Raw genomic sequence first — 144,179 nt, 5'->3', positions numbered from 1 at the left:
TGCAAATCTAAGTCAGCCCTTTATGTTCATAATTCAATTCAGAACTGTAATCCCTTAAACATAAATATGTTGCATCCTCTTCATCAATTTTGTGTAATACTTCATCTTTGGATTAGGCATTTTCTCTTGAAGTATGTTGGTAATCTTTTCAATGTTTTTACTTATGTTCTGCTTCTATGCCAACAGTATCCAGCTGTGCCTCTAACAAACCAATCAGTTATAACATAATATTCTTTCTGATTTTATGAACAACATGCCCCAGTAGTTCTTTCATTCAGCTAAATGTAGACACAAATAAAGTCCTTGTAACCCTGTCTCTGTCCTTGGTTGTAAAAATGAGGAAAAATAAGGATAGATGGTTCATTATTACTGCAAAGCAAATCTTATAAAACCACATCCACACAATCCTAGTGAATGTTTTTGAGTGTTTCTTAAATAAAAATGTAATCATTTCTAATGTGTAACTGTTAGATTTGAAGTGTTTAAGGGCTTTAAAGACAAGCTACTTTTTGTATTGAAGTATTCTTGTGTTTATGTGTGTGTGTGTGTGTGTGTGTGTGTGTGTGTGTGTCCCCTTCCCTCTCCTCCAGGTGAGCGTGGAGGTCCTGGTGGAGTACCCCTTCTTCGTGTTCGGCCAAGGCTGGTCTTCATGCTGCCCAGACCGGACCACGCAGCTTCTGGAGCTGCCTTGCACCAAGCTCTCTGTGGGCGACGTTTGTATTTCCCTCACCCTGAAGAACCTGAGGAACGGATCCCTGAAGAAGACCCAGCCCCTGGAACTGGTTACCCCTTCCTCTGATTACCTCAAACCCCCCAGAGCTGTCTCAGAGCGGGAGAACGGCATCAGCCAGCGAGGGAGCGCTGCCAGTGGGAATGGAGGCAGCAACGTGGGAAACGGGGATCTCATGTTTGGGGAAAGAGGGGCACTTTCTAAAGGTCAGGTTTCCAGCAGCGCACAAGCTGGCGCCAGCAAGCCATCAGGAAGCAGGAAGAGGAGATGGTCTGCTCCTGAAGGTCGGAAAGTAGACAAATCAGAGGAGGAGCCACCTTTGACCCTGCCCAAACCTTCCTTCATCCCCCACGAGGTGAAGGTCAGCATCGAGGGAAGGTCAAATATTGGCAAGTGAAGCGCAGGACTGTATATTCATCCATTGGGATTAGGAAAACATAAATGGACTCTACAACAAAACATGAATGCCCACATTAATGTTTCATTCGTCTTGATTTTAAAGTTTTGTTTTCCGATTTTATTTTTCTATCTTGAATACTGTGCTGTAGAGGTAAATGTACCCTACATGGTATCACCTTAAGTCCATGTAGTCAATAACACATGTTTTAATAGTTGGATTTGATATCACTTGAGCAATCGCTACCGTTTCTGATGGTTTTCATGAGATGACCTATGGTGAGGGATTTGTGAGGTGTGCTCGATGTCTATTGGTTGCTGTGTGGCACATGAAGCAACGCTTGATAGCTCTTTTTGGCTGGCTACACATTATGGACATTTCAAATTGAATTAGCTCACAGTTTAGACTCTTGACAGTGATTTCACTTCCTGTGCCTGGACAAAAATACCTAAATGTGATCCTGAAAAAAGATCCTGAGTTTAAAGGATTTATTAAAACCATAACTATATATTTTTCCACATCAGCGTGGGAGTTGGAACACAATCGTTCTCCCTGTGGGCCGGACCTATGCAGTGATGTCATCAGGTGTTGCCAGTGTGCCACACAAAAGAGAGGGAACAACACTCACTCTGTTCAGTGCGATGACGGTGGAGTCTTTCATCTTGAGTGTTTTCTTCTTGTTTATCATAATCCACTCGTATTCTAACTCACATGATCCAATGATTGTCAAAAAAACGTAACCAGAGGTCATTAAGTCCTAGATTTTGAACCTAGGTGGGTCAATGTTAATGTATCAATGTGAGATAACCTAACCTAAAGCATAGAAGTGTGAACACACTGGGTAACTTCAAGAAAATGTCGAGAGGAAGACAATCCTCATGGTTTTTGATGAATTACTTTATACTTTTTTATGGAGAAGTGTGTGAGAGGACAGAGAGAATCAGCTCTGAGAGGGTCAGGATGTTTTAAAGCACTTAACACACACCTGTCACTCTCACCATACAGCCGACACATTGGTGTTGTCTCTTTATTAACGCAGTACTGTATGTTTTTAGATTATTTTTTTTGTATTAAGACAAGGGTAGAAAGTAGCAACAGCACTTTGGAAAGTTTAAGCTTTTGGAGAAGTGAAGGTGGGAGCGGATGTGCCATGGGATCACTAAGAGGAGATGATTGTATCAGGTATTGGAGAATGTTTCCAGTTAGTAGACAGTTAGAGAAAACATAATGTTGACAAAAGGAATTTAGAAGTATGATGGTTCTCAGCATGTGCACTTGTACAGCCAGCCAGCCATATAAAGGTTAGGGGAAAGTATTGGAATGTGTTTTTGAAAGTTCAGGATCTGGCATGAGGATTAACAAAGAACAGGCTTTTGAAATATCCCAATGATGTTCTGTACTCGACTGAGAGCATCGATTAGAAGCTCACGCCACAGAATTTTGAGGGTGTCATATATTTGTAATGTGTGTGCGCATGAGGTTGGGTCTGTGTATGTCCGTACAAACACTTACACAAACTCAAAACAGTACACACCATCCCTGAATGACCTGTAATATGTACTGTATCGAGACGAATGCGGACGCTTTGTGGTCCCTACTGCAAAGACACTAGTTGAATGGATTAATGCACAGTACAGTAGAGTGGTGTGTTTGTGTACCTGTGTCAGTTTGTGTATGAGTATGTATACTGTGTATAGCATAAAGGTTATACTCACTTGATATATAGACGATGTTAAATGTCCAGTGTTTCTACTTGGAGTCGTACTTAATAGAATCTTGCAATTTGCACATCAGGAGGAGGGAGGAGGGAGAAGGGTGGAGACGTGATGTTGAACCGCCCGGTCCTGAAACGAGCCCTAGACCACGTGACACACTGGAGGAGACCAGGGTATTTGTTCCTCAGCAGGCACTTGTCACATTATAGAGGAAAATAAATGCAGTTAAGGTCAAATTACATTTTTAGTTTTTAGGAACATAACCGTAGCTGTAAAACAGAATTGTAACACGTGCCTGCCTACTGAATTTACTGACTTAAGATATGCCATTTATCCAAAGGAACATTTTGACTTTTTGTCCACTTTTCTGCTGTTGAAACCAGGGTGCAGGGACTAGGGTTCAGTTTTGAACACGGCCTGTGCTTTCAGTCAGCTGAAACCCTATTTGCGGCAAAAGATGCAGAAATGACCTCAACAGATACGCCTGCTTGGTTGTCCCAGAATGTAACTGTTTTATTAAACTAAATTGGCAATTCTTTTTAAATTCATCAGTGGAGTCTGGGATTTAAAGATGTGGATTCTTGCAGGCATATCTGTTGAGCGTTCTCCTCAGCTTCTGCATTCAGGTATTGGTATAGAGAAAGTCGTTGGTTGCCTCTTAGAAGCAGATCAGTCAAATTTGAATCCCACTGATAATGTAGGTGTTGGTGTGTTGGGCAACGCTTCAGGTGGTGGGAGTTTACCGGGGTGATGGTGGGATGGATGTGTGCTCAGATGGATGAAGAATGTTTTAGATGTTGATGGGGAGTGAATGAGTAGACCCCTTATGGGATTTGAAAATGCTTTATTTTTTTACAATAAAACGGGGTTTCACAGATCAACCCCACCACAGTACATTTTCATTTCTTCCTTTTCCAATTGAATCATAATGATCATTACGAGTACAAATAGAAATATGTGTATGTGTGTGTGTATGTTTTGCAATCTGTGAGTGGCTGTGTTTTGTAAATTTCATACACACAACCCCTTCCCAACAATTGTAAAAAGCAGAACCACAACATGTTATCAAACATGTCATCGGCTTAGAGCATTTTTATTTCTAGCCAAAGCCAGTTGATGCTGAAGTTTGGTTACTTTAGAAAGCAATAGTATGACTAACATTCAGGCAATCTCCTTGTGTATCAGTTGAACACACACACACACACACACACACACACACACACACACACACACACACACACACACACACACACACAGTCATTCCGCTCAAATTCTCGGCAATAAACATGTAATAAAAACCATCTAACATCGAACCAAAACTCCTCCTTTCCTCCTTATAGAGAATACAATCTTGCCATATATTATTAAATGTCTTTCGAAGCCTGAACCTGAACAAAGTGTTCTTCAGTTAGCACTATTCCCCTTATCATAGAGTACATTTTAACCTTAAGGAATTGCAGTTGCAACACCAGTTGCTAGTTTTTCAGGGAAGTGTCTCATATATGCAGTAACTGACCCCCAAAACTTCACACGTCCCAGCTGGTCAGAGTCATAAACTCGAGCTGCAGGAGAGCAAAAGTCACATGCACCTGAAGTAACCAGCGGAAACCTCGTTGCCATGACTCCCGTAGTGACCTCGTTAACATTGTTTCAGGTACCCAATCATAGCCAGCCAGCCTCACACCTCCTCCTGAGGCCAAGCAATGGAATATTAACCCTCAACAACCGCTAGCTACCTTTCAGTGTGGCCTGGGCTGCCTGTCCCCCTCCTAACATCATCTTTTGATATTCGGCCTCATTTTCACCTCTTGCGTAAAAAAAAAAAGGTCATTGTGTTTATACTTCAATGGAATTAACTATGAAACAAAGCAATCTGGAATGTAGACACATTCTGAATGCAGGACAGTGAACGGCACATCACAGCAAGGTTTCCTAATTTTTCGAGTGTAGTATTTTTCTTTTATTACGATAATCCCAAGTTTGTATCCCCTTGAAATGTCCCACGATGTGCAATACTTACATGTATCCCTCCCTCCATTCTTTGCTGTGCCAAGTGTATGTAGCATAGTCCTACTCCAGTGTATCATCCTTGTTAATGGCTTGTGTATTTTACTGTCTGTCGATGTGTACATCTGTAAAACAAGAGTCAGGATGTTTGTGAAGCGAAACAAACCCAACGGAGAGTTTGTCCGTACCTCCCTTTCCCTTTTGTCCTTGCGGCCTTTCTAAATTTGAGTGTGTGAGAGACTGTGTCGTACCTCCTTCTTACATGCTTCTTACGTGCTTATGTTCACCTGATGTTCAAATGTGTTGTGTGTGTGTGTGTGTGTGTGTGTGTGTGTGTGTGTGTGTGTGTGTGTGTGTGTGTGTGTGTGTGTGTGTGTGTGTGTGTGTGTGTGTGTGTGTGTGTGTGTGTGTGTGTGTGTGTGTGTGTGTGTGTGTGTGTGTGTGTGTGTGTGTGTAACGGAGTGTTTTCTCCTGTAATTGTCTGTGAGATCATAAATCCTGACCCTCGGCGGTTCATGGTGAAACCCGCAGAAAAAAAAGAAACCTCATTGCTTAGTGGGGACCACTTTTTGTACAAAAAAACAAAAAAAACAAAAAAGGAAAAAAAAAAAACCAACCAACAGAGATGCACATGTAAGTAGATGTTAAAGACTTGATAATGTTTCAGCACTTTCTAATCCTAGGATGGGCTTGGTCTAACCCCTCTGTCTCAGACCGAAACCTTGCCTAGGGGTAACATTCATTCAAAACAGACTGAGAGAATGAGAAAGATAAAAAAGGGGTGAATAAGGATGAAAAAGAGAGATGGTTCAGTTTAAGTTTTTGCACATCACCTCTCCGTAACCTTGTGTTTGTCCGTCTGTGCTCCATCTCGCTTGGCGCCCGGCGCGTTCTTGGGTCCAACGGGCCGAGGTGTTAAGTGGTTCCTTGGTTCTTTTCTACTATAGGAAAACCTTTTCTCATGGAATGCATCCCTTCTTTTGTTGTGTTCGGGTTTGTTTGAAATCTTTTCCACCCTACACCAACCCGAGCTGTGATGTTTAATTTGGTTTAGTTCACATTTTTTAGATCAAATTTGGCCTACGTGTTTGGCACAGCTTTGGTTGGTCGTGCGGTGTGAAAATGGTGCGGACAAACCTCAGCATTGTTTTTATCATTATCTTTGGTGCAGGAGCTTTTTCTGTGTTTTAGTCTCCTTGTAGCACTAGATATAATGTCAGGGGACTTAAAACTATGTAGAGAATGTGTCATTGTTGAGTTTTTATGACAAGCTTCCTCACTGGAGGAACACTGCTAATGTCTTTTCTTTTTTTTTTTAATTGGCTTCTTGCACAATTTTACAAATAAAATGAATGTTGGTGTGTGAGCTTTGACTTTTCAGATCAGAAAAAAGGCATGTGTGCTCTTGTTTCTTGATGTTTGTACTTTCATTTTGCAAAAAGGATGTGTTTTTGCACTTTGTTGTGTTTTAAAAGTGAACAGAATTCGATCAGGAATTCCTTTTTTTTTTGTATGACGTCTCGTCAATGTCCATAGCGCTGGATAACCAACTCAGGCAGAAAGAAAAAAAAAACTTGTAGAGGCCCACTTAAAAGTTTAGTTTCACCCCAATCAATTTACATAGTGGGCTGTTTCATATGGGTTATAAGATATGTAAATGTATTACATATAATTTGATATGATTAACAAATGTTGTTAATGACAATTAACTATGAATTATTATTATGATATGTGTATTATGCTGGAGATGGCTTGGATTACTCTTCAGTGTACTGAGCGTCTTTGTTCGGCCTCTCCGTACAACAAACACTTCAGCAGGGGACAGGCTGTACGGCTGGTGACCTCTGACCCTGCCCACTGCCACGGAGGGGGTGGAGCTTGTCTGTCAGCCGTGGCTCCGTTGATCCCCCCCCCCCCCCCCCCCTGTTCTGAACACTCAGCCCTGGGGCTAGCAAACTGTCTGTCTAGATGTTTCTCTGCTTAACGGAGACACCAAGAACTGAACTGAAACTTGTTGGCCTATAAGACGGTAGCAGAGAAGCGGACATCAGCACAGACCTGCTCGGACAGTCTGGCCTGCAGGGGGAGGGGGGCGCGCAGCAGTCCCAACCAACTTGTTTGTACTATATTGTACTCACTAAGTCCCTGTGTCTCACCACCCTTTTCCTCTATAGCAATGGAGAAACCCTGTTGGTGTATGTATTTGACATCTGTACAAATGCACCTCTTTGAAAAAGAAAAAGAAACCTTGACATATCTGGAATAAATGGGCGTCCTGTGTCTTTATTTTAATACTAACACAAACAATGCTATCAACACTGTGATTTAGTTTGGCTTAAATTGAGCAGAAAACATCCCCCTCTAGTGTTGTATGGGCTACATGACATTCCTACTATCTGCAGTGATTAAGACATGTCACCAAGTTCACATTAGTTCTATGTTGCACTTTAAATAATGTTTCCTGTTTCGATTGTGTTTTTGCTTAACTATCTGCAAATGGAGAGGCTAAGCAAATGCATGGCCCTGTAGGCTACAACCTAGCAAGTTTGGTTGCATTTCAATACATGTAAAAGTAACAGCAATTTAACATTCCTAAATTACTATTATATTTAGAGTTAACTAATCAAATAAAGTCAAATGGTGTTGGGTTACTACTATATTGTAACTCGGCATTGTTCAAATTTCATCTACCTCATCACTCCCGTCCTCCAGAACCTCCACTGGCTCCCCGTCCGTCAAAGAATCAACTTCAAAGTCCTCCTCATTACTCACAAAGCCCTCAACAATCAGCCCCCCCCCCCCTACCTCACAGACCTGCTGCACCACCACGCCCCTTCCCGCTGCCTCCGCTCATCAGAAGCCAACCTCCTATCCAGGGCCGGATTAGTACCTGCAGGGGCCCCTGAGCGCTCATGGCCCCCCCCCCCCAACCCAACAAGTAACACCACGCCTACCCAATCCTACCAACATGACCAATATTTAGAATTTTCAGTCAATCTGGCATGTCAAATCGCACACCTATTTGTCAAAAGCAGGGACGCAGCCACATAGTTCAACCAAAGTAGGTCTAGCCTTTTGCCCTTTTAGTCAAACATCACAAGACAAAATACAATGGATAAGATTCCAAGACAGTGTATGGCTCAGGAATACCTAGGTAATATCACTCAAAACCTCCGAGTAGCACCCGACTTAATGCCAAAATATGACTGGCTGGCTGTACACGTACACGAGGAGTTTTATTAGTTACAAACATTGAGAGTTACAAAAGTATAATATGTAGTGAAATGGTGTGGTTGCTCAACTAAGTGATCAGTATATGTGATGCAAGATAGTGTGTGTGTGTGTCAGGGTTTCCGCTAGGATTTTTTCTCGCCGGTCAAATGTCCGGGCAGAATTTAATTTACCGGACAAATTTGAAACTTACCGGTCATGTTTCAATAATAATAATAAGAGTTGTGTAGCAGAGTTTCCGTTAGCAGGTTATTACCGGACTATGAGCAGATATGCTTCAGTTTAAAACTCAGTTCACGGGGCTCATTTTTATATTGCTTCAGTTTATAATCGTAACAGATCGAAAAATTCAGATTCATTTTTCAATAAATTATTCCACAAACAACATTATTACATTCAAATAAACTACTTGTAGTAGATAACGTGTGTGTGTGTGTGTGTGTGTGTGTGTGTGTGTGTGTGTGTGTGTGTGTGTGTGTGTGTGTGTGTGTGTGTGTGTGTGTGTGTGTGTGTGTGTGTGTGTGTGTGTGTGTGTGTGTGTGTGTGTGTGTGTGTGTGTGTGTGTGTGTGTGTGTGTGTGTGTGTGTGTGTGTGTGTGTGTGTGTGTGTGTGTGTGTGTGTGTGTGTGTGTGTGTGTGTGTCTTCCTTGCCTTTCTCTTTGAAAAGTATGTGATTAGGTCATCAAAATCCAGATCCCTCACAAGATCAGACTCGATGGCCATCAAAGAAAGGGCTGAAAGTCTCTTCTGAGCCATGGTTGTCCTAAATTCATTTTTGATGCGTTTAAGCTGTGAAAAGGACCTCTCATCCTCGCAGTTGGTTACAGGTAGTGTGAGAAAAATCCTGAGCGCAACAAAAACATTGGGGAATGTTGTCTGTAGTCCATGTTTTAGCACCACCTGCAGTCTGTTTGCAGGAGTTTTATCTGGCTCTGTGCTGACAAAAGCCCTAAACTGGATCAGCTCATCTCCTAATGACTTATCCAAGTCAGTAGGATATGATGAGGAGAGAATATTGGCCCGTCTGCGGAGATCAGTGTCATCACAGCACATGTCAAATAGGACTCCAAAGGGATCATTTATGACTTTGGCTGCAGTCGGATAGTTTAAAGATCAGCTCCTAAATTCTAACCCTATCGTCTATTCCTTGACCTCTGAGTGAAACGTCACGGGGTTAAGGGATAGTGGATAGGAGAATTCAAAAGGACTTAGGAGAAGAGACTGCGGTACTTTAGAAAATCCGAATGCACTTTCACTATCCGACGTGTTTATGATGCGCCAGCGGACGTCATTGTGTGCGTCTGCTGCTGTGGGGAAACCACAGTTTTCTATACAGCGGACCACAACATGGATGTTTAATAAGAACGAGGGACTACTGTGAACTCATCTAGAGACTCTGCACCGTGCTCTGATGCTGCTGCTTTGCTTTATGAACGTGGACAACAGAGAAACATATTCTTCAGGACCAAAGTTGGAATTGAAATACAAAAGGAAAGTGAAACTTCTGCTCGTCCCCCTCTCCCTCCGGTCCACATTAATACAAATGATCCCAATAGGCCTACGTATGATTGTATGAACTAAAGATCTTAAAATCAATACAAATGTATTTATTATAAACGTTAGTCCTTACCATCTATCACTGTGTACATCACCATTCAAACATCTTTTAAAAGTTGAACAAACCCCACACAGCTCAGTAAAGACTGAAATGTTGACTTTATTTGATAATTTCAGTGAAAACTAACGTTCATATTTCTCTTTTTGATTATAATACTGATGAACGTTCATAACAAAGCACTTTGGCAACTTACCACCTATGTTTTAAAATGCTTAATAAGCACCGTAACTTTCATGATATAATTTCTCGGTCATAATCGGTTGTTTCCGTGAACGGCCGACTGTTGAGTGACGGCAAATGCTGCGGCTGCAAGGCATTGTGGGGCAGCATTTTCGCTTCTCCTGTCGGTTAGGGAGGTCCAGTGGTTCCTAAGCTAAAGGAGGTTATAAAGGAAGTTTGAAACCTCCTTTCCTATCATTCTCATCATTCTAGAGAATTCGAACGGCACTTATCATGCCTGCCACTGAGGGACTTCCGGGTCATTTCACTCCTTTAGGAAGGTTCCTAAGCTAAATGGACTATTCGACTTCAGCCTTAGTATGCATCCAGGCGTTTGCTAAGTCCTGAGAGCAACCTGTCAATAATTACATTGAATGTCTCAACCTGGAATTTTGTACTGCCAGTCAGTACCACCTCGTGCTCCACTGTCTCGTCATGAAATACTCGTCTTTTACCAACACGGTGAGTCTCGTGCTGGTATGTCTGTGTCACGCCGGTGACGGCCCGGGCAGATGTCTCAAAGTCCGAAAATGTCCCTCGTAGTGATGCAACATAAGTGCGCAGCGATTCCAAAAGTCGCACAGCTGTCATTAGGTCAATGTCTTTCTTTTGCAAGCCAGTGCTCGTAAGCTTGAATTGGTCCCAAAATATTGTCAGCAGAGCAGTCTCTAGTTTCCCAAGTTTGCCACACAGCGCAGAGGCCTCTCACCGTGTGTCCTGGTGCTCTTCGTCATCAGCCGCCAACATTTGTAAAGCCCCTCTTATTGCAGTGTAATTCTCACAAAGAGCTCTTGTGGAGTCTCCTCTGCAGCTCCATCTTGTACAGGAGAGAGATTTTAGCTTCAGTGTGATGTTTTCAGTGAACACTTTATTCCATCGGTGGGTAGAAGCAGAGCAAAAAGCATAAAGTGCTTGAAGTATATCAAAAAACTGGCTTGTTTCACGACAACTACTTTCAACACAGTTGACACCAACCAAATTCAAGGAGTGTGCTGCGCACGGAATGTAATGTATGAGTGGGTTGCTTTTCTTGAGATGAGCTTGCAGCCCATTATATTTTCCTGATATGTTGGATGCGTTGTCATAAGCCTGGCCACGGCAGTTCGAGAGATCCAGCCCCATATCAATGACCATCTTCATCACGCAGTCAGCCAGACTTGACCCAGTGTGACTGTGAATGGGTTCAAATCCAATAAATCTCTCAATGACTTTTCCTTTCTCACTCACAAATCGGAAAACGAAAGTTAATTGGTCGACGTGAGACATGTCAGGTGTAGAATCTACGATGACAGAGAAATACCTTGCTCGCTGTAGTTCTGTTGCTATTGCTTCCTTTGTTCTGTCACCCATGAAACCAATAAACTCCTCACAGATAGTTGATGACAAGTATGAAGTCCTACCACGTCCCTTCTGGCCAAACTTCTGCAAATGATCCTTTAAAAAAATGGATCAAACTGCGCGAGCAGCTCCAGGATTCCCAGGTAGTTCCCGTTATGTGCGGATCCTAAAAGTTCGTAATTTCCCCGGAAAGGAAGCCCCCTCTCACTCAAGAATTTAATCACCGCAACTACACGTCTCAATACATCCTTCCAGCAGGGCTCGCAGCTAACAATGTCCCGATGTCCCGGGGACCATAACAATTCCTACTGGGACACAAATCTATTTTGTCCGGGACTATTTCGGGACAGTGAAAAAAAAATTAAAAGTAAACTTCAAAATGGGTGTTATTTTCAAAGTCATTGGGCTGTCAAATCATAGAATGCATTCTACGTCATCCACTCTGCTGCTGACTGCTGCTAGACTCGAGTCGCGCCAATGCAACGGTCACGACAGAAAGAAACAAGAAGAAAGAAATGCTGAGGTGGTTGAATAAGCAGCCCCCTGGCCCTGATGCAAGCCCCAATGCCAATTCTGCCGACTCCAGAAACGAGAAAGTCCCAAGTCCTGGTCATGATGCATCGTCTTCCACTGTGGTAAGTTAGTTGTCTTAAGTGTCAATGTTAGCTAGCGCTCGCGCTAACAGCGCTAGCTCGCGCTCGCGCTAGCTCGCGCTCGCGCTAGCTCGCGCTCGCGCTAACAGCGCTAGCTAACATTGACACTTAAGACAACTAACTTACCACAGTAGAACACGGCTTCCACTGTGTTCAGGCATCTTCAGTCTCAGGTGTTATGGCAGAGACTTTTGCAAGGTGCCATAGGGAGGCCTGAACAGTTTCCCCACATGCAGATGATCGTAGAGATACTGCTTGTGTTCCCGATGTCAACATCATGCTGTGAGAGAGGCTTCTCCTGCATGAAAAGGATCAAGTCTGACTGGAGAGGATCCCTCTCTAACCAAATGCTAAATTCCCTCCTCCGTATTTCTCTGCATGGCCCTGAGGTTGAGGACTATAATGCAGAGCAGGCAGTTGAGAAGTGGTGGCAAAGTGGCCAGAGAACACGACGACCCATGTTTAGCGACTAAATACATGTAAATAGTAAATGTGAAGATCTGTTTAGATAGATACATTTATTAAACTGTATTATGGAACTTCTGTTTTTTTATTATCATTCATACCACTTTTATTGCCAGATAGAGGGTTCCGATCATAAAACACAGAGACCATACAGCCATACCATATTGAATTGAAAAATACAAATCAGAATTCTTCAATGTTGACATGACAATGATACATTAGTCTGGATATTGAGAAACAATAGAAAAACATGTCTTAAAACAACTCTCTTCTCCTAAGTCCTTTTGAATTCTCCTATCCACTATCCCTTAACCCCGTGACGTTTCACTCAGAGGTCAAGGAATAGACGATAGGGTTAGAATTTAGGAGCTGATTTTTGCAGCCCAGGGCTGCAGTCGGATAGTTTAAAAAGTCTTTCTCTTCTTTCCAGGTTGTTCACCTTGCTTTGGTGGACTAAGAAACATTGTGATACACTCTGACTTTAAATTATTTGATCATTATGTATTCAGCATCAGAATCCGTAACAAACTGAAATTCCCGCGAAAATGTGGTTGCATTCGATTCATTGTCCGGGTAGTATTCAGTTGCGCCACTTATGTGACAGACAAGAATAGTCAACTCTAATGTCTAACACTTAATGTGGAGAAAGAGATGTCCTGTATGGGTTGATTGTGCGTTGATCTGTTGGTAATGCCTCGGGGTTCCGGTGGGCATGTAAACAAATGCATAATGCTGCGCTATACTTTGTGGCCTCACCCAGCCCATCTACTCACCCAGAAAAAATCAGGACATTCTGATGTTGAGTTTCAAAATGGATGGATGGATGGATGGATGGATACTTTATTCATCCCAAGTTGGGAAATTGGGTTGTCACAGCAGCATGGACTCATTGTACAGAATCAAAATAATCTTTAAATAGAAGAAAAAAAAGAAATAGAATAAATCTGAGCTTCTATAGGCTAAGACTGTCGGGGGACGCATTGCTTCTTCCTTCATCAGAATGTCCTGATTTTTTCTGGGTGAGTAGATGGGGTGTCCTTCTATCACCCTGCAGTGAGATGAGTCTTGGATCAGGGAGAGATTTCGTTTTATTCTTATCTAAACACAGGGCTGATAGCTCATATGGGATTTCAAAGGTCTTTTATTTTGAAACTCCACATCAGAATGTCCTGATTTTTTCTGGGTGAGTAGATGGGGTGTCCTTCTATCACCCTGCAGTGAGATGAGTCTTGCATCAGGGAGAGATTTGGTTTTATTCTTATCTAAACACAGGGCTGATAGCTCATATATGGGATTTCAAAGGTCTTTTATTTTGAAACTCCACATCAGAATGTCCTGATTTTTTCTGGGTGAGTAGATGGGGTGTCCTTCTATCACCCTGCAGTGAGATGAGTCTTGCATCAGGGAGAGATTTCGTTTTATTCTTATCTAAACACAGGGCTGATAGCTCATATGGGATTTCAAAGGTCTTTTATTTTGAAACTCCACATCAGAATGTCCTGATTTTTTCTGGGTGAGTAGATGGGGTGTCCTTCTATCACCCTGCAGTGAGATGAGTCTTGCATCAGGGAGAGATTTGGTTTTATTCTTATCTAAACACAGGGCTGATAGCTCATATATGGGATTTCAAAGGTCTTTTATTTTGAAACTCCACATCAGAATGTCCTGATTTTTTCTGGGTGAGTAGATGGGGTGTCCTTCTATCACCCTGCAGTGAGATGAGTCTTGCATCAGGGAGAGATTTCGTTTTATTCTTATCTAAACACAGGGCTGATAGCTCATATATGGGATTTCAAAGGTCTTTTATTTTGAAACTCCACATCAGAATGTCCTGATTTTTTCTGGGTGATAGAAGGACACCCCATCTACTCACCCAGAAAAAATCAGGACATTCTGATGAAGGAAGAAGCAATGCGTCCCCCGACAGTCTTAGCCTATAGAAGCTCAGATTTATTCTATTTCTTTTTTTTCTTCTATTTAAAGATTATTTTGATTCTGTACAATGAGTCCATGCTGCTGTGACAACCCAATTTCCCAACTTGGGATGAATAAAGTATCCATCCATCCATCCATCCATTTTGAAACTCAACATCAGAATGTCCTGATTTTTTCTGGGTGAGTAGATGGGCTGGGTGAGGCCACAAAGTATAGCGCAGCATTATGCATTTGTTTACATGCCCTCCGGAACCCCGAGGCATTACCAACAGATCAACGCACAATCAACCCATACAGGACATCTCTTTCTCCACATTAAGTGTTAGACATTAGAGTTGACTATTCTTGTCTGTCACATAAGTGGCGCAACTGAATACTACCCGGACAATGAATCGAATGCAACCACATTTTCGCGGGAATTTCAGTTTGTTACGGATTCTGATGCTGAATACATAATGATCAAATAATTTAAAGTCAGAGTGTATTACAATGTTTCTTAGTCCACCAAAGCAAGGTGAACAACCTGGAAAGAAGAGAAAGACTTTTTAAACTATCCGACTGCAGCCCTGGGCTGCAAAAATCAGCTCCTAAATTCTAACCCTATCGTCTATTCCTTGACCTCTGAGTGAAACGTCACGGGGTTAAGGGATAGTGGATAGGAGAATTCAAAAGGACTTAGGAGAAGAGACTGCGGTACTTTAGAGAATCCGAATGCACTTTCACTATCCGACGTGTTTATGATGCGCCAGCGGACGTCATTGTGTGCGTCTGCTGCTGTGGGGAAACTATGGAAACCACAGTTTTCTATACAGCGGACTACAACATGGATGTTTAATAAGAACGACGGACTCATCTAGAGACTCTGCACCGTGCTCTGATGCTCCTGCTTTGCTTTATGAACGTGGACAACAGAGAAACATATTCTTCATGAACAAAGAAACTTATGCTCATCACCCTCTCCCTCCGGTCCACATTAATACTAATGATCCCAATACGTATGATTGTATGAACTAAAGATCTTAAAATCAATACAGATGTATTTATTATAAACGTTAGTCCTTAACATCTATCACTGTGTATATCACCATTCAAACATCTTTTAAAAGTTGAACAAACCCCACACAGCTCAGTGAAATGTTGACTTTATTTGATAATTTCAGTAAAAACTAACGTTCATATTTCTCTTTTTGATTATAATACTGATGAACGTTCAAAACAAAGCACTTTGGCAACTTACCACCTATGTTTTAAAATGCTTAATAAGCACCGTAACTTTCATGATATAATTTCTCGGTCATAATCGGTTGTTTCCGTGAACGGCCGACTGTTGAGTGACGGCAAATGCTGCGGCTGCAAGGCATTGTGGGGCAGCATTTTCGCTTCTCCTGTCAGTTAGGGAGGTCCAGTGGTTCCTAAGCTACAGGAGGTTATAAAGGAAGTTTGAAACCTCCTTTCCTATCATTCTCATCATTCTAGAGAATTCGAACGGCACTTATCATGGCTGCCACTGAGGGACTTCCGGGTTATTTCACTCCTTTAGGAAGGTTCCTAAGCTAAATGGACTATTCGACTTCAGCCCTGGATACAGCGTGGGAGGCGGGGCCTCATTCATTCCTATGAGAGTTGCTCATTAGCGCATGATGATAAAATGGCCCAACTTTTGAGAGAGTGAAACGTCACAGATTACCCGGCATGCCTGAGAAGTACCCGTATGTGCGCTCATAGCGCATGCGCAACTTTAACCAACATGCTCGTTCACATCAAGCACGTCAATTTGCGTACACGTAACAGCACCGTGCGCTCATGACAGCACACGTAACTTGAATGTGCCGGGCAGCGCGGTCCCGTGGCTTAGATGCGCGTTCATAATGCCGAGGGAAATAACTCTCAGAATAACGTTATTAGCACATTTTTACAACTTGAGGAACGAATGTTTTTAATAAGGGCTATACAAGTGTTCATACTGGGTAGTTTATTTAGTTTAAAAAAAATTATCCAACGAGTAACAGACCACTCTTTCCCAATGTAAGTCAAGGGGAAAAAGTGTTTCCGGGGCCCAGCAACCTAAAGGAAGTGTAGTACCGTCGTTTGACCAGCACGAATATTCTCATCAGACTCCGGCGCACTTCCTGGGGGCTTGGTATTACCTTAATCCAACATACCCACACAACAGGTGCATGCTGGGTGAGGACAACATGCTAAATGCTAACATGCTCGTATTGACACTCTAAACTCTTGAGTCTGAGAGGCTTGTGTTGAACTTTCCTGTCGGCTCCCAGACCGTGGTCGAGGAAACAGGGGGGGATGACTCTCTGTCGTCTCCCAGGGCTGAAGCAACACGCTTCGGATTCAATAACCCACTTTATGAAATCACTGGAGAGAGGCGAGCCCGTCTTGGGAGGTCGTTGTATTTATTTAGTTCTTCCGTTTCACAAGATACATCACAGACCTATGCTTTTTCCTGCTGCCTCGTTTCATTTCCAGAAAACATATCTCCCGCTCGCTCACTCTCGCTCTACCATACCCACTCTCACATGCACGCGCCACACCCCTCTCTTAAAGGGGTAGCGATCTCACTCTTCATGACCCTAATCCTAATGTCATAACACTACCCCCACTCTTTGCACACAATTCACACAATTCTAATCCAGCACAGTAAATTACATGGTACATTAAAGGGTACAACATTTCAGTGCAGATATATTGCAGTCTTTGTGTGCACATATCACTGTGGAGCAGAAGGAAACCCTGAAAAAGGCATTAATAGCTGAGCTCTAAAATAGCAGTCAGAAGGCATTCAAAACTTAAATGTTCCATATGGTTATCAACCTGCTCTCCTCAAGTCTTTCTTTTTCTTTTTATGTATGAACATATGAAACAATAACATTTAGCTTGGACATTAGTAAACAACATAACGGTGTCCATGAACAGTCCTTTAACTGTGGGGCTTATATCCTCACCCACTCACCATACCAGACAGGTGGTCCTCTGTTGCGGCCCGTCCGTGGCCCTGGAACATGATGGCTCCGATGGTGCTGCTCTGCCACACTACCCCCACTAACCTGAATGTCCTCAGGGGCAGAAGAGTCCGGAGGAGTGGAGGGGACTGAAAGGGCAGCAGCGACAGTTTCCACTTCTGGATCTGACAGGGTGCAGCTGGAGCCTTCCTCAGCTGCGGCGTCAGTGTCGGTGAACAGTTGAGATAGACCCAGGGTAGGATCTGCAGGATCCATGTCCAAGGCAGGGGCCGACACCTCCGGGAGTGCTCCACAGCCCAGGCGTTGTCCAGTGGATCACGGCAGCGGTAGGGTTTCAGCTGATCATGGTGAACCACTTTCACTTTAGTCATCGGGCCTTTCTGGATGCGATACACCAGATCATCCAAGTGTCCCAGAATGAAGTATGGTCCTTCGTAGGACGGGAGAAACTTCCTGACTTTTGGACTCTCCGTGTTCCTTTAATCAGGTACCACACAGCATCACCAATATGGTACTGTGTGCGACAGCAGTTTTTGTCGTATTGTCTCTTAGCACGTTTCACAGACTCACCAAGGGCCTCTCTGGTGATTTGATGAGCCAGATATATGCAATATTAAAATCAAGGATGCTGGTGCAACAACGTCAAATTTCATCAGGCACTTGAAAACTCACCCGGAGAGGTCAGTCACATTAACGCATATGGACGGTTAGCAAACATGTTTAGCTCAGCATGCTCTATGTAATGTTATTACATGGCTTAGTTGAATACTCGATTCTGATTGGTCAATTCAGAACACGTGACACGTTGTTAATACCGAACAGACAGACCGCTGTCAAGGACTTATTGACCGTTGTTAAGGACGCTCACATCTTCAGAAAGAAGTCCGGTCGATTTAACTGTATACAGTTGGGCCGAAAAGCAAACTGCATGCAGTTTGCTTTTCGAACTGGGACAAGAAAAACAGCGGAGAAGTAACGGGGCAGAAACCCTCCTTTTTACGCAGCGGTCCAAACATAGACATCAAACAGTTACTTTGGCATTAGGGCAGGGATATCTAGATACTTTCCAAGGTTTGACATCATGAATTGTGCTACTTTTAAAGCAAGGAGCGATGTTTTCAAATCTGTAATCAAAAAGCTCCTCAAAAACGCTATCGAAGCAGTTCCTACCGTTGGCTTTTCAAACTGACAAGACAAGAGACGCTCTAACTGTTTTTCAAATGTAACAGTTTGAAAAGCAAGCAAACTGTCTGATTGTCTTTAGTTTTTAATTTGGAGGAATGGTTAGTGGCTGATGAGTCCCCAGTGAAGAAAAGAAAAAGACAAGAGCGAGAAGAAAAAAGTGGAGAAGTAAGAGAGGCGAAAAGACACAGAGATTTGAATGACAGAGAAATCGACCAAATTGAAGAGGACCGGCATGAATTGAATACAAAACGGAACACATTATGGGCGATGAAATTATTTAAAGACTGGTTGATTGAAAAAAAAGAACCAACAGAGTTTGACAGCTATGCAGCAGAAACCCTCAACACGCAGCTTTTACGCAACGGTCCAGACCTCCAATGGCAAAACATATTCAGTTGCCAGTTACTTCAGCATTAGGGCACGGATATCAAGACACTTTCCACGGTTTGACATCATGAACTGCGCTACGTTTAAAGCAAGCAATGATGTTTTCACATCTGTTGTAAAGAAGCTCCGCAAAAATGGGAAAGACGTCAGCCAGCACCACCCGCCTATCTCAGCTGCGGATTTGCGGCTGCTCAGGGCTTCACAGGCGCTGTCTGTGGACACAGCCGGCGGACTGGTCCGGAAAGTGTGGATGGATGTCCAACTGCATCTTGCCAGACGAGGCAGAGAGGGAAATCGACATTTGATGCTAAGCTCTTTTATTTTGAAACGTGATGATCACGGATGTGAATACATATCTCTTGCCCATAAGGCAGATACCAAAAATCATAAAGATCCAAAAGACACGAATAAAGAGAATGACAGAGGTTTTATTTTCGCCGAGCCTGACAACCAAAATTGCCCCGTTGCCAGCTTCAAAAAGTATGTTTCCCTGTGCCCATCTGACGCCAAAGCCTTCTACCTTCACCCACTAAAAAAGGACCAACAGCTTCTCAACGGTGAATCAGTGTGGTATTCACGTGAGCCCATGGGACATAATTTCCTTGGGCAAATGCTACCCACAATAAGCCAGGCAGCCCAGCTTTCAAAGCGCTACACAAACCATAGCCTGAGAAGCACGGCTGTACAAATGCTCTCTCAGGCTGGTCTTGGATCTAAAGAGATCATGTCTGTGACTGGGCACAGGTGCGAGGGCAGCCTGAAGAGTTACTGGGCTCCGACAATAACCGAAAGGGAGAAATGGAGCAACATCCTGTCCTCCAACCCAGGAAATACCACCACATCGGGTCAGTGCCTTTCCATGTTGTCTGTCCTTACACACACATTAGCGGGAGCAATACAACTGTAGCAATATTGTTTCCCGTTTTTTTACATGGGAATTGTGCTTTCAGATGTGTCATATGCGAAACCCCCGCAAGGAGAGAGGATCGAGGACAGAAACGTCAATCTGAATATCCCTAAAGATTTCCCATTCACCATGTCACATTGTACCATTAATGGAAAGGTTCAGGTCAATGTTAATTACAGCTAAGGCTCAAATGCTAACATGAACAGAGTTAGTTGCTATCGAAGCAGTTCCTGCCGTTGCAACAGCCTAGTTCAAACATCAACACCGGACAATTTTTCGTAGCGGATGAATGTCATTTTAAATCAGTTAAACTATGTTTTTAATCATTAAAAACATTTTATAAATCAATAAAAGCATTTCAATTAATATTGGGACTCATGTCGTTACTTTGTTGAGAATGTGGCCATGTAATAAGCGGGATAATGTGCTGCGACGCGGTCATTATGGGGAAAAGAACACCTTCATGCCGATCAGGAGCCTGACGCGATCCCTTACTTAACTTAGCTTGCTACTAGCTTTGTAACTGAATATTTGAAAATATGAGTGAATGTTTGCTTGTCACACTTGTTTGCGTTGAGTGGCGTTGACATCTAACTCTTGACATGACATAAAAAAGGTCGGTAACGTTAATCATTACGTTCCGCTGCCACCATCTACTGGCTAACGTTAAACATAGAAAAATACATAGTTACATACATAAATACATCTGTCGGTTTATAAGCAGGTTACAGGTTTATTGTTGATCACGTAACGTTAATGTTACAGGTTTATCAAGTTACCATTACACTGGGTTTGAGTGAGAGGATAGAGGAATATGTTTATTTATAGTAGACTTAAAAGATGTAATTAGAGACCCAGTGTAATTAAACAATATGGTTGCAGAGGTCAAATTTTAACATTTTTGTCCACTGGCTAGCCTAGAATGAATGTTGAAATTTTACCAGCCACTCAATAGATTGCCATTGTTATTTTTGGCTGGTGCGTGCAACATACAGTACCAGCCACTTGCATGATTTACCAGATATCTCTTTTGGAACAGGTCATGTTTTAATATCACCAGTTCAGTATATTTCAGATAATATTGCAGCAATAGTTTTTTAGTTGCAAATGGCACAGAACAAACGTTTACTTTTAAGTACTTTTTTAACATAGTTTCCCTGCGGGGGATTAATAAAGTATTTGTGATACTGATTTCTGATTCTGAAGTGTTTTGCTTATAAGTTGTTTGCATTTAGCTGAAGTATGATGTTTTTCCTCATATTGCATTGCAATAGCCTGTTTAAAGTGATCATATAACAAACAACTAATCAGTACTGATACTGTATGCTATAGATATAGGAGTGTTAATAATACAGTAAATGCTTTGAATTTCTTAGATATAGCTGTGCAGTATTCTTAACAGACTGGATAGCAGCAGACAATAGAAGGCTTATTACAACCAGAAGAGACATGAGACTTTTATTTTTTAGAGACTTGAGACTTGACTTGGACTCGTGACCAAAGACTTGAGACTTGATCAAGTCTCACCCCACAAAGACTTGAGACTTGACTTGGACTCGTGACCAAAGACTTGAGACTTGACTTGCAAAAAAAGACTTGTGAACATCTCTGAGACCAGCTACCAGGTCCACCGGCTCGCTCACTTCCCGGCCAAACATCATGAAGTTGGGGGTGAAACCAGTTGCACTGTGCTTGGTTGCTCTGTAAGCCATAACAGCATAGGGGATCATGAGGTCCCAGTCCCAGTGGCAGCGCTCAGCTGTTGTGGCCAGTAGGGGTGTAAGGTTCACAAACATTTCGGTTCGGTACGTACCTCGGTTTTTAGCTCACGGTTCGGTTCGGTACGTTTTCGGTACAGCAGAAATAATTATCACAAAACATAAAACATTTTTTTTAAATTAAACTGTGAATAATGTATTCACTCAAATAAATACAAAATATAATAAAATAAACATTAAGGTGCAGCATTTCGATGAACTGAAATAATCTGTATTTGAACTTTACTGTACTAGTACTCACAAAACATAAACTATTAGTTTTGGGTTTTTAATTATTATTAATCTATGAATATTCACTCAAATAAATACAAAATATAATAAAATAAACATTAAGGTGCAGCTTTTTGATTAACTGAAATAATCTGTATTTGAACTGTACTGTACTAGTACCTAAGCAGCCAGTTTGACATTATGACTTCCTTGTCATTGTATTTTCATGTTTTTTTTAAAGAAAAATGTACTTGTCCACATTGCTTGCCGAAAGGGCAGATCTACTGGCACTAACAATGTCTCCTGCTGTGGAGAACACCCTCTCGCTAGGGACAGAGGTAGCAGATACAGCCAGGTAGCGCTTTGCTAACATGGCAACATAAGGATATTTGGCGTCTGTAATAGCTTTGGCTTGGTCTGAACTTTTTGCGAGTGGTGGAGGCTTAAATGCTAGTGGGAGTTGGGTTTGCACTTCAGTCTTTTGGTACCGGTGATATTCACGTTCGGGTGATGCCTTTTCAAATGAGTGTGCAAGTTTGATGTATTGCCAGCCGCGTAACCAATTTTAGTTGAACAATGCCGACAAACAGCTTTGATATGGTCCACCTGTCTTTGTCCGTCATCCTTGTACGTAACTGCGAAACCAAAATGTTCCCAAACCGGAGACTTCAATGATGCTGGAGGATTTTCGAGCTCAACTTTATCTGCGTTCGCCATTTCGCCAGTTCCTCAAATTACTGACTACATTTGAACGCATCCCTCTGACCAACTCTCATAGTATGCCTCTCGTCCAATGAAATGACTTGCTCGCTCTATGACGCGTTGAACACAATGTGAGCAAATTACTCTGAATGCTGCGACGCAGCACCTGAGATTACTTCCAAGAAGTTGTTCACGTTCTCAATTTTTTACGTTTAACGTTATATTCGTTCGGTACACTTCGGTACACACGTGTACCGAACCGAAGGGCCCGTACCGAATAATTTCGGTACGGGTACGTGTACCGTTACACCCCTAGTGGCCAGTATCTTTTGTAGTGTGGCATTAAATCTTTCGACTTGGCCATCAGATTGAGGTCTGAAAGTTGTTGTGCGTGTTTTCTCAATGCCCAGCTGCTGTTACTGCGGCGGGCCAGCCCTACCTCCAGGCTCTGTTGTATCTGCTGGTTGGCACTTTCTTGCTTCTCTGAGGCCATACGACGTGGCGTTTGCTTGACTGGGGCACCTGGCCTGGTTAGGATGTCATGCTGCACCAGGCTAGTGCGGCCGAGGTCATCAGGGCCAGTAGAGAACACACTGCCATATGTGTGCAGTAACTTTGCAAGCTGGGGCTGCTCTTCAACTTTCAGCTCAGTAGAGCTCTGGGCGTAGAGCTGTTGCAGGTGCTTTGGGACCGTGGGACCAATGACAGTCTGCCCCGGCTGATCTGTAGTGGCTGCAGGCTGTACGGCTTCGACAGGTTGAAGAACAGCTGCGATGGCCCCCTCCTTGATGGTTACGGGAGCGTTTCCTGGATTGAAGATGCGGAGGGGCACAGTTCCAGAGTGCTGAGTTTCTACAAGGGCTCGGGCTACCAGCAGTCTGTGTTTTTCAACAAAACCCTTGGTGGGGCTAAGCATTACTTCTAGGGATGTCCCGATCACCTTTTTTTGCTCCCGATCCGATTCCGATCATTTGATTTTGACAATCTGCCGATACCGATTTTTCCCGATCCGATCTTTATGCAATGCATTAAGAGAAAAAAAAGGTAACAGATAACGGCTGGTCATCCAACGCGATGAATTCAGCTATCTTGGCTGTTATTGTGTTGGCCTTTTCACTGTTCTGGGGCAGTTTCTCTTTCCTTTTTAAAGTCTCTGAAAGTGTCGGTTGTTTCAATGCCGTTACCTGAGTGGCCGCTGTGTACTCGCCGTGTTGTTATTGGTGTTTGTTTCTCAGGTAGCGTTTTAGATTGGTCGTGTTGAACGTAGCTCTGTTCTTTCCACCACGCGGAACCTCTGCCTTGCAAACATTGCATCTGGCTGTTACACTGCCTTCGCTTTCAATTTTATAATACTTCCAAACTCCTGACATTTTCTCTGTCCCGACTCCCGAGTCACCAGCTGAACGTAGCCTCTCGTTAGCTTACTGCTACTATTAGACACTGCGCCCACTCTGTTGCCAGATTTGAGAGAAATAAGCAACCAGGTCTGAAAACAAGCCCAAAAGAAGCAACACATACATGATGTTGTGTAATTTTAAACCAAAACTAAGTCCTCAGGATGACTTTAAGACGTGAACATGGTCATTTTTGTTTTGTAACATTAAATAAAATAAAAATATTTTATAAAACATTTTTTTTTACAAATCCCGATCCCCGCTTTTTTTCTCCCGATCCCCGATTTTTTGAAAATCACGTGATCGGCTCCGATCCCCGATCACGTGATCGGGACATCTCTAATTACTTCCCCTTTAGCTTGTCCTTTATAACGTGTGTAGCCTGGCACCATGTACTCCCGCCCAGGCTCTACAACAGTCCGGGATACTCTCACTGCACGTGATGGTGGCTTGAAGAATGGGACCTCTTCACCAAACAGAACCATACGATTGGTGCCATAGTCAAGACGTGCTTTGGATTGGACCAGGAATGGATGGCCTAGCAGGGCTTCATCTGAAGCTATGTCAGCAACCAGGAAGTGTATGCTAACTTGGCGTCGGTTTATCTGGACAGGGAAGTTAGCCTCACCGAGCACAGGTATGTCACCCGGACCGATACCAACAACGGACGTAACAACTGATTGCTGGAGAGGAGGCCGGACCTCTGGGTGAATAGCTTCGTACTGATGCAGAGCCAACACACTTTTCCGTGCACCACTGTCCAAAACAGCACACACTTCCAGTTCATTTATAAGCATGAGAATACTCATTTCTTGATTTTGTGTTTTAAGGTGAAGCACAGTGGGGTCAGTGATTTCAGGAAATGCTGAATAAACTTGGGCTCTTGTTGTTTTCTTTGGTGAGGGGCAATTTATCTTCATGTGACCTAATCCTGAACAGTTATGACAACGAATCTCCTCCCAGTTAATGTCTTTATGGCCTTTTTGTTTGCTGGGTGTGAATTTTGGGTTGGAGAAGGTGTGTTGGGGATATGGGCTGGAGTTAGCAGGCTCAGGCTTCCATCTGGGTCCTGGGGGTGTGGCTGCAGTCTCAATCGGCTCCTCCTCTGCTCTTTCCCTGATGACAGCAGCACGGGGCCTCCTTTCATTGATGTTGTGTGCCCCTGGGTGCATGCGTCTAGTGACATAAAGCGCAGTCTGCTTGGTGGTTTCATGGCGGCGGGCAATGTCATAGGCTTGGGCTAGTGTCTGAGGCCGCTGCTCCAACAGTTTTTGAACAATTTCTGCATCTCCCAGAGCATTAGTGAAAACTTCAACGCCTATCACATCTTGCTCAGTCTCATTCCTGTTACTGTAGGCTACAGACACTTTCCTATAAATGTCATCCCTCAAAACATGAAGAGCCTCACCCGTTTTGCAGACACGCTGTCTTAATTCAATAGCCACTGCTGCTGCATTCTCTAAAGAGGGGCCGTATGCAGTCTCTAGTTCCTCCAGCAGGTGGCGGTAGTCCCACAGTGAAGACCTGGGATTTCTGTGAACAATTGCCGCTGCTGCACCCACAAGGCAAAACTTCAATTGGATAGCCATAGTCTTTTCTGACCAACAATTAGCTTTAGCGCAGCTCTCAAACCTGTGCAGGAACTCTTTCCAAGGTGTTGTGCCATCATACTGACCAGGGCGCAGTATTGGGACTCTTTCTCTCTGTTCGCAGTCCTCCTCACCCTCCATACACGTGTCCTGCACCTTTGATGGCGTGGCATGAGCTTGGGGGCTATACATGTGATCGCATGGGCCTCGGCCTTGTATTTCACAGTCTTGAGCAAAAGGGTTTGTGCTTGAAAACCTCAGCCGACTGGGCTCATTGTCACATATGAAAGGGTTAAAACGTCCAAACACTTTATTTCTTTCATTAACATTGTCCATTTTAAATTCCACCTGTGTCTCTGTAGCAGTTAGACTCATGAACGGGTTGGAATAGCTTGTTAGCTCGTAGCAATCCTCCGGCTTGTTTACGTTAGCGGCCGCCATTTAGCTTAGCTTGCAGCCGCATCAACTTGCTAATTAGCACGGCAAATCTCACGGTTTATCTCCACCGTTTATTTACTCTGTTTATGTTCTCACCAATGTCTTTATGTTGAACATGAACAGTCCCTTCGTGGTCGCCAATGTTGAACTTTCTTGTCGGCTCCCAGACCGTGGTCGAGGAAACAGGGGGGGATGACTCTCTGTCATCTCCCAGGGCAGAAGCAACACGCTTCGGATTCAATAACCCACTTTATGAAATCACTGGAGAGAGGCGAGCCCAGTGTTGCCAACTCCAGTAAGGAAAGTAGCTATTGGCTGTCCGAAAAGTCGCCAGAAGTCGCTAAATGACGCCTTCACCTAATTTGCATATCATGTAATGGCGGCTGTAGGAGAGAGCATGGTAGAGGGGAGTACAAAAAAAAACGTTCCCAACCCTTCAAGGATCAAAACTTGAAACCACCGGAGTTAAATCCAGACGACAGTAGATCAGAAATGTCTTTGCCTTTTGAGTATGTTTTTGGGTTTTAACATGCTTCTTGATGTCAGACTTGGCATAGAAATCCCCCTTACAATAAAGGCAGTATGCCCGTGTGTCATCTCCAATAAATGGCTTCAACCATCCTTTATACTCAGGGTTTGATTCCCACTCCTTTCTGTATTTTTGAGAATACAATTTAGACTGTGCCATGATGTTTAGCTTGTCACAGAGAGGCACACACACAGTGGACGAGGTGATTGAGTGACTGAGGCTGTGTGAGTCAAAGCAAAGCAAAGGCAGTTATTTATTTTTCAACTAGTCGTCCTTGCTTTTGTGTGTTTGTGTCTGCAACCATCGTGGAGTTTATAATGTATTTACAGTTTTCTGCTGTTGATACTATAGCTTAAAAGTACTTGTTGCTGCCTTGGTGTTCATAGAGGTCATTTAGTTTGATTATCTGTGTTTTTTTTGTCAAAGACAGCAGGGGGGATGTTGGTTACAGTTGATGATCAGTTATATGAACAGGCTGCAAGTGTTTCTATAATAATGTAAGTTATAGTTAATGTTGTTGCATTAGTATTTAAGCTTTATGTAAAAAATATATTCACTTTAGTATTCAAATCAAATCAAATTTTATTTGTAGAGCACATTTAAAAACCATTTTGGTCGAGCCAAAGTGCTGTACATGTAATTTAAACACATAAAAACACATTACATCACAATAAATCACAACAGATAAAAACAACACATGGAACAGTCAGGAGTCGTAACCCCACTCTAACTAGAAGGCCAGAGAGAAGTAGTGTGTCTTCAGTGTTTTTAAACACTGAAGACATTTAAAATTTAAAAGCCCGGGTCTGGGCCGACCTCACATGGAGGGGAAGAGTGTTCCAGAGCCTGGGGCCAGCTGCTGTGAAGGCTCGGTGCCCTCGGGTTTTGAGCCTGGTCTTAGGCACTACCAGCAGCAGCTGGTCAGCAGATCTTAAAGCTCTGGCTGGGGTGTAGCGCTGGAGGAGTTCAGCTATATAGGCCGGAGCCAACCCATTTAGTGCTTTAAATACAAATAAAAGGATTTTAAAATCAATTCTGAACCGGACTGGAAGCCAGTGTAGTGAGGCCAGAATTGGGGTGATGTGGTCACGCTTTTGGTGGCCAGTCAGGAGACGTGCAGCTGCGTTTTGGACTAGCTACAGGCGTTTAATTGATGCCTGGTCCATACCCACATACAGAGCGTTACAATAGTCCAGTCTTGAGGTCACAAAGGCGTTAATAACCCTTTCCAGGTCTTTAAAAGATAAATACGACTTGGTTTTGGCCAATAGTCTTATTTTAAAAAAGCAGGATTATACTACGGTGCTGACCTGCTTGTCGAATTTAAAAGTGCTATTAAAGGTCACTCCAAGGTTCATGACAGAGGGGAGGATGTTTTTACTTAGGGAGCCCAGAATATCAACCGGAGAGGCTGGAGGTTGGGGTCCAAAAAAGATTACCTCGGTCTTGCTCTCATTGAGGTTGAGGAAGTTTTTGCTCAGCCAGGATTTTAACTCTGTTAAGCAGTCCATCAACTGCTGTAGTGAGTTGACATTTGCTTTGAGAGGCAGATAGATCTGTACATCGTCCGCATAGCAGTGGAAGGGGATATTGTGTTTCGTGAGAATTAAACCTAGGGGAAGTATGTACAGTAAAAAGAGGATGGGGCCCAGAATTGAGCCTTGGGGGACCCCACAGGTAAGAGGGGCTTTGGCAGAGGAGAAGGCACCTAGCTGCACTAAAAAGCTACGGTCTGTCAGGTAAGACCTGAACCATGCAAGGGCAGAGCCTGTGATGCCTGCGGACTGTTCAAGCCGTGAAAACAGGATGCTATGGTCCAGTGTCAAAGGCAGCTGTCACGTCTAACAGCACCAAGACAGCTGGGCTACCTGAGTCGGCGGCTAGGAGCAGATCATTAAAAACTCTTAAAAGAGCTGTTTCAGTACTATGCATGGGTTTAAAGCCAGACTGAAACTTTTCATGGATGCCATGCGCGGTTAAGAAAGACTGCAGCTGGGCGTAGACTACTCGCTCCAGGGCTTTTGATAAAAAAGGTAGCTGGGAAATGGGCCTAAAATTTGCAAAAATGGAGGGGTCAAGATTTTTCTTTTTAAGTAGTGGCTTGACCACGGCATGTTTGAAGGCAGCTGGGACACATCCTGAGCTAAGAGAGGTGTTTATAAGTAATAAAATACTTATTTATTATATAGTATTAGTTTTACTTGAGTAAAATGTTCTAGTGCTCTTTCTATGTCAGCACAATTGTTCCATAAAGATAAAGAAAGTTGCTGATTTTAACCTAGTGCTGTGCTATAATTAATGTTTGATCCATTTACAATGTGCCTGTTATGTTTTATCAAAATATTTCTATTTCTAGCTCGCTGTGCTGGCTGCATTTTATTTTTAAAAAGTAACTGCCTTAATATGGCTGTTGAATTAGATATAAGCTGTTCCTTGTATTGTCCCAAAACCCTGATGTTCAATTAGAAAACATCAACCAAACTATACAGTGTATATGCAGGAAGAAGCACACTGATAATTCTCTGATGAATCAGGTTTATTTGCACCATTTTGTTCTTCATTGCAAAAACAATGGACCTATGTTTTCCAGTAGGTATTTTTAAATGTTTCATTTATTAGTGTTAAAACCTCTTTACATGAAATAAAGAGCTTCAATGAGGTAGAAGCCACAAGATGCCCTTGATTTTAAATGTCAGGCACAGTGGAATCAAAGAACAGGACTTAGACGAGACGGTTTTATACACACAGCAGGGTAAATCAAACATGTCAAACGATTGGGACACATAAATCCAGATGTCAAGATTTGGCTCAGTTTTCCTGACACTCCCAAAATACATGCACACAGACACTGAGGAGAGATACACTATTATTTTGTCAGTCCTCAGGAATATCTTTCAAATGTATCAACACCACTGAGGAAAATAGCAGAGGGTCATGCAGTTTATTGCGGCATGATTTCTCCAGTGATAGTTAAAGGGTGACATCTCTGGGTCTTGCATATTCATTTGCACATTCATTGTATCAAACAGTACAGCAGAACAATTTCCCCAAACGATTTTAGCATGAGGGCCAGCTTCCTCCTGCCGAGTGTGTTTACATGCAACGTGTTTCATATACAGTGGGGCAAAAAAGTATTTAGTCAGCCACCAATTGTGCAAGTTCTCCCACTTAATAAGATGAGAGGCCTGTAATTTTCATCCTAGGTACACGTCAACTATGAGAGACGAAATGAGAAAAAAAAAATCCAGAAAATCACATTGTCTGATTTTTAAAGAATTTATTTGCAAATTATGGTGGAAAATAAGTATTTGGTCAATGACAAAAGTTCATCTCAATACTTTGTTATATACCCTTTGTTGGCAATGACAGAGGTCAAACGTTTTCTGTAAGTCTTCACAAGGTTTTCACACACTGTTGCTGGTATTTTGGCACATTCCTCCATGCAGATCTCCTCTAGAGCAGTGATGTTTTGGGGCTGTCGCTGGGCAACACGGACTTTCAACTCCCTCCAAAGATTTTCTATGGGGTTGAGATCTGGAGACTGGCTAGGCCACTCCAGGACCTTGAAATGCTTCTTACGAAGCCACTCCTTCGTTGCCCGGGCGGTGTGTTTGGGATCATTGTCATGCTGAAAGACCGAGCCACGTTTCCTCTTCAATGCCCTTGCTGATGGAAGGAGGTTGTCACTCAAAATCTCATGATACATGGCCCCATTCATTCTTTCCTTTACACGGATCAGTCGTCCTGGTCCCTTTGCAGAAAAACAGCCCCAAAGCATGATGTTTCCACCCCCATGTTTCACAGTAGGTATGGTGTTCTTTGGATGCAACTCAGCATTCTTTCTCCTCCAAACACGTCTAGTTGAGTTTTTACCAAAAAGTTCTATTTTGGTTTCATCTGACCATATGACATTCTCCCAATCCTCTTCTGGATCATCTAAATGCTCTCTAGCAAACTTCAGACGGGCTTGGACATGTACTGGCTTAAGCAGGGGGACACGTCTGGCACTGCAGGATTTGAGTCCCTGGCGGCGTAGTGTGTTACTGATGGTAGCCTTTGTTACTTTGGTCCCAGCTCTCTGCAGGTCATTGGCTAGGTCCCCCCGTATGGTTCTGGGATTTTTGCTCACCGTTCTTGTGATCATTTTGACCCCACGGGGTAAGATCTTGCGTGGAGCCCCAGATCGAGGGAGATTATCAGTGGTCTTGTATGTCTTCCATTTTCTAATAATTGCTCCCACCGTTGATTTCTTCACACCAAGCTGCTTACCTATTGCAGATTCAGTCTTCCCAGCCTGGTACAGGTCTACAATTTTGTTTCTGGTGTCCTTTGACAGCTCTTTGGTCTTGGCCATAGTGGAGTTTGTAGTGTGACTGTTTGAGGTTGTGGACAGGTGTCCACAGAAGAAGAAGTTACAGGTCTGTGAGAGCCAGAAATCTTGTTTGTTTGTAGGTGACCAAATACTTATTTTACAGAGGAATTTACTAATTAATTCATTAAAAATCCTACAATGTGATTTCCTGGATTCTTTCCCCCCATTCTGTCTCTCATAGTTGAAGTGTACCTAGGATGAAAATTACAGGCCTCTCATCTTTTTAAGTGGGAGAACTTGCACAATTGGTGGCTGACTAAATCCTTGTTTGCCCCACTGTAGCTAACATTATTGTTTATTCCGCATATGCTAAGTTAAAAGAGTATTTTAAAATATCAGATCTGAAATGCTCATGTGAAAACTAAATGGTGTACATTCAATAGCATGCCATGGCTCTCTATGTAAACACACTCGATATAGGGTTGAGATGATTATAGAGCTTTTATTAATCTTGGAGAATTATTGTCAAGCTTTAGGTTTATTGTAATCACAACCTGCAGGAAACACACGTTCTGAAGGCAGATATCCTGAGAGAAACAAGTTGGTGTGATCATGTGGAAGTGTTGGTGTGAGTGTGTGTTGTGTCTCCTGTATGTGTTATACCACTGTCCTACGATTGGACGTTTAAACTCTGCATAATACCCACACAGTGCATACTAAGCAACCTGTGTGTGTGGATATGAGTACGCCCTATGAGATGAACATTTGGCTGGACTGTTGTGTGACACGAATGAAGGTGGTTCTCCTGCTCAGCTCTTTCAGCTTGGCGGCACCCACGTAGGTGCAGGTGGAGCGGAGACCCCCCAGCACGTCGAATATGGTGTTGTTCACATCTCCTCTGTAGGGAACCTCCACTGTCCTGCCCTCAGACGCCCTGAGTGGAGCAGAGAGAGGGGGATTGTAGTTCAAACAGTTAATAAGCTGAACACATATGAAAAGTTATTTAAAGGAGAATAGGAATCCTTCATGAACTTCTGATATCAGACTCTTACCTATACTCAGCAACTCCACCCACATATTTCTTCATGGCAGTGTCAGAGCTCATGCCGTAGAAGAGTTTGACTTTCTTGCCGTTCTTCTCGATGACCTCTCCGGTGCACTGGTCATGGCCTGCCAGCATCCCTCCCATCATCACAAAGTCAGCCCCTGCACCTGGGAAGCAAAGGCAGAGAAAACAGGATGTTAGATTTGCAGACCTGTACAGCCCAGTCCTTTCAAAAGAAGGTGTTTAGGTTGAATGCTTACCAAAGGCCTTAGCCACGTCTCCTGGGCAACTGCAGCCGCCATCCTGAATAGAGAAAATACACAGTCATTGGTTTAACACTGAATCACAGGTCTTACATTTTATTATTTTTCTGTGGATGTCATCAACATTTGAACCATGACAGCCTTTATGCAACAGTTTATTATGGACAATCAATATTGTCATTGTGCTTCAGTAAAGTAACTTCTTTGAGTCACTAATATTGACAATTATGACTCAATTATGACTCAGGCTATAATGTAAGGGTCCTTTTAAAAATGTGAGGACACTATTCATTCTCTAATACTTAATAGGCTGTAAAAACAATTAAATTGCCTTACTGTACATGCAAAAAGTTCTCTTTTTAAGATAACTGAATGCAAACAATTTAACTTTTTTGTTTGTGATTTTCATTATTATATCTTCTACATTTTACCCATGTTTTTGCGGCAATGCATCAATAAAAGGCATAACCTGTTGAAGGATTGCATTTCGCATTTTTGTTGGTTTACCATTCATAGTTTTAATAACTATACTGTACACGTCAGTAAATCTGGCCGTCCCCTTTTATTTGTGTGTGATGTGTTGTGTTGTGGGACTTACAGAGATAATGTGTCCTTTGAGTCCATGGGCTGAGTCTGCACACTCGATGACAGCACTGAGCTGGGGGTAGCCCACTCCTGTCTTGATCCTGGTCGTGCACACGGACCCTGCAACACACAGTGCACACATTAGAGGAATCCAGCTGTAACTGTCCCATCTGTGTTTAATAGATCCTGCTACAGGAACCTGCTTACTTAAAGCTCTGGTGCTGTCAGTTCAGGGGGATTTGCTACAGGCTGGATAAGATAATACGATAAGATGTACTTTATTGATCCCAAATTGGGACATTTTTCGTTGCAGCAGCATAAAAAAACTAGACTCACAGATACAAGGATACAGAAAACAGCAGCTGATTTTAGAGATGATATGCTTCATATAATCCAGCCATCTAATATGAGCATCTAAATGCCAGGAGATTTGTCAACATAACGGTATTGACAATAGAGTTATTTCTTCTCATAAAAATGTGTTTCTAAAACCAGTTGTGATGCATTAACAAAGGCTTTTCTACTGACAATGAAACCATTTACTCTATTTAGAACAACATATCAGTTCCAAATCAAGCACAACAATTCAACCTTTATATTTAAGGCCAATGCTGTTCGTTTTTGCCCCTCCTTCTCAGTAGTATCTGTGTGTGTTTGTGAGGCCTGTATACTTGTTGGTTTATTTAGAGTCTGCACACTCCTCAGAATATTTGCACACACACTCAGACAGCCGTGCACACCCACCTGGCCCGATGCCCACTTTGATGATGTCAGCGCCGGAGAGGATGAGCTCCTCCACCATCTCCCCTGTTACCACGTTACCAGCCTGTGAAGAGAGACAGCATCAGCCCTAAGACTCAATCTCACAGTACGTCCAATAACTGTCAGCCAGAGGGTGTTAGGGCTCTCTTACCATGATGGTATGCTTAGGGAACCTTTCTCTGACCGTCTTGACAAACTCCACAAAGTACTCGGAGTAGCCGTTGGCCACATCCAGACAGATGTACTTTATGACGGGGACAGCTTCCAATATGGCACACAGCCTCTCCAGGTCTGCAACGCCACTGCCTGAACTGGCGGCTACGTGCTGGGGAGAGAAATAGAAAATTGGGTTAGGGTTTTTTAGACCCTTGTGAATTAAAAGGTGTGTAATTTGTATCCTGATGCTTATGAGAAACAAATATTGGTGATATTACCTCCACACAATCTGGATTCTTAGCAGCAAAGTTTTTCCAGTCCTCCACAGAGTAGTGTTTATGAATGGCTGTGAAGAGGGTGTGCTAAAGAGAGAAAGGAAGATAGTGAAACAACATCAGAGAATTACATTTGATGTATTTGTGATGTCACTGTGGTTTCCTTGAAGTTTGGGTTTAATCGCAATATATTGAATCATTTTGGCCGTTACAATATGTTGTTCAACTTTTTGGTCGTTATTATACAGTATTTATTTTGAGGTGTTACAAAAGAATCATCACAAGCAGATGTCTAACTGCTTCTTGGACACCGTTTCTAATTCATGTCTTCTTCCCATGATTCCCTGCAACATCCTGTTTTATGTATCCTGATTGTACGTCAAAGTGTTAACTCACTTTGCTGAGGACCTGTGCCATCTCAAACGTCCCTGTGGTGTCCATGTTGGCAGCGATGATGGGGATGCCGGTGTACGTCTGCTTAGAGTTGCGGAATGTGAAGGTCCTCTGAAGGTCCACCTGGGGGGGAGAAAAGTCATTGTGGAGACTTGGTTATGAACAATAATCACAAGTGCTTATTTAACAGTTTAATTATATTTTTTTCTCTGGAAAAAAACTGAGTATCATTGCCGATTTTCTGGAGCAGCTAAAGTCGCTCATCTTCCGAGACTTAACGGGGGGGGGGGGGGTTCTGAATCATTTAGATCCAATGGTTAGCTTAGCTATGTAATGTGATAAGCTACATGAAACAAACACAAACATGACCCTCTGTACCACACTAACTGCTCCTTTTACAAGAACGTATATCTGTCGTGATGATGCAAGTGTTAGCGTTGATTCTGTTAAAAAAAATCTGCTATAAATAGATCGTATTCAAATGAGTTGACCAATGCACGAAGGTGGAGTTTCCACTTACAAAGTGCTTTTTTTCGAAGTCACAAAGAAGTTACACATCTTTTTCCTTCTTACAAATGAAACGTTGAATTCAGAAGCAGTGATATGCACCATTGCGTGTTTGGCTGTGAATTGGCCTAGGACTAAAAGCTAGCTAATGTTACCAAATGGGGGATACATTTTGCTAATGGGAATAACTGAATCTGTGGATTGACTTTGTGACTCTTTTTTGCTTCTTGTTACTGTTACACTATGAGTTAGCGATCTTGTACATGTAGCTTGTAGCTACAATGCCCACTACTTGGCTTTTGTACATGCTTTGATCTCAATATTTGAGTCATTATAACACATAATCCAACCCAGTCTCACGGCATTTCGTGTTCACCAACACGATTTTTAATCTATTGATTCGTGTTCACCAACACGATTTGACCCTTTTTTCGTGTTGCACAGCACGATTTTAAAAGCAATGTATTTCTACTGCCTGCAGCACGTCTTTTTCTCCGGTCGGGTCGTGGGAGACCGGAAGCTGTGTGGTTCATAAAAACATGTTCTTACTCAATATCAAGCCACAATTATTGCTTTTATTTTAAATCGTATAATTTCGGACTTCTGTTGCCGTCTGTGAGGAAAATAAATGGGGCTCAGAGCCTCAGGATACTGAAATCTGTATTTTTAAATATGTTTTCCTTCTAATTTGTTATTCTTTACAAAATAACACACTGTTATTTACTCACCAATAACACACAATTATCCTTGCTTTTATTTATTGGTTTAATTCCATAGTCTCGGGCTTTTTTGGTGTCCGTCAGGAACTGAATTTCAAAATAAAAATAACCGGAAACAGACGTAGGCCTATAAGGGACATTTCGAGCATCATTGCGATTGTCAACATTTCTGAGTTTAGGATGGCCGAAGACACTACACTACCCATAATCCCCAGCTATCGTTTAGGACTACAGTCCCCGTAAGGTTACGCAGAGCGTCAAACAGCTGTGTGAAATTGAACGAAACCACGCCAGTCTATCCAAAACTGGAATCGAACGCCCCCCCAGAACTACACATGCTGGCTATTGTGTTTCGCAAAATGTTCTATGGGACGTCTCTACTGAACGTTTTCGTTTTTCCCACAATTAGAAGTTGCCATTATTAAACACATTGGTGTTATCAAATGTAAAACATATAATTAATAAATGGGTGAAAATCGCTTGTGTCCATAATGCGCAGCATTAATATATAGCATTAATATATACCCACATGACAGCTCATTGCTACTTTGTAATTCTACTCCACTACAATTCAGAGGTTAACCTGGTATTTTTACTCCACTGCATTTATTTGAGTTACTTTGCAGATTCTGATTAATTATGTGAAATATAAACAACCCTTAAATCAGACTTTAGTTACACCTGAGTAAAATGCAGGTAAGGTGATTGTCAAGTGCCAACAATCAGGAGAGATATTTGATAGTTGGTGCTTGAGAAGACTAAACATGTATCTGCAATTGACATGAATGGAAACAAGTAATAAAGTATATTCATTACTCGTTATTCTCTACTAATAGTTCATTAAAGACTGTATATTATGGCTATTTTGCACATCCCTTTCAAGATTTTCAAAGGTTTATTGACATATCATACACAACTACGGTGTAGTTATGCAATGAATGAAAAACTTGGGTCACAGGTCCCTCAACAGTGCATTACAAGACATCTATCAATATGTGTGTACCTCCACCATTAAACTGTCATATTCTGCACATTTCTTATTCTATCTACATACATAAGAGTATAATTCATATGTATAATATCAGTTCAAATAAGTGCTTCAACATAGTTAACATTGCAGGAAAGCAATATATTAGACGTTAAGTACTTTGTTTGTTTGTACCTTAATCTGTTATTTAATGTTTAAATAAAGGTTAATTCGTTTTTCTGTTTTGCACCTCCTCCTATTAATATCTTTGTACATCCTGCACTAAACTGTTTTATTGTAGAGATCACTTATAGTATCTTCTTGATTTTTTATATTCTATATTTCTATATTTATACTTTCCCCCTATGAAAGTATGTACTCTTAATATTTTTTTAATCAAATATAACACATAAAAACAATAATTCAATAACGTGCTTTAACCACTAGGAGGTGCACACAAGGTGCACACAGCCATAATAACTTTGTATTATTAGTGTTAGGATTTGTCTGTGTTAGTATTTTTCGTGTCCTTTTCTATCTTTGGGTTTCCTATTTTATTTTGTAAAGTGTTCACCCCTGTTTCCTGCCTGTTTGCTTTCTGTCGGTTTCCCTCTCTGATTACCCAATTGTGTTCACCTGGTACCTATGTGTTTTCTCCTCCCTCCTCACCTGTCTCGTGTTTATGTGATTAGTTCTGGGTGTATTTAAGTTGTGTGTTTTCTGTCTCTCTTTGTCGGGTTGTCTTGTGTATTGGCTTGTCCTCGGTGAGCAGTGATGTACCTGAACGCGTTCAATGAACGATCGTTCATGAACGCGTTCATATTTTGGGCGAACGTGAACTGAACGTACTGTATTTCCGCTCGTTGAACGTAATTGAGAACGCGTTCATTCTCAGCGCTGTATAACGGCGTTCAAAAGTGCGTTCATTCTCAGCACTGTATTATAACGGCGTTCAAAAGTGTGCCAGATTTCATATGCCTTTCAGCCGAAAACCCAGTTAAAACACACCGTAAACAGGCTTCAAAATAATGCGGAAAACCACCCAATCTGGCAACAGCAAGCTGCCTGTGACGCGTACGCGCCTGTCACCCCTGGCTGTCGCACTAAAATATAAATATACTAAATATATCAGACTCCTCACAACAAACAATGTGGAACCGCGGAACCGGCGAGCATTGAATGAATGAATGAATTAGTATGGACGAAGCCGAGAGCAGCTGCAGCAGCACTCGCTCAGAGTGAGACTCTACGGCAGGGGTGGGGAACCTCCGAGTCCGGCCTCCGGCCGTATACGGCCCGCGAGACAATTTGGTACGGCCCTCGAGGTAATTTATAAACACACGCAAAAAATAAAAAAATGAAAGAAATCTAGACCGCAAAAAAATTAAACAAGCGAGTACCTGTTTTTCCTGGCCAAGGTCAGGGTCCTTGAACACAACACGAGCCTAACGTGTCATCACGTGGTATATGTCTCGACTGACAGGGGTGCAGTTCTGACGGAGAGCACCAGAACGCCACTCCAGCAGTTCAGAAATTGCAGTACCGATAAGTCCATACACATGCCGCAGTTTCTGCGTGTCTGTGTCTTTAGTTGAAAGCCCAGTGGCGATCTGTTCATCTGTCATACTGATCAGACAGTCAATAACTGTGTTGTTATCATTAGCATCTGGTTAGCTAGCTATGCTAACGAATATAAGAAGCTTTGTCTACAACCAGTGAGGTAAAGGCACATCTTTATATGATCATTATAGTTATAAAAAAATAAGAGAATAAAGTAAACAGGTATAAAATACTATATGACAGTTATTAATAAAGAAGAATACAGTTTCAAAGGGGAGTGATTTGTCAAATATCCATACATTAAAAGAAAATCTGCTTACAGTTGTGTTTGGGTGTTGAGAGATGTGTCCATAGATCTCCTAATGTTGCTCTCAAAGTGCAACAAGTCTTCCCAGGGGAGCATGCCCCCCGGACCCCCCTATAGGAGGTTAGGTCCCCCCCACTTAAATCATGTTCACATCACATGGATAGGAAACTAAATACATGTCCACACATCTTGTGTCCATAAATTATCTTTCTGTTTAGGTGGTCACGCCACACCCTGCACGTGCATGCATACGCGAGTCATGGTGAGATATCTGGATTAAGAGGTTGCTTTTTCTTTGCACAGAATGAAATGAATGGGCTGTGATTTTAGTTTTTTTAAGCAGAGGTCAATAACTTGTACGTCCCTCTGAGGATATTGTAAAAATTGAAATGGCCCATTAACATCCAGGAGACAAATAATAGCTCGCAGCAACGTATTGAAAAAATAACTATGAACTATAAATTAGTTCATTTTTGAAACCATGAACTTTAGTTCAACATTTTGAATTATGAACTATGAACTGAACTAGTTCATTTTAAAATGTGTGAACTGTGAACTGAACTAGTTCATGTAGAAAGTGAACTTTCCCAACACTGTCGGTGAGTGTTCTGTTCTGTATTTGTCAGCATAGCCTTGAAATAAAGGAATTATTTGTACGTTAATCTGCATTTGGGTCCTACCTGCTTCACACACCGTAACATTACAACCCGACCTTAAATATGGGCCCAGCAGATCCTTTTGAGCAGGAATTATTGGATTTTACGTTTTCTTTGGCTACCTGCTCTGATCAATGGATAGGAGCGGTCAGGGTTCAGCAGCGAGATGCTGCTCTGGCAGATGCAGTCCACCTTACACTGAGGAATCAAAGTTTGGTGAAAATCTTACCTGCCAGGCTTTTGGATTACCTCACAATTTGTTTTCCCGATCCTGACAGACCCAGGTCTCCCAACTCCTGTTTTGATACCACACGCATTGGTGTGGTCCGTCTGGCGTCAGCCCCTGCTTCTCACCCAGTGTTTGCTACTGTCCAGGAGCCATTCGCTGGTACTCGTCTGGCCTTTGGAGGTCCACGGAGCCTCCAAACGGCTCCTAAAGGAAGGGGTCGCAAGGCCAGGTTGGCAGCACGAGCCCAAAGAGCCAGGGTTCCAGAACCAGTTCAGCAGCCATGGTTACGGACCCAGTTCTGGCCCCAGCAGCCATGGTTCCGTGCCCCAGTACCATCCCACATAGCCATGGTACCGTGCTCCAGTACCACCCCACACAGCCATGGATCCGTGTTCCGGTTCCCTGCCCTGCAGCCATGGTTCCGGCTCCAGTGCCGGTCCCAGCAGCCACGGTCCCTGCTCCGGAACCGGACTTTACAGCCATGTTTCCGGCTCCAGAACCGGACCTTTCAGCCAGGATTCTGGCTTCAATTCCGGCCCCAGTCCCGGTCCCAGCAGCCTTGTTGCCAGACCCAGATGTGGCCCCAGCTGCCACAGTCCCATCTCCAGTTCCCCCTCAAGTTCCCTCTCGAGTTCCCTCCTCTGGTCCCTCCTTTAGTCCCTCCTCGAGTCCCCTCTCTAGTTCGCCTCTCGAGTCCCCTCTCAAGTTCCCTTCTCTAGTCCCTCCTCTAGTCCCCTCTGGAGTCCCCTCTCCAGTTCCCTCCTTTAGTCCCTCCTCTGGTTCCTCCTTTAGTCCCTCCTCGAGTCCCCTCTCTAGTTCGCCTCTCGAGTCCCCTCTCAAGTTCCCTTCTCTAGTCCCTCCTCTAGTCCCCTCTGGAGTCCCCTCTCCAGTTCCCTCCTCTAGTCCCTCCTCGAGTCCCCTCTCTAGTTCGCCTCTCGAGTCCCCTCTCAAGTTCCCTTCTCTAGTCTCTCCTCTAGTCCCCTCTGGAGTCCCCTCTCCAGTTCCCTCCTCTAGTCCATCCTCAAGTCCCCTCTCTAGTTCCCCTCTCGAGTCTCCTCTCGAGTTTCGTTCTCTAGTTCCTCCTCTGGTCCCTTCTCTAGTCCCCTCTGTAGTCCCTTCTCTAGTCCCTTCCCTAGTCCCTCCTCAGGTCACTTTCCTAGTCCCTTCTCTAGTCCCTTCTCTAGTCCCATCTAAAGTCCCTACTGAAGTGCTGTTGGAGGTCCCGCAGACTACTCTTCTGCCGGGGGTCCTGCCAACCCCAGGTCCTGTGCCGTTGGAGGTCCCGCAGACTACTCTTCTGCCGGGGGTCCTGCCAACCCCAGGTCCTGTGCCGTTGGAGGTCCCGCAGACTACTCTTCTGCCGGGGGTCCTGCCAACCCCATGTCCTGTGCCGTTGGAGGTCCCGCCTACTGCTCTCCTGCCGGGGGTCCTGCCAACCCTTTGTCCTGTCCCGTTGGGGGCCCCGCCGACTACTCTCCTGTCGGGGGTCCTGCCAACCCTTTGTCCTGTCCCGTTGGGGGTCCCGCCGTCTACTCTCCTGCCGGGGGTCCTGCCAGCTCCTTGTCCTGTCTCGTTGGAGGTCCCGCCGACTACTCTCCTGCCGGGGGTCCTGCCAACCCTTTGTCCTGTGCCGTTGGAGGCCCCGCCGACTGCTCTCCTGCCGGGGGTCCTGCCGGCCCTTTGTCCTGTCCCGTTGGGGGTCCCGCCGTCTGCTCTCCTGCCGGGGGTCCTGCCAACCCTTTGTCCTGTCCCGTTGGGGGTCCCGCCGACTACTCTCCTGCCGGGGGTCCTGCCAACCCTTTGTCCTGTCCCGTTGGGGGACCCACCGTCTACTCTCCTGCCGGGGGTCCTGCCAGGTCCTTGTCCTGTCTCGTTGGAGGTCCCGCCGACTACTCTCCTGCCGGGGGTCCTGCCAACCCTTTGTCCTGTCCCGTTGGAAGCCCCGCCGACTGCTCTCCTGCCGGGGCTCCTGCCAATCCCGTGTCCTGGTCCTCTTCCGTGGGGGATCCTGCCGAGGCCTGTCCCACCAGCTCCGACACCGGGTCCTGCCCGGCCTCCGGCACTGTCCCGTCAGCGCCTTCCTGCCCGGCCTGCGGAGCTGTCTGGTCTTCGCCCTCGAGCCCGGCCCCCTGACTCTTCCTGCCGCTGCCTTCGCCCCTCCATGGTCCCCACCTTGGACTCTGTCTTGCCCCCGGGCCGTCCGCCCGAGTCCCCCTTTTTGGACTCCGCCTTACCCCCGGGCCGTCCGCCCGAGACCCCTTCCTGGTCCTCTGCCTTGCCCCCGGGCGTCCGCCCGAATCCCCCTTTTTGGACTCTGCCTTACCCCCGGGCCGTCCGCCCGAGACCCCTTCCTGGTCCTCTGCCTTGCCCCCGGGCCGTCCGCCCGAGACCCCTTCCTGGTCCTCTGCCTTGCCCCTGGGCGGTCAGTTCAGTCCCGTCCTCCTGACCCCCTCCTCCCACCCTGGTGGCTTAGTGATGCGTGTATTTGTCAGCATAGCCTTGAAATAAAGGAATTATTTGTACGTTAATCTGCATTTGGGTCCTACCTGCTTCACACACCGTAACAATTAGTGTGTATGTATACATCTGAAGATGTATAGTTTCATGCATGCTTTCAGATAATTTTACAGCATATTGCTATACTATTTCAGACTCAGTATTTACATTCTTACATTCAAAGAAAATCAGTAATATCTTTAAAAACTACAGTCCTTTTCTATCAGCTGTGCACCGTTATGGTGTAAATATAACCTATCTATGAATTAGATCAAATGTAAAAGTCAGCCGAATTAGTGTTGATACTGCAAGGAGACGTATTGTGTGAAGAGAAATTGAAGATGTTGTTTAATTGTTGATATATTTATGATTCACGTCAAGTATTCAGTTTCGGCGGCATTTTTTCCAAAGGTCTTCTCATCAGGGCTCTCTAAATAAAGAACTACGGCAGATCTGTAATATGTAATGCAGCCGAACCGTGTATTACAATGCCGTTATGTGAGGACTTTCAAAGAGAAAAGCAAGAGCACTCGGAATTAAGTATTTTATTCTTTTAAAATGTTTTCCGGATTTCATATAATATAAACACCAAATCCCAGCATGCATTGCGGCTAACACATCCAATCAGCGAGCTTAAAACCATAGCTGAGGATCTTGGGTAATCGCTCGAAATGCCTACGTCTGTTTCCGGATATATTTATTTTGAAATTCAGTTCCTGACGGATGCCAAAAAAGCCCGAGATTATGGAATTAAACCAATAAATAAAATCAAGGATAATTGTGTGTTATTGGTGAGTAAATAACAATGTGTTATTTTGAAAAGAATAACAAATTAGAAGGAAAAACAGATTTAAGAAATACAGATTTCAGTATCCTGAGGCTCTGAGCCCCATTTATTTTCCTCACAGACGGCAACAAAAGTCAGAAATTATACGATTTAAAATAAAAGCAATAACTGTGGCTTGATATTGAGTAAGAACATGTTTTTATGAACCACACAGCTTCCGGTCTTCCTCGACCCGACCGGAGAAAAAGACGTGCTGCAGCCTGCAGGCACGAAACACATTACCAGTAGAAATACATTGCTTTTAAAATCGTGCTGTGCAACACGAAAAAAAGGGTCAAATCGTGTTGATGAACACGAATCAATAGATTAAAAGTCGTGTTGGTGAACACGAAATGCCGTGAGACTGGGTTGCATAATCACTACAGGTTACAGAAGGTCGGAGAGATTGTCATGAACTATAATGGAAAGTGATTCAAACTGACTCCATTTGCTTAAATCCAACAGTATCACAGTGCTGTTAGCTTTAGTAGAGTAGTGCCAAGACATTTATCATGCAAAACTACTTCAGCTGTGGGAATAGGCGAACAGTTTGTACTCTGCCATAACCTTCACGGTGGAATCCTTTTCAGAGCCGCAGCTAAAATTAGGCTATAACTCATAATGGTGGGAGGAAGAGCAAAGTTGTGAAAGGAATATAGATGAGAAAGGAGGAGTCATAGAAATCAATACAGGCTTCTTCCTTTTAATAACTACAATGACTCAGCAGGGTTTTCCTGCCTGGTCGCCAGTAGATCCAATAGACTCAGTTATTCTTAATATTGATTGAATGATCTCTGATTGAGATTGTAGATGCATATGAACTTGTTATCTTTGCAATTTTTAATTAAACCACAACACCCACATAATGATTAATGATCAAAAACAAATTAAATATATCTGTGTTTCTTTTAACTCCAATGATGGAGTGACAATTCACAGTTGAATTAAAATTCCAGATTGAAAGGGAAACATTTCTGGTCAGTGGTGGTGCATCCCTGCGTCATTACCGACCATTTTACTATGTGGTCTCGTGTTATTGATGCTGTTCATCTGTTCTCCATACTGTATACCCTCAGGTGGACTTAATGCAGCTATGATTCAAACAAGAGCAGTTAGATGGATGCTTTTGGAGTGAACGGGTCATTAGACTTGGCTGTGGTTTCAGTATGCTGCAATGAAGTCATCGATCATATTTATCTGAAATAATGTTATTTTCGTGATTATTTAGTGACTGTAGGAAAAGAGGATTTAGTGAAATTTCAATAATTTGGTGAGATATTCAACTTGTATGACAAAATGTGCTTCTACTGCACTCAGTCTTGCTCCAAGTGTTGTGTATCTTCTGTGCTGTTATCTGCATCAGTGTGTTTATCTATATAATGTTATCCACAGTGCCGATTCCAGAGTTTGTGGGGGCCCTAGGCAAACATTCACTGGGGGCCCCTCGAACCAGCTTTTCATCACCACGCACAGCCGACAGCAGTTATCCAGATACCTCTGTGGCATATGCACTGGTTGACTGCGACACTGTACTATTTTTAAACAGTTATCTGAGAAGTGTCCTGTGTCTCATGTTGCTTACCAGACCTTAGATTGCCAACTCCCACCCCTTCAATTCAAGCTCTAGTGCCAGCACACATGAACGTAGGTCACTGATATAGTGACACATCATTATTCTGGAGAAGACAGTTTATTGTTTATAGCATCTGTCCGCACAGGCTAGCCTTGTTCTGTGTCACCTTTAAGAAGGTCACTCCGCTCTTACATGCTAATTCAGTGTAGCTTGTTTGCTCACAAAGTACAATGGCAGTGCCCATCTACAGGCTTACACAAGACAAGACAACAAAGCGGCACACACGCATATACAATTACAGTGTGCGCTTTCCAGCTTCGGTGACACATCCTCTTAAGATCAATTCATGTCATTTCCTCTGCTCTGTCAGTCAATTTTCATCTTCAATAATGTTAACACAGTGCAGCAAACAGGGTAAGAAGGCCCTAAACGCTGCCCCCCCACCATCCTCCCCCATGTATAAATAGTTAACATATTGCAATTGCGTCACCCAGCATAGAAGTGTACTTTCTGAATGCAGCACTAAAGGATTACACTGCCCCTAAGAAATACCCCAGTCCTATCAATGAAGTTGCTTTTTGGATGATATGATCAGCTCACTAACGGTACCGACCTCTGAGCGACTCTTCAGGCTGCTCCTCTTGGGTCTGAAGAGGACATCCTTAAAGTCCAGCTTGATGTCTGAGTCCACGCGAGGCATCTTGGCAGCCCAGAGCAACGATGACCAGAGTGAGGTGGAGGAGGATGAGGAGTATAAAGAGGAGACGCTCCTGAGGAAGACTGCTGCAGCAGAGGTGGTGACTGGTCCCAAGCCCCAACCACCAAACCCGAACCTCCAGACGGCCAGCGTATTTATAGCAGTGGGGGGCCCAGCCCAGCCCCGGCCCTCATGGCTTTATTTGGGCTTGGACTCTCTCTCTCTCACCCTCTATCTCTCTATCCCCCTCTCGTTCTCCCTCTGCTCCTCCAGCGGCCTCTCTCTCTCCCCCCCTCTCCTCCAGCAGAGTGGCAGGAGCAGCAGTGGACAGGCTGGCTGGCATGCCTGATGCACACACACTTACACACACACTCTCTTGAACACACACACATGGTAGCACTGCAGTGGGATGTGTGCTGCAGTGCTAAAGGGAACACCTGCTGTCCAGTCGGGGCATTGCTGCATACGCTAATGGAAGGCAGCACATAGAGAGGGGAGGGGGGGGGGTGGTGTGACAGAGAATAAAAGAGGGAGGGAGATGGATGTGGAGATCGAGAGTTAGATCAATAGAAAAGTCATGTATTAGTCATGGTGAGTGTTCTATAGGGAACATCATGCTTAGTTTTTTCTTTTCTTTGAATGTGTTTTTAAATGGGTCTCCTTTTTTAATTGTTAATGTTTCTGCTGCTCTGTCATATATTATCTGTTATTATGACATCAACTATGCATACCAAATAAAAGAAAATCCTTTAGTCATTTATTTTAACCATGTAGTTCACCAACAACTGTGACCATTTTGTTGAAAACAGGCTTGTTTTTCACCTCCACTCGCAATTGTATGTGGGAATTCTCCTGCGCACATATAACTGAAGTGGATTAGGAGACATCTTGTGACCAGCAGTTAACATTTTATAATGAAAAATATTTATTTATTTATATGTATAAACTTAGATTCAGGATTTTTCAACATGGGAGAGGGAGCAGATCTAATAGTTTTTAACTAGTTAAACATTTGTGTTTGAAAAACCGCATCATACACAAACTATCATTAAGAAAGGTTCAGTAACCATGTCTCAGGGTTTTAGTATTTAACTTCAGGTAATCTACAAAGAACAATTATCTACTCTTATTGTATTTGGAATCTTATATACGTATATGTGAAATTTGAAACGTTCCTAAGTAAAGAATGTATGTAATGAAATACAGAATACAACTCACAAGACGGCACTGAGAAGCCATTATATAATTATTTCAAAATGCAATGCAAATATGTCCATTTGACATGATGTTTGATCTTTTTCATTGCAGCAGATTCAATTAACTCCCCTACAGTACCGCACATACGTACTGCATGTATTTCCCAGCATGTATCATTGTTAGTACACAGTAAGGCCAGTAGATGTCAGCACAGATAAAGAAAACCAATGAAGAGCAGCGTGAGCGCCAGGTTGAAACTCTTGTTAAAGTGTGTCCTGGCAACCAGACAGGCCTTTGTGATATGTGTGTCCCTTTGTCCTAGCACTGCTATATTGTTTCTAACTAGAATGTCTCTCCGTATAGGAAGCAGTTTTTCCTGAAAGTGTGAAAATTTACTTTTTTCCGCCACAAAGACTTCAAGTGAATGAGGTTTACTCAGGGGAACATTTCAGTGTAAAGCCTGCATTTCCATATGAATAAAGAAATCAAGTAAAAGTAATTTAATTAAAATGGTAACACATTGAATGAACGGAAATAATGTCTACACTGGGAGCAAATCCAATCAAATCCTCTCAATGGAAAGTACGGTCTAACAACAATTCATTTTATTTACACAGCACACTTCTTGTATATGTAATTAAAGTGATTGTCATTTTGCAGTTTCTAGCAAAAGGAAATAATGTATTTTTGTTTTTATTATTCCTTCTCTGCTGTAACTGAACCTGTGTGATTCTGCTCTTAACATTCTCTGACAAGCTGTTTAAAATCTTTAACATCTGCAAATTAAGGGATGCTTTAGCTGTACAAGTCAGTTGAGACAACACTGACAAGTATGAAAAGTTAATTTGATCTTTTGTCTTACAAAGTAGTAAAACAACTTTTACTTATTATCTAGTCTTATCCACAGGGAACATTTCCTACAGTTCAACTTCTTCCAGTGTAATTTGCTTGCAAAGCTATACTTATAACATCGCCAACACAGTCTATAACGGACTGTATGAAACGGTCTTTTAAAAAAAAAAATCATGATTGGCATTGGATCTACAGATGTCTGACCTCATGCCTCAGTATATAAGTGATAAGATAAGAGCAGTCCACAGCTATGAGGTAGAGCAGCCGCTAAAAGCCCACTACTCTTTAACCAACAGTGCACGTCACACTGAACTGCATTATTAGATGCAGAAAAGGTGCTTAAATGAGGTCAACCTTTAAAACCTCTTCAGGAAATAAAATGGATAAGAAAATAAAATGTTGGCCTAATTTCTGCGTAAGACATATACCTTCAGTCAGCTTGTTGCCGTGGACTCTATAGTGTGTGTCTGAATTACAGGCCGAGGACGGAAGTAGGTGAAAGAGCAGCTTTTATGGCATGGTTCAGTCTCACTGTCTGAACGTGTACAATGTATTTAATCTTTAAGGTCATGTCCTGAAACGTAACCATAAACATGTATGGTTCCCACAACCTGTGTTTATAAAAGACGTTGTTTTACACGGCATCTATTGCACGTCTGTCCGTCCTGGGAGAGGGATCCCTCCTCTGTTGCTCTCCCTGAGGTTTCTCCCATGCAGGGTTGTTGGTTGTTCCTAGGGTCTCTAAAAGTACAATGGGAGCCAGAGCCTTTTCTTATCAAGCTCCACATTTGTGGAATCAGCTTCCAGTTTGTGTTCGGGCGGCAGACACCCTATCCGTTTTTATGAGTGCGCTTAAGACCTTCCTTTTTGATAAAGCTTATAGTTAGGGCTGATTAGATTCAGCCCCTAGTTTTGCTGATATAGGCTTAGTTTGTCGGGACATCTTACTTCTTCCTTCTCTCTGTCTGTACCTGTGTACTCTCATGTTCCGATTAACCCAGCTTCCCCACATTTCTTTCTTTTTGGTGTCTATATACGCTGGGATCCGGAGTCATGGATGATCCTGCGGTCCTGTGTCCTGGATCGCGAGCGCTGGATCTTGAGTCGTGGCTGTGGTCCTGGATCATCGGTCCTGGATGGATATCCTCGTGGATTCATCTTCCTATTATACACACATGCATCTCCAAACATTTGGACTACCTATGTTGCAAATGTATTATCTTTTCAATTTACACACGGCATCTATTGCACGTCTGTCCGTCCTGGGAGAGGGATCCCTCCTCTGTTGCTCTCCCTGAGGTTTCTCCCATTTTTCCCATTAAACTGGGTTTTCTTTGGAAGTTTTTCCTTGTACGATGTGAGGGTCTAAGGACAGAGGGTGTCGTATTGTCATACTGATATTCTGTACACACTGTGAAGACCACTGAGACAAATGTAACATTTGTGATATTGGGCTATATAAATAAACATTGATTGATTGATTGATTGATTGATTGATTGATTGATTGATTGATTGATTGTTGTGATCTGACATTCAGTACTCGTGGTATCAGAGTGGCACTTGTGATGGCACTGAGGGAGTCACCCACTCCTTTAGTCTGGACTGAAACATCTCAACAATTGATTGATTGCCTGACATTTTGTACTGATTTAGTTAGTTCAGGTGATGAGTCCTCAGTCTGTTGTTTTGTTCACATCCAGACATTTATAGACACTTGGCAGAATGACAAACATAGATGGTATGTAGCGCTGCAGGTGTTTACTTAGATGTGGAAAACACCAACATTTAATATATAACTAATACTTTAACTTGTGGAGTTCCATTCTAAGTATTTGTACTTGTTTTCTACAAACTTAAGACTAGGTTGTTGTCGGTGGACGCTCCACTGAAAAAGAAGAACACAAAGACAACAACAAGGATCCATTTGGACATGGGTAAGTGTAAATATTACAGTAATAGTGTACTGGCAATGTGTGGGGAATACCGCGAAAATGAACAATAGGTTTATTGATATATATTTGTTATCGATAGTCATGAACTTTTTCTTGGGACAAAATAGACTCCATTAGCAAACGTTTACTCTGTGTTAACGTTATTTTGGTGTGTAAAAGTGAGATTACATGTGTAGATGATTAAATTAATCATTTATTCGTCCCACAACGGAGACAAACATTTACAGTGACATGTTTTTGCCATCGATTATTTTATCATACTGTTCTGTACAGATGAGACTGTCATAGATTTATTTATGTGTGCCTGTTATTATTTTACCGTCCTGTACAGATGAGACTTTGTAATCAGATGTAGCCTATGTATATGTGTGTCTGTGATTTTATACTGAATGTAAAGTAACTGGAAATACCTGTGTGTGTGTGTGTGTGTGTGTGTGTGTGTGTGTGTGTGTGTGTGTGTGTGTGTGTGTGTGTGTGTGTGTGTGTGTGTGTGTGTGTGTGTGTGTGTGTGTGTGTGTGTGAGATCGAGAGAGACTCCTTTTCCAACCTCCCAAACTTTCTTTTTATGTGTGCATTGTTATTTGTGCTTGAGCAACATTTTACTTGAACTTTATTTCAATGAAATTAGTTGTAATTATTGTCCTACATTTTTATTTGTTTTACAGAGATGTTTCACAGCTGTCTGGGCCTAGTGGCCCACAGGCGGCGTTTATCCAGCAGCCACAACATCCATCTGTGCCGGCCCCCAGGTCAAGATCTACTGTGGCTCAAGGGCCTTCACCAGAGCCATCACCACCAAAGACCAGCAGACCAGCATCACTACAGCTGCCTCCACCTCCATCTCCATCTGCGGCTGCCACCAGGTCAAGATACACCTCAGCACAAAGGCTCCACCACAGCCATCACCTTCAACCCAGCCAGCAAGGAGGTCTTGTGGAGGTCTCGTATAGCACTTGTACACCCCACCTACACAGCAGCCCATGCACCATCACCCCCACCTACACAGCAGTCAGACACACTGTCTTGGAAGACAGACAAAGACCTTGACACTGTCTTGACATTTATAATGAATAGTTGGTTGAAGGTTCTGATGTTCAATATTGTAAATAGTTAGATTTTCCAGTTTCTTATATTTATATAAATAGTTGGTTGAAAAAAACATATTTATAATAAATTGTTGGTTGAAAAAAAAAGGTTGAATGCTCAATTTGTATTTGTACACATCACATGAACCTTGGTATGTAATATGAAGTCATTATTCAGTCCTAATGTATCTCAGTCCCTGCTGTGGTGAAAGTAGAGTGATAAACACTTGTTTTACTCAAAATTCGAATTAAATTGTTTTCATTTTAGACATGAATAACACATTCAAATATTTCACTGCTTTTGTGATCCTAAGACTTTGGTAACCAAATCTAAAACACCAAAACATTTCGATCACATTACATCCGATTTTCCGAAAATCGGATGTAACATTTTAAGCTTTTGAGCTACTTATCTCATCAAACAGTGCTCTAAGGTGAGTAATTTGCATATATAGCAATACCAGAGATTGTCCTGAACATTTTGATATTTAACACATGGGGTGCCATGTCAGAAGAAATACATTTAAAAGGGGATTTAAGAAAACATCAAAAATTCAAGAAAATACCCTTAGACTCCAGAGGGTTAGTTACCTTTTGCTGTCATTCATAATGTGGAAATAGGCTAATAAGTCATTAAAACAACCTTGTCCTCCCATTTTAAGATGTTAACATGTCCTGAGGTATATATTAGCACCAGACTTCATCATCACATAGTGAAGTAGATGTGCTAATGACAACACATAAATACTCTGCATGGTGAATATTGTTTAGCCTGTACTGGCACTGGCAGGCTGTTTACGCTCTTCGAAAACCTTGGCATGCACAGCATACACACACACACACACACACACACACACACACACACACACACACACACACACACACACACACACACACACACACACACACACACACACACACACACACACACACACACACACACACACACACACACACACACACACACACACACACACACACACACACACTGGGCCCTGTATTCAGTTACCATCAGGAGGCGGGCTCTGTGTGCCCAGAGGGAAGTTATCCCTAACACTTTCGGAGAGCTGCGTTTCCCTTGGCAGTGTGTCATTGGGCCGAGCAGATGTGAAATCCACATGGCAGCGTGTGGGTGAAGTTGTTGAGAATCTTTGATGTTCTTTTTCCTGGCATGAGTTGAAATGATAAGAACTTAAATATTCTATTTGTTTTCTACCTGAGTTGCTCAGGTAACGGGGGAGAAGAAGAACCTCCTGCATCAGGGAATGTACACTGTGTGCGGTTTCTAGTTTTGAAGTGATGAACTGGAAAATAAATGCAGCAGACAACATCAAGCTGAATGTGGAGCGCTTACTCTCTCTCAGGCTCCTGCTTGGACTACACTTAAACAGGCATCCATGTACAATTAATAACAAACTCCAGCTCTGGAGAAGTAGGTCACACACAGGGTTAGAAGAAAGCATGCTCAGACACGGTTTGATATGCAGGGGAAGGAGCAACACTTACTTTATTCTCTCCTCTTCTTTGTGCTTCATAACATCAGCTTGTTATATAACTGGAGTGTACATGCTCAGCCTAATTCTAAAGCATGTGTTCTAAGTCATAAACAAGTGCCCAACCCTAACCACCATGCAGTGGTCAAGACACAAGCCTCAGATGGTCTCCACATTATCATCAGCAGCTCTTTCATAATTGGTGGAAATGTGATTGTTATTTCGACGTGTCCCAAATGTAACTCTTATTCCCCGTCAACATTGGGTTTGAAGTAAACAATCATAAATCATAAATCTGTCATGGATTTGGCTCTGATAGATGCGCACTGAGAACTAATTCCTCAGTAATGGCTGCTGCTCAGAACATCCTGCCTGCGTTTGGCAGTGGACGCAAAGGAAGCTTTCTGTACAGGACAAAAACATATGGGGATCTCTTAATTGAATATATTTACAACAAGGGATTTATTTAAAGGAAATGGCTGAAGGAAATGGCTACTGCCTGCGTCATCACTACATTCCTCTTCCATTTAATAATTCATCCCCTGAAACACCTTCCTGTGTTTTTCAGCCTGTGCCGTTTATATTCAAACACAGCACAACCCTGACAGGACTGTTATTTTTTAACCCTTTTAATCCGGCATTACCAAAATGTACAGCAGCTCAGTCATAGTCAGATAGAAAATTGGGTCACAAATCCCATTTTATTGACTTTTGCTCTTGGCTACATCCAAAGGAGAAAATGGGCATTTGCAAAAGAATGCCAATACAATCTGATACAGTAAAAATAATTGTTTGTGAATTTTTTTGGGGGCAAAATATTTAAATATATACTGTAAACCGTCTGATATATCATGTTTGTTTTTTTTAAATTCATTTTTATTTGTTTCAAATCTTTAAAAGGGTTGTAAATGCCCCAAATATTAGCAGGCTTTTATTACAACATGATTCTATTAAAGCACAAGTATGTCACAGATTATGCAAACACAAAAATCCTCAATCTTGAATAAAAAACCCTTTCTATGTTTCTCTGCCTCCATGTCACCACCGGTCACCACCCACTGCAAAATCCATTTTCTGTTGGATATTTTCAACAAGAGATTAATGCAGTTGTGTGTGGTATTGTAGCTACGTTTCGGATTAGTGTGTGACAACACAACATGTTCTCATGTTTTCAAATGTGAAAGAGCTTAACGTCTCTGCAGTGTTTCCATGTTTTTCCACTGCACTCTCTAGACATAATACGATAAGCTTATCCACCTGTATCCTGATATGACTGATAGTTTTCCTGCTTGTGCTTTGAGACTGGGTCAGGCAGAGAATCAGAGCAGAGAGGGGTCGTGGCCTGACCAGTTTGGCCCCGGTTGTGGCTGTTCATGCATGTGAATCTGTGTCAGTTGATTGATTTGAACATGTGTCACTGTTCTCAGGCTGCAGCGTGTCCAATTTACAGATGTTCCATTTTGTTTACTTGTGTTCCTGGGTTAAAGTTGAACTTTTAAGATAAAACAAATCTTATACTACAACCTGCAATGATACTTGAGCTCTGCCTGGCTGGCTGACTGACTTCACAGCGCTCAAAGGTCTCTCCCTCCTTGCTGTCATCAGTGTCCTTGGAGTGTGTTTAATAGCAGTGATGCATGAGAGGAAGAAAAAGATAGGGGAGAGAAAGAGAAGTATCCTCATCCAAAGGGTCATGAAAAAAGAGGGGTTCAAACTTCAGAGACAGGATTTGAAGTCTGACTCATCAATTGCTGCTGCACTGATGATTAGCAGACATTATAATCACAGTCCAGTGGAGCTCGTCATTTCTAATCAACAAACGGAGTCTCTGTTTCGTCTCAATTATCTCTCCTAGTTTGACAGTGACAAAGGACGTGTTGACCTTTCAGAGTGGGATTCACCTGGGGGGCTGGAGAGAGGGGAGAGTCACAGCAGGTAGTTGCTCCACACAGCCTGACATTTGACAAGAAAACACGTTGTGCCCTTTCTCTTCTCACCAAGTGTCCTCTGAAACCACAAGAGCCAGATTGTTTCAAGACCGCAGGTTAACTGACTTATCGAGACAGCTTTGCAAATTTAAACCAACAGTATGATGTCAACAGCAGTTTGACTAAGGGGATTCCAGGTTTAAAAAAACAAAACCGTAATACCTTTTCTTGTTAAGAAACAGAATATATAAATAAAGACTTAATCTACAGAGAATATTTTGACAGCAGTTTGACTGTCAGTAAATCGGTTTAAGGGAACAACGTGAGTGTTTGAGTGTCGTGACAGAAATGACTTGTCAGCCAAGTGCAGTTATTCAACTTCTTTTTGCTTGTTTACCCATTTAAAGCTTTAGAAAAGACTCATGGCCTTGGTAGACATGTGTGAGCACTTTTACCAAACGGAATGTTTTTTCTTTTCTGCTATTTGAGGGATTATCTCAGTCCCAAGGAGATGAACACATGCCGTATTTTGCCTTCACAAGACAAGGCAGGTTATAAAAGGAAATAAAGACAAATTCGTTTTTTTTCCTATCCATTTCACCCAGTGATCTTCGGCTCCACAGCCTTCCAGTCAAGGTTTTTTTTATTTGACAAAACATGCAATAATGTCAGACAAATGCAGTTTGTTTTTTAAAAACTTTATTAATACTTTCTCTTGTTAAAAAAACAGAATATATAAAAAGGATTTATTTCTGGTGGCTTTTGCTTCAGAAAACAGAAACAAATCGCTACTTGCACAATGTGAAAAATAAAAGTCCTTCCCCTGCAGTGACTGAGCTTAATCGAGTCAGCGTCAAAGAAATAAAGGTTTTCCTTTTCTTACCAGAAAAAAAGTCTGTGGAAAATGTATAAACACGATGTCACTGCTACATTAAGGCCAATCCCTCTACAAACATCCTTGGTAAAGTGACAATGTTTTTGTTTCTTAAATAGTCTTTTGAAATTAAATAAAACTGAAAAGCTTTTCAAAAAGCAAGCAAGTATTGCACAGACAGATCTCCTAGTACCCTTTTAAAAAATATCGAAACAGGAACTCAATAGTACACCCTCGAGAAAGAAATGTATAGCTGAGGTTTTTAGAGGACGCAGCTGCTGTTGGAAAAATCCAACATCCTTTGGGAAAGTAAGATACTGCATTTCACACTCAAGGTCACATTTCTGTTTGCTAAAAGAACCGCATTTAATCTAGAGATCACATAAAACTGGACCATAGTGGCCTTAGCACGATTAGTATGCACCGATACACCCTGAGCAGCTGCTTAGCCTCCAAAGACCCCCTAATTGGCATAGAGAACATGAAGAACAAGAAATTAAATGTGGATTAAAAACAGATTTCACTATACATAAAATGCAGTTCTCAAATCCAAAAACGGAAGCTTTAAAATTTCAAATCGTTAAAATAAAGACGGGTAATGTGTTAGGCATTTCTAAGCACATACTTTTACGATATGGTTCTGGGGCTAGGAGTCTGATATGGAACGAAGAAAAAACAAATGAATAAAACAATTCTGTACCAGGTCAACTGATGCAATAACTTAGAGGACAATAAGAGCCTAATCTAAAATCATCTTGTGGCCGTCTTAAAATAAGATTTGGACAGATGACATGCAAACAAATACTAAGAACCAACAAGACAAAGTGACAATCCAAAGGGAAATGACAATAAAACACACACACACACACACTAGTTGAGGGAGTGGTTTGAGTGTGTCCATCTTTGAATATGCTCACGAGCTTCTGAATGTTTGGTAGTTCTTGGATTCCGGGAAGGAAACACGGATGGACGAGGAATGTTTCTTCTTTCGGGAAACCTCAATCTGGCTGGTTTTGCTTCAAAGCGTTCGTAATTGAGTTTGGTGGAGTTGTCTCTATGTGTGGTAGACCTTGTGCTCGTACTCTGTTGCAGAGCAGCTGTGCGGAGAAGCCAGTTCTCTGTGGATGGGTGCGGGGGGGCTGCGGTGCTGGTGGTTGTCGGTCAGCGCCAGGTTCAGCAGGCTGGTGCAGGTGGGCAGGTAGACATGCTGCACGTGCTCCACCTCCGACCGACACACGGGACACAGCTGAGGGACAGGAAAGAGAAAAGTAGTAAGCATCGGGTGTTTGTTTGTTTACTCACATTAAGGACATTTGAGGTGGTTCAACTAATACAGTACGTGAACTCTTTTACCGTCCCACAAACCTTTGGTAATATATTTGTCTATGCTTATCAAAGGGATCATGAGACAATAAAGCCCTCAAACACATTTCCTGGCCACTTCCAAGAAAGAAAACAAGTTAACAATGTGACAAATCGGGTCAACACACATTTCCCAGCAGACGCGTGACATTAAGCCAAATGTGTCAAAGCCAGCAAAAGTTAAAGGCGCAAGGCAAGCTAACAAAATAAGTAACCATTATCACGGTGTCACGGAAACTTGCTCTCCAATCAAATGAGTCGTGGAGAGGACTGTTGACTGCTATCAAGGCAACTAATGAGTCACCACTCGGGTCATCAAGCCAATGTTAAGACTGAAGGACATGCTGGCAAATCTCCTTCAGAACACAAGCTAATATTAAAATCAGGAAAGCTTGTAATGGATTGCTATAATGGGAAAACAGCTTCCATAATCACGCTGAAAGCTGTGGAACTCTCCTTCTCCCCTCGAGTTTCTACTGACTCATGTTTCTTAGTAAATGGAAGTAAGGTCTGCCTGGCTGCCACACACACACACACACACACACACACACACACACACACACACACACACACACACACACACACACACACACACACACACACACACACACACACACACACACACACACACACACACACACACACACACACACACACACACACACACACCCTTCAGAAAGAGGGGCAACATTTAGCTGATTAAGTGAGGGGTGAGCGGAGAGCAAGCAGAGCTTTGGATGTTGCTCAGAGGACTATAAAAAAGGATTGAAGTTAAAACTTAAAAAGTATTAAAGAGCTTTCGGAAAACAAAGCAACCTTCACTTTAATAAAATACTGCTTCTAAGGTGGTGTTGACTACACAGAATCACACACCTACGCAATGATTACATTCAGGCACACTGTAGAATACAACCTCTTTGGACAATGTATATACTTATTGAAAACAAGCTACAAAATGTAACACCTTGGAAAATGCCGTTTAATACTTTTTAATAGCCTTCATTTTCGCTAAATTTATTTATCAACTTGTAATACTTTTTAAGACCCCACGGACAGCCTGTTATCCACACAATAAACCATATTTAATTTAGTCTTCATTTACATTATTTTATATTCCGTTCTTGTACATATCATATTTACATGTATAGACTTTTTGCACTGCTTTTTATTTTTGTACATTATGTGTTGGATTGTTGGAGGAGCTCAGGTCAGAAGATTTCCATTGCCATGTCTACACTGTAGCTTTGCACATATAAAACCTTTGAATCTAGCAAATACCAGCAGTGGTCATTTCTCAGTGAATATGACGAGTGGAAATGCTAACCGCACTAATGATTTATCATCATTTACCAACGTGGTTTCTAAACAAAGTCATCAGTCTTCCCGGTGGACACGCAGAGAGGGAACAGCAGTCTCACCTGCAGCTGGCTTGCGCAGGTCTGGCAGCACACCATGTGTCCGCAGGGGCAGAACGCAGCGTCGATCTCCTCCTCGCAGCAGAGCACGCACAGCAGAGCCTCCCGGAGCTTCTGCAGCCGCTCCTGCAGCGCTCTGCTCTGCTGGCAGCTGCCGCAGTCCAGCCCCTCGTCCTGGGGGTCGTCTCGGCTGGGGGAGCGTGATGGAGAGGAGCGCTCGCCGCTGCCAGAGCCCAGGTCAGCGACCCCCGAGTTGTAGAGGGCGCGGCGGGCTTGGTCGTACACTTCCTTGGAGGTGCGTCGGATGTCGAAGACGTACTTCTTGCCAAGGTTGATGTTCTCGTTGAGGAAAAGGGAAGCTAGGTGGCCCTTAAAGTCTCTGCTGTACTGCATCATCACTGCGTTGGTTACTGTGTCACACCTAGAAATGAAATAAGATGTGATTACAAAAATGATAAGACATGACTTCTACAGTCAGCAAAATCAGAGCATTGGAACATTTTACATTTAAGTACTTTATTGATCCCAATTTGGGAAATGTTTGCGTTGCAGCAGCATAAAAAGACAAGGTATAGGCCTAGTACATAAGAGAAATTAAAAGACTAGAAATAAACAATCCAAAATAGAAAATGGCATTAAAAAAAAGTAAAAAATATACATCAACAAAATATAAAGCAGGATATTATATATACATTAATTGTGCCAGGAGTGGATTATTAAATTGAATATACATGTACAGCCTCTTCTTCCCCAAACTGTGGAGGCTATGTCTGTTTATCCAATACTCCATTTGCACTTAATATCCAGGCAACTCATGTGCATCCTGTTGCGGGCCAGCTTCACTGCTGTGAGATACACATTTGTTTCTGAGAAAGCAGGAAGAAGACATTCCTTCCAGACTGAGCTAAAACCCATCCCTGAAACTAAAGGGCAGGGCTGTCTTTTGTACCTTTGTGACTGACTGACAACAATTTCATAGCTCAGCCATTTCAATTGTTCCTGCTCACTGCAAACTGCAGACAGACTCAAATCTCTCCGACTCTACTAAAGATGGCCCGGCACGATCTCCCTGTTCATGCACACTGATCAGGTCTATTACAGGTTTTATGGGTCCCACTTTGCAGAATTTGTACCAGCAGTTAGTCAATGTGTACAATTGTGTGAGAGTGCATACTCTGGAGCAACTAGGTGCTAAATAGAGCAGAACAAATGTGCACACAACACATTTAAGGTCAGGTTTATGAATGACTAACAGCTGGAGCGAAGAGCGTAAACAGACATGAAGAAAAACAGAAATCCACTGAGAAGCTTATATATTTTAATTGATATCTTGGTTCACCACATGTCTATATGATACCTTTAATTAAGTAAGGCAGTGGAACATTGAGTAGTTATTAAAAGGCTTGAATATAGCCTTAGTCATTGATCTGGGTTTGAATACAGTATGTTGTTTATCTCTCACCTGTAGAAGGCGTGTGTCTCTGTAATGGCTCGGTACAGACCGCTGGCTGCCCGGTTACTGATCAGCTTGAACAAAAGCACCACGCTGTCATTTGTGTCCTTGGTTACCGTCAAGTACACACTCTTCCCCGACTGGGTTGCAATCTGGATGATTGGATAGCTTATTCTAAAGATGGAGCAAAATGAGAAGAAACCATTACATGGTGAATATTCTTCAATAACACATTCTGTCCTAAAACCCAAAAATATGTATATCTGCAACATGAAGAGTACTATTAGTATACAAATACACAGAGCTAATTGCATTCGTCTCGTTGAAACATACCTGTTGACTAAACTGAAGTCTTCCTTGCAAATGGCGATGCCTTCAGGGCCGACTCCAATGGCGAGCCGCTGGCCGTTTGCGTCGCGCGCCCAGTGCCACTCCACGCCGTAATGCTCCAGAGAGGAGACCAGCTGCAGGGCCTGGTACTCCACAGAGCCCGGGCCCAAACCCTCCAGAGCCTTGTGTCTGGAAATGATGCTGCACAGGGAGACGGTGGGGAGACAAAGGAAAAAAAGAAAACCCTTTGAGTTTATTTAGCTTTAAAGCTCAGATTGGAAATATCGTTCTGACGCAAGCTTTAGCGTACAGATCACATTGTTACCATGGTGCAACCGGTGTGGCGGGAGTATTATACGAGCAGGATAAATAACACACGAGTGTTTCAGCTGTCAAAGTTAACACGCCCTCAGGCAGAGAACTGATGCTAAAATGGTTCATTCTGACAACTATACTTATGAGATCAATACTCGGGCAGCTTAGCTGAAAGGTTATTTTAGCAATAGTAACAGCCTGCTGATTTCAGACTGTCCAGGAAAATTGCTGGATATCCCAAATGCCCAGCTGTGGTACAAGTACAATTTGAGTATACTCTTATAAGTGTAATACAAGGTGTTTTTTGGGTACCTCTTTTGTGTATATAAAAAAACCACAGTTGCATTTGATTTTAAAACCCAATGTAATATGTATTTTACTCTAGTAAAATATTCTAGTAATCCACAATATAGAGATTATTCTATCAGATGTAATCAAAGTCATTTTTTGGAAGTGCATGCATAGCAGGCTGGAGGTGAGTGCAGGTCTGTTTCAATGCAGCACATGTCAAATATTTTTATTATAGCAGTTGGGAGAGGAGGCTTGATAATTGGAGGACACCAAAAAAGGTAAACTTAACTAATGTGCATTTAAAAAAGAGGGATAGTTTCGGCGAGTTCGTTTAGCATGAAACACTAGAAATAACTAAAGGATAAGTTAAAAAAGAAAGTGAGCTCATAGAAAACAATTTCTGCTAAAAAGTTAGCAATGATTGACCTAAACATTTCAGATCTCAAACTGCACTGTAACTTTTATTCATGTACCTTTGTTATTCATGTTTTATTATCTTTGCTTTTAAATGAGTATTTTTAAATGCCATTTATATTGCTTTTAAATGAGTGTTTTCAAATGCCTTTTTATTATACGTTTCTGAATGCGTTTCATTTTTGGAAAGCACTTTGAATTGCCTTGTGTTGAAAGGTGCTATATAAATAAACTTGCCTACTGTATTATTTAAGGCTCTCTATTCAGACCGCAACTGGAAAGAGAGACAATGCAGTAGTTCTTAGATAATCTCCCAGAAGTTGTAGGTGGGACAGGCATTGCTGTTTTTACACAATGCGATGGGATCCATGCTCTTGGACTCCAAAACCTTGCAGTAGCAAAACTATGTTACCCTATTCTTGTTTGCAAAACATTCAAGGTTTACAGTATGGAGGTTCTGTTAGTGAAACTGTGCAAACACACGCTATCTGATCTCCTGTCAGCTGCCGTTTGACTGATCCGTGTGTGTGTGTGTGTGTGTGTGTGTGTGTGTGTGTGTATGTATGTGTGTGTGTGTATGTGTGTGTGTATGTGTGTGCGCATCTTAGCTGAAAAAACAAGTGTGAGATATACCCCTAATCAAAGTCTTTCACCTCTTCACTTTATAAAAAATGGCTGCAAATGTATTAAAGCCACCACCGGTAAACTCAGCGTAGCATTGTGTTGCTTTTTGGTTGTTCAGGGTAGCATTTTGATTTCTTACATGTCCTCATTTCCTTGAACACCAGCTGCCACATCAGATTATTCGAGACCTTTTATTTACTTATCATATCTTTATAGACTATCTCCCTCAGAGATGGGAGGGGGCAGAGATTCAGGAGGGAACAGGTTTGAATTATTAGCCAGGGCTTGTTAACGTGTACTGTATGTACAGTATAGGGGGCTATTGGTTATGTGTTCAAATTCCAGTTGTCTTGTGTAAAATAAAAATCCCAACGTCATAAGTGGTGGTTTCAAGTCAGGGCAGGTTTTATTACGGTAAAATGGAGAGAACAGAACGATTGTGGGCCAGAAATGCAATAAGAAAAACGTGTTATGCATTCATGGAATTTACTCCATGCTTTTCTAGTTTGTTTCTCTTAAAGAGTGATGTACCTGTTCATGGTGGCCGTGCTGGGATCCTCTCCACACAGCTCGGAGTACCAGTACTTTGCTGTGTTTTGGTTGTAGTCCCCAAACTCTGCCTGTGCCAGGAGCGAGCTCAGCTCCTCGGCTTGTTCCGAGCCCATCCGTAGGTGCCCGTTATGGAGGTCTTCCTTCACGTGCATGAAGAACACGTGTCTGTCGGACGAGAAGAGAAGAATACATTGGTCAAATGCCAAATCTTTGAATTGCCATTTAGGTTAATAAAGTCAACAAACGAAGGCAACGTATATATTTGAGATGAAGTCATATGTCAGCCATTGCGTTTCTTAATGTGTAAAAGCTGAGGAGTCGGAGCATCTGGAGCACATAGGCCGGAGCAGGTGGTCATTACCGAGCCAGAATTGCACCACATGCGCCAGGGGGGTGTGTGAGCAGCAGAGGGAAAAGCAACTGTGATATTTGGTCGGTGGCCACAAAGATACTTTCTCTTTTTCAATCTCTTCCTCAGAAACAACTACAAGAACTTCCTTAAGTGTGAATTGACAGCTTTAAAGGTGGAAGTGGAGAGGGGGGAGAGTAGTTTTTCTCCCAGTAGGGGAAGTACTTGGACTTTTAACATGGTGAGTCAGAAGGCAAAAGTGCTTGAATTGTATCTGCTTGGCCAATACATGACCTTGACAAGTCTGAAGATGAACGCATTAATGGAAATGAGTTACAATGGCTGGCATCCTGTATGTCTCTGTGGCTGTTACCCCACACTCCAGCAATATGCTTATTTCAAGACAAGCCTCCACTGGTCACTGGAATTATTGTTTGGGAAAAAAAGCTGTGTTTATTTGACAGTTGGGAAAATAGTTCAAAGATTAACGTTGGTCAAACACAACAATTGTTACCATTTGGGCTGAACTAATAAATGAGAAAAGGAAAACAGCTAAATGCTCAACACAAATAATCAATGGCAGGTCCTTTCCATTGTTTTGACCAGAAGATGTGAGGAATTCTTTCCTTCTAGCAGCAGGAGACAAAACGTCAAAAGGAATAACAACCTGAATGACTCAATCCTTCATGAAGAGTGTTGAACTAGAGTAACCCAAACTGATCCTTCCTTGAGATTACCTATGACACAGCAACCCTAAAAAGATAGTCTTAAGTCAGCTGCTTCTGTGACTACAAACCAGCCCGACAGCTTGTCACTGGGAAACGTTGTTTACTGGCTGCAAATCTTTTGTTTTGCCAGTAGACTTCAGTGGTTTCATTTTAACATCCTGGCTTTGCCATCTGTTATTATCTCAAATCCAATACCTGAATAGCCAGTGCAGCAGTGCTGATGCAGTGACCTTGTGTAACCCTCCTGATCTATAGACACTCAGCTCAGACAATGGCAGAAATGAAAGTATAATGTTGGCTTGCTGTGCAGACAGGATTCTTTTGTAGAACATTGTAATGTGTGAGAAAAAAAAAATGGCTGTTGAGTTTTTGGCCCACCTCATCCTGATGTGGTCGACTAAAAGCAGAATGCGCCAGAAACTGCTTGTTATTTCCGACTAAGAAAAAGAAAACTCCTTCAGGCTACAGTTCTCTTTGAAGCATGATGCGAACAGAGACATTTTCATTTGTGCAAATCAGGTCATACCATGACTTGAGGATATTTCAGAGGGGACCCTTGAGTGGAGGGGGAAGGCGGCGCTTAACGCACCTTTATTAAGTTAATATCAACTCATTGCGTTTTGAAAACATAGAAAATGCGTAGTGTTGAGATGCTCGTGGGAGATACAGGAACAATATGGAGTTGACATTTCCTCCGTCTCCTTATGGGACTCAAAGCCAGACTCTTGAGGGACAACTGAGGGCATAAGAGAATATGTACAGTTGTGTTTTGCAACATCAAGGCACACCTCACTGAACACATATGCACGTGCTTCCAAGGAGCAGCAACAGCAGCTATGAGGCACACAAACAAAGCCAGTCTCCACCACCCTGACAAAGCCAGACCATAACAACGAAGCCCCATAGCGGTCCAGCCTCAGGCATAACAAACACTGCTTTGATATGGTGTTAAACATCCCATTCCCTCGAACGCGCACACACAAAAAAACACTGATCTCTATTGTGTCAGGCCCAGCAGGCGCCATGTGATGAAGCGCTGCTAGTTAGCTACCTGCCTGATGCAAACAATAGGTCTGCCTCCAGGTTATTACAGGGAAAGGCTGCGGAGGTTACTATAGTTCATGCAGGGATTGGAACATGTCAATCCAGGTTACTGTGAGCAAGCCATTTCATATCATAAAAAGCTTCCTTCAGAACGAGTCCTGGCTTGTTAGTTTGGCGTCGTCGGCAGAATGACTCGTTTCAGGAGTGGAATGTACCGAGTACATTTACTCAAGTACGGTATGTACAATAATGAGGAACATGTTAGTTTGTATGTTTACAGTTAAACTCCATTACAATTCACTGGAAATATTGTACAATAACAGCTTAGTTGGTTAATTTAGCCAATTAAAAGATCATTGACATCCATCATCAAGGTCATTTTGTACTTGAGTATTTTTACAGTGTGTTATTAGTAATTTTATTTAAGTAAAAGATCTGCATACTTCTTCCACCACTGATGATCTTTAACATCAACTGCTCCTCTGTACCAACCATCTGTGACGATGTGGACCATTTGTCCACCAGGCTGCTGAGCAAGACACCTGACTCATGCATTCCTGGTTCATGCGGGCACCCATGTGTAAACGGGCGTTTGCTTTGCTGAGCGAAGTTTAAAAATCAATTTCCAATTTCCATTTGGAATAAATCACCAATTATAAGCTGTGGAATGGAACAGGTTCGGCAACTTTAGTTCAACGATAGCTGTTCCTCCCCGACTTCCCTGGGGCTGAATGAGATGCATCAGATATGCACTCAGTCTGCCAAACAACACAAACACATGACAATCTGCAACAAACAGCTGCTTCATAAGCAGAGGGTAACAATTTATCCCACTGAGGATCCGGTGAAGACATAATGCTACTGCATCTGCTCTCGGTACAAGCTTAGTGCAGAACTCTTGTTATAATAACAACAAGGGCAACCGTTTTGTACAGATTACCCTGCCGTCTTCTGTTGCCTCTATATTAAAGCAGATAGCTTTACCTCAGATAACCGTTAGTCTGCCTCAGCATTTTCAAGGTCCACCCTACACCCAGGGCTTGGGAGAGACAACAGTTCATGAATCTTATCTCTCTCTCTCTCTCAACATGGTGGTTGAGATGGATTGGTTTACACAGAACTCAAAGACTTTAGCTTTGATGTTTTCGGAAATGTTTCCCCAAGTGGGCACACCATTCGAGGCCGACTGATCTGAAGTGACTGGATTTGTCTGGAACCATTTTATTTATGCTGACGAGGCTAAACAGAATCTCATGACTTGAAATCTGTCTCTTGTTGGGACATGAGGATGCCATGCTGCATCAGGATCATAGTTGTTTCCCCAGCAGCTAGACCACTCTTCTGTTATTCAGCACGTTGGATTCCCCATGTCATTGACTATCACACTTTACTATAAGACACATACACATGCATCATGATACAGTCATCTGTGAACCCTGCAGTCATCATCGCCTCTTTCTTCAGACCAGACAAATGGAACACTGCAAGTCAGTGCCCTGCTTTAGTGTATTACACTGCGTCCATCGCATTGCTCCTACAAGGGAGATAAACCATAATCAAAGTCTTAAGAGGCTTACTTGTTTACATTCATAAATACCGAGGGGAAAGCTAACGGCAAAGGAGACATAAAGGCTATTCAAACAGTGATTGTAGTGGAAAGGGAGGTCATGTTGAGTGCTGCAACAATGATTGAATTCCTGATAGCCTGGCTGGAAGAACTCAAATAAAGCAGACCTGAACACCCTGGAAACTAAATGTTTTCAAAATAGGTCAGTGGCTACAGAGCTGAGTTAAGGAGATCAGATTATTCCAGTTTTAAGTCTTTGAACCATAAATACAACAGATACAATCCCAAACTGCAGGCTCAGGGCATTTTAAGCAATTTATTATATAGAAATGTGACAAATCTTTGTAAGTTTTATATCACGTAGACAAAAAGGAGGAATAGGCGTGGGTTTTCAAGTAAGACCAGACACTCATTACCAAGTCAACTAAACCCTCTCTAGTCTGTTCCACCCATCTATAAAACCCATTGTCTCCTTTTTATGATTTCTGCTCCAATTCAATGTCTATTCCCCGAGTAGGCAGAATGTCAGCCTGTTCATTTCACAGAAGAACAAAACGTCCCCACAAACTGAAACCCAACACCTCTGCCTGGAGACCGCACCTCATCCAGCCAATCACCAGAAGCGTTTCAGACCTCATCGGTCGGGCTCTCAACAATGTGGTTTGGAAGCGAGTCAAATGACACACTGCCAGGAGCTGTGTGCTGTGAGGTTACTAGCGGTCAATGAACTATAGTAGACCCGGTTGAATATCTTCCCCCATGGTGTGGGCTGAATGGAAAGTCAGACTGTTCAACTTAAAAAGAAAAGTTTTAGCATTGTGCTATTTATCAGAAAGTTGCAAATGTCAAGCTCTAAATAGCATGTGCCTTTGCTCTGTTCCAAGTTGAACTGAAAGCAGTACAGCAATAAAACAAAGAAGCTGTTTGGATGCTAACTGCCTTCTGTCACAGGCTGGTGCTCTGTGCTGCATGGTAAAACAGTGATTAAAGATCAGCAATCAAACAAATCTGTCGTTATTCGGAAAGGTCTAATGTTATGACTTTAAATACGAAAATCAGGGTAGGTTACTCCAGTTCCGGAGGAAACAAACTCTTATGGAGGCTAAAAGCTACTAATTACCGACAATGAAGCATGGCAATAAAGAAAGGGAGGTGAAGGCCCAGAGGCTTTTGAGTGATCTTTGGCTTGATTGTGTCTGTAGCCTGCAACAGTTAGTTACACATTTTAACTTGTGTGTGACCGGAATAAATAACCGTGAAAGTTTTTTCAGAGATTTTGGTAGAAAAGCTCGATGACTACGCTGAATCGTGCAGAATATCAAGTATACTATTGTTACTCTCCGACTGCTGCTGCATTTTATTCATGATTATTAATGTAATTGTTGGCATCCCTGCAAAGTCAAACCTTTTATTAGAAAATATTTTTCTCAGTTGATCTATTCTACAAATGCTACATTAAGTTGAAACCTCTCCAATCCATTCACTCTGGGAAAGGCAAGGAAACGCCCTGGACAGATCAATAGTCTGTTGCAAGTCAACACATCCTTTCACCTCTGCCTAGCCAGAGTCCAGTACCACTGACCTGCATGTCTCTGACCTGCCTGGGATGATGTGAGAAGGACGGCACAGTGTCATGTGAGAGCAATGACATCAGTATAGCAAAGTTCTTAAAATTAGATTTAAATAATTCTAGTGTGGAATTATGTCCAGACCGTTATGTCCCATTTAGGGAAATAAATGTCTTGTCTTTTAGTTTTCTTAGCATTAGGTTATTAGCTAGCACCTGCTTGGTGGAACAAGGAACTCTTCATTGGAATAAAATAAATGCAAATAATACAATTATTAATAATGATTTTTCATTGGTTAAAACTAATGTGGCTCCTTGTTTAGATTTCAGATAAACATAAGCTTAAACCATGGGGCGGTAAACAGGTTAACAATCAGGACGTCTAATAAATCCTGTCCCAACAGCTTTGCCCTTTCAGGACATCCAATGTTTGCCTGATCAGAATGTTAAATACAAGTGCTAATGAAGGGAAAACATTCACATACTTAAAGCAGAAGCAGCCCTTAGCAAGTGTGGTTAAATAATGCAGATAACACGGCTGTTTTGTTGAGGCCCTTGGGACAGAACCCCTTAAGTGTCCATCAGTGAATGCTCACAGAAACACAGAGCAAATCAGACGTGTTTACACAATAATTTGGAAATGTACGAGATTAATAAAACAAGCTTGGTAAAGTTGTGCGAGTGAGAATCTTAAGCAATGAGATTAGGAAAATAGGGTATTAGAAGCAGAGGATACGGCTGCCATGGAATCAAGCTCAACTTAAGCCGTGTAACTTAAATAGATACAGCCTTTTTTTCAGTAGTAGAAACCAAACCTAGGTGAGAAGTTTACAAAGGTATTATGGAGTCTAGGAAATGGGTTTAAATACTATGACGTTATCCTGGATAGTGCCGTTTTGAGGTAAATTAGACCCTACCAAAGAAAAGGAAGATAAACGTAAGCAAGTATTCAGCTGCATGTGAGCAAGAACATGCAAGTGACCTGCGAGGCTTTACGTGGAAGCAGAGCACACAGCATCTTATATAAGCAGCTCTGTGCACTGCAGGTTATGTAATAAGGCCTATAAGGAGAGCGCTGAAAAAGAGGCCCTCCCCGCAGCTCTACTGAGTCGTGGAACCATGCAGTCCTTTTTGCTGTGTGTACGTTCTGAGCATTTATACTGAAGTGACTCATGCTTGGTTTTAACTTTTAAAACTCATTCACAAATGTACATTGTTTGTGAGAGTAGATAAGGCGGTGTTGTGTCATATCTAAATTAACAACTTAAGAATTTGATTTCAAGAGGCATGTGACTAACAATGTGCAATGCGTTTGCCATGCTTGCCTGCCTGGAAGCATGCCTGCACTCAGAACATGGAGGCAGTGGGAGCCTAAAGTAGGTCAAAGGTGACCACAACATGGATATGTTAAATGGGACCTTAAAGAAAAGGAAAAGAGCAGCAGAAATGCCATGTATCATTTCACAACACATTTAAATGATATAGCAGTTTTCCCAAAATGCCCCTGCTGTGTATTGTCAACATCTCGCCCTGTGTTGAGCTTGCTTATAATCACATCTGAGCAGATGGATGGCAGAAAGGCTCTGCCAAAATTAAACTGATAACTTGACAGCATGTTGGTGTGTGCCATGTGTGAGTTTTTATTAGCAGCACCCCTTGCTTGCCAACTAACATCTTTATCTCACTTTCTTTTTTCTTTTTTTAACAAACCCCATGACCCCCACCCCCGCAGGCCAAGTTGATAACCCCTGCTTATCTGGTGGAGCTCAGAGTGCAGGCAAGGGTCTTCAACGATCACACTCTTCCCCCGTGACTTTCACTTTTTTTCTTCTTCTTCTTCTTCAAAAAAAAAAAGGAAAAGTGGAATATAGGCCACAATGAGAGAAACAGCTGAAGGAGAGCCAGTGGTGAAGTGGAGAACAACAGAGCTTAGCAGAATGCCAGGCAATTACTGGCCGAGGCAGATACATGTCGGTTTAATGAACCCTTCTAGTTGCACGCTGTGTTTGAGTGTGAAAGAGAGGGGGCAAGAGCAGCCCACCAAAACAGATTCCCATCCAAAGTCTGCCCTGCCTTCTCATCTATGGTTCCAACTTCCAACCCTGCCGTATCAAACAATGACGGCACCACCTGAGGTGAGAATAACATCCACAGCATCACACAGACACTGTGTTAAACAAGTCTTTGGGCAGTTTCCGAGAGCAATTGCTATTTATAACTTTAAAGTGAAACTGAGGACATGAATAGCCGAGTCAGGAATTAGACTCGTCAAGGCTTGTTATTTTGTTTCGAATATTTTGTTTCCTCAAGCTAAGATGATTGTGTAAACTGCCAGGGGAAGTTTTGTTTGGTTGGCTATTGTTTTACTAAAATAAATATAGCTGGGATAAAATATCTCTCAAAGAGCACAGAAAAGAATATCCGTAAAATGTATATCCGGGTGCGTTCAAACATGATTATAAATGTCTATGTATACAGAGACTCATATTGATAATATCCTATGAAGGAAAAAACACTAGACACAGGCCTATCTCAGTTTCCATACAGCATCTGCAAAAGAAAATCGAATAGTGGAGTGTGCTTTTGTTCAGACCAAAAATGGCCACAAACAATTGAAACAGAAAAAGCACAACAAAAGTGATTTGGAGTTGAATGGGGGCAGTGACAGAGGTTCTGGCTGTCGCACAGAGGATCCCTGGGGCAGATGCAGAGCGACACAAACCCCCAGGGCGGCTGGATCACATTTCCTGCCAGAACGAACTTTAGTAACCCCGGCTCAGCGAAGAGGTTACTACAGGGCATTCGACTGTATTGTACAGTGATTAGATTAGGTTGTGGAAACGAGTTAGTTTTTCCGTCATGTGCTCATTATTGCATGTCTTATGCATTACTAAAAGTGTTTCAATAAAAAAAAAACATCTAGATTTGATTTCTGGTGAATTTGAAGCGGTTCAGCAGATGTGAGATAATGTTGCAAACAGGAAGTGGAAACTTTATCTGTTCATAGGCCCATAAACAAATGTGAAGACGTTCATGTTGCATGCAAACAAAGTCTGTGCAAGCACGTGAGATGGTAAACAAACCTCGTCTGTTCCTGCAGAATGAGATGGGGCTCCACAAAGAACTTGACCCTCAGCCTCAGTCGACACGGCGTCACGTTATCCATCTGCTGACAGATGCGATTCCTCAGATTCAGCCACAGGTTCTCTCCTTTGCTGCCCGTGAACTGCAGCCCAAAGTAGTCTACTTCAATTATGCCCAACTTTCTGCAAACCTGAAAGAGATCAAAGAATCAGAATCAGAATACCTTTATTCGTCCCACAGAGGGGAAATGTACATGTGTTACAGCAGAAAAGAGCCAAAGACAGCTTAATGTTACCGAAGAAGCATGCATATATTTGTTATACAAAGATTACACAATTTACAAAATAGAAAAAACAAAAAACAGTTATGAAGATATAGCAGCCGGGTATCTATATTGCACATTTATTAACAAACAGGGTCACATAACGGATTTTGAAAAAATAAATGAGTAAAAAGGGATCTTATCAGTTATTTGAAGAGTGCATCTTTCTTTGACTTTACACTCAACATTTTGAGTTTTTACAGCAGGTCTAAATGTCCTTGAAGAGGACTATACATATTGGCTTTAATCTCCCAGTATAGGGGGGCAAGAATCAACACATTTCCCGAGAATCAATAAAGTTTTTGCGAGATGTAAGAGGCGAAGGAAGATAGGGCTGCTTTTATCACTTCGTTCATTAGGATTTCTGCTCCCCTGGTGCTACTCTCACAGATAAATCCCATCAATATTCTAAAGCACACGATAGGATTGAAGTAAACTTGGAGGCTCTCCCGGGGTAAAGGGGCTCATCAAACCCACAATCCCACGCCCCCTTAGCGGCCATGGGGTTATACTGCTGGTGGTGGTCTGCAGGGAGCCCGGAGGCTGAGATAAAACTCATTCATACCCACGGCAAGTTGCCATGCATTTGAAGTAGCTTTTTAAAAAGTGGGGGGGAAAAACAATTTAAGGCTATTGATGAAAGGAAAAGTTCGCATGCCACCCTGTTTATGTCCACTTTAGGAAAATAGGTAAATGTCAGCAAGCAACTAAGTAGCGAGAACGCTGAGTGCCTACAAAAGGCAGAAGAAGAATGAACTCAAGTAACCTGGACAAAGCCATCTGCCTCTGACTAAGCCATGCCGGTAAACGACAGCAGTGTTACCACAATGCATCAGAACTTTCCTTCATGTACATCAAGTCGTGCTTTTCGAGAATGACTCGACATCCTAAGGTTTCATTGTCCTGAACAGATGTTTGGTTGTTGGCACGATGGGCGCAGGAGAACATTTTGTTTCCGCGTACCCATGTGCAACAATAAGGCTGATGTATCCATAGTTGTGTTAACAGATTATATCCACAGTTCATGTTATGTCAAGCAGCCGATACATCTTATTTAGCATTCATCGTCGTTTAATCTGTATACCCACACATTGGAGTCAAATTAACAATTGAGCTGAAGTTTAGGGACATCTAAACTTTCGCCAGGCAACAAAATCATCGCTACCATAGTTGACAATGACACTGCGTTTTAAAAAAGGTATTATATTAACAAAACGTGATGTGTTCTCCACCACAGTTTACCTTATTCAGACAGTCTTCACCGTTCGCCTTCGCATCAACTTCCACTTCCATCACCACTGAATCCGGACGAGTAACGTGGCAGAGCATTTTGGCTGTGTATTCTGTTAATCTTTGGTTTGCCACCTTTAAAAAAATAATAAAACACTTCTCGAGCCTTCTTTAAAAATCCCTACATCAAGCCTTCCTCACTTTCATAGCCCTTCCAGTCCGTGTGGTGAATCTGGAGCCACCAGCTGTAGGCTATATCAATGAAATGCCATGCACGGCTCCGCCTTCGTACAGCTGTCCAATGGGAGTGAGTTTCACATATCCGCTGCAGAACCTAAACCAATCAGAAGTCGCGTTACAGCCGCATGCTTCTCCGGCTGGAGCTCACCTCCCGTGTGAGGAAGTGTGAGAGGAGTGCACTGCTCCCTCGCCTGGCTCGCCTGTTGCGTGAAGCTAAAGTGGCTTTTCGACTCACCTGCTCCTAATAAATTAGACATTTGAACGAACTTCAGTAGACCTTAGGGTGAGTTTAATGGCTTGTATACGGGTTCCCCCTCGGTTAGAGTGAATAATGTATAAGAATGCAGTCTAAAAATAGCCACGTGGATGGAAAAATAACCTGCAAAGCTACTCTGTCCAAAGTTTACATGAATGTTTAATGAAGGGGTCTCAGTTGGCTTTCCAACTCCACCTTTCCCTGCTTGTGTAACTTTGTATCCTTGAACTGGGGTCACGTGTGCTTGAATAACACTTTTAATTTAAGTTACACTTTTAAGAAGGTTATCAAAGGGTTAAGATAAAGGTAACTTCAACTGTCTTTAGATTCAAGAGAGGATTAGTTGTCATATGCACTATAGCTACAGTGTTAGTGCTGCAGCGGAAGAATAATCAAATCACAATGAGATTGTGATGACAGTTGTATGGCATCTCCACAAGTTAGTTCAACCTCCAACCTTTTATTAATATTTCAAATGTTTTCCCCTGCCTAATGAATCACTGCATTGTTGTTTGTTTCCTACCTTGGTGTGTAACAAATTGACTGATTTATGAAGAGCGATTTAATAATTAGGTGAAGAGAACAATTTCAGCCGCATCCTTTCCACAATATGGAACTTTTTGTAATAAATTATTCTTCATCAGTGTTGTAATTTCCACAGTTGGATACAGACTAGGTCAGAAGACACACAAACTGCAGGCAAACACTGAGTCATACTTACTCTGGGGAGGCAATGACATAGTGTTCAGCCAAGCCCTGTGTGTGTCTGCCAGGGGACATTTTAAGGCAGCGTGCCTCTCCATATTTGTCTACTCTCCCACCACTGCATTCCCGATGCAGCATCAGTGACTCCGATACAATCACTTCCTCATTCAGTTACAGAATTAAAGCACTTATTTAGAGTGAGATTACTTTCAAATGTATACATACCACATGTGTGAGGACTTTCTTTATCTGGCTGTTCAAGAAAACAAGTTATGCTGATTAAACTGCAATCAGATACAACATAAGTCATTGATGTGTTTCTGACTTAGTGAATGATCAATCTTGCCAATTCAATGAGCACCAGACATTTTTTACTATGACCTCATTCCCTAAAACGTGTGACTAGTGTTGTCATGATCCTGGAATTTGTATCTTTGAAACAAAACCTTAATTAAATATCAATATTCATTATAATCTTTGACACCACAGGGGAAAATTAACAAACCATTGAGGGCATAAAACTTTAGATTTGTATTAACATATCTACAGCATTATGTGTGTATACTTTCTGTTGAAAAAAGGTAGAGCAGAGAGCTCAGCTGGTACTCATGTGTATATATGTACTGCAGCAAATAAGCATTGAAAGCAATTTGAAATATTCAGTATCAATTCTCAGATTCTTTTCAACACTTTGTTTGACATGTTCATCACGGATCTGGTTCAAAGGTTGACCGCACAGGGAAAGGGCCACACAACTACTATAATAGTTGGGAGAAATTGAATAGTGAATGTTTTTTCAAGTATTGAGAGCACACAGCCCATGCCAAGGATTTATAATATTAGGATTATATAGCCATTGCGTAACAGTGACTTTTGGTCTACTCTAAACTTTTTATTTATCTTATCTTTACTATTATTGTTTTATTTTCTATCTGGCATTCTATTTCTTTTTTTTTCTTATTGTAATGTTCTGCATTTCCTCATCCCCGCTCATGATATGCAGGTCTCCCTTGAAAAAGAGATCTATGATCTCAATGGGACCAATCTGGATAAATAAAGGTTTGAAATGAAATATATGTAACAGTTCATGAAGGTATTCTCTTATCTGCTACCTATCTGGCATCATGCCAGTGACCCTCTATCTTATATGCAGCCCCGTACACCAAAATTGACTTACCAGATACTATCAGCTGTAACATGTGTGTCTTTCTGCGATAAGGTCGGCTGGTCTGGAGTCTGCGGTTGCCCCATGTCCCGAGATGATGCAAGAAGGTGTACGATGAGCGTGATGTGCAGTCTGAGCAGCCGTCCTCACCATAAAAGGAAAGGCAGGGAAGATAGCGAGTGACCTTACAACCTGTCGACGTGGGACAGGAGGTAGGCCTACTCACCGAGCTGGCACACAGACGCCCACATGCACGTACACTCTTATATACGTATACTCTACACATAGAGCACTAGGGGGAACATTCAGGGTCTCTGTCCCTAAATACCTTTCACTATCTAACATGTAGGCAAAAATGGATAAGTATAAGCATGAATAAATTATCTCATGTAATAGAAGAGCATTGTTGTACAAAATAAATTGGATGTTTTCGTATATTTCGTTATATTTTCTTGCTACCCTCTATTTAAATCTTTCTTTTGGTACACTTACAGATTGTTGAAACACTTCTGGGTCTAAGTACTCACATCGGGACCTTACAAATACCTTTTTTACACAATTATACTTTGAGAACAAAACGAAAAATAATCGAAAAGAAAATATATATTATTTGGAATACTAATGCAACAGTGACTGCAATAAGAGCTAGAGAATGAATTGAGGAAAATGAAAAACTACATGTATCTATTGAGACTGCCCTTTTGCACATCTAGGTCAATTTTGGAAGGCGCGCATCTTTTTTTACCATCTGCGCTCTCTCTCACACAAACAATTTTCAGACTCCTGGTTCGCGGCTAGGTATGACATCATGCAATTTGACATCACTTCCCTTTGAGGCAAGTCACGGCTCACTCGACTGGAGTGTGAACACAGAGCCGTGTGTGTGTGTGTGTGTGTGTGTGTGTGTGTGTGTGTGTGTGTGACAACACAGCGTCATCGCTGCCCATCTCCATTGCTAAAGCTGTGCCTCTTGATTATGTCAGAAAGTGCCATGCTAACAGAGCTGCGGCTGTTGTTGTTGTGATAGCCTTGATTACATTTATTTTTTCGTTCCTTTCAATATATTTTCTTGTAAGCCGAAAGAAGAGCAGCAGAAGGCAGCTGATATATTAGGCAAAACGAGAGGCTTATTTGCCCAAATATGAGGAAAGGCCAGAGGGCGAGTAGCTCCTCTCAGTCCGAAGAGAATCCAGGGTCAACAGATTGCAAAGATCAGTCCTCGCCACATGGATGCTCATCGGATGAAGATTCATATTCACATTCAGATGTGGAAGCAGAAAGAGCGATGAAGAGGAGCCAGAGGTTCAGCGGCTCTTTCAGCTTTGGACAAGATCCCCAGCTACAGCCAGAGAATGTGGACAGAGAAGAAGAACTGTCACCAACAAACTCTAATGGAGTAGCAGAGCTGGTGGAAGCAGAATTATCAGCACATTGCATGCTATTGGAGAAACAGGGTGCTGTTTGTAACGCACATCAGCGTCAGAGGTCAGGTCCCTTCAGGCCTCAGGAAGTATGGCTGGCCATGACGAGATGTCTCTCCCTCCGATGGCCTCCTTGTCTGTCCATCAACAGACAAAGTACCAGGAAAGTAGCCTACCATGTGGACCTTGACCAATCAGAGGACACACAGTCGTCCGTCAGCTCGGAATCAACCAATGGGAGCCCTTCGAGTACATCTACCACTGTTGAAAAAGAATTGACATCGGTGAAACACGAGAAAGAGGAAGTCCGAAGCAGGGGGGTTCAAAGTGGTCCGCCCCCTTGTCGTGGCGTTTCCCGATCCTCCCCGAGACTGCCAAGAGCCAGACCAGCTGCAGACTCCGTGTTAGCTTCACTGATCTTGGAGAAAGACATGTTTTTGAGGATTGAACTGGTAGATTCAGGCGATGAAAGAGATGATTTGCGCTACCGGGCAGAGTGGAAGCTGTCAGAGAGAACTAAGGAACTGGCAGACGGAGTCTGGCTCTCTCGAAGCCAAACAAAGTGATGGATTGACCTATTAAGTTCGAGGGTCGGTTGCTTTTTATGGGGTAGACTTTATATCATTTACCCATGAAGGTAGTTTAGTTATTGCAATCCTCGTTAAAGTGGTTATTATGACCATCTTATCTTAGTGTGAGTGCTGATTGGAAGTGACCTGGATTGCAATACATAATCAGTAAGATTGATTTTGCTTGATGGCTGTGAAAACTGCTGTGTGCTGATATGAATGCTGTGATCGTAGCTAACTAATTACAAATGCTATTTTCAGAAACACTGCCCTGTTGCTTTTTTGCTCAGAGAACATTAGACATGGCTGGTTCCATGTGTCGAAGGAGGGAGACATAATATCATTTTTCATGAAAATATTAATAAAGCCTTTTTGTCTAGGAGTTATATATATATATATATATATATTTTTTTTTAAAGTTGATATAGTATAACATATACAGTTGGAGCGTATTTTGGAAACCCTCGCTGCCTGATCATGCTCTATTACCCACAACACATTATGTGCGGAGAATTTTAACATTGATTTTGTTTCTCTTGGTTTGTCTGTACAAACATGTTTAGATTTTATGGCAACATGGGATTTATAGTGATTGTGCTTGGGAAAACAGAAAAAGCAATGTGTTTTTATACAGTTATCAAATAAATTCAACACAGATTACTGTCCAGGCCCATATTAAAATGTCATGGTCAGTGTGTCAGTTAATAAATCCTACTCACGTGTTTTTATTCATTTGCTGAATTTAGTTTCAAAAGTCTCTGACAGCACGTTTAATCTCTTCGGGGTTTGTGCGAGTAGGAACATGATGGGAATTATTTAAATGTGGTTCATGTCTGTCAGAGTAACTACGTTTCCAAAGTGCTTTAACAGTCTCTCTCCTGAAGATAATTATGAGTAGGATTTTATCAAAGCCCAAATCTAACAGCCTTTCATTACAACATTATGAGACAAAAGACATGGAAATAATGTAATTTCCTCCAATTCTCACAGTCAAGTTGTTAGGCACCTTTTGAAGCCATTACATGAGATATGACTATGTGTGGCTGCATGATTATTAATTGAAGTGCTATAATTAATGCTGCTTTTCCAAACAGGAGCAACTTTTAGAATTTGTATGAATGGTTTTAACCTTTTTCTAACGCTCATGCATATGCTTCAATACTTCACATAACATGCTTTGGCCAAGGTCCAAATTAAGGATATATACACTGTTTGCACATTATTGCATATTGCACATTATTGCTCCTTAAGCAGTAGTATAATGTTCGACTATACCAATGTATGAAAGTATGAAGGCATAAAACAATGCAATACATGTTCTATGTATTATTTTTCTTAGAACATTCATATGAGTTTGCTGTCTCACTATCATTCAAGTTTGCATTTTAAAGCTAACATGTCATTTTTTTGTAATCAACTTGTGTATACTCATTCATGGCTGGCATTAGGGCTACATCATGAATATCAAATCTATACAAATGAATGAATGTGTTTCTATTTTCTCAGCCATGTGACTGACTGTGATGCTGTACGAAATTGGAGCATATTTGCATTGAGGACTTGGCATGAGGTGCAAAGCCATAGAGAGTGGCTCAGCTGCCAGTGCCAGTTATCATCCTCACTGTATGAGAGAGACTAGAGAGATACAGGAGTATGAATAACATTGTTTATTCATTTTAAGAAATGAACAGTAGTGCATGCATTCATTTAGTGTACACATTAAAACATGTGGGTAATGACTACACGGGAGGTTAAAATGAAGGTAGCGTCTGTAAAAACAACGTTTCCATACTTGAACATATTGAGAAAAAGGGGAGAAATGAGTCTCATCTGTTGTGAGCCAGGAGTTTCATCCCTAAAGCCAAAAAGCTGGCCACCCATCATCCCTCACGACAACCTCATTAGGCAAATGATACATGTACCACCGACAATGACGGTGTTGTATTGAATAATAATTACATTCCTCTTGGGCAAATTATGATTAACTACTGAATGTGTGACATATCATCTTTGAGTCATTAAAGAGTATTGGAATGAGGAAAAGAATAGCCAATAATGTATGTATTTGATTATATAAATTTACTGTGGCAACTATTTTCTTAAGTTTTGCCAGATCCTCTGTTATTATAAGTCAATAAATTAAGGTTAGATACAGTTTAAGATGTACTTGATTAATCGCAATAGAGAAATCCAGCTGCTTTAGAGCCATTCCATAAATGTAGGAAGAATCTGTTGGCTTTGAGCCTAGTTTTAATGTTGTTATGCAACGCCAACACGCGGTTCAAGCGCCTAAACATTTAACAACTTAAAATAATCTCATCTTCTTAGTGTAGGTAAGTGTGTTGGACAGTATCCTAGATGAAAAAGGTAATAACATTTGTTTTCGGTCGGCAGGGCCGCAAAAGTCCAAGTCCAAACGGAATGGTTTTCCTCATACTTTCAAGTAACCAGTTATATTAATGACAGAACCTCCATATAAGGTGGTTGCTTTACAGTTTAAGGTCACCTATCCATCAGCAGAGGGGAGTTTTTTACAGTGTCAGATGTTGTTCTTTGTCAGCCCTCACCAACTGTTCTTTTCCAGTTTTACTTCAGAACATAAAGTCCTTAATGACAGTGTCTTTGGCTCGCTCAAAAAAATCCACAGTCTGACCTTCAGCTGCAGGAAGCACTCATAAGATTTAACGGCACCTTCCCACCCTGGCAATCATCACGACTGCAGGAGTTTATCATTTGTCTTCAAGAGTAAAGCAAAGAACAGCTTTTGTAAACTGTGCTTGAAGGAACCGTCCCCAAAGATGCTAACGTTGTGATGGGCTGCAAATCCCAGCAGAGGACACACGTCTTAGTCGCCAAAGGACAAATGTGACTTCATGGACTTTTTGGTTCTTAGACCGTAATTGCTTTATCTCCTTGGCCTTTTAGTGAAATTCTATTACATTTATATATTTTTCTAAAGCTCTAATCCCAAATGTGAGCCCACTACTTCTTTAGAAATGCATTCAGACACACTTCATACCTTGTCTTGGATTATCTAATGACCACAGACATAATGTAGGTAGGAAAAGCAGTCTGACATACTTACCTAATGTAAATATTTGTCCGAGCCTCCGCTGAAATCCCAACGTCTTGAGGAATGTAAAATGAGAACTGAAGATCTCTTTCCCGCTTGACAGGCTTCTAACATATTGGATATGACTACCGTTTGTTGAGGTGGACATTCTTTGCTCACAGCAAACAAGTCCCAGATCAGTTTCCAGGTGATGGCCTACTTGCAGAGTATTCGTCTCAATATGAATTTATTTTAGTTTCCTCAGTTTCCAAGTCAGATCCAGTGGAAACTTCTTAATATTTCACACAGTGTGAATATGAGTGTATCTGTGATGGATGAGTTATTTCTCAGGCTGTTTTCCCTTTTACCACTCATTTGGACAAAAGTAAGATACATTTTGTAGTTAAGAATTACTTTTACTGCCAATCATCGGCAAGGGATTGTCCAGAGCAATTGACGGAGGATTACCATTTTCATGTCAGTTTTAAGGGCATGCAAAAAGGAATATAACACAAATTATTATTGGGCATATCAGGAAGATGCAGACAGAATATTTGAACAAATGTTTTAATTGGGAAAAGTGAAGGTTTGTTTGCTGCAGGTTTATTTGTATGGGAGTGACAGTTAACAGAGGTTAGTCCCCTTCATCCCAGCTCACTTTACTATCTTTATCTATTATAGATGTAACTTGAGGGTGTGTTTGTGTGTGTGTATGCTACTGTATGCAGGCAGATGGGCCTCATGGCCTCAGGTGTGAGCTTACTGAAGTAAAATATCACAGTGGCACGGGGGGGGGCAAAGGGGACACTTGGCAAGTCGAACAGTTGACTCAGGATGATGAATTGGAGTAAGTAAATTGATGGTGTGTGTGTGTGGTGTGTGTCCGTGGAGGACAAAGAAGAGGGTGATGAATGATTCCAGCGGGACATGTGCAATGACGGTCAGCTCTAGACACAAAGGCACGTGCACACTCTCACCAACAGGCTTTACAGATGGCCAACAGTGTCCTGGTGACGTGGCTGGCTGTTTGGGATTCCTGTGAGATGTGGTTGTCCTTGTGGGTTTATAGTCTGCTGTACTTGTGCCTGGAATACCAAAGGGACGTTATTCTTCAGCACAGGGTGGATTGACTAACTGCTAACTATCATGAGACTCTTCAATAATGCCAACTGTTGTCATCTGCACACACACGTACAGTACACTCTACACTGGCATGTTAGTAGTGTAGACCAAGCAGGCATTACTGACAGTGGTGCAATGTAAGGCAAATTATTACTAACTAAAAAACGATTTAAATGTATTATTTTTTTATAAAATGTCGGAAACAATTGAAACTGTCTATCCCAGTTTCCCAAGGTGAAGTTGTTAAATGTCTTTTCAGTCAAAAACACAGAGATATTCAATTTAATATGATATAAAGCAGAGAAAAATAGGGAATTGCATAAAAAAATACTTTAAAAATTGATATCTTCATTATAATATTAGGTGATAACCTTTATTTTTGATCCATTACTTGAGTCAACATGTTGTTGCAGCTCTTGTTCAGTGGGGATACTTCTGCTTTCCAGTTAGTACCTAAAGGTGCACAGTATTGGTCGGTTAATGTCACCAAGCTGCAGTCATCTCCTGAACTTCACTCACATTGTCAGAAAAAGCTTCAGCTGAGGATTATGCATCTCAAAGCCTCACTGGACATGCTGCTGAGAGGATGGGCATGACAAATGTTCTCAAATAATTCCCTTTAATATCGCCCTTCCCCCATCCTCGTCCATAACATCCAGTAAGCTGGGAGCAAGTGGATTTGCCGAGATAGAATGTAATTTCTCCTCTCATCTGTGAGGCTTCTTCATCACTTTTTTTCATCAGAACTAATGAAACCTTTTAAGATGAGTGGCAATACATTTCCTGACCGAGATGACAAAGACCCTTAACATTTTCAGAAGAGTTAAATAGAACTTGCTTAAAACCTGTTATATTATTATTAACCTACCTGTTGTATTATTATTTTTGTTACGTATTGTTCTTTCTGTGTCTTTAAATGCACCAAATAAACCAAAGCAAATTCCTCGTATGTGTAAACCTACTAATAAAGCCGATTCTGATTACATGGTGGGCCAAAACCATTATCATAAGACCAAATTCACTTGTTTTTTTTTACGAGTTTCTAAAAAATAACTTTTGCTTATCTGATATTGTTTTAGCATTGTTTTCATTCAGTTTCTATATCCATTATTAGAGTTTAAGATAAGGAAGCAGTTTAGAGGAAAAGCACTCTACTACCCGTTCAGCAGCAAACAGCAGACACAGACATATTTGCTTGATCAACAAATGAGGACATGTCGATGTTGTTTCTGCTGCTCATAAGTGGCAAAAAAACGGTTTATGTTAAGTCAATTGACATTTTAAACGAGAACAAATGTGACCCAACAACCTGCTCAACCTGTTTTGAATGGAAGAGACATAATAGTCGTTGGTGCTTAGCCCTACTTGTTGAGGCTGTACAAGGGCGTGGAATCAAATGCACGATGCAGAGACAAACAAAGTATCAAAAGAAAGTGTTTTAATGTAGACAGGTCATAACACACTGAATACATAAAGCAACAAAACAAACACCCAATAAACTGTCTAACCTATACTATCAAAAAACTACAAAAACTACTAACTTAATCTAACTCTATGGACGATAATAACTCTATGGACAATAACAACATGATCTTACGCTGGAAGGCTTGGAACACACAAGACAATCTGGCAACGAGACAGGGGAAGACGAGAACTATATATACGAGACAGACAACACCAGGGGAAGACAATTAGACAATCACAACAGCGGGAAAACAGACGAGGCAGGAAACGTACTTTAGACACATGAGGGTAGACAGGACTATGAAAATAAAACAGGAACCTATCTAAACACATAACATGAAACCTAAACTAGGGAACAATCTTAGCAGAGCCGTCTACGCACAACAGTACTCCACTTTGAATTGTTATCTGCAGTATGAGGTTATTCTTGGAACTACATAATGCAAACTGTGTCTAATGCATTTCTTGTATGCCACGTCTCATACTCTTCTAATCATTTTCACTGCATAAACCTAAGCTTTGTCACTCCTGGAGGGGATTGTTCGGAGTTCAGTGGTGTAAAAGTCATTGAAATTCATACTGGAGTAATTGTAATAATGTTTAATTCATATTGTCTCCATAAAGAGTTGGAAGCCTGACCAGTTCGTTGTGAGAATGTCTGATTTAAATACCTCGTTGTTCTGTATCATTACCGTCAATAGACATAGTTGGACCCCTGGACCCCTTTCCCACAGCTTTGGTTAAATCGAACATTGATGCCATAAGTCCGCTGATCACTTCAGTGATAAACCAGTCCATCCAGTCTGGTCATGTTCCACCACCATTAAAAGCTGCTGTCATCAAACCACTCCTCAAAAAACCCACTTTAGACCCTGAAGTCCTAGCCAATTACAGACCCATCTCCAACCTGCCATTCCTATCCAAGGTACTGGAGAAAGTAGTTGCCATTCAGATCCAGGAACATCTAACACTGAATAAACTATTTGAAAAATTCCAGTCTGGTTTCCGCCAGGGCCACAATACAGAAACTGCCTTAGTCAGGGTGACCAATGACCTGCTGATGACAGCTGACACCGGATCTCCATCTCTCCTCATCCTCCTGGATCTAACTGCAGCATTTGATACCGTCGACCATGACATCCTACTCCACCGTCTTCACACTACAATTGGACTCTCTGACTCTGCCTTAAACTGGTTCACCTCCTATCTCACCGGGAGGACTGAGCACGTCACCTTGGGAGCGGCTAAATCAAGAACTCACTCTGTGACTTGCGGTGTCCCCCAAGGATCAGTCCTTGGCCCCACCCTTTTCACCATATACATATCCCCCCTTGGTCGTGTCATCAGCCGGCATGGAATATCTTTCCATTGCTATGCTGATGACACACAACTCTACATCAGAGCAAACCCAACCCCCTCTGCACCTCTGCCATCATCCACAATAACCAGATGCCTGGAGGAGATAAAGGTGTGGATGAAGCACAACTTCCTCCAGCTAAACAGCTCCAAGACTGAAGCCATTCTTATTGGCACTCCACATCAGGTCTGTTCATCTGCCATCACCAGCATCACCTTCTCCGGTCAGAACATTCCACTCTCAACAACGGTTACCAATCTGGGAGTTAAAATGGATCCTCACCTGACCTTTGAGGCCCACATCAAGCAAATATGCAAGACCTCTTTCTACCACCTGAGAAATATTGCGAAACTCCGCCCCACACTCAGTCTGCCAGATGCTGAAAAGCTTGTCCACGCCTTTGTCTCCTCCAGGCTGGACTACTGTAACGCACTTCTCATTGGGATTCCTAGCAAGAACATCCAGAAGCTGCAATACATCCAAAACACAGCTGCTAGGATCCTGATGAGAGTGCGGAAGTACGAACACATCACACCCATCCTCAAATCACTGCACTGGCTCCCGGTCTCACTCAGGATTGACTACAAAATCACCCTCTTCACTCATCAGTGCATATATGGAAATGCTCCCTCCTACATCAAGGAATTTCTCACCCCACAAACCTCCACGAGGAACCTACGTTAAGTAAAGGCAAACCTCCTCATCCCACCAAGGACAAAACTGAAGACCATGGGAGACCGAGCCTTCTGCTCCGCTGCTCCGAGATTGTGGAATGCCCTCCCAAGCCAGCTGAGGACACCACAGACTGTGGAGGCTTTCAAAAAAGGCCTAAAAACGCATCTTTTTAGAATAGCCTTTAACTAGATTTTTAAATCCCCCACATTATGCCATGCGGGCATGAATGTCACAGCTTTTATTATGTTGTTTTAATTGTTGTTTTTTTTTATTGTTGTTTTGTTTCACCCTTTTTAATTTTTAATTTTGTAGCACTTTGAGTTTTGTTTACGCAAATGAAAAGTGCGCTTATAAATAAAATATATTATTATTATTATTATTATTATAGTTACTGCTGTGTTCAATGTGTAAAGGGAAACATAGTCTATTAAACAGCAATTTGATTTAAATGAGTTCCACATGTACATGAACAGCATACATATTGATGTGTTTTACATTTTGAAGACATTTTTTAACATACACTATGGAAAGTATCATTATTAGACTTTTATAAAGAGGGTGATCTTTTGTCTACATAAAGCAGTCCCTGAAGATGAGAAATATTTATTTGTAATCCTTCAAAAAAAGTGTAGTATTTAAAAAGAAACAATTTCTAGGAACCTCCTTTTAAGATTCCTGTTTTATGTATTTAGAGTAGCACAAGTCAAGCCATAATGTGGTAAAGACACCGAGTAGCGTTGATGTGCTTGGGTGATCATTCACAGAGGTCGCCATCAGAGAGGAGCCAAGGTTTTCTTAGAAGTGCCCCGAGAGGGTTTCCAGTTTCACATGAAGTGTGAAAAATCAGTCGTGTTACACTTTGATCTTACACACGATAGAGGGGAAATGCATCGTGGGAAATAACTGAACCGTTGAAACATTTTTCAAAAGGCGTTGAGCAAGGCATTTCAAAGTTCAACTAATCTCTACATTATTGGCTTGGACAGAATAGTAATAATAACATGAGCATGGAGGAGTTTTTAAAGTCAAAACAGTTGTCAGTGAATTGGAGATCTCATCTCCTTCGGCATTCGTCTATTTTTATCAAGATGAAAAAAAAAAGTCTAATAAAGAGCACTTTCATGATCTTTTTATATAATAAAGCTGTACTGTGCACACAATAGAGCTGTAGAAGTATTTGCTTTTAATTGTTTATATTATTTGTTTCTTCTTTGTTTTTTTCTGTAGTCTATGAACTTTCCCAAGGAACTGCAATTACCATGGCAACCATTGGCATTTTAGGATAATAGCACATTTAAAATGCTTACACTTTCATTATAGCCACAGGATGAACCACGTTCGACTACAGCAGTAAGACATCTGAATGTGTTGAAGTGAATATGGGTACTGCTTATAAAGCAACCATTATTCAGTATGACAAATGATGTAGCTTGTAAATTAAAGTCACATTGCTGACTCTGATGAATTAATTTTAGCAATAGAAGATACCCATGAAAGATGAGGCACAGTATTTCAAATGTCTGCTACTAAATACAGTTTGCTTTCTCAAAAGGCAAAATAAAGCTTTTAAGTGTCTGCTTATATGGAGTTTCCATAGATCTCAGTGTTCATGTATTGCCTTAGAGCTAACCGGGCATAGAGGAGGCTACAGTGGATTCTGTGTGGGAGAATCACAAGATCAGTCCTTTTCTAAGCTGCAGACATATTCATGTTAACCCTGTCTGTTCCAACCAAGATGTCCATAGTTCTATAGGCTTCCAGCACTCTGTCACATCTGCAAGTCTATGCATTTGATTGCCTCTTCTTGCTCATGCTTGCACCTGTGCGCTGCCATCCATATGCAATTCAGCTGGGGCTTGTTTAGACTCGTCCACATCTGCCCAAGTGTACCCATACCGCACGCCTCAGTGAGCAGTGCACAGTTCAAAGTATGTTGCATTCACTGCCCGAGGGACATCCAAGCTGAGCAATTTCAATAGAAACTACAAATACAACACAACGATGAACGAGCGAGATGTTACAATTATGCTCTGTGCCATTTCCTCCAATACCACTTTATATAACTATTGTTCTGAGTTATTCTGCTTATAATCATTTAACAATATGTTTCATCAGATTAAACAAGAGGAACTATTATTTTGAAATTGTGCAAGAGGGGATGGGTGTTATTGTTAAGCAGAGTGGAATAATGCCTTCTTCTTGTTATTAGGACACCAAGGGTCACATGGCAGAGAAGGGCTGAGGTGATGGATCATGTGGTTGCCCTCACGTGGAAAGACGAACCAGCGGACGCCATCAGGACATGGCCAACAGAGGTGTAATCTTCAGAAAACAGGACTAAACAAGTAGGTTAAACCTTCAGTATGTCCAGCCCAACTGAGTCTGATCACATAGGATTTACTATTACATAACCAAGAGGTGAAAACTCTGGAAATGTTTTGGATGAGTAATAAGTGTTTCACTTGGACACAGGGTTACCCAGCCTGTAAAATATGCAATTATGAAATGATAAATTACCACAATGCAATAAATATTGCAACATTAGAAATTCAGCAGAAGTTGAATTTCTTTTGAACACTTTTATACAGTATGTTGATGTTTTAAAGTTATCAGACTAAGTAGCTTGGTGGTTTATTACATTTAGATGCATACTACATGTATATATATATATACCCGTGATGTTAGTGACATTATAAACAAAACACAAAAAGTCCCTCTATTCTTTGCATCTTTATATAGTGAAAGATAGTCAGTTGTTGTTTTTTTGTACTCCAAAATAGAAGTATTTGGGGAACAAAATAGTCCTTTATATTTGTTTGGAACACTTCCTCAGCAGTGGACCTAGAGATCACAGGGTGTTTCGGCCATTATCACCAGACACCCTCACTCCAGGGTGGCCCCGCCGGGGTCGATCAAGTCCCCGGGGTAGTGTTATTGTTTTTCAAATGATCCCAACTAGGGGAGCGAAAGGTCTGGTAGGTCGGTCAGCTCAGTGAGCTTTAAGGTGGAGAGAGACAAGGAGATCCATGTTTTGGCCAAACCTTTTACTGTTATTTTAGTGAAGAAACAGAATGTTCTATTACTGCAAGTAGCTGACAAAATAGAGGTGACTTAAAGAGCCTGTGACACGAGTTTCCCCCATCATCCAAACCCATCAATTTGAGTACATATTGTCCCCTTGAAAACCGTTACCGAACTGATTTTGGATATTTGTAATTTGATAACCATTAATCTGCCCTTCAATGTTGACAATGTTCTGGATCTTCTCGGGGATTCTTCAAGTCCCGCCAAATGATGGGTGACGTCATTGCGGGCACAGCGCTCCAGCTGCACCGTCCAGGATCCCAGCTTCTGCATGTAAACCTTTATATATATACAGTCAGATGTAACCGCACGACGGCGCACACAGCAGCAAGCTCAGACAGCGATGACAGTTTACTTTTGAACGTGTCTGAGAGCTCATATGAGGCTGAAGGATCGGTTTATGTTGTATCCGTTAGAAGTTTAGGAATGAGGTGCGTCAATATGGGCGATCATATGGTCATGTAGCCAGTGGTGGAATGGGACTAAAATCATCCCGGGACTCTCGACCGGGCCACTTAGGTACCGCTAGTAAATTATCAACGGGGGGAGTGGGGGATGTCAGGGGCGGCGGGTGCTGTAGATAGTAAATGTAAATATGTAAATATTTGTGTCACTGCATCCTGGTAAAATACAAATATAATGTACAATAGTGTCTTTGACCTTAGCGCTGCTAGCCACCTGTGCCCTGTACTACGAAGCCAGTTCAACAGACCCTGGATATGTTTGAGTAACAAACAAACTAACAACAACAAACTAACAAACGAGATCTCGCTAAGCGGTCCTACGACGCTGGTTATCAACTGGGTAAATCAAGCCAGGGTTTCTCTCTCCAGCTGAGAGCGCGTTCACGTCTAAGACACCAGTGGATCTGACTTTAATTACATTTGACTCGAGTGTTTCATCAACATAATGTGTTGCTTAAAATAATACTTCTGCATACAGTCTGTGACACTGTAAGTGTTGCACGGCCAGATACGGCTGGAGAAGCTGACTCAGATAAGGAAATATATTATGATATTATATGATTGATGATCTGATTGATGATGATGATGATGATGATGATGATGATGATGATGATGATGATAAGTGCGACACGTCGGCGTCTTCTCTGCATACGGCAGTTTAAACTGTATTTCCTTTATCCTGTAATATGACTTCAACTTCAAAATGAGTCGAAGGAATTTCCCCGCGATGTTCGAAATTATTGATATTTAACGGAACGGTATCGCTTTTTCTTTTTTAAACTGACGGTTGGAGATTACTAGTAGCCCAATATTTCATTGCACAACAGTTGCTGTCACAGGCTCTTTAAGTTACTTTATGATGTAAAATACCAAATATGTTACACTTCATGATTCTGTTTAGCACTGTTAGCACTTATTGTAAGTCGCACTTATTGTAAGTCGCTTTGGATAAAAGCGTCAGCTAAATGCAATGTAATGTAATGTTACCAAGTTGCCACCTACGAAGGCCCAATAATAGAATTGTCTCTTTTATTTCCAGTTACAGCTCATTCCTCTACAATATCTGTTTATGTCATTGAAAAATGTGGCTGCATTATCATATGCACACACAACCTCACACACATTTACATAATCAGCACTAACACTTTCTTGCTGATGCAGTCTATTACACGGAGACATGTTCCCTCACCCAGTTGTGCAGTTGAAAATGGGAAGTATTCCTTTACCATCTGAAAAATACCTGTGAGCCTCCAGAATGAATGGCCTGTCACCACAGAAGGTAGGATACTGTCAGCTAAGCAGCGTTATGTGCAAGGCTGAGAAATGAAGGAGGAAGGCAAATCAATCCATATTTTCTGTTGTTCCCCACATCCTTTTGTCCCCACACAACACGTTTAAAACCTACACATACAAGGTAATTGGAAAGCTTTGCCAACACTTTATAGAAAAACAACAATCGGGTTGTTAGAGAAGGAAAGAATGAACTATGCAAACCACAAATATAGATTTAAACATCCAAGGGAAAGAAAGCCACACACTTTTATGCTGACTTCAAAAACCACATGCGGCAGCGTTCATGAAACTTGCAAGAGAGTAAAATCTCCAAGAGATAGCAGGGTGGTTTATCTCTAAAGGCAGCCATGGTCCAGCCCCGGAGGCAATCAGTCACTGGTGTGTGTGTGTGTGTGTCACAAAGTCATTGTCAGAAGTTTCCCTCCCTGCTATCGCTCTCACTCTGACTTGCTCTTCCTCTCCGCCGCTCTCCTGCTTCAATCAGAGAAATCATTTCCTTGTTAATTGCTTCTTTACCCTGCAGAGCTGTCATGTCTCAAACTGTGAGGAGAATAGTTTCAGGATCTGATGTGTTCTCTGCTACACCTGTCGAGTATACCTATGTGTATCCTGATGTTTTGTTGACAATTAACAGAACCCAATCACCAAGCACATATTTTGTCCTTGGTAGAAAAATAGTAATACAACTTTAGGTTTTTAACATTTTCAACACATAAGAAAGCTGTTGGTCAGGGCCATGATTTTTAGAGTAAAAATGTTACCTGGCTATCGCTCCTGTGCGTACTACTGTATCAATGTGCAGTTACCCCATTGAGATAAAGAAGTAGTGTTAGTAAAACATTGACAGCCTCCATGTCATCACTTATGTAACAGTGTGGGGCCAAGCCAACGTCTCTGGTCTTTGTTCAAACCTGCTTAACGGAGATTCCATGCATCTGCATTCCCGTTTTGTGACTTATTTGCCTAAACTCATCAAGTAAGACACTGCTCATTATCTAGCATGCAATACTGATCCAGGTCTCTCACCAGTGTATGTTTTTTGGATCTTAAATGGTTCCCTTAAAGGTCACCTATTATACAAAATCCACTTTTTCCTGTCTTTTATACATCAACATGTGTCTTCACTTCAGAGACATGTTTTGTATAAATCTAAGACCTATAATATATTGATAAAAAACATTATAATAGGGGACCTTTAATGTAGTTCACATGATGCATCATTCTCAATCTCATGACAAAAAAAAACCTTTCAGACTGCTTTTCAAAAGAGGATTATTGATGAACAGAAATCCATAGAAGCATATTAACCGAAGCGGGGATAGAGTTACCAAAATGTGGATTATAACGACAGTTTGAACTGTGGAACAAAATACTCACTGCCAAAATAGCTTATTTCTAAAATCTAGAAACAGCAGGGATGTTGCAGAGGTTTACTGTGTGTGTGTGTGTGTGTGTGTGTGTGTGTGTGTGTGTGTGTGTGTGTGTGTGTGTGTGTGTGTGTGTGTGTGTGTGTGTGTGTGTGTGTGTGTGTGTGTGTGTGTGTGTGTGTGTGTGTGTGTGTGTGTGTGTGTGTGTGTGTGTGTGTGTGTGTGTGTGTGTGTGTGTGTGTGTGTGTGTGTGTGTGTGTGTGTGTGTGTGTGTGTGTGTGTCCATGTGTGAGTGCTTTTGACAATCCCACTTTCAATGCTATTTCAAGGAGAAACACCAAATATCACGACTTATTCATGCAGACAAATACTGGCACTGTAAAAAGATGATTGAGGCCTTCAAAGTTCTGAAATTCTGAGTGAAAAAACATACATTTAACGTGCTTATTAATGATCTAATATGAATGTATTGCACAATCTCTTGTAAAGTCAAGGAACTTTCAAACTTCATATTTTCCTTTGTATCCATGTCGCTGACGCGGTTAGCTCAGTGTGAGCAGAGCAGGTAACAGGTCAGTGTTTGGCCCAGGGACCCTGTCATATCACATTAGTTGATGTCAGGATAAAACCCGAGACCTTTCAGTCACAGCTCTCACACTAAAGCAGAATCATCACTTTCTTGTTCAGCAGCAGCATCAGAAGACACTGATGCTTGAGCACAGCCTTGACACTGTATAAGGTGCAAAGACTCATGGGAAAATCTATGATGTGATCCTCTGTCCCGCAGCCAAACAAGACATCACTGTCACATCTCACCCATTTTATCTATCACCCCTCTCTTGCCTCTTTTCACATGCCCTTAGCACTTCTCCCGTCTGCTGTCAGTCCTCTCTTTGTTGTCTATGCCCTTCCTCAAAGATGTTTTATGCACAGAATCAATTTAGGATAAGAGTTCTCTTGCGCTGGCTGATGAGCATAGAAAAACTGGTCAGACAAGTATAGTTCAAAGCTGACTAGCTGCGTCCTCATGCGCATAGAGCTTATTCAGTGCTTTTTACGCCACCTTGCCTTAGGACACAGAAAGGGAGAGATATTCACGACTGGATGAGCATCAGGGAGAAATGGAGCAGGAATTATAAACGGTGGATAGACACAGTACAACCACACTCCTGTACGACATGTTTCATCTATGACCAGTAAGCATTATTGTAATTTTCCTGATTTTCTATGTTTAAACCAGGAAAGCCTATTATTATATTATATACCTTTTTGTGCTTTTAGTGTTAATATATTGGTCATACAACAACAATTGTCTTTGATTGAAGCACTGCAAGAATACAGTGAGATGTCTATTCTTGATTGTTTACCAAACAGCACACTTACACAACTTATTAGTATATCCTCTCCCATTATAAAAAATCAGTAGCGTGAAGTTTAAAAACAAACAACTAAACTGCAACGATCAAGCTCTTAATGGTAATGTTTTATATAGGAGATCAGTAGGATTTTTCGTAGTGTTGTTGCGACATTCTTTGACCTTCATATTTGGAATTAATATTATATTATGGCATACGAAAACACAAAAGGTTTGCTTGTTCCAAGTAGTATTTCTGTCTTTGTTTCCTAAGAAATATGAAAGTCTGAAGTGCACCGAGGCCGGTACAGACACGGTTTGGTGGTGTGCCTTTCGGAGGTGCAAAGTAGTGAGGGTAATGCTTGATCATTAAATACATTTCTCATTAAAGTAATGGGAATTGACAGAAATCAGCATTCACTCTGCATCAGAGGAAGGATTTCTTTGTTAGGAATACAAATGTTATTTTACGACATAGGACAGCTTTACAGTGCTTAACAATTCTCAAATGTTTAAGATTGAACTAAACGAATGCTGGAAAGTATTACTACCACTGCCAAACTTCATGAAGCAGGATTCGACCGCAGTTAAATCAATACAAAAATAAGTATCCTTGTGTCTAATGAGATCCATTATCGTGTTTTGAGCTATAAATATAATGTAAAATCCATTTCAGTTCCTGCATTAGCAGCTCTCTTTTGAAAAGCCAGATAATATTGATTATGCTCTCAAATCAAATGAGTCATACTAGTGGGTAGAGAAATGATGTACCCATTAAGAAAATCAATTATCAAGTCCTTGGGAAGTGGATCTCGATTCCATATGTGCACCAGGTGTGCTGCGGGGTGTAGCACATAAGGACTTGGTCACCTTGTGTTGGTGGGGTGGGGGGCGGACAGTCTCTGCTGTGCCGGGCCGTCTGTCTGATGTCTTGTGCTGGCTCTGGTCCAAACTGGCTCACTTCCTGGTGTCTCAGACAGCGACCAACACCGCTGCCCATAGGGGGGGGTGTGACAGGCAATGGCCAATTCAATAAAGCACACGGCCACATAGCAATCTATCCACATTGTGTGGAAGTCCCAGAGCACGTCTCCCCCAAGACCCTCTACTGTTTGGCAAATATCAGAGCTACAAATCATAGTAGAAAGGATTTGCTAATCTGATGACAATTAAAGAATGAAAGAAAGAATGAAAAGGCAATAGGGTAATTGCCTGATGGATTTGTAGAGTGATGGATGAGTGTTTAGAAAATCTTTAAAATATACTGACTACATTTGGAGTTGTAAGCCTGTATTTATTGGCCATTCCCCCGTGCATGCTGGGGTAGATGCCATGATCCTAATAATGTAAGGGGAATTGATAGCTGAATAGACCAAGAAATATTAAATATACAAGTATTCTTTCAAGAGTGCACTCTTGATCAATCTGCTAGGATGCAACGTGATATACTATCTGTAAGATAATGAAGTATTCATGCCTCTTGTGTTATGCTTCATTACATTATGTCAAATGATGGAAAACATGTGTCCTAGAAAAAGTTAGTGCCTTAATTTTGCTCAGATTCATTGGAGCCTGGAGTCCTTAAATGCATTTGGCACAATGGCAGGAAACATTCTTGATAGGTCATCACAGAGCTAACACAGGAACACAACTCATTGTAAATTCACACTATGAATAACTTCACTATGTCAACAGTAGTCTTTTTTTTCCAGTTTAATAATTCGTACACTACAGAGCAGGGTGGCAGTTGTTGCCTAAAACAAATTACAAGTCACTTACCGATTATTACATTAGAATGTCCAGCTCTACATACTTATTTAATTGAATCTACAGCTGGGAGGGGTATATAAAATAGCAGCATTTCTCATATTCACATGTATACCTAACATTATTTAGTGGTTCATTCTACAAGGAATCAAACCTCAGTCCTGCTTGCAGTGAGTCAGTGTTTACAAAGCAGTGCTGCCATGGGCAATTATCATGGCTGATTGTAGAGCCATGTAAGTATAACTAGTCAAATGAAGTAATTATACTTAGTGAAGCAGATGAATTCTTTAGCAGGCAGAACTTCACAAAATATTATAAATCTAATTAAAGAGGCCACTTCTAACATGAATGCCACAACTCGTATTAAGATCGCTCCTTATTATGAAGAATAATTTAATCCTCAGTAATCTATATATTTTGTATATGTATTGGGAGCAAAGGTGAAAGAACTCTATGGTCCCCTGGTATCTGCGTACACATTGTGCAGAGAGGAGGGAGTTCTGACTGCAGGACAGAGGCAGCAGTGGAGATGTTGCCTCACCAGGAAGTCGTATGTGAGCCAGAGTGAACGTGTCACATCTCCACGAGCATCTTCACTATGACGATGGAACATTTTCTTTTCAAAGTGTGAGTAATTGCAGTTGAGTAGGTAAACCTGCCCCACATTCCCCAGCAAGTCCTTTCCGACAGATATACACCGCGCTTCACTTTAGATCTGAGTTCACTGAGTCAGGAGGATCTTTCTAGGTCAGTGAAACAGACCGTAGCAGTCATCGTGGCAATTTACATTTCAGATGTACTGTAGCTTCCTCTATCTCTCAGAGCTAGGTTATCTGTGTGTTCATTGGAGCAAAGTCCTTGTTTCATGTCTTATGCATGACTAAACCACATGCAAGTGGTAAATGTTTCATTCTACAAATGAGAAATTAAGAATGCATTTCTATTTTTAACCAGAATAAAACAGTTAAGCAGAGAAAACACTCTTCTTCAATATCAGCTCATGCATACACACATTTCCTCTAGTACGGAGACTATTTTTGTTGATTGAAAACTTTGCAGACCACACTTAAACTATTTAAGTGTTATTAAACATTATTAATCTTAAATATGCCAGGGTTAAGTTACTGTATACATTTAAAAATATAGATTGTAAAGAAATATTTGTATGTATTCAGGTTAGTAAACTATCAAGATGCTTAAAAAGGGAAAATGATTTGTGTAGAAAACTGGGCTGGTTTTGGGCCTGCTAACATGTGGTTTTGTGAGGACAAAGGAAGAGGGGGAAGGTGTGGAGTTGACATAGTCATCTCAGATCCCTGTGATAAGGAAGCTGAGCCACTGGGATTGGGGACTTAAGATGTGGGGTGTTGATGATAATTTGGGCAGCCAATCACTGGTCTGGAAGGGAGGCGCAGATAACTCCTCCTTGGGTCAGCGAGGGATATAGACAGAAACCCCGCTGTGTTCGGTCTCTTTCTTCTCTGGCTGGCTGGCTGGCTGGCTGGCTGGCTGGCTGGCTCACGTGAGTATCAGGTAAATGTGGGATCCCACAGAACTGTATGTAATTTGTACTGTATTGATTGTACTTGATTGTATTGCATTGTATATTACCATTAAAGTGGATTATTGTTAAACGGTTACTTGTAGGTTCTGGGTTTCCTTCCTGTAAGATAATGGCTCGTGTAGGAACGCGAGGAGATTTAAGAAAGTGGACAAGTTGTCTACCAAATCTCCTAACAAATGGTGATCTCCGACGTTTCCGAGTAGACAGGGCTGTGGAAGGATTCAGAGGACCACACTGGGTCGGGAACAAGCACTTTTAGACGCCTCGGACAATAGCAGGGCCATGTATGATTGTCTGTAGGCGTTTCAGAGTGTTTTTGAAGTTTGAATGGAGTATACAATGCATCTTTTTTACCATGTTAGGAAAGTTATATATAACACGTGAACGTTGATCGTCAGGTATAGAGAGTCCTGCGTAACAAGAAATTAGAGCAGTTTAGCGTGGATCTTCAGGTAGTTTAGTCCGGAAGTGGCGTAGGAGCGGTGCAGTTCGTGGGATGTGCGGTGTGAGTCCCACACGACGTAACCTGGATGATCGATATTTAAGATCGGTCCGCCGTTTATAACTGGGGGTAAAATAAGAGTCCAAGACCAAATAAGCGAAAGTGTCAGCGGACTTTTATCTGTTAAATCCTTGGGAGAGAGCGCTAACGTCACCTACATTGTGACGAGACCGGCTCCCGTTTCCCTTGTCTGTAAAAATTAATTTGAAAGGCTGACGTAAACATAACGTTGATCGCAAGGTAGGCAGAGAGTCCTGCGTGACGACATATGAAGCACGTTATCAAGCCGGACAAAATGTAAGGGGAATAGATCTGTGTGATTTTTACCTAAATAACCTGTATGAGCATTGTCTATGGATATCAGACATTCGCTCAGAAGAGTGAAGCTCATTTGTGCTCTGCTGCTGCCATCTAGTGGCTGAAAGGGGGGGAAGCACGTTAATTAAGTCAGATAAATAAAAGCGAGGTCAATATATTGCGTATATTTAAAGAAATGAGCTGTCTGTAGGTTGTCATTGTTGATTAGTAAAGACCTTGTTTTATGTTGGTAAATGTAATGGTACAAAAGACAGGGGTACTTATGCCCGCTTCGGTTTTCAATGTCCGCCATCACGTTAAAACAGAGGATTGGTGGCATTTTCAGTTCATTGCTTGCTTCCACACGCCTTCCCCCTCCTTGTCTCTTTCACGACTATAGTTAATGCATTAGAACGATTGTCAACTTGCCGTGTTTCTAGGAATCGGCCTCGCTGTTTCGGAGCGGCCTTTCAAAATAAAAGCCAAAGGCCGCTGTTCGCCAGAGATGCCTTCACAATAAAACAGTAATTACCTTAACAATATATTTAACTTATATTGCGTCTTTAAATATTGATTTTAATTCATTACAGATCTAACCTGCTTGTAACACAACTTAGATCAAAATAATAGGATAAGCAAGTGGTTAAAGGGGGTTTCCTGTCTGGCTCATTTGATTTAGAACTGAAGTAAGGGAAAATAGTGTTTTATGAGTCATTCCTCATGGTTTCTGAAGATAAATCATCAGTTTGTCTGGACTTTGATATAGAGATAGGATCATGGTGGAGAAGGAAGACCTTTTTTGGTTTCAAATTAAAGAAGAGTTTAAGGATGAAGTAAGCAGGACTTCAACTGGCCAAAAGACATTTTAAAGTTTAATATTCTTGGTTAGCAAACAAGACATCTGATTATTATGTCACACATGATAATCTTGCTATAGGAACTAGCTTAAAATATTGGAGTAAATATGTAGATGTTCTTTCGTAGTGTGTGGAATATGTGATGCTGGAAACATGTACGTTTTTCAATGTATAGGAGAAAATGTTTTCCTGAAAGAGTTATGTTGGGTACATATGTAGCAATGGATGAAACAATTTTTAGAGTGAGTTTTTGTAATATCATTTGTAGACATCAATTAGGTTGTTTAGATGGCATTTAACAATTAAGACAGATAGTATGATTACAAAGAGTCAGAGTGGAAAGGGTTGGATTTATTTAACCTCAGTGTGCTAGATTTTTTATAGGTAATGCGTCCCGAGACCTGGACTCCCCCTCTGAGTTAGAAAAGGCTACGGTCCCGACCCTCCAAGCAGACAAAAGACCTAACCCAACAGGAAACTCCTCCTTCTCCATCGAACAGACAGAGAACCAGAGCTGAAACGACAACAACAAGACTGCAGCCAGAACTATCTCCGCCTGTGGCATCCAGAACCAGACAGCATGCTGACGGGCAGAAATCTACGCTCATCAGTCCCTCAGACAGGACCATGAAGTTCCAAGCTGAGCACAAGAGCAAAGTGTGGGAGATGAGAGCAGAATCTGCCCTCCATAAAAACATCAGAGAGACTGTAAAGGAGGGGATAAAATGCAAAGCAGTGCAAGAACATTAGCATGATGAGGCATGCAGATGTAACTGGGCCAATGGCTGACAGCGGATGAAGTTACAGCTGAGGGACTGAAGAGAACACAGAATCAGAGGAGTTGGCATGGTCAATTTGAAGTGAGGAGGCCGGGGTCACGGCTTGAGAAAACCAGAGGAGGAGAAAAGGAAAACGGGAATGAGTGAGTTTACACATAAACACACTTATTCACAAAACGCACATTTAAAGCATAAATACGTAAAGACAGAAAGATTTATTAAATTAAAAATAGCAGTAAACTATTAGAGTAAAATGAGAACACACTGAGGGTTAAAGGGGGCCACATGACAAAGTACAACCATATTCTTCAATCTTTTCATCAGGTTAACAGAATATTCTTTGACATTTTTATTCACGTGTGAATAAAGTAGTGGGATAGTTTTGGGAACCACTCTATAAGACAAATCTTTATCTGTATGGATAATGTTAAAGGGAGAGCTGGTGCCAAGCCAGATATAGTATTCCAATCTAAATAATTGATTTCACCATTGTAGCATAGTTATTACCATGGGAAATATGAAATGACTTCTGTTTTTAAATCCTTGATAAAGGAGGGAGGAATGGTTGCATGTTCGGACATCCAGGGTTCCACACACTGCTAAAGAGTTTAACATTGGTTTTTAGGTGGACCAGAATGGATGACATGTGGTTGTTATACCATTGTTATCGTGAACAAAACATAAATAAGGAAATAGTATCTGCTTGAAGATGAATGGATTTCATATCCTAGAGGGGATTAGTTATTGTGAAGACTCCACAAGGTATCTACTAATGTATTGTAAAGAACTTGAATTGACTTGATAAATAAGTGAAGATAAGAAGATGTATGGACCATAAATTAGTCAAGTGGTAAATAAAAATAGCGGAAAAGAGGGGAACTATTAAAGGGAAGTGAAAAATCAGTCTAATACACACTGATAAAAAAAAAGGGGGGGGGCATGAAGGAAGTATGCACTGGATTTTTTATTCGTGTGTGAATTTGGTAGTGTTTTAATTTGTTACAGTATTGATCAGTTCAAAGGGAGAGTTTTAGTAACAGCTCTATAAGATCAGATAAATATTTATTTATATAGGTCATGTTGAAGGGAAAGCTGGTTCTAAACAAAATATAGTATTTCAATTTGAGGTACTGGTTTCATGTTCAGACACCCAGAGTTCCACGCACTGTGAAAGAGGGTAACATTGTTCTTTAAGTGCACCAGAATTGAAGATAAATTGATAGAATGAGTTATGGAATAAATAGCAGAGCTTTACAGATCCTAGTAATGTTTTGACACAAGATAGTGATGTACACATGTTTCTGAAATAGATCTATTAGTCATTTTAATACTAATTAGGTGTAAATGAATTGCAGTAATAGTAATAGTACAATAAGGAAGTGACCTTTTTTTGGCTAGACACTTTTCAGGGAATGTGGGAAACAGCAAGGAGGGGTTGGAGATATCTTGAACATTATAGTTGTAATTGTGAATTAATAAATGATGGCGCTCCATATATACAGATTTGTATAGACGGAGGATGCTGGCCTGTGCTGGAACATCAAAGTCTCTGCAGAGCACAACACATGGCCAAAAAGACTGAGACCAACTGACCGACAGGGTAACTTGGGAAGGCACTGTCAATGACTGACTCTGCGGTGAACCTGACCAAACCTGACTTTACAACCTGACAGTGTGAGTGTGAGTGTGTGTATGTCTGCACCTGATCAGTGCAACTGCGTGATTTGAAACGATGACTAATCAAGCATGTTTTGGACTAACACATTATTTTTGTGTGATAATAATGTGTGAAATGAGAGCTTTCCTAACATTGCACAAAAGGGGAAACCGTATCTAATCTGCTTCATGATGTTTCACTCCCACAGGAGGTGGCTGTTTGCAGAATGTGAAACTCAAACTAGGAAATTTGGAATTCTGTTTCTTTTAGGACTGAATGATGGAGAGAAACACTCTCAAGTGTTTACTGGGAAAAATGTTTGGTATTGTCTTATAATCCATTATGACCTGAAGGTTTTCTTCCCATACAGGTTTTTGTTTACACATGAGAGAATGTGTAAAAAAGGGGGAGTGTAAACTTTACAATGTACATTTTTCATTTAGGGACTGAAAGGAACCTGCTGCCCAACTCCATTGTTCAATCTGACCATTGATTGACAGTTTTAGAATTGACCTGCTCCATATTTGGGGATAAGAGGCTGTTTGGTGAATGTTGACATGTCTCTAGTATTGATTGAGTTATAGCAGGCAGCACAGGTAGAGAATCAGTGGCCAAGGGGCTGCCAGAGAGATGTAAGTCCAGAATGAAATACTGGAGAGGCTGACCGGTGAGTAATGTGTCAACTAATGTTTCAACAGGTATTAAAGTAACTGAGGTTTGAAATGTAGAAAGAACATATTTACAGTTAAGCTAAAACATAGTAATGTAATGAGACACAATGTGATTTGGACAACATCATGTAACTAGTCTGGTAAAGAAGTAAAAGCCATAGACTTTATTGTTTAGGTCATTATGGGGATATACATTTCATCTACATTTAGAAAGACATTTGATGACAGTTGGTGGGAATTCTGTATTCATTTTTTCAGTGGGATAATATCTAAGCACTGACGGGTAGAAGCAGTATCACCAGGAAGCCATTCACTTTGTTAGTATTGTGATTTTGGTTGTTTTTGAATCCATAAGATTAGTGTGTTTCTTTACCAGAAACATTAGCAGTTCAAATCATATTTTTAGATTTTTAATGGGATCTCAGGGATTTCATTTAAAAATAAATACAGATGCTTGTCAGAAATTCAGAGCTATTGAAATATGTTATTTAGTTTACCTAAAGATGTTGGGGTTCTTATTTAGTGGGCACAGTCCAAGATTCTGAAGCAGCACAATTAATTTAGAAAACCTGTGCACACACGTCTGTTGTTTTAAGACACCCCACCAACAGGCTCCAAGTTGCCACGCACTGGTGGGTTAAACAGCCGAGGGCCCCAGAGCCCGGAGCGTAGGCTTGAGGGATTTGTATCAGATTTCTCCACACAGGTTGTTGATGCCAAAAGGGGGACAACTGGTACCACTGTGCGGAGCCAGTGTGCGGCGGGGGAAAACACCTGCGAGGACCCTAGACGACATCAGGACGGATCGGGCTCTCATCAGGGAGGTCGACTCGGAGGCTGTCATCAGCGGATTGGAGGAGAAGGACATCCATCATCCATCCAGCAGTCGTCCCGAGAGGCATCATCATCGGACCGGAGAAGGAAGATCGGGAGGACATCTATTCAGCATCGACTCGGAAGCCGCCATCAGCGGATCAGAGGGGACAAAGACACGGCAAGCCAGGACGGCACAGGGGACTCCACTCTCCGCTGAAACAGGAGTGTGGGTTAAGTGCAACAAGACGGTGTATGGAGCCAGCCAGGCCTGCCAAGCTATGGGCAGCCTCTACCATGACAGCTGCTTCACCTGCAGCGCCTGTAGTCGAAGGCTGAGAGGGAAGGCGTTCTACTATGACGCAGGAAGGGTTTTCTGTGAAGAGGAATTTCTGTACTCTGGGTTCCAGCAGTCTGCAGACAAGTGCAACGCAGGTGGACATCTAATCATGGACATGCAGGCCGGCAGGCCCTGGGGAAGTCTTACCGCCCCGGTTGCTTCCGCTGCAACGAGAGCCTGGACGGAGTGCCCTTCACTGTGGACACTGAGAATAAAAAGTATGGAGACTCAGCAGACAAGGATGCAGTTTTTTGCAAGTGCCTTGTGTAAATTGCACTCTCTTTTTTAAGAGTGCAAAAGAGGGAATTGTAAAGAAATATTTGTATGTATTCAGGTTAGTAAACTATCAAGATGCTTAAAAAGGGAAAATGATTTGTGTAGAAAACTGGGCTGGTTTTGGGCCTGCTAACATGTGGTTTTGTGAGGACAAAGGAAGAGGGGGAAGGTGTGGAGTTGACATAGTCATCTCAGATCCCTGTGATAAGGAAGCTGAGCCACTGGGATTGGGGACTTAAGATGTGGGGTGTTGATGATAATTTGGGCAGCCAATCACTGGTCTGGAAGGGAGGCGCAGATAACTCCTCCTTGGGTCAGCGAGGGATATAGACAGAAACCCCGCTGTGTTCGGTCTCTTTCTTCTCTGGCTGGCTGGCTGGCTGGCTGGCTGGCTGGCTCACGTGAGTATCAGGTAAATGTGGGATCCCACAGAACTGTATGTAATTTGTACTGTATTGATTGTACTTGATTGTATTGCATTGTATATTACCATTAAAGTGGATTATTGTTAAACGGTTACTTGTAGGTTCTGGGTTTCCTTCCTGTAAGATAATGGCTCGTGTAGGAACGCGAGGAGATTTAAGAAAGTGGACAAGTTGTCTACCAAATCTCCTAACAAGATGTATAATATACATGCAAATAGTGAATGTGTACCCGAGTAGTGCTCTCACAGAAACTTCTTTCACAAATCAGAAGTATGTGAATTACTTGTTTTTATTTCCATGAGCCGAACCGCTGCACCCATCAGCCTCTCATTACTGACTTCTGTCAGCCCGCACTAACCATAATTGTTCGAGGCAGAGGCATAATTATTCGGAATAATAGAGCTGTATTATATATGGAAACGAGAGAGAGGAAAGAGAGAGGAGCTGAGCTGACAGTGTGTTGTGGGGGAGTGGCATGAAGTGGAAGTTCTCCCTTATAGTGTGCCTTCAAATGTTCACTCTCGAGTGGGAAAGAGTCGCCCTCTGCTGGCACGGTTGGAGAAAAATGGAAATCTAAATTCATGGGGGCAAACATGTCAAATATTTTGTATTTGTTTTGTTAAACATTTGCAAAGCTGATTATTTTCGTTTTGCTCATTGTGATAGGGTTGCATTTACGTCCATGTTTAATTGCTTGCAGTGTCTGATTGAGCACGGCTGAACTCCATGGTGCTTAACAGCCAGTTGTACGTCAGTAAAAAAGTGTTTTAATTATTGGATGGTGTATTGTCTTACCTATACAAGTGCCTCTGTGCATGTACAAGGGCAAACAAAACATGAAGGCGCTAATAAAAACTGCAACACTGTTGCTCATAATATCACAACCTTTTGAGCAAAATCTGACCTTTGACAAATCTGAATGACAAATACTCCTTTATTTTTTTAAATAGCTATGTGAGTGTTCCTCACATGGTTCCTGTAGGTCTTATATTCATTTTCTAAGATATGGTCCGAACAATGTGTTTCCATATTGTTTCTGAATAGGCCTGCATAAGAAACGCACAGCTTTGTGTCTGTATGATTTAGATTCACAATCTATGAGTGTAGATTAGATATATATTCCACATTGTTCAAACACATCATTGTGTTCCTGTGCCGAAGAAGATACATCCACGCACACACAGTGACTACAGACCGGTGGCTTTGACATCACATGCCATGAAGTCGCTGGAGAGGCTGCTCCTTAAACACCTCCGTACATCTTCCTGCTGCACACAGTACACACACACACACACACACACACACACACACACACACACACACACACACACACACACACACACACACACACACACACACACACACACACACACACACACACACACACACACACACACACACACACACACACACACACACACACACACACACACACACACACACACACACACACCTTGAGAAGGCAGGCAGCACTGTGAGAGTCATGTTTTTTTTACTTTTCCAGTGCTTTCACTACCATCAGACCTGCCCGGCTACTGGACATGCAGGTGGATGCTCCACTGGTGAGCTGGATAACCAACTATCTCACCGCTCGGCCAGTACGTGAAGCTGCAGAATAACACCTCTGACATTATATTGAGCAGCACGGGCGCTCCTCAGGGCACGGTCCTCTCTCCCTTCCTGTTCACAGTCTATACATCAGACTTCAGACACTGCTCACAGTCCTGCCATCTGCAGAAGTTCTCAGATGACTCTGCCACTGTGGGCTGTATCATCAGAGATCAGGAAGCTGAGTACAGGAGTGTGGTGGGCAGTTTTGTGGAGTGGTGCGGTCACAACCATCTGCAGCTCAACGTCACAAACACTAAGGAGCTAGTGGTTGACTTCAGGAAGCGGAGTACCGCCCCAAGCCCAATTAGCATCGTGGCATGGATGTGGACATTGTGGACAGCTACAAGTTCCTGGGTGTCCACAATAAACTGGACTGGAGTAAAAACACTGACGCCCCATATATAAGAAAGGCCAGAGTCGCCTGTATTTCCTCAGGAGACTCAGGTCCTTCAACGTCTGCAGCACTGTTGCAGATGTTTTATGACTCGGTGGTCTCCAGTGTGATCTTCTTTGCTGTAGTGTGTTGGGGCAGCGGGGTGAAGACAGCTGATGCCAACAGACTCAACAAGCTCATCAGGAGAGCAGGCTCTGTCCTGGGAGTGGATCAGGAGTCGTTGGCAGTGGTGTCGGAGGGGAGAATGCTGAGGAAACTCCTCAGCATTCTGGACAACGGGTCTCCCCCCCTGCATGCCACACTGGTTTCAGCCACAGACTGAGATCACCGATTACCACCACACAGCGCCACAGGAGGTCTTTCCTCCCAGTGGCAATCAAACGTTTTAACTCTTCACCCTTAAGTAAAGGGCACTGAGAACTTCCACACCAACACTATGTGCAATATACATATCAATATAATTACCATCATTACAATACACTCGCTGCTATATATCTATATGTGCAATATTATTATTATTAGTATTATTAATAATGCTATGATAATGTGCAATTACGTAACTGCCACTACGTTTTATTTTTTGCACTGCTAACTCCTAAATACTGCTAATAATTGCATTGATTGTGTGACCATCTATGTTTCATGTTGGCTGTAGATGTTTAATTGCTCTTTTTGCTGCACTTTTAGTGTACAGTTTTGCTGTTGTGCTGCTGTGTTTATTGTGTTTATTGTATTTTGTTACGCTGGCACAACAATTTCCTTTGGGATAAATAAAGTCTTATCTTATCTCTTATCTTATCTAATCATATGTTAGGATCCATTGAACCTTTTACACATTTGCTGCTGAAACCTTACCGTACGCTGTCAGAACTCCTTCCTACTACAACATCAAGCCACTAGATGGAGACATTGATCCATTTATATCCAGTGATCCAACATTAGATCTCTTTTTCTCATGGTAACATGTCAATTGTAGTGACTTCAAAATAAGCTTTTAAATATAAAATGTAGGAAATAAGATTAGAGTCAGTATGGGTTTGTCACGTTTAGTCATTTACCGAGGTGTTTCAGAAATTATTGCTAAAAGCACATGTACAAAAACGATAATAACCATTGGGCTTATGGCTTAGTTTATACAATTATTGTCACAATGTATAATGAAATGGAAATGTATAGTGGTGATGCATTTATGTATAATATCTATCTTTCAAACTGAAGTGGAGCTTAAACTTTTGATGCTATGAGTTCTGACAGTCAATTATATTTAGATTGTATTTCCCTAAATTCAATAAAGATTGGAAAACTAATACATTAATTCATTTATATAAGCGATGCTACGGATGAAGATTGACATTAAATAATATTAGGCAACATTTACAATATGAGATTATAATCAAGTTGCATTTTCCCCATTACTGTTATTGCATTGTGCCAATTAAAATGTCACACAAGAATGTCCCTCTCAAGAATGAATGGTGAATTATGGATTGAATTAACTCTCCTGTACTGCTTGAGATGTGTTAAAATCCAACTTGGTGTAATTAGAGGGAGCGTATGTAATGCAATAAAGAATAAATAGAGAAATGTTTGAATGTCATCAGATTAAAAAGTATCACCAGAACTATTTGTCTTCCTGACCTGCAGTGGTGGAAGAAGAACTCAGATCTTATACTTACGTAAAAGCAATAATACCACAGTGTAGAAAGTAAGTAAAAGTCATGCATTCAAAATGCGACTGAATTAAAAGTACAAAAGTATTAGCAGAAAAATGTACTCAAGTACCAAATCTAAAAAGTACTATCTATTTCTCATTTATTATATAATAAATGTTTAAAATTATTGATGCATTCAGGAGTCTATAATTGTAATATTGCAGTTGGTAAAGGATTAGTAACTTTTGGTCATAGTAATAAATACAATATTTAATGGCAAGATGTAGTGGAGCACAAGTATAAAGTGGCATGACAGGAACATACTTAAAAAAGTGCATAACTAGTCAAAGTCAACTTTATTGTCAATCTTTCAGTTTGTGTGTACAGACCGAGAGATCGAAATACCGTTTCCCACAATCCTGGATACAAAAATACAAATATATATAAAAATATGTATAACATTTATCTTAAACATACACAATCAACAGACACATGTATATATATATATATATATATATATATATATGCATGCACTAAGACATAAATAAAACCTGTATGTTTCACAGATAAGACCAACAACAATCATGCTACATGTGGTTACTATCCTCAAAATCCCTCTTCCTTTTTTCTTCCTTTGTTATTTATCTTTGTTGTGTGAGCGGTGCCTTGCGTGACACCCTGTGGATAGACTGACTGGGACTGGGGGGGGGGGGGGGGGGGGGGCGGGGCGGTCTCAGTAGAATATCCTGTGACAGAGCCTCTGTGGCTGCCTCTGCTCACAAAGAAAAGCCAGAGGGATACATTTTTCCCATTCTTCACTTTCTCTCTCCGTTATCTTTTTTGCTGCGTCATATTGCTAACACACAGCTGGAGTCTGTTGAATAGCAACATGTTCTCCTCTCCTAATAATAGAGAAAATATGCATCTGCAAGGGAAAATATCCACACTACTTTATCCTAATGTCTACTGGTTTGAACACTGACGTTATCGCATCTGACTGACAGCTTCTCTTCACTATGTCTTTGGGGATAGTAAAAAAGACTCAGCTTCTCATGAGCTTTCTGTAACAGTAGTAGGAGTGTATGGGGAATATGCTGTGGGTAAAATGCTTCAATAAATAAGTATTTGGATCTGATCCTCTAACATCCAGTTTTTTTATCCTTGCTCCCTTTTCCTGCTAGCAATCGGAAATTACTTTTTTTCCTGACATTTTTCCTTCATCATTCACCCTTCAATCAATCAATCAATCAATGTTTATTTATATAGCCCAATATCACAAATGTTACATTTGTCTCAGTGGTCTTCACAGTGTGTACAGAATATCAGTATGACAACACCCTTACACACAATGATCCTCTATTGGGAGCTGTTCAGTCAAGTCTCTCCTACTGTAAGTGTATCGCTTGAGACAATCTCCAAGAGGACATTTATCTCAGTCATGTTATATTAACATGTGTGATTTGTATAACTATCCATAGCCGGTCTTTGATTTTACAGCAATCATTTCCAGGCTTTATTTTCAAGTGCTTTCTATTTCTTTTTTTTAACAAGTGAAATAAAATACATTTGCTCTAAATGAATGCGCAAAATGTAGCAGATATAATAATAATAATAATCCTTATATTTATTATAGCGCTTTATCAAAGACTCTCAAAGCGCTTTACACATACAGATCATACATGTAATGGTCATCTACTGTGGACAATACCCACAGGAGCAAATTCGGGTGAAGTGTCTTGCCCAAGGACACAACGGCTGGACGCAGTGGGGCGGGAGCGGGTTTCGAACTGGAGTTCCCCAACGCCCCCTTGATCTGATGATCAAACGCACAGACCACTGCGCCACCCGTCGGTATGTCAGGAAAGAGACAAATGGAACCTCATTATATTTGATTAGCATACAACAATATACTGAAAGATCAAATTAAAACGACTTTCAAAGCGGTTTGACCCTAACTATCTTTGTGAACATGTGATTGACACCAGATCTGACCCGTCACTGACTGTCTAATCACATGCCCTGTACAGAAACAATGTCACAATGTTTGACATGTGCTTCTATCAAGTTTAGACGCACAAGTGGAGAGGCAGAAATAAAACGGATTATTTTTAATTCGCTCCCTTTCATTTCTGAATTTAGAAAAAGGGAGCATATGGTTTTAGTTCAGGACTAAACGTACGTTATCTACACCTGCAAACTGCTGCCAAAATCTCACACTGTCCATAGTTCTGAATAAATGAGGTGCTGGTGTCCTGTCCACGCAAGACTATTCAACAATGCCTCAAAACAAAATCAAATGTTTTGAATATCATGCATACAAATGAATCTAGTCTGGGAGGATTTGTGTACCTTAGAAATGTGCAGTGTAATAACAGCTATGTCCTCTGTCACAATACATTGATTCCCTAGAATACAGAAATAATTAATATATGTGTTAGAAATGAACAGCTGTGTACCAATAATGTGGCAAAGTTTCTCTGAAGCCAGAAAGCCAGTCGTTATCTAATCCTCTTTTTGACTGAGCTACTGGCAACTTTGCTTGAATGACAATGCTGCATTTCAAGACCACAGCAAGGAGAGCCAATCAGTCGCTCTGTTTTGTATTCATGCCACATCTTCCCACAATTGTCTCTCTTGCTGTCGGCATCTCCTGTCTAATATATTTCAGTTCTCATCACACTCTCATTTAACAATGCCACGGTAGATTGATGGAATCTTTTACATTTTAATCAAATCAAATCAAGTTTTATTTATATAGCACATTTATAAACGATTTTTGGTCGAGCCAAAGTGCTGTACATATAATAGAAATAGCCTACAGTAGAGACACTTTACAGCAAATACAACAGCACAGATTGCTCAGAATATCAGTATGAGAAAAAGCGACACCCTCTGTCCTTAGACCCTCTGTCCTTAGACCCTCACATCGTACAAGGAAAAACTTCCGTAGAAAACCCACAGTTTAAAGGGGAAAATGTGAGAAACCTCGGGGAGAGCAACAGAGGAGGGATCCCTCTCCCAGGACGGACAGACGTGCAATAGATGCCGTGTGTAAATCGAAGAGATAATACATTTTACAGCATATAGACCGAATGTTAGGAAATGCATGTGTCTGTAATAAGAAGATGAATCCACGAGGATGTCAGCTACAATCCTGTGGAAGCCATCAGGGAAGCAGCATGACGAGACCCAAGGCAGGACCGCAGAGACAGGTTCAGCCACGACCCGAAGTCCACGACTTAATCCAGAACTCAGGATAGAGGATTTTAGAGCCAACACTTGTGCAGTCTGTTTTGGTGCTTTTGAAACGGATGTTATTCTTATGCCAATCAACGTGATATTTCTTCTTATACATGAATATAAACAGTATTTTAGCAGGAAATGCTACGTTTTAGATTTAGACTAAATTAAACTTCAGATAATATAATGTATTTGTATATGGATAGTATTTGAAGCCCTTTAACAATACTGGCAGCCCAATCAGGGATACAATATACAGAGAAGATGCACCCTTCCCTTCATTATTGTTGACATATATATTTTTTTGTACACACTAGATGGGGCTGTCCTACGACAAACAGTGCACAACAACAGTCTGGCAACATGCAGGGCTTCTTACTAACTTTTTTAACTCATTCAACCAAAGCAAAGCTTCAAGGTTCTGCAAGTTTATTTTCATACTGTGTACTGTACGACTTAAGTATACACTGTACTGTTGTTTACTTTGTTTACACACACACACACACACACACACACACACACACACACACACACACACACACACACACACACACACACACACACACACACACACAGTTCTCAATTGTGCGGTGCTTCACAGTGATATTACATAACTTAGGGAAAGCAAAAAGGCACTTTTTCTACCAATTTGTCAAAAAGGTTTCCTTATAAGATGTGTGCTGGCGGCCTGAATAGTGTTTGGGTTGCATCACATACGCATCAGGTAGAACAAGTAAAGTAATTAAGGGAGATAATCCTCACATTCAGTTTTTTAATGGAAACCTTGAAATGTGCAGTCGACCTCGAGGGCTGTGTGCAGTGAGCTGTGCAATGAGAGTAATTACCAAATCCTTTTACAGTACCAAAGGACCTGGGACCCGCGTTAAAGAGCAACTTTTATGGTTCCACACAACATTGTTTGGATTGTGATATTGATTTAATTTGCCTATTCAGGTTTTATCAGATGTCAGGACAAAGAATACAATGCAGCTCATGCATTTTACATCAGCTATTATCTTTTTCTCTCATTTATAGGGTCGCATCTTTCTCCACGCTCTGTTTATCCTTGAAATAAATTCAGATGAAACTATAGCATTTTGTGTTGTGATCTGCATTACTTATTACTTTCAGATAAATAAACAGGCCTAGTTGCAGCTCTGTGTTGAAAGTCACCTTTCTGAGCTGAGCTAACGGGACAGTTTTGTTTATGATATGATAAATTGCTGGTCCCTGCTGACCCGAGGAAAAATGTTATACTTGCATGGTAACACCTGCAATGCATAAACTGTCCAGGTCATCCAGGTTTTTTTCTGTGATAATTCAGCTGGTTTTACTCAGATGTTATGTATTGTATATTATATATTAATACTGTATACCTATTATGACATTGGGATCAGCACTATGCCATCAAGCATTAGTCACACAAAAGTCTTTACTGGCAGAGAAGCCATCAACCATGGCAGCTACTGGGCCACAACATGAGTGAAGAGGGAAATCATGTCAGTTCTGAAAGGCTGGATTTTTATTGTCAAGGGTAGTCTATCCAAAAGACTTCCTGTGGCATGAAATGGGGAAAAATTCAAAAATGATAACAAGGGTTGAGGCACAGGTCAGTCATCGCCAACAGCAGCTGTGGTAGCAGAACAGAGAGATGGGGGGGTTGCGGTACTTTAGAAACATGAGAGGAATACTTTGGATGTGTAGGATTGAGTTTAGGGATGTGGTTTTGAAGAGAGACGTCAGCAGGCTTCTGTAGGGAGGTGTCGAGAGGGAGCCACTAACATTTAAAAACACTTTAAACATGCATGCCTGTGTGCCCAAGAAGACAATTGCATATATTATATTTATTGGACAACATAGTTAACGTTTTCTCTACACTTCAATTTGATCTACCTGTCATTCTTTCTGGTTAAAGTTCTACCTTACGAAGCAACAATTGTACGACCATGTTTTGAATTTCAAGCGTTTACCATAGCTTTTCTAGACATATTTTCTAGACATACAATGCTAATGTTATAGAATAATAGTGCTTAAAATAAGGGCCACAAGTATCTCAGCCAGACAACGACAATGATAATGTTTCTCCATGTTCTAAAAGAGTGTCCGGTAAAGAAATAAGTGCCATTGAGTAAAGGACTCTCATCAGGTTGTTTCATGTTGTATTGCTGCACAGCTCTAATAGAAATGCAGTTGAACTGTTTAAAATGAAATGTCAGACTGGTTTATGAACATCTCCTTTACGGTAGAAGTGGGGCTTATAATATATTACAGCGTTGTAATTTGGAAAATTGTAAAAGCCTGCTCACAGTCTCCAGTTTATCCGACTCTTCTGAAAATGACCTATAAAAGGTTGCTTCCTTGAACAGATTGTGAATAACAAACCGTCCCTACATCCCCGTTGCCCAGTGGCTCATTTTCAATGGAAAGGACGAAGGCTTGTGATTAACCTAGGAGCCATATTGCATCCTTAATGATTCCTGAGTGTATGTCTCTTCGAATTGGCCAAGGCAGGAACAGATGGCCCCACGGGTGCCTGTGACAACTTTGAAAACTAAGTGTGTGTGAGTCAGTTTATGCATGAACGTTGGTGTGTATGTGAATGTGTGTTATATGTATTTATTTTCCAACATTTGCTTCTGCGGGCTATTGCTCTCAATAAGAACGTGCTCTTAGTCAGCCAGTGTGGTTATATAAAAATAAGAGAAAACTGTGCGTTTGCATGTTTTAAGTTTATTTGATTTATTTGTATGTCTACATGCCTCTGTTAAAGCATGCCTGCAGAGTTTACCATGAGTCTTGGGAGGATGTGTACACTTCCTGTCAGCGGATTTGTTTTACATCTTCAGGAAACGGGGACATATAGTCTCTATCTATATCACTTCCTCTAGATCAGTGGTTCTCAAACTTTTTCTGTCAAGCCCCCCCTTTGGAGAAAAAGATTTGTCGGGCCCCCCCCAACACAAATAGTCACGTAATGGGCCAAGTTAACATTTATTAAAATACATCAATATGAACGTGAGCATTCCTTTAAAAAAAACAGTGATAATACAACAATGCTCCATAAGTCTGTGTGGTCAAACAAATAAATACATAATACAATTGTGCAATCCCTTTGTTAGAACAATAAGTTATGATACTTTGCCACTTTGCAATCTGTGCAAAAAATTAAAAGTGCTGATATTTGGCAAAAAAGCGTGTCTTATCACAGGTGGCTGCAATGATTCTGTTTTGCACTGCACATTTCTTCAAAACGGGGTTGCAGGCTCAGTGGCGGTGCCAGAGATTTATTTTGGGGGTGCTGTGGTAGCTTGACGTTTCATAGAGGGTGCCCAAACATCTAGGGTTTCCCATTAATGTACCGGTCGCTTCAGTGGAATTGTCTACTGCAACAATCCCCACGCAAATACACAGTGTACCCGTGACAGGTTAAAGTGCTATATAAGTGGGGAGTGGATCTAACATGTCTTTTTTTAATATTGAAGTTAAAAGCATCAATCTGGTGCACTTTGAGAGCAAAATGAAGAGATCTATGGATACATCTCTCAACACCCATATGAAACAGAACTGTAAACAGATTTTCTTTTTCTTTATGGATATTTTACCTAAATCACTTAAACGTTGTTCTTTTTTTACTGTCATATAGTATTTCATACCTGTTTTTCATTTATTCTGTTATTTTTTTATAACTGTAAACGTGTGTCTCGGAAATAATTGTTTACATTAATCGTGACCAAAATGTTTGAGACCCACTGAGATAACTTAGACTAAAGTTAACTATCTAAACACTCAGAGAGTCCTTTAGTTCACTGAGCCTCTCAGTCTGATAGGAGGGGACCCTCCTCCACCTTGTTGTTGAAAAAGCTCCACTTTGAACGATAGAATTACTATCAAAGCACTTATATACTAATAAAGGACAGGCTTATCTAAAGCCAGTTGAGTAGCACTTGAAATGGCTTTTGGCTCTATGAAACCTGATGTACTTATATGATTCTGTTTTCTTCAAGTTTGTATCTTCTTGGTCGAATGCACTTATTGTAAGTCGCTTTGGATAAAAGCGTGTAATGTATATCCGTTAGCGTAGCTCGCTAGCACCAGAAGCTAACAACAACAATCTCCGGTACCGGTGCACTCTCTCTCTCTCTCGCTCGCACACGCACACAAAATGGCTCGTTCCACACACACACAGAGCCGAGCTTGAATGAAACACAGAGACCCAGACAAGTTATCTTTCAAGCTTTAGCTCAAACCCCCAACCTCCGAGATGAGAGACTTGTTGACATGAGGGATGTCAGACAAGATTAGGACAGAAGCTGAAATGATCTGAAGATAGCCTCCTACATGTATTTTTAACTCTGTCAAGCACACACATTTGTTGGCCTGTATTAGTGCACATCAACATTTCTATAACTGGTCATCATGAAGTCAACTATTCGATTACAATTCAATATGAAAATGAATGCCATCTACTAGGATAATCAATAAATAGTAACTGTTGGTGCTTAAATTGCAGAAAACAAGACATTTGGATATATCACTTTGGACTTTCCTGGACACACATTTCTGACATTTAATAGACCATACAAATAATCAAGAAAATAAACAACAGCTCTTGCTAAATTATAAAATTATCTAAATCATATCTTACCTACTTGCTTTTATGTCTGTTGAGGTTTACAGTTTTCATCAGCAGTTTCTTTACCTAATGTAATAATATGAATATAAATATATGTTGAATAGTTAAAAACATACTGAAGTGAAGTAAAAAGTATATATACAATACAGTTAAACAACATGTAATCCTACCAGCTCCAGTAACCCCTTAGATAATTAGATAATGTTTAACAAATGATTTGAAGCCCATCCAGAAGGTATCTTTTTTAATTTGAAAACAGGATCCCTATGTCACATGGACATCAGTGTGATAAGAAAATAGATGAAAGATAAATAACTAAGACATTTCAGAGGATAAGAAAGACACTATAGTCTATCAGTTAACATTCACAGAGTAGATTCTGACTCCCTACCCACAATGCCAAACTCGAAGAAAGCTGGTGAAGCTTGAAATATCTAATCTGATATGACCTTGGTTTTTAAACAAGACATTGGTATTCACATGTAGTTCTGTGGTGATGACAAAAAAAAGTGTGATCCAAATGAGGAAAAAAAGATAAAGAGAAGTGCCTGAGGTGTAGAGTTGCCTGGCAACAATTCCCCACCTTTTTACGAGTTGGCCTTCATCAGATTGCAGGATAGACATTTAAAATCACTCGCACTATACCAGTGAGAGTTAGAAAAAGAGAAAGATAGATTAGAAAAATGAAATGCTTGAGAATTATATATTAACATATGGGATGACAAACTTAAGCAGTCAGTTTGGGTCTACTTTACAGCACAAAGACGGCAATGGCCTTTCCCTTTATTTCTTCCAGTGTCGCCTTCTCTGCTCTCTCCCTTCCTTAAAGATCTATTTTCTAGTTTATGAAGAGTTGGCCTGCCAACACAATCCCACTGGGCACACCACTAAATATCAAACACAAAATATCAAACACAACTGAATGGATTTGAAGAAAACCTGATTCTCCTTCTTTTTTTTTACCAAATTAGTGATCATGCAGAAGTGGTGCACGACACTGGAAATAGTTGACTTATCTACTTTTCAAAAAACACAGTCTCTCATGCCACTTTATTTCAGCCATTGGCCCTGAGGGGATGTACTAAAAAGTGACCCATTTAGACAAGGAATGTGACTCTATATATTTATGGAGGATGACATGTTGACATAGACTTAAAGTTTATGTTGCCTGCTTAATAGTACATTTAGATTTAGGCTGGTTCCTACAAAACCCAAACAAGCTGCTGCAATAAACAATTATAAATGAACTGCTTAAAAATATAAAGAAAGAGATCTTTATTTAAATGTGTCCCTGTGATGAAAAAAACATCACTAGCTTGAATCTACAGTGTCAGCCAACGAAGATTGTATTAGTCCATCTATCCAAACTCAAGTCACAGATCCAGGTCAGGGTCGTGGCGGCAGCAGATCAAGCTGAGCAGCCTCAATGAAGCCCACTTTTCCACTGATGTCCCCCAGCTCCTTCTGACATTCTCAGGGCAGCTGGGAAATGTAATCCCTTCAGCTCTGCTCCAGGGGCTCTTTTAGTTTAGTCATGCCGTGAAACTGAAAGAGAAGCACCTGGGGGGGCACTATGTGGTTGAACCGCATCAATCTGCTCCCCTCAGAAAAGCAGAAGCTTGACACAAAAGCCTGTCCTGATTGCTGGACATTTATAGGTGTCAAAAGGGGATGATGATTATCATATCGACCACTTGCATCAGTAAGATAAAATAATGGCACCTGACACGCAGGGATCAATGGCTCGAAATATGAAGTTGCTTTAAAGCTCAGCTTTCTGGTACAAAGCCGACATTCCTGTAACACTGAAACAGCATTTCTGCCCTCAGAGGGTGGGGGGTGCAGATGGTGAGGCTCGGTGAATTATAAAGCTGGGTTCTGACATTAGCTGCTATCAAGGCACATTGCAGCTAGTATTCTCCTGTTGGCTGACCTGTGTTAGCTTGTAACATTAGTCTAGATTGTGCTGCACGCACGTCATATAATCATCAGATTGAATTACGAGTAACTGAGTTTGAAACACCCTGAGATATCAGGGATTTTTGAAAATTACAACATTTTCCACTTGATGAGAAGAAGTATACATCTTTCAACAGACAGCTGACAAAACAGCTGCACAGCCACCATCACATCACATCACATATATTTACTGCTACATTTGGTCCAATATTAACACTTAAGACAATTCATTCATGACATTTAAAAGAAGATATACATTACTTAGCCCATCATTGCTGTCCTGTTTCTGAGATGCACACTGGGTGTCCAGTATAGTTAAGAATTTCAATTTTTTAATAGGCAGTTTCACATTGATTTGAAATGGTTAGGTGCTCGGTCCTAAATCTGAAGGCTAAAATGTGTGGTAAAATATGGACTCTATTGAGTGAGATGGGATAGAAATGTAATCAGCCTTCATTTGTTAAAAATGAAAGATAGAAGGATATCCGAAAAGTGCTGGTTTGCTGAACATTTGAAGTTCTCTTACCTGGGGAAAGTAATGTTATGTCTTGATTTGGATTTGCAGTTTTGTAATGAGAGAGTCGATTTGGCGAGCTCCCCAGCCATTATGTAACATCAATAATACAGAAAAAGAGATCTTCCTTTTGGACTCTTGGACAAGAGAGTTGACAAGTTTGTGGACGGCCTGGAGAATTTGGAATGTGTCTGCATGGATTACATAAAACTGGACTGCAGAATTTCTGTTTCCAAGGCAACTGTATTTTTGTGTCTATTCATTCTCATCTGTTAGTCCTCTCAATACACTTGGCAGTTTAAACAAAAAAATAATTTAGGCCTCAGTGTGTTTGTAAGAACTAGTTATGGTTGGTGAAGTGTCATATAAAAAGGTGTTTAACAGGAAGTTATTGCACAGGAAGACATGAGGGAAAGCAAGGAGATGATGGAGGTTGTCGTGTTGATACTGATGAAAAAGGAGAGGAGAACATCTGAATTCAAGAGAGTTAAAGAAAATAACTCATCTTCAAATACCTGTTTGCTCTACACACTGAACAATGGCCAGTATTAGTTGCTGCTTAATTAATAGAATAGCCATGGAGGGAATTATTCAACATCTGTCACATTAAGTTCCCAGCACTTTGCTCTGTAAACACACATTAGTTATAAGTTTACAATGCAGTGATGTTCATTTTCTCTGCACACCCACAGCTTTTCATTCACACCCACACTGTTGTGGAGTTGCAAACATTAAAAGCAGCCTCTTACATTTGAAAGTGAAAAATGTGAATGGTCAATTAATGTTTGCACCGCTAGTGCTAATAAGCCAAATTGGCTTGGTTATATATACACATTCTGTTGGGTATTACGTGCTCGGAGTTCATTTGGAGATTGCCCCTAAATACTGCAGCTGTGACAGTGAGATTTTGTGGAAGACACGACTGGATAATACTGGTAATCTCAGATATCTTGGAAAGAAAATACAACTTTCTAACATCTTAAAAGTAATCCTGTAATGTGATTCTTGTTAGTGGATTTGAATGACTCAACTAGTGCTGTGTTTTCTATGAAAAACATTTATTTTGAGGAATCTTTGTTATACTAGAAAAAGGGCTGTGAGGTCGTTCACATGACCGATGAGTCATACATTTGCCACCCACTTCCTCGCTGGTTAATGTACTGGTTAACATTTTGATATCTGTAAGCCCAATTCTCATTCGTCACTGGTTAGGAGTGCTACAGATCAAGGAACTGGGTGTATGCTGCCATCTCTCACATCTGCAAAGCAAAGGAGTGCAGTATTTTCTTTTGCATTTATTGAAATATTAAGACGATGAATGTGGTAAGTATCATGGTCAGAAGTTGCCTGCCTTGCATGTATGAAGAGACATACGAAATGTTAATCAAGTTCCCATGGTTTCATATAGTATCTTATGCAACTAGCTGCAAGTGCAGTTCAAACTCTCTGCAGACGTTATCATTGTCAAGGATCAGGATATTCAGGATGGTCAAAAAGCATTTTAAAAACACACTACGTTGGTGAAGTCTTCTTAACCTTTTCAAGGCTTTAGATTCCACTTTAAATGCTAATGAACAAAAACAGAAGCAACAGACTTTTATATTAAAAGGTGAAGATAATGTGTTCTGTTTAACAACGATTAAAAAACATTAAATAATTACTTCTGGAACAGCAGCTTAAAAAAGTAGATATCTGAATTAACTGCTGTTAACTGTTATTTATAATTAGCTGATTAAGAATGTATGTGTGATCTGAGGGCTCCGATTATCTTTTTAATACTTCTTGACGTTATGTGGATTTGTTGTGTGTGTGTGTGTGTGTGTGTGTGTGTGTGTGTGTGTGTGTGTGTGTGTGTGTGTGTGTGTGTGTGTGTGTGTGTGTGTGTGTGTGTGTGTGTGTGTGTGTGTGTGTGTGTGTGTGTGTGTGTGTGTGTGTGTGTGTGTGTGTGTGTGTGTGTGTGTCCTTAAGCTTCAGGGTTTAGTGACTCACTCCCCTTTTTTCTCTTAAGTCTTATGTTGTTTGATGTAAATATGCATTATTCCAGCCTATTTTGATATTTCCCCCCCTTCTCTGATTCCTACATTTACAAAATTGATACAGCAATCATGTGTCTTCTCTTTAGTGGTTGCAATTGCACTTAAAATGCATTGAACAAGACGGGGCAACCCAGAGGGAAATAGAGAAAGGAGAAGTTAGTGAAGGACATAAGAGAAGGAGACAGGGCTAGGTGGAGCTGAGATGCTCTTCACAGCATCATGCTAATGAGGAAGATGATTATGTCGTCCCCCTCAGGCAGTGGAGGCAGACAGAGTGGGCGTGGGCGCGAGTGTGTTTCACTTTAGACCGTGTTGTGTGCGTGATGAAAACTGAAGAGACAAAACCTGACCTTTTGGAAAGTTACTCTATTGTGTTGCTTTGCCATCTTAACTCTGTTTACACTTTATTAGGTACTTATTTACGAGTCACGTAGAAGCAGTCTGAGTGAAGAGGCATCACCGTTTATTCAAAGGTCAGAGGCAATCGTGTTCATGGGTTATAAAAACATGTGCGGCCACACACACACACACTCATCAGTGCTCCTTATTTCTCTTCCTCCCAACACACACACCCTCTCTCCCACCCCCCTCTCTCTGGTCCCCCTCCTCCCTCGCTCAGCAGCAGTGGTACACTCCACTCATCTTCTCTCTCTCTCTCTCCTCTGTCAGCCTCAGCAGTCCTCACACTGGAGCTAGATATTGGTGCAGCGCCCATACATACATGCACGTGTGTGTTTCGTGGGTGCAGGGATCTTAAGTACGCTCACCGTTTCAACTGTGTGTGTGTGTGTGTGTGTGTGTGTGTGTGTGTGTGTGTGTGTGTGTGTGTGTGTGCTTGCGAGCTGATCTGCATGAGAATGTGTGTGTGAGCCTTTCTGGAGCCTCTTTAGTATGGAGGAGCATGTGTGCCGTGTGAGAGACAGCGTGAGGATGCGTGGTGGGCAGGTGGTGTTGTGATCGGTGGAGTTTTCGGTGTACTATCGTCGTGCCGTCTGCCTTCCCCTCCCTCCCTCCCTTTTGGTTCTCTTGTGAGGGCAACAAGCATCCTGCTGGGATGTCCACCACGCCTGGTGCAACAGACGGGAGCCAAAGGGACTCTTGTGAGTGACTTTTCTTTCTTCTTTTGTATTTGGGAGTGGTGATCCGTGTGATCAGTATGTTAAATATCTGTGCGACATAGGGATTGTTTCAAAGCAACCCTTTTTTTCACTCCAAAATAGGCTTTTTATATTTAAGGAAGACCCGGCGAAGACAGGAGGAGGACATCTATTTTTAAGGCAATTTAACAACAAATTCAGAAATAAAAGAATGCACTTCATATTAGCGGTAGGAATGTGAAGTGTGTGTGACGGCAGAACGCTGAGTGAGTGGGATTGAAGATGCCAAGAGTTTGATTGTGTAACACAGTATGGTCAAGGGAAGGTGATATAAATAACGGGGTAATGCCTGCTTGTGTTTGCATATTGGTTTACTTGTTGGAAAGAGAGCTTGGGGAAGTGTGTAACGCGGTTTGTGGGAGCATGCGTTGCAGAGTGTGTTTACATATTCCCTGGAGCGCCTCCAGCTGTAGATCTATTTGAAAGGAGCTCTGATTGACAATGAGACCAGCTGTGTCTGTTCAGTGAGAGGGATGACCAGGTGACTTGCTGATGGACTGATGCGTACTTCATGTACCGCACGGTGTATGTCCATTTGAACTATTACCCCAAAACAAAAAGGTTATGGAAGAATTAAGTGCTCCGTCTTCATTTCGTTTCCTTGTTTCTTTTTAGCTAAATTAAGAAGTGAACAGGAAATATTATACAGGTTGCCTTTTTGTAAGTAACTGTGTATCCAACTACTTTATGTTTGCTCTGTGTCTGAAGCAGAAACGTGGCAGGGTAAACTGCAGGGATTAAGATAAAGCACTGCCTCAGTATTAAGTTATAGTTTGGAGTTCATTGGTTATTCTGTGGGCGAAAATGTGTAGGACTGCAGTTTTAATGTTTGACTGCATTCTGGCCTCAAGCAACACACACACACACACACACACACACACACACACACACACACACACACACACACACACACACACACACACACACACACACACACACACACACACACACACACGATAGGATTGCTGTACTGTAAGTGGGTGATTGATAGAATGATGTGACTCATTTTGACTCATCTGAGAGCTCAGTGGGAACATATACAAACACACACATTCATATACACACACAGTCACACACATCGACTGCCTAGACTGAGGCACAGATCACATCTGGGAAATGGTGTCTCTTGTATTGCTTTCATTATTATTGCACCATCCCCCCCCTCGTCTTGCTCTCATTCCCCTTCTCCCCCCTGTTATATTCAGGATGTTATTTACTGCCCAACCTTGCATATAACTCGCTTAGAAACCATTCGTGTGTCTGGGGTGATGAGTTAATGATCACACACTGATCAACCCACCCACAGTAGATACATATTGTTTGTGTTTATGACTGTGGGCTTTTTGAAAAATAATTACATCATTGTTTGTTCAATTATTTGGCTGATTAACAAGCCAGCTTGTTGCTTTATAATTCCCTTTTCACTCTCACATGTTTATCTCTACTTTGTGGCTGCTTCTCTTTGCGCTTGACTAGTTTGTTCCTTGTCAAGACGCATCCATTACATTACCTTCATATATAGCAGTGCCTTCCAGTGGAAATATCAAGTGCCTGCAGAGTACGATTACTGATGTTCTAACCGTTATGTTACATAAGCAGATGCAGCATCTGAGCAAACAAGTCCATACTCTCGGCTCAACAGCAGCCTGGAGAAGCCGAAGACTGAACAAAAGATAAGGAATGATTTTACCAAGAAGAAGAACAATATTTTTTGCCCAGGGTAGCAAGAATAGGTAATGATATAAACTAATTAGAGCATCAAGTAAAAGGCTGATGGTGCTCATTTAGCTGATTAAAAAAGGCAAACTAATTCAATTGTCTTTCAACATAATGCTATACTGATTGATAGAAATTAGAGCAAAGTTATGGACTATTTATGAACTGACATTTTTAGACGAGACAATCAGCAGTCTTTATTATCTCTGTTGTCTCTGAGCGCTGTATTACCACAGAGTTACGCTGGTGCCGAGCTCAGTTGTTTTGTGCCCTCTGTAAAGGAGCAACAGCCGGCACCTGCCACTGAGATGGATGTGCTGTGTCATCACTTCTGCCAAATGATGGTTTGCTTCACCTCTCCTCTCCTCTCTGCTCTTCTCCTTGTCTACTCCCCCCCCCCCTTCTCCTTTTTGTCCCCACCTTCCTCTCTTTTGCGCCTGGTTTCTGTACACATCTGCTCTCTTCTCTGGCGCCTCATCTGTTCCTTAATCTGCTCTTCTCTTATCCCACAGCCCTCCTCCTCCTCTCTTCTCCTTCTCGTCTCTGCTCTCCTCCTGTTTGGTTTATCTGGGTTCACATGAAACTTTAATTGCATGTAAATCAAAGCGCTGCAGATGTGATTAGTCTTTTGTGCTGCTTTAATGAGTGCTGGCTGAACTATTGGAATATGGTACAGTAGCTGGCTCCTGCACTGTCTCTGTAGGCTTAAGCCACAGGCAAACTCAACTTTTAATGCTGCCAGTAGAAAGCTTATTTTTACTTGAAGAAGTTAAGTTTTCAGGGATGAAGCAAAGGAAAAAAATATAGCTGAGCGTAACAATCTGAGTGTGCTTATTCTTGAAGGTTCATTCCTCTTGCAGTTCTGCTCACTGCATGCAAATCTGTATAAATATGGACATGTAGCACATTGCACCGAAGAGCGTCCTATTTAATGTTCAACCTAATTTTTACTAATAAGTGCAAACAAATACAAAATAAGTAAGTGACAATGTTTGACTCACATGTTGAGTTGTTTCTCCTGTGACTGAGAGACTTTATGTGTGTGTAAGCAAACATTCACACATGTATCCATGCACACATAACCACAATGCGGTCAGCATATTGACACATCACTCACACAGCCTGTAGACACAGATGCTGTTTATGTAACCAGACGATTCTTAATTTGTCTGTTCATTTTCAAGGAGGTCATGCTCCCTTTGAAGCCACTGACGGAGGGTAAGACTGGGATTTGTGGCATTAATTTTCTCTAAAGATGGATTGTGTTGGAGAGATGAAAGAATCTGTGCTGTCAAAGGGTTAAGTCAAGGACAGAGCACAGCTTGATGTTTATAAGACATAATAATTACATTTTACCCCGGCTTGTAACTTTCTTTTTGTTGCAAGTGACACAACATTGTAATCCGACACTTATGCTGCAAAGTCATAATTGAGTTCCATGTGCACTATAAAAAAAATAAAAATCATGCTCACACCAATACATGTGTGCAGTTACAGAAAAGTTGCTTCTTTATGCCGTTAATTTTGGCCATGTTCATAAACACGATTTTATTCAGACGCTGGTTCCTAAAGTAAGAACAGAACTGGGTAAAACAGCTTTTAAATATGCTGCCCCCTCTGCGTGGAATAATGTACAGAAGGAGCTGAAACTCTCAGATTGTATCACTATGGGGGAATTCAAGTCCATCTTAAAGGACAGAGAACAAGAAACCATAGAGATGCGAGTGCTCGTACTTCCCAAAATTGAAGTCAAGTCGTTTTACATTTTGCCAGTTTTTAAGGATTTTTAATAGTTTCTTTTATTTTGCATATTGACTGGCTAATGTGCCATTTAATTTGTGTTTTACAGCTGTATTTGTCTGCCTGTATTGTCTGTGTTCATTTGTTGTAACTTTGTTCATGCTGCCCTTCTTGGCCAGGTCGCTCTTGGAAAAGAGATTTTAATCTCAATGAGTCTTTACCTGGTTAACTAAAGGATATACACACACATTTATCATAACCTATCACTGGAGTGTTTTTCAATGCCTTTCTGCTTATACTGTTTACTTTCTTTCCCTTTGGGGAGTGCAATTACGTCAAGGTTAGACACGTTGTCCCTCTTCACTTGTGTCCCTGTCCCCTTTTCATCATTTCCACCCTATTCTAAGGGGAAGCATTTACGCAATGTGGTGCCTTTTCATTTCAGTTTCTTACTTTGTATTTCTTCACCCCTTTGTCTTTTACTATTTTAGGAGAGTGCATGTACTGTACGTAGACACGTTGTGCCTCTCTTCCTCTGTTTCTTACTTCTCTTTTCCTACCCCTGTTTCTCGGACCTATCCTAAGGGAGTTGACACGTTGTGCCTCTTCACTTTTACTTTCTAAGTTCATATGGCGAGGGATTCCTTTGAGCGACATGCGCCGGCCCGTGCCTAACCTTGGACTTCTAATAGAACTGCTCGGGTCTTGATAGATTGAGTGGGGAATTTCAGGAGATATCTGCAACAAAAAAAACGAGGAACACTTCACGAATTTGGAACATGGATAATTGGATAATGTTTTATGAAAATATATATTGTCCATCTATCTATTTCTTGATACCAACTCGTGCCTAAGAGTTGCAGGAATAATCTGCCATGCAATTAATAGTTTGTTGACGGATGACACATCCTTTCTCACTTTAGTCCTCGCCCCCTTTGTGTTGTCCTTCCGACTCTCACTCCAACTTGTGCACACCTCTTTCTTCCTCTCTGTGCTGTAGGCAGAGCCCACCTGGCCTGACAGGTGTTGTTGGAGAGCCCAGAGTATGTTGACTCCTCTCTCAATTTTCACATTGTTTACTCATCTGTACTACTGCCAGGGTTTCCAAGCAATTGCTACACTAAGATCATCCCTGCTCTATTAGATTAGGAGAAGATGCTCTGGGATTCAGGATGTTGCAAAGAGTGCCACGGAGGGAGAAAGAGAGTGGAGACAAAGATAGGAAGAGAAGATTAAAGACTCTAAGAGGGAGAAAGGCGGAGGAGGTGGGGAGGAAGAGAAGGTGGTTGAATAAAAGAAAGAAGAGAGAGACGTAAAAGAGGACTGCAGAGCAAAGAAAAAAGCCAGTAGAGAATTAGAGAGCAGTGCAGCAGAGGAGGGGTATAACATGAAGAATGCAAAGACAGCAGGTGCTGGATGAAGGAGAATGGGTGAAGAGACTGAAAGTGGGTGACTTGAGGATAATAAAAAGAGAATATTGGTAAAGAGGGAGAATTAAAAAGACTAAGCCAAACTGAAAAGCAGATTTCAGATGGTGAAAAGAATAATAAAAAGACACGGGAGAGTCTACTAATTGGTAGGGGGCTGTGGTTGTGCAGCAGAGAATCAATAGCCTCTACTATCTGGAAGACAGAATGTTCGATTTGTTTTAATTTATGACATTAAAAAACAGAAAGGAAGGATTGTGTCAAATATAATATGTGCTGTAATTATTTGATCTGCTACACATTGTTTGAGGTTTTGGCTCTACATGCTCAGAAGGGATTTTCAACACTCCATCGTGTTTCATGGCAAGTTCACTTCACAGTATATTGTTTGGAAAACAACAGTACCACATTTGAAAGAAAGGGTCATCAACCAGCGTTTCAGACAGGGAAACCGGGGCATGAAAGACAGAGCGATAAGGCTTCTAAACACACTGATCATATCTTGACCTATACGTAGAAAATAATGGAGCTATTGGAGCTAGGCTTTACCGGCCTGTGAAAAGAATATGTTGTGAACTTTGAACAGCACTGGTGATGAGGCTGATTTGTTTACCTGTTCGCTTGAGCCTTGGCATATAAGCAAGATACAATGCAGGAGCCATCAAGTAAGTTTAGTATGAAACTTTTCAGGGTTTTTTGTAGATGTGAATCACCTGGGAAAAAGTCAAACGGAAAGTCTGTTTTCAACCGACTTTAATTAGCTAGTGTTGATCAAATCACCAACCGTTGTGATTTCAGCTGGTGAAATGTATGGTTTCTGGAGAACATGAATCCTGCTTTTGCCTACCGTCGTCTGAAATCAAGGATTCATTGTTTGAAAAGTAGTGAATCTGCCACCTGCTGTCATTGTGCTGTGTGAGAACTGGCACAAGCAACAGTAATAAAGGGGGCGGGACTTAGCAACAGTCTTTTCCTCATTCAGAATAAAGTCCTCCCAGGGTCCACATGACTTGGAACATTATTAGAAATACGGATGCCCCTTAGAGAGAGACTTATGTTGCTTTTGTTCAAAATGCCGAAGATCACTTTAACCCGGTCATACATCAATTAACTAAACAACAATGGTGGAAAACCTTGTCTTCTGTATCACAGCTACAAATAAACTCCCACTGCGCATCACGCTGAGGAAATTAAGCTCCGAGCTGTGCAGCATGACAGAAGAATGAATACTCCACAAGGAGCGTAATGATTGTAATTAAAGGGACAATAGTGACTGGTGTATCATTTTACACACAGGGTTATGGCAGCTGTTTTGTTATAAGGGTGGCCCCAGTTACTGCAGTGATAAAGTTAGAGGGGTGCATCGTAATTTAGATCTGTCAGATGATTTCAAACACCCCCTGGAATATGCCTGGGGATGATATGAAACAGACTGACATACAATAATGCACACACAAACACATACAGACGTATATCCATCAAAATGCAAAACGTATTTTCAAGTGGAAAAAAGAAGCAGATATAATCAGTGCTTTTGTTTCAAATCCTGGTCACAGATGGTTGAGAAATTGCATTTTCCATCCCTGTGTGATGTACCTCAGCAGGTGGGCTATCCTTTATTTTTCTCTTCTCTCCTCTCACTCCTGGGAAATGGAGAAAAAAGTAATCGTGTGGTCAGACGGCCAGAAAGTTGCACTAATTGGGTCCATGGTTGAACAGACAGTATTTACAGTCTCAGACAGAGTCTGGTGAAGATGTTATACTGTTGTGTTCTGTGAGTTTAATGTTGTCTCACGTGTTTCTTTGCTTTTGTGCTTCTGTCATATTCCTACTTAAGCATTATTTCTGAATTTGTCTACACATGACAGTACTGCTGTGCCTCAGGCTGCCTCTCTTCTACCTGTACTCTCCCTCTGTCCTCTACCCCCGCCTCTTGCCTTATGGAAGGGTAAATAACTCCAGTCAGCCAGACACAGATAACCCCTCAAGGACCTCTCGTTTGAACCGAGGTCATAGATAAAACGCATCTTTTCCCTCCTCCCCCTTCTCCCTTTTTCTGTCTCTTAGTCCTAGTGCACATCTGTATGAGTGACTATGACTCTGCATGTATTATATTCTAATGAAATGATCAACGTCTGGGCTTGTTTTGATTTCCCGGCATCACATATTCCCAGATTTGTGAGTGCTGTGTGTACCTGTGTGTGTGTGTGTGAAAACAACAACACCAAAAGATGCAGTAGGACAGGTTGCTGTGGGGGGAGGGGGGGCTTTCCCGCTGTGTGCCAGGTGATGCTGTGTGGCCAAACTAGAAGTCAGGTACAACAAAAACAACAGATGGATTTCCAATACAGAATCATCACTGGGCCAAAAATCGAGTTTTTCGGGCCTAGGTGCAATGCTTTCACTAAAACGCACCTGCCTTGAAGGAAAGGAAAAAACACTACCTCACATTAACTGTATAATATTTTCCAAAGTATATTCAGATTGCCATAATGGAAAAAACATATATGTATCTTTAAATAATGCACATATTTTACTGGACTCGCCACATAAGATTATACATATTATTGCCACATTTCTTTCTTGAATACTGGCTCCAAGGTTTTAACAGTGCGGTGAAAAACTGCTTTTGATTTAGAGGTGAGACTGACGTAACATGGAGCTGCAAGGGCACTCAGGTATAATTCTTCAGACTGCAGTATTGAACCACATGATCATGATGCAGTAGCCCTAGGGCATACAGTACTTAGTACGCCCAATGGCATTAAAGTAAAATATCATATCATATGAAACAAAGGAGTACAGTAAGGATCAACTTCATGACCCGGGGAGGTTATCTCTCCCAAACCAAGATCAAGGCTTTCCACAATTCATACTGTGGCTAACAAGAGAGCACACTTTGACTGCAGATAAATAAGGAAGAAAGCAACCGAAGTGGGATGAGGAGAACTTGTGATAAATACGCAGTGACAGAGAAGAGAAGTATAGCTTGGCCAAACAAAGAGATGTTGCTGATAGCTTTTGATACCTCTGTCAGGTTCTAACAAAAACACCCTTGAAATATTTAGTGGAAGACTTCAGTGCCAGGTGAGCAGAGACGTGCACACATAGACTAGGTAGTGCTTGAGCACCTGCCCGTTTTGCCCTCTGGACAGCAATGTGCCCTTTTGAAAGTTCGTTTTTTACAGTTTTTTTTGTTTACAGTGTACTGTATGTGGCTCATGGTAACATCGATCAATTCTGGATTAAAAGCTTCTAATATATACAACAATGCCCCAAATGCGCGTTGTAATTTTGTCAGACATCCCCACACGTGCCCCGCGGCACTCCCGTACGTGCCCTGGCTGCAGCCCCTCCCTTCCCTGCTCTCAACGTGAACGCGCAGCGCGCAGAGCTGACAGTCAGTCAGACAGGCCACGGCGGGTGTGTGGTGCAGCAGCACGATTAAAAGTGCCCTAGTGACGACCAAGTAAGTAACCACCAGGTAACAAATACAACGAGTGTATTGTTTAATCCCCTGAATCAGATGCCAAACTAAACTATACAGGGTTCGTACGGTTATTGAAAACCTGGAAAAGTCATGGAAATTCAAAATGCAAATTCCAGGCCCTGGAAAAGTTATGGAAAACAAGATTTTTCCCAAAGTTTTGGAAAAGTCATGGAAATGTAACTAAAGTTGTGTCAAATATAATTTACATTGTATCTAATCGCTGAAATAATCTGCGGTCGCGAGCTGTTATGTGCCATCATGACGCGCATTGTGTTATTTTTTAATATATGAAGCGCGAGCTGTGTGCTCGAGTCTTCTTGCCTGTCGGGCCGGCTGAACTCTGCTGCTCCGGGATGAGGGTCAGCTACATTATCTACGGTGCGTTCGTTAACTGTGCGGAGTCACTGTGGCACAGACTGAGCCGCTGGTGAACAGCTGTTAGAACGGGCCGTTCAGGTGTTCAGAGCAGAGCGGCAGAGCGTGATGTGAACTAAAACGTTTTTCGGTCGCTATCTAGCATACATTGTCACTATCTGCTAACGTTAGCTTTAGCCTTCGTTTTCTAATAGTTTTTTTCATAGGCTATAAACAGAGGTGGTATAAGTATAGAGATTGTACTAGAGTAAAAGTAGAAGTACTCAGATATTGTACTTTAGTAGAAGTACTCAGATATTGTACTTAATACAAGTAGAAGTACTCAGATCTTGTACTTGAGTAAAAGTAGAAGTAGGCCTACTCAGATCTTGTACTTGAGTACAAGTAGAAGTACTCAGATCTTGTACTTGAGTAGAAGTAGAAGTACCATAGTGTAGGAATACTGTGTTACAGTAAAAGTCCTGCATTCAAAATGTTCCTCAAGTGAAAGTAGAAAAGTATTATACAAATACTAAGAGGCATGAAAATACATTTTCAAAATGCTCAACAGTGCTGCCAAAATTATAAACTGACTGCTACACAATTAAAATAAATGCTTTTATATATTTCTATTAGATGTAACTCTTTGGCGTTTCTGTTATTATTACCTGCTGCTTTAGTTGTTCTGACTGCTAAAATCCTCTGTTATTCCTAATTTTAAAGCCGATATTCCGTGGGGTCGGGGGGCTCGGATCCTTGTCACCTTTTTCATACCTGATGAGTTTGCATCCCTGACTACAGTTGTTTTAGCGTGTAGAAGCTAGTAAGCCTACTATTTGATTTGTTTTAGATAGGCATCTGCATCAGACAGCATATGGTTATTGAAATAAATATATATGCAATTACGACATACAAGATGTGTCTTTTAATAAATCTCACACTACTAAGGCAACCGGCGGTTCCACCAGAGGCGTCAATTCCGGGGGGGGGGGGTTCGTCCCCCCCTAGCTTCAGATTGGACCCCCCTAAATCATTTAGAATAATAAAAATAAATGTTAAAATAATTAATTTTTTGATAATAAATCAGTAAAATCGGGCAAAAATAAGAATTAAATAACATAACCCTAACCCTAAAACCGAAATAAAGTAACCAAAAACCGAAAAGAAACGAACAAAATCCGCCATTATCCGGCACATTTTTGCGCACAATTTCGGAGCGCACAATTTCGGAGCGCACAATTTCGGCGCGACTGCCACGACGACTCAGAAGGTGCCCTTTTTTCCCCTCTTGAGCACCTGCCCCTATAAATGTCTGTGCACGCCACTGCAGGTGAGAAGAACAAGCTCTCTGCCCAAGAGTTCACCTGGAGAGCTGAAAGTGTTGAGCTTTCTCCTTTTTGAAGTTTCACATTATTGCCCTGACACTTTAAAATCAATAACTGGAAATGTAGGGTGTAACGTTTTCAAGTATATCAGTCATAAGGCTGAACAAAGAGTTATTTGTTTTGGAACACAGCCCTTTAATTTTATCTTATCACATGTAAATTGCAGCTAAGTGCACAGAAGACATGCTTCTTAATGATCTCTGCTGTAAGGTAGAGCACTTACGACAATGAGAGCCTCAGTTTGAAGGTTAGCACGACTCAGAGCATGATATCGTTTATTATAGCAACATAATGGTTTTCTGGCTCTCTGTTGTGTCTTAGAGTTTTCTAAATCGTTATGGTGTGGTGGGAGGTTTTGTGCAAATGTCAGCCATGTGGATAATGTTGTGAACATCCTGTCAGCCTCACCTTAAGGCGATCTGTTGATTGATATATAGAAACTGTGCTGTGTTGGAGAAACATAAAAGCCATTCTTATGTTCTTTGAACCACCTGGATAAGATGTGCATTTCCCTGCCAGTAGCCATTTGAAGAAAAGTTTAAACTTAAATGGATATCCTGGAGGCGGTTTATGCAGTTTCTCAAACTTCTGGCCTTTTCCATGATTTGCTTTACAAATGATATACGAGGTAAAAACGTTTTTAGAGACTTTGGGTTTTCATGTGTGATAAGTGTGCCCACTGTAGCCTCATGTTCTTATTGTTAGCAGTTGTGGTGAACCTTTACTGAGCTTATCGCCAACAGCTCTATTTAGTATCCTTTGTCTTTACGCATTTTCACCCACAATACCGCAGACGACCGGATGAGTGCAGCTGTCTTGCATCATTTTTGGAATACAGTACTATTTTTAAACTCTTAGGCTTCATGAACTTGCACCACACCGTGTAAAAAGAAGCTTAAGAAATGCACCACGACTGCTGGAATGTTTTCTCTAAAAGGAACTGAAAGAGAAGCATGTCCTGACATTTATAAACTATGTAATAACTCAAGGTCATAAACTAAAAGTTGTAGAAGTAAATAGAATAAGAGGTGTTACCACTTTCTGCTGCGTTCCTCACACACAGAATGTCTCAGTGTCTCCCTCCCGTTGACTCCACAGGATGACAGTAAGCCGGCTCTTAGGGACAGGAAGGAATCTTATTTATAGATTCATACAATAGCTCCATTATCCCTCTTGGCTGCCTCTTACACACATTTCCACCCCCTACCACCTATAGCTGGAAGCTCCTCTGTTGATGCTGAGCCACGCAAGTAGGAAATGATGTTGTTAAAGAAAGGCAAAGGTTAGGGGAGGTAAAGGTCCAAGAAAAAGACACAAATGTAAATGTTTCTTCTATGAGATGAGAGTGACATGAATATTGATGATAAGCCTGAAAAATAAAAAGCGAGCTATGGAATTAAAGATAACAAAACAATAAAACGGAACAAGGTAGTATTTGTTTTGGGTATAATTGACTTGAATTTAAAAACGAGTGTGTTACAAATAAAGCTACTCAATATTGCACACTTTGTTCCGAGACTTATTCTTTTCAAAACTTAACACAGACACTATCTCTGAGAGTCTTTCAAAGCAAACTAGGTCTTTGTGAAATCTAGTTCAGAGATGACTATTTAAGGTTTTCAGACACTTAAACAGTTCAAAGAAATGTGGGGAGTGAGCCAACATGATTGGGTTGGATACATGTATCTATATCAGCAGTAGCCATGGGTTTAACATACATTTAAACTTAGTTAACAATTGTTGACATTTTTGTCTTTAACATCTTTAAATTACCCATAACATTTTACACAAACCATTACCAAAAAGAAGCACCATACAGTAACAACAGCTTTCAGTGTTAACTCCAAGAAAAATACATTTGTTGCTGTGTACCAACCTACCTGATTTAACTTTAAATAATAAAACAGCCATGTTGCACATACTGTATGCCCAACCACCTGCTTGAGGTTTTCACTTCAGCAAGACACCTTTCATATACCAATCTATCATTTATCAGATTCTCCAAATGAAACAGCTGCATACTGTTCTCACTCTAACATGAGTACTGATGAAACATTGATCAAAGGGAACATGTTTGTGTCTGTAATGCACAGTGTGGTAAATGTACAGCGTCAACAAAAAAGATGATGGGATATACGTACAGAAGGAGACTTAACATGTTTTTTTCTTTGATGAAATGTTAGACCCACACTGCATTAAATGAAGCACTTCCTATCAAGTCGATCTAGCTGACATCTGTTTTAAAGATGGGAAACATTTGACTTTGTCAAGGTTGCTAAAATGTGAACTGGCTCCACTCTTACAGCTCTTCCCAAGGAGATTTCAATATGTGGATGCCTTTGTCATCCCACACTGTGCACACGCTTCACTGAACATGCTCCGTTTTGGGCTGTCTTAACTGTGCTATACTAACCAGGTGAGGAGCAAGGCAAGCCCCCAATCCTGGTCTTCAATAATATGTTGTCTGGAAAACTCTGCGTGGTTCAGTTATTATTTATACCATACAGCACACTACAGTATTACCTCCTGGTCTACTCGACAGTGTTGACGTGAGGGAGCTGAGTTTTTATTGTGCTGGAAGTTCAAGTTTTGGCTCACAGCTTTAGATCAGCCCACGTCTCTGTCTCCTGCAGCGCTCCTCCTTCACCGCTTAGTAGAATAAAACATATATGGGAAAGAGTGAAAGGGTCGTTGTTGAGAGGCGTCTTCACTGAGGATGTTGCTGATGTAAAGCTGTATTTCTCGCAGTTAGGAGAAAAGAGGAGATTCCTGCATAACGCATCAAAGCCTGTGTGAATGTTCTAGCAATCTCACACACTTACTGTATATCGGCAAAGATAAACAGTGTGGTGCATGTCTCAAATAAATGTGAACATTGGATGGGAATATCTATGTGCATGAAACTCAATTGCAAACAGCGTGTTCACTTAGAGATGATCATGCTTCTAAAGACTTAAAACAACTCTTTTAACCACAAGACTGTTAAACACCTGAACTAAGAACATCCATAACATTCACCTGTTTGCAACTTACACATTATGTATCACTTGTATATAGACTCTTATGGCACTACTTCTATTCTATTTTATTGTATTTACTTGCACTATTTTGTGTGTGTTATTGTGTTGCACTGTTGGAGGAGCCTGGGACCTACAATTGTCCTCGACATAACTACACCATAGCGATGTACGAATGATAATAAAAGCCTTGAATCTTGAAAAACAGAAATCTTTAAATGTGATGTAAGAATAACCCTGAAACTCAGGTTAGATGCTCAAAACACCTGAAGGCATGTGTGCACTATGGTTTCTCCTTGTCTGACATTTGTTATTTTCACCTACTGGATCCTTCTAGAGATTCTACCTATGTACCTATATTTACCTGCTTCCTTTTCGTGCATATCGGTTTGATCATTCACAAGCACACATTTATTATTACGTTGCCCATCATTAAACACGACATCACCGTTATCTGTGAGTAAAGCTCATCCAATGCAAGCAATTACCCTGTTAGAAAATCTCTCTTCCTCACTTTTTCTCCCCCTCCTCCTCCTCCTTTCACCTCTCACTCAACCTCTATTAACAGTTCGCAGAGGTTTTGATGATGTAAGCATTTTGAATTGTCTTGGGGAGCAGCGCAATGTGTTAAATCTGTTTCCAGCTTTACAGCATGACACATCTGTACCACATGTGCTACGGTTAAAGCCTTTGTGAACTTATAAATTGCATCCAGCTTTAGTTCGATTCCTCGTTGTCAGGTGCTTCGAGCCCATTGGCTGAACGCTGATTTATTTGGCAGCTCACAAATTATTTTCCTCCTATATTTATCTCTGAGTGCAGGGATGGATACGGAACATTTATTTTTTCATTATTCATTAAGACACATTTAATCCCCGTTTGAAAGGACGGGTTTAGCAGCATTTGAATGGCAAATGAAGCAGGACTGGAACTGCAACATTTTGATTAGCCCAAGAATTCAATTTCCACATATTAGGTAACACCATTTATCACCCATGCCTCAAACATAAGTTGCAGTGGCTTCTCGGATTGTAAAATGGGGTATTTTCAATATCCTTATAGGAATCAGAAAGTGAAGCAAGAAGAAGTTAGCTAAAGCGGTGTCAGTGAACACAGGGAGGACATTTTGTTGGTGAACATGAGACGTTTCTGAGCAGATAGTTTGACAGGTGGGAGAGGAGCTGGCAGACCTCTGACAACAGATAGACTTTCCCTTTTTACCCCTCGTCCTCCTTGATGGATGGACCCTCTATTTGACAATGTTCTGTCAGGAGCTGCCAGATGAAACAACCTGCCGGTTATCATAAATCGGTTCAAGGACACAGAACCATATTAGACATGAGCGTCATGTTGAGTCAATTGCACGTGACTTAAGATGTAAAGGTTGGTGTTTTATTTAAATGTCATAATTGTGACCATGCTGTCATCTCATATCTTATAAACATGTATAATTCATATTCATGTATTTATGTTACCGTCAGCTATTATGTATATAATAATTTGACCATAAGAGTTTGGGTTGCGCACATGTATACATTTTTCATTTTTCATTTTTCAGGACAACTACTTCCTAAACTGAATTTTTGTATTTTACTTGAAGTTGTTTTAGTTGTACAAAGCCTCCATTTATTCACTCTGATCAATTGAAAGTGGCTTTTTGTCAAGCATTCAAGATTCAATTCAATTCAAGGCTTTATTGTCATGTGCACATTAGCTACAGTGTAGATATGGCAAAGAAAAAGTTAAGTCACAGGCTCCTCCAACAGTGCAACATGATTATATATATGCAGATAAGCATAATAGAGTATATCGTTTTCCTATCCTGCTTTCCTGCGTGGTGTTAATGTACATTCTTAAACCCAGCAACAGGAATGCATAGTCATATGTCCCATACCCTCCATCTCTTCTTCTCTTTACCTCTGCTGGTACCAACATGCCAAGCCTGTCTGTTGTGACTGCATGCAGCAACATACACATGTACTATTAAATATACACATTTTGAAAGGCCAGATGCCTTGCAGCTATGGAAATGTGTTGAGCCAAATGTCAGCTGGCACTGGAAAGAAGCAAAGCTAAAAATGGATATGTTCACATTGGCTCCAAAGAGTACATGTGCTCCCTCCACTGACGCTGCTTCAGGCCTTTCTACCCACAATATTTAGATTTTGAACTCATTCACTTCAGGACAGAATACGCAGCAGGGATTGGCCGCACATCCGAGAGAGTGCACACTGTGTGCCTCTGCAGCAATTTCATATCTCTTTCATTTGCTTCACTGTTGTGTCAAATCAGATTAAAGTGACAAAATAAAAATAAGTGCAGCTTGAAATCCAGGACACAGACATCACAGTGTGTCTTATTATGTAACAGGGTCTGGCTATGAGGTAATATGAATGTTTTGTTAGCGCTTTTGCAACATTAAAAGCAGTGAATTAGGTTTTTAACAACATTATTTTCCTACTGTTGTGGTATGTCACAGTCAGATTACATTTGCTTTGGTCATTTTAAGATTCAGGTCATGACTTTATTTTTTCTCCTCACTTAAGCTGTATCTATTTGCTACCCAATAAGCCCCAAACTGTTGATATTGCTGGTGTTTTGATTACTTTAGAAGCAGAAATGCTCTGTTTGCTGCCTGGGTTTTATCAAATCGGGGTTTAAGCTCTTCCGATGATACTGACTGAGGCTGCATTCAAATCCCCTGCGGTGCATTCACTGTAAAATTGCCAGGTATTCAAGCATCAGCAACTTTAGAGCTGAAACGAGGCCAGGGCAACACAGGGTACCATAAATGTTTTATCACTGGGCTCATTAATGAAGTTCATATGGTGGTGGGTATAAGAATATAGGTTTTTGTGTAATTATGAATGTTTCACTAGTAGCCTTAATTACACTGATTTCAAGTTACAACATTTTAGAGTCACACAAAGTTTTAACTGGTACAATAATGCACAAGGACATTTCCGTAGGACCTTTTCCTTCACCCCTCTCACATCTAATTGGTACATCCCTAATCCGACCGTACAGCCTTCTACTGCGGACGCTTGTGCTGCCAGCTGACACCTCTGATTTGCTGCTAGGCCTTGTCGTGACACATCCACGGTGTGTGTGTGTGTGTGTGTGTGTGTGTGTGTGTGTGTGTGTGTGTGTGTGTGTGTGTGTGTGTGTGTGTGTGTGTGTGTGTGTGTGTGTGTGTGTGTGTGTGTGTGTGTGTGTGTGTGTGTGTGTGTGTGTGTGTGTGTGTGTGTGTGTGTGTGTGTGTGTGTGTGTGTGTGTGTGTGTGTGTGTGTGTGTGTGTGTGTGTGTGTGTGTGTGTGTGTGTGTGTGTGTGTGTGTGTGTGTGTGTGTGTGTGTGTGTGTGTGTGTGTGTGTGTGTGTGTGTGTGTCCTAACATGTTATGGAGCCAGTGTATCATTTTATTGTTTGTGTGTGACTAATTGACAGCCAAGCCGGTAAATGACAGTGGCAGCTTCTTGTTTAGGCACATTAGTTAAAAGTGCTCATGTGTGCAGTCGGTCAAAAGGAATGAATCCCATCATTTGGGGGCCGTGTAATGGAATATTACATTGTGTCTCTGGAGCTGTGTGGCATGTCGTTTAACGTATAACAAGTCAGGATTTGTAGTGAAACATGTTCCATCCGGCGGTGGTGTTCAGGCTGTGACTGACTTAGCAGGAAGAAGCCCTCCCACTGAGCGCTGGCTCACATGTTGGTGTTCAGTTGCCTGGTTACATGTGTTGTTATCAAAACTTGTTTATTGTGTGTTTTCACTCCCACTCAAATGAGATGATGGGTACCGACAGAGGAGATACACCTTGAAGTATGCGGTCATGACTCATATGAACCTTAACAAGCTCATGACAGGGGCCCACATATTTGTCTTCAAAACGCAGCTTAAAGCAAAAAGAGTGTCACTGTTTGAAGTGTATTTTAACATCACCTCACACTGCTTTTAAACATGACTCTAATTCCAGACAGATATATGACTCAATATAATTTAATAATCCATATCATACATCAGCAGCAGTCCCAGTTATTTTAAATAATATGTTACTGCACCAGTTTGAGTATTTTTATTCCCACCCATTGAGGCCCCTTTGTTGACTTATTTGATTGCAAATCAGTAAAAACTATTTCTGCATGCTTGCCAGCTGTGGATGCTTGGCAGTTGGTACACCACTGCACTGCCACATTTGTGGGCATAAAATCACTGTCAATGTTTGAAATGTGTTACCTGGAGACTTGTGTTTTAGTACGGGGAAGGTGGCAGCTGGAAATAAGATGTCTGTAAAAAGATAAACTGACTAGATGGACTGTAAATTGCAGAAGTAATACATTACAGGGATTTATGTTATGCTTTGTGCTATTTCTCCATTTCCAATCATATTCATAGCGGACAAGTTAGCCTACAACACCTCCAAATCATGTTTAGTATTATTTGGAAAATAATAAAATACAAACCACATGGAAATCAATTGCTCTATGTGGTTGCTAGGTGAAAGAAAACATGAACTGAAACAAAAGCTGTGGCAAACTCTGCTCGACACCCACACTGCGTTGTACAAACGCTACAGTCTGAAACACAACTGACGAACCATTTCAATAGCAACCACAATGTGAACATAGTAAGAATAAATGTTGATGTGTCACAACAGCCACATATGAGATAACATGATGGCAGTTATATTCCTCAATCTTCTCTGGGTCTCTAGGCGCCTCCAGTAACCATGAAGTGGTTGATTTAGCACATGGTTGAGTCTGAAAGTGAATTTTAACAAGAAAGTTGACATTTTTTTCTTCATGTAAATCATAAGAGAGTAAAGCCTGCAGCTTGTGTGGAATATTTTTGAATATTTCTTTTCAATATTGCAGAAATCCACTATAAAGGTTTTGCTCAGAAAAATATCACTGCATTCAACACAGAAAGGAAGAATTATAGTTGCAATTTCAATCCGGGATCCCCAAGGTTACAGTTTTTTAAGAAAAGCAACTTATACCATGACGCATAACAAAAACACTGAAATGCTCTCGGAGGCTGGAAATTAGATTTGAAATGTGCTAGTGATGTACAAGAAGGCCTAAAGTAATCTAAGGATTTTGTATTACATGACATACATATTCATTCAAAAGACACTGTGTTATTAAAAAAATAAACAGTATGAAACACTCCGATACACACTCTTCGAGCTTCACAGGTGACTGTGATTCTGTGAGTCCATGAACTCAGCAGCTGATGTTTTACAGCTTGCAAAGACTGGACAGAAACCCCATGATCTGCCACCGCTGTTCAACAGACAGAGCGACAACACAGGTATTATCGACAGGGAGGAAGAAGTGACCCGTGAAGCAAGGACAGTAGAAACTGCTCAGTGTTTGGTGGGGAAGATAATAATACACTTTGTTTGCATAGACCTTTCATGCACAAAGCAGCCCAAGTGCTTTACAGAAAACATAACAGCAATATTAAAATAAATACAGAACAAGATAAAACATCTACAGTGATCCTAATGAATTCCCTTGAATTAAAGCTGACAAGAAATTAAAATAGGTTAAAATAAAACAATTTTAAAAAGAAAATGTTAAAGGTCCCATGTCATGCTTTTCTGGTTATTACCCGTCCCCTTGTGTGTTATCTAGCTTTGTATGCATGTAAACGGTCTGCAAAGTCACAAACCCTCAAAGTACACCCTGTAGCGAACTCTAACCCAGAAAAGACCTGTCTATGCGTCTTTCTCCATTTTTTTCTTCCTGAGTATAGTGACGTAACGATACCCAGGTCCAAATGGACCAATCCGTGGAGCTCCTCACATACACACAGGCTGCTTCTCACTTCTCTTATTTTCATTTCCTCGCTCCTCGGTATCACCGGAAGTTGATTTGTCTGCGCCATCTTGAGTAGCGTCCCATTGCCCTTATTTGTGATTTTGGAACAATGTACATCTATTCTACCTCAACAATGGAATTATGATCAGTAGAAATGGCCATGACATGGGACCTTTAAATAAAAGCAGAACAGAAAAAATACAGTAAAATATGGACAATGATACTAGTGGGAATGAAAAGTTAACCCAAATTAAAAGCCATATTAAAAAGATAGGTCTTTCATTTGCTTTTAAACATTTCAAAGGAGTTTGCTGTTCTAAGATCTGTGTGTGTGTGTGTGTGTGTGTGTGTGTGTGTGTGTGTGTGTGTGTGTGTGTGTGTGTGTGTGTGTGTGTGTGTGTGTGTGTGTGTGTGTGTGTGTGTGTGTGTGTGTGTGTGTGTGTGTGTGTGTGTGTGTGTGTGTGTGTGTGTGTGTGTGTGTGTGTGTGTGTGTGTGTGTGTGTGTGTGTGTGTGTGTGTGTGTGTGTGTGGGGGTGTGTGGGGGTGTGTGGGGGTGTGTGGGGGTGTGTGTGATGAGTTTGAAAGCATTATAAAGTCAGCAGGCTGTGTATGTATGGATGTTTGAGTAGCTAAAGGCACATTTACTTTAGGCCATGTGCAGCAAGTAAAATACATTACAAATCATTTTCTCAGACACAGAGACTGTACTTTTTAGAGAATGCACTGTTAAATCACCCTTTCACAACAACAATGGCTCACTCTTCTGTTTTTGGATGATTCCCCCTCGTCACCTGTGCACGCTTAAGCATGTTTCACACAGGAAATGAATCCCGCCCCCTATCATGCATGTGTTGTCACTTAATATACAAGTCGTTCTGATGGGATGGAGAGAAAGGAGTGATTGTGTGTGTTATTTACGACAAGAGGGCTGCCTTAGGCGAAAACCTGAGCACTTGAGAGACATAGCGAGGCGGACAGAATCTAAAAATAGCACGGCTGAGTGAGCAGGGCTTAAGAAGAAGAAGAAGAAGAAGAAGAAGAATGAAGAGGAAGAGTGGCTGTCTCTGCTGTCAGTTCGTCCTCTTGGTCTTCAGGCTGCGCTCTGCTGTCTCACCATGAAACATTAGGTCTTTATAAGCAAACCCAAACAAATCCATCTGAGACCAGAAAGCTCATTTAAAGAAAGGGTATGGTAGAACAAGTGGATCTTCTTTTAATATCACATATTGATCTATTGTTGAGTCAGGTGGATGGAAAGTGAACCCTATGAAACACCTATAATGAGATTTTGGCTGGATTTGTGGGCCTCTAGGGAAAAAAGATAATTAGAGCTCACAAGGAAGGACTTCCAGAGGGTCATACATGCCTGAAAAAGCCACCGTTTTAGAAATGAATGTCGTTATCTAAAAGTGGATTCAACCTTGACATCACCTAAGGCTACCGCATGTTTTTAAAATGTTGTGACCTTTACAGATTTGGCTACATGGTCACAGGCTGTGGCCATGTCCTTCAAACCTTTCCTTCACATGTGTATGGGAACATTTACCCCCTACACATGTACTCTCTCTCTCTCTCTCTCTCTCTGTGTGTGTGTACGCTTCTGTCTCTCTAGCCCACATACATGTATAAAAACAGCCTCAGAGGAATGTTACATGTCCAATACGGTCTGCTCACAGGAACACAAATATGGCTCTAGTCTCTGTGTGGCAGGCATTAAAGGCAAACTGGCCACTGTCACTTTCATCTGTTGTCCGTTTGTCCACTAGGCTTCAAACATAAACGTCTCTCTATCAGCAGATATGTGAAGTACACTACAAAGTGTTAATGACTATGAACAGACTCAGCCATGTCTTGAATTGGCTGTTGATGACTCAAAAGAGTGATATTTCCATCTGAAAAGAGGACTATTAGTGTTACTTGTATTTGTATGGTCACTTGTGCTCTAACTCAATATTATAAAACTAAGAAATCTTCCTAAATAACATTTTGAAAGAGCTCTAATTAGTGCCTCATATTGAAAAGGACTCTCAAATGTCACCAAAATGAAATATGTGTTCTTGTTGAAAGTGAGAAGAAATTAGCATCTCGTGTACAAAAGAGATGTGATGACCAACTTGTATGATTAACATTTACATCTTCTGCATGTTTGCTCTGCAAGCCAAGCTGTGAGAGAACGACTCCATTGAGTCAAATCTAAAGCTTGAGTTGAATCCTAAAGATTTGAATTGCCCTCAGTGGCGTTTCATCTCTACTTCTCAGATGGTTCTTAGCTTCTTCTCTCAGTTTAGCTGTGAGTAAAGGGAAAAGCTGGTAAGGTTTGGTCTCTGCGCTTCTATAGACACACATTACATGACATAAAGGAACATTCACAGCTAGGCTTCAGCCACAAACTCACACACTCGTAAACACAAAGCAAATAAAAAAACAGACTGCATGTCAAGTGAGTAAATAGCGAAGTAAATCAGCAGGTAAATGTTTTTACGCTTGTTCATTATGTGTGTATATGAAATGGGTATATGAGAAATGATTACACAGGTGCATGATCACCCATACATCCAAATAACACACACACACACACACACACACACACACACACACACACACACACACACACACACACACACACACACACACACACACACACACACACACACACACATCCTGACATACCAGCCTGTTTCCTGTGGCTTCTGCTTCCTGCCTCTGTAGAGCACATACCAGACGTTCTTCTGCCGCTGAAGAGAGATATGAGTGGAATTGCATTAAAGTCTCATTTCATAACGATCCATCTGCACACTTAACCACCTGAACAAGCAGAACAAGATTATTTAATGACGCAGTGGAGAGGCGAGAAGAACAGCAGCTTTGTGAGTACATGTTGTGTGTTGCCTGCTGAGCTGAGGGAGTAGTATCACTGTTTTGCTCTGCGTCATGATCGAGAGGACAGACACGCCAAGTAACAGAGCGAGAGCAGGTAGTACACTACCATTTTGACTATATCTGTTCCTATTAAAATGTTATTTAGTTAAAAATACTTAATTTTCTATATTGAAAGACAGAAAATGACAAATGCCTTGCTAGAGACTTTGTGACAGGGGCGGACTGGCCATTGGGAATACCGGGAGTTTCCCCGGTGGGCCGGTGCTGTGTGTGGGCCGGAGGGCCAAAAAAAAAAAAAAAAAGATTCTTTTTTTTTGCCTAAATCCTACCGGCCCACATTTGTAAGTGTTCCGGCCCAGCCCAGCCCAGTGGGGTGTGGACAGGGTTGGGTTGTAACGGAATACATGTAACGGTGTTACGTAATCAGAATACAAAAATCAAGTAACTGTATTCAGCTCGCGTTACATTTGAAAAACGAGTAATCTGATTAGTTACTTTCGTAAACCTGAAGTGAATACATTTTAGATTACTTATTGAAATTATTGGTGGAAAGATTTCCTCACAACATTTAATATTCATTACTAAAGATACAGCCGAATTATCACAGCGCACAAAACCGCGCAGATGGACCAAAAAGGGGAGCGTTTGAAAAAAATGTGCGGGTGAAACAATAACAGCGTAACATGGAGGAACAAAAGTCTGCGTTTAAATTGTGTGTGTGTGTGTGTGTGTGTGTGTAGAGGTGTGTGTGGTTAAAACACATCAGCCACACCGCTCTTTAGCCTTTCTAATGATTCTGAAGGTAAACACAGTGAAAGGCGGTGCGTGAAAGGCGGTGCGTGAAAGGCGGTGCGTGAAAGGCGGTGCGCGCTCGTCTTCTCAGAGGCTGAGTTAACCCTCCCGCTGCCTCCTGGTGCTGCAGAGATTTCATGAAGTGAAGGAGGTGTTCCTTCTATAAAACAGCTGCGGGCAGCAGATACTGTGAGAGTCACAGACATGAATACATAGATCTAGGCAGACTGGTGAACACACTCTCCTGTTTTGCCAATCCGGTGCTTAAACAAATATAGCTCTACACCCCTGACCGAAATGTCCTTCAAATGAAGTCCGAGTTCGACATTTTAATTAATGTCCTGTCAACACTGGCAGGACAGAAGGCGACACGCCCTTTCTAAGCCATGTCCTCACATCCCAAGCTGCATCCCCAAAAAGTGTATTATGTTGTTACAACAGGGTTCAGGGGGAGTGGCTGTACGGCTGTACCCGTAGGATAGAAAAGGGGGAAGTGACGTCTGACTCAGAGGTCGCGCGGCTGTGGAGAAGAACGTGTTGCCCACATTCTGTTACTGAGTTTAGGCTAGTTAGCTAGCAGGTTTATTGTTTTGGGTGCAGTCACTTTTGCCTCCACTTGCTGTTCAAATAAATGTTGAAAGAAAAAGTTAATCTGTTTACAGTTCTGTTTTATATGGGTGAAGAAGAAGAAGAAGAAGAAGAAGAAACCCTCTTTAATGGTCACACATGCAGAGCACACAGCACACACAGTGAAATGTGTTCTCTGTTTTTAACCCATCCTAGTACCAGGAGTCTAGTACTAGGAGCAGTGGGCAGCTCTTGTACAGCGCCCGCGGAGTGAGGGGGGAAGGGGGATGTCTTGTGCCTTTTGCTCAAGGGCACCACGGCAGGAGGTGAACTGGGACCTCTCCAAGTAGAAGTCCATACTCCAAATAGGTCTGGTCGGGGACTTGAACCGGCGACCCTACGGCTCACAGTCCAAGCCCCTACTGATTTCCATAGATTTAGTCCCTAATTTTGCTCTCAAAATGGACCAGATTGATGCATTTAACTTCAACATTTAAAAAAAAAGATCTTCCCGGGGGAGCATGCCCCCGGACCCCCCTAGAGGAGGTGAGGTCCACCACCTGCCCACACCCCCTGTTAAATTGTCTCACCCACATTGAGGATGCTTCCTACGCCCATGTTTTATTCCATGTGTCAAGTCAGGCAAATTGGGTCAAAATGTTATTGCATCAATGATCTGTTAACATTAAAATCACTAAATATATGCCATAACTATTTTGCTCTAGGCAACTCAAGGGCTCAGGTAATGTGATTACTATATGAATAATTGTCCAAAATAACATAAAATGCATAGGGTTTTTTGTTAAGTAACATACTTTCGTCGCCGGCCGGCCGATACATGCCGCGCATTAAGTGGGCCTGTCTGTCAATTAATCCCCGGGCCACTTTCCCCCCCCAGTCCGCCCCTGCTTTGTGACCCTCATCACACATTGATTTAACATTTTTCTGGTGAAAAAAATTACTCTTTGACTTCAGAGAGGGTTGTAGCAGCTATTTCAAGTGCCAAACACTTTTGTAATTGAATTAAATGATGTCATTTCAACTGACATAATTTGCTGTGACTTGAAAATATGCTATTTCCCTAGCTCCTATGAATCATCACCTGATGTGTACATCTGTGTGAGCACTCATGCATATTTTCATTCATGTCCTTATGTAGTGTGTAGTAATGTCTTTTGAGGCTGAGTGGGCATTTGTGTTGTTGTAGTGCCTTTACAACTCTACGTGTGCATTCACATGAATCTGCAGGTCTGTTTGAATGTGTAGCAACAGTGAAGAAATAATTTGTTGGACCTACCATCTTGTGCTCCTACACTAAAGTCATCAGCACAAACTTAATCCTGCAGGCTAAATATGAGCGGGAGCTACAAATAGTCGCCGTAGCTACAGTAACATGCGTAGCAGGATATGGTTGTCTGGTAGATGGTTAATGGTTAATGGACTGTACTTATATAGCGCTTTATCCAGTCTTTAAGACCCCTCAAAGTGCTTTACATACTACATGTCGTTCACCCATTCATACTGAGCAGTGTATGTTAGGACATGCACTAACATACATACACATTCACACACCGTTGGCCATGCCATCGGGAGCAACTCAGGGTTAAGTATCTTGCTCAAGGATACATCGACATGTTGACTGCACCAGCTGGGATCGAACCCACAACCTTCTGGTTGAAAGACGACTGCACTCCCTCGCAGCCACAGTCGCCCTAGATGATGAAGAAAAGACCAAGAGAATGGAGGGGGAGGAGGAAGGAGAGATTAGACGTAGCATAAGAAGAAAAATCGGTGGGTTTATGTTTGAAAGAGCCTGAAAAGATATGAAAGCTCCCCATTAAGCGTAGAAAATGACATTCATCTGATTATTTGAGTGGAATACTGACAAAAACTATCACTATCTATGCTTAATGTCTTGGTTTGGTTAAGACTCTTTTTGGAGTAATGTGGCATTTATGATGAGTTTGATCCTTTTACTTTGTTTTTTAAATAGTTGTATAATTTGGGAAGCACATCACTTATTTGGCAACTCTCAAGACTGATTGTTTTTAGATTGAATGGACAGAAAAAGTCTAGAAATTGAGACAGATAAGCAGACACCCAGTATGTCCATGGTCTGAATCAATAGACAGCTCAAGATCATCTTATGGCGCATTTCCACTGCAGCGCGTAGTACGGTTTAAGCGTGCCGTGCCAAACCCGGCCCGTTTTTCTTTACTTTTCCACTAGGGGTAGTTCCGGCTCAGGGCTACCTTTTCACCTTTTTTCTGGCCCTCCAAAATAGAGGTTCTTACCGGGCCAACAAACGGGCTGAATATGCTAAACTAGTGACGTAAACACTGTCGACTGCTGACTGGTCAGAGAGAATCGCTGGCAAGGGGGCTACAACTACAACAAAATGAACATATTTTACCGTGATTTAATTGTAATACACGTTTCAAAATGATGCCGAAGTAACAAAATTCTGATACCGGTCTGCAGACAAGACGGCAGGCAAAAACCTTTTAAAATGCGTGTTTTCTGAATGGAGATCGGCTAAGCTAACGTATGCTCCGTCCACACTCACAACAACGGCCGACAGACATAAATAAACCAGCGACTGTATTCGCCATGACACAGACAGTCTGTGGTTTGTACTTGTTTAACTTTTGTCTAGTTTCTGAACAGATATGAGGAGCTGTGAGCTCTGAGTAGGCTAATGGCTACTAAACTGTAATGGAAACGCCGCATAAAGTGAGCCTGGCCTACCAAGGCCTAACTATACCGTACTAAGCCGTGCGAGGCCCTGCAGTGGAAATGCGCCATTAGAATGGGATCAACTGGGCCAAACTGGGCCAGGGATTGAGATTATTGCCCGTTCCCCACTTCTTACTCCCATAATTCAGGTTCACTTGCTTGGACAATGCCCATCTTCAAACTTAAACAAAATATGTACACTCCACACAAATGTGTTTAACAAATGCATCTTCCACAGTTGGGACACCAAAACTGTTTACAAACATACAAACATCTGGCAAAGTACTGCAAACCAGCTCTGTGGTAGATCAAGCTCGGTGTCCATTGGACGACATTTGATGAACACACACACACACACACACACACACACACACACACACACACACACACACACACACACACACACACACACACACACACACACACACACACACACACACACACACACACAGACCCACAAGGTGAAAACAATACCAGCGTCGCTGTCGCTTCTGGTAATAATGGATTGAGAATTCGATTAGAGACGGAGAGATAAAAAGACCAGATCTAGCTACATCATTAGTGCTGTCTGACCACAAACCCTAATTATAACTAAACACACTGCCCTCCTTCTCCCTCACTCCCTCTCTGTCCTCTGTTACTAACCCCACACAATGCTCGACAATCCAAACAAAGCTTCCCCGAGGCCCCTAATCTAATAGAACAGTCTCTACAAGACACACACACACCCACACACCAGCCAGGAGAGAGGGTATGATA

The 144,179-nt window shown here is 41.6% G+C and overlaps 4 protein-coding genes and 1 long non-coding RNA gene across 10 annotated transcripts in view; 3 read left to right on the top strand and 2 right to left on the bottom strand.

Moving 5' to 3' along the window:
* Positions 1-2,846, top strand: part of atxn1a (ataxin 1a) — a 6,547-nt gene extending 3,701 nt beyond the window's left edge. Inside the window, exon 2 of the mRNA XM_034094139.1 lies at positions 591-2,846. Within this exon, the coding sequence (XP_033950030.1) occupies positions 591-1,127 (537 nt within the window). The 3' untranslated portion in view covers positions 1,128-2,846. The remainder of the gene's footprint in view (positions 1-590) is intronic.
* A 28,352-nt stretch (positions 2,847-31,198) lies between these two features.
* On the bottom strand, positions 31,199-45,039 carry gmpr (guanosine monophosphate reductase). Its single transcript, XM_034094592.2, has 9 exons — positions 44,649-45,039; positions 34,199-34,318; positions 33,806-33,889; positions 33,523-33,696; positions 33,354-33,435; positions 32,623-32,729; positions 32,022-32,064; positions 31,769-31,928; positions 31,199-31,650 (listed from the first exon to the last, which is right to left on the bottom strand). Exons 1-9 carry the CDS (start codon positions 44,733-44,735, stop codon positions 31,467-31,469), a joined length of 1,041 nt encoding a protein of 346 aa, XP_033950483.1. The 5' UTR covers positions 44,736-45,039; the 3' UTR covers positions 31,199-31,466.
* Positions 45,040-53,922: 8,883 nt separating this feature from the next.
* On the bottom strand, positions 53,923-71,020 carry mylipa (myosin regulatory light chain interacting protein a). The gene is made up of 7 exons (XM_034094942.2): positions 70,774-71,020; positions 69,209-69,399; positions 60,850-61,035; positions 58,678-58,875; positions 58,354-58,518; positions 56,895-57,312; positions 53,923-55,360 (listed from the first exon to the last, which is right to left on the bottom strand). The coding sequence occupies exons 1-7, from the start codon at positions 70,858-70,860 to the stop codon at positions 55,169-55,171; spliced, it is 1,437 nt and encodes a 478-aa protein (XP_033950833.1). The 5' UTR covers positions 70,861-71,020; the 3' UTR covers positions 53,923-55,168.
* Positions 71,021-71,196: 176 nt separating this feature from the next.
* LOC139434777 (uncharacterized) lies at positions 71,197-85,126 on the top strand. The gene is made up of 3 exons (XR_011644082.1): positions 71,197-71,284; positions 73,182-73,339; positions 84,997-85,126. It is a non-coding gene; the product is annotated as an uncharacterized lncRNA (long non-coding RNA).
* A 31,880-nt stretch (positions 85,127-117,006) lies between these two features.
* dtnbp1b (dystrobrevin binding protein 1b) overlaps positions 117,007-144,179 on the top strand; it is a 38,272-nt gene continuing 11,099 nt past the window's right edge. For 2 of the 6 annotated variants that reach the window (XM_034093983.2, XM_034093981.2), the window contains exon 1: positions 117,007-117,436. In XM_034093983.2, the coding sequence (XP_033949874.1) occupies positions 117,391-117,436 (46 nt within the window). In that variant the 5' untranslated portion in view covers positions 117,007-117,390. The other 4 variants (XM_034093986.2, XM_034093984.2, XM_034093985.2 and 1 more) reach the window with 4 other exon arrangements.

This window comes from Pseudochaenichthys georgianus, chromosome 11 (genome assembly GCF_902827115.2).
Source record: "Pseudochaenichthys georgianus chromosome 11, fPseGeo1.2, whole genome shotgun sequence".
Lineage (NCBI taxonomy): Eukaryota > Metazoa > Chordata > Actinopteri > Perciformes > Channichthyidae > Pseudochaenichthys > Pseudochaenichthys georgianus.
Note: the sequence above shows the minus strand (reverse complement) of the source record. Positions and strands in the feature narration are given on the sequence as shown.

What these genes read in the sequence shown, in the direction of transcription:
- gmpr (XM_034094592.2), bottom strand. Translation starts at nt 44,735, where the DNA reads ATGCCTCGCGTGGACTCAGACATCAAGCTGGACTTTAAGGATGTCCTC. An exon ending in TGGCACAGGTCCTCAGCAAA is followed by an intron (nt 33,890 to 34,198) that starts GTGAGTTAACAC and finishes TTCTCTCTTTAG; the next exon opens with CACACCCTCTTCACAGCCAT. An exon ending in AGAATCCAGATTGTGTGGAG is followed by an intron (nt 33,697 to 33,805) that starts GTAATATCACCA and finishes TTCTCTCCCCAG; the next exon opens with CACGTAGCCGCCAGTTCAGG.
- mylipa (XM_034094942.2), bottom strand. Translation starts at nt 70,860, where the DNA reads ATGCTCTGCCACGTTACTCGTCCGGATTCAGTGGTGATGGAAGTGGAA. An exon ending in AGCACGGCCACCATGAACAG is followed by an intron (nt 58,876 to 60,849) that starts GTACATCACTCT and finishes CTCCCTGTGCAG; the next exon opens with CATCATTTCCAGACACAAGG. An exon ending in CCTGCGCAAGCCAGCTGCAG is followed by an intron (nt 55,361 to 56,894) that starts GTGAGACTGCTG and finishes CCTGTCCCTCAG; the next exon opens with CTGTGTCCCGTGTGTCGGTC.